The 123,434-nt window shown below is 28.5% G+C and overlaps 3 protein-coding genes across 7 annotated transcripts; all 3 read left to right on the top strand.

Moving 5' to 3' along the window:
- Positions 1–44,591: 44,591 nt before the first annotated feature.
- On the top strand, positions 44,592–47,751 carry LOC113371108. Its single transcript, XM_026611753.1, has 2 exons — positions 44,592–45,273; positions 47,587–47,751. Exons 1-2 carry the CDS (start codon positions 44,592–44,594, stop codon positions 47,667–47,669), a joined length of 765 nt encoding a protein of 254 aa, XP_026467538.1. The 3' UTR covers positions 47,670–47,751.
- A 4,269-nt stretch (positions 47,752–52,020) lies between these two features.
- Positions 52,021–55,997, top strand: LOC113369983 (acidic leucine-rich nuclear phosphoprotein 32 family member A). 4 transcript variants are annotated; one of them, XM_026610619.1, is made up of 6 exons: positions 52,021–52,159; positions 53,551–53,714; positions 53,830–54,042; positions 54,126–54,229; positions 55,147–55,341; positions 55,575–55,997. In XM_026610619.1, the coding sequence occupies exons 1-6, from the start codon at positions 52,112–52,114 to the stop codon at positions 55,628–55,630; spliced, it is 780 nt and encodes a 259-aa protein (XP_026466404.1). In that variant the 5' UTR covers positions 52,021–52,111; the 3' UTR covers positions 55,631–55,997. The 4 variants fall into 4 exon arrangements, with proteins under 4 accessions (XP_026466404.1, XP_026466406.1, XP_026466405.1 ...); XM_026610621.1 differs by having other exon boundaries at positions 55,126–55,307; positions 55,580–55,995; XM_026610620.1 differs by having other exon boundaries at positions 55,126–55,310; positions 55,580–55,995.
- A 2,356-nt stretch (positions 55,998–58,353) lies between these two features.
- On the top strand, positions 58,354–110,150 carry LOC113371503 (amphiphysin). 2 transcript variants are annotated; one of them, XM_026612128.1, is made up of 10 exons: positions 58,354–58,494; positions 102,584–102,719; positions 102,930–103,120; positions 103,499–103,603; positions 103,695–103,865; positions 104,188–104,368; positions 105,086–105,379; positions 106,815–106,934; positions 108,925–109,067; positions 109,997–110,150. In XM_026612128.1, exons 1-10 carry the CDS (start codon positions 58,426–58,428, stop codon positions 110,075–110,077), a joined length of 1,491 nt encoding a protein of 496 aa, XP_026467913.1. In that variant the 5' UTR covers positions 58,354–58,425; the 3' UTR covers positions 110,078–110,150. The 2 variants fall into 2 exon arrangements, with proteins under 2 accessions (XP_026467913.1, XP_026467911.1); XM_026612126.1 differs by having other exon boundaries at positions 103,499–103,615.
- Positions 110,151–123,434: the final 13,284 nt, after the last annotated feature.

Genomic DNA, 123,434 nt, shown 5'->3' with positions numbered 1-123,434 from the left:
GTGGCACCGCATTGAAAAAAGTCAATTTGAGAAAAACGTATTTAAAGTTCTTAATATAATGTACTGAATACACCATTTAATTTAATGTACTAAATACACATTGGTGTTCAAAGATGCTGACACCTTAAAAAGGTCATGTGCATGAGGTATTATAATGAAAAAGAGGAATCTGGCATACAATAGCTCGCGGAGCGATAAAAAAACGCTTTCAGAGGATCATACATATAGAGATATATATATCTATAACTTCTTCAAAAAAATAGATATTGAGATGATTTTTTTTTTAAATGATTCTAAGGTTTTTATCTTTCATAATATCAAAAAATCTCAAAACCGAAGCAAAGAAAAATAAAAAAAGAACAACCCCCTTAAGGGAAAATGCCACTTATACGTAGCTTAAATAGCATTGGTAGAGCAATTTGCTAAAAAATTGTTTCAAAGTTAGTTAACTGTATTCAATTTTTCTGAGCCAGCTTATGGTGAAAGAAATATACTTTTTTTGAACGGAGCTATATGTATTTTGAAGTTGAATTTCATAATGATTAATATAATTTTTGTTGAAAAAAACGAATTAATTTGTTTAAGTATATATATATATATATATATATATATATATATATATATATATATATATATATATATATTAGGGTAATCCGATCCTTAATATGGACATTTTCGAATTTCTTTGCTCCCAAGGACTCAAATGATTCTTAATTGATAAAAAATAATTCTCTGAAAGTTTTAGTTCATAATATTAACTTTTAGATAGTGCGCAATTCAATCAAACTTTGTATGGAAATAGCATGGAAAAAAATTTGAAAATTAAAACAATTTATTTAGGTATAACTTAGCGACAAATGAATTAAAAGTGAAAATTCTTGTCATTTTTTATTGAAAATTCGACGCTCTGCAAAATGTTTGAAAATTTTTTCATGCTATTTTCATACAAAACTTTGATTGAATTGCGCTCTATCTAAAAGTTAATATTATGAGCTAAAACTTTCAGAGAATCGTTTTTTATGAATTTGGAACCGTTTGAGCCCTTGGAGCAAGGAAATTCAAAAATGTCCATAATAAGGACCACCTTAATATATATAATAAACTATAAACCTACATAAACTGAAGACGATCCATTAAGCGCATCAAAGTTAGGAGCTATAATTAATCCCTAATATACATTATATATAATATAATGTGATAAAGTACACACACATATAAATATATATATATATATATATATATATATAATATACATTTGCCGCTGCACATTATCCAGACCATAATTCCTATTAATTCCTGTTAATTTGGGTCTCCCGACTGAGTTGATGGGCATCCAGGCAAAAGCCCACATTACGATATATCATATAAGCGTCAATGTAAAAACAATGATATTTGAAATTCGGGCCATTTGTGCATTATACATCAGGTCGGGATGGTGAATTCAACTTGGCTGCGGATCTAGTGCATTAATTTTGCACAAACCGAAAGGCACTATTTCATTCGCGATTTGAATAACGCGATGCTGCGCCTGAAATATACCTACTATCTCTAGTAATGGATATACATATTTATATTCGAATTATTTATTAAACTTTGAGATTTGTAAAGCAGTGATATTTTATAATTATAATATTGGTATAAAATTTGTTAACAAAATTTACATATATGAGCAAGAGTAATGAATGAAATAAGTGAATTGTTCATTAGACTGGCGTACAGTCATTTAATGGAGTAGAAAATGAATTCAACTTTTCATATTTGTTAAATGTCATAATACATTCTATAGCATCAGTTAAATTATATTGATATTAATAAAGTAATACCACAACTTAATTTTTAGATGTAAACTATATTATTTTATAACATATAGCTTAAAAATAAGCACTATTTACAAATTTAATCAAATATTTCTACTGGGAATAGTTAGAATAAATTAGCTGGGAATTATAATAAACATAGTTCGATAGGTGTTTGTTTGATATGTATTATGGTTTGCGATGTGGTTGGTTAGGTTTTCACAGTATAATCACTGAAAGTCAATTTGGACCATTGTCTTCTCCCTAGCCTATATGATTTTACTGAATGTCTTTGATCAACCAACACATTAGAAAAACATTTCAGAAATAAAATCAATGTTTTTCCAGAACTATTCACGGCAAATCAAAAAAACAGTAGGTTGCCAAAATCGCCAAATCGTACTTTTGAACAATTATAGTAAAAAGTGCAAATAGTTATATAATGATAAACTAAAGATTATATATTTATAAAAGCATTAAAAATATGTATAATATTTGAAAACAATAATGTAATTGAAGTCACACTTCTAATATGACATGATCGGTTTGTCATTGTAATTAGTATTTAGGACTTGAACCGCCATTAGAAAAATGAAGTAATTGCTAATTAATAAATTCTATAATATACAAGTCAATCTATATAAAAATATAATAAAAATGAAATAATTACTTTTGAAAATTAAAATCTGTTCGAAACATATTAGAGAATCATGCTGATTAGTTTCTGGTAAAGATCAACCGGGTCTTCTCTACGTAATTATTTCTTAAAAAAAGTATTTCACGAGTTTGAATAAAGTTATTTTGATGATAAGGTTCATAGTTCTAAAGAACATATTAAAAATCTAATATGTTTAATAATAATGAATATATTTTATCTTGAATTAAAAATATTGTAGGTCTACGACACAAAGTAGTTTAATGACAAAATTCAATAAAATTTAAGAAAAATGGGCTGTGTCGAAATCACAAAATTCTATCATCTCAATTTCAAAAGTTGCTAAAATCAATTCGTTATGATTATTTACTCAAATCGGTAAGTTTTTGCCACTTGCCTTAAGGCAAAATGCTATCTGCATCTAGTTTAATATGTCATGTGGATATAACTATAGAAAAATTTTTGGAACATGTTTTCTTTACATTTAGTCTATTTTTCAAATGTAAAATTTTATCTTTTAGAAATCATGTGAGATGTCGAATTATTATTGCAACATTTTCTTCAGCGTTAGTAATAATTTGACCAGTTCTATGACAATAAAATTGACAATTCTCACTTAGGAGTGTCTAAGCCGATTTTACGCTCAAAAGTATTGATTAAATGTTGTATTTTTAAGCAGTACAAAACGTTGGAATTCATTATTCCTTGAACTCTTTTCATAGGCTACGCTTTCCTTTTCATTCTATTGTTAAAACTCATTCGAGCGCCTCACAAAATGTCGCCTGAATGCTAACTACCATCATATCTTAGCAAAATTGAAATGAGGCATTGTCAAGAATTCCTTTTTAATGTTATTATAACGTTTTTTCATACTACTTTCATAAAAATATCATATAGTCAGGATCTATAATTGAAAATCTCGAGCGTAAGAACTCGCTTGATATTGTTATGAGCAAATTTTCATATACTTTTTTGCGGCATGTCTGGTGAACCTATTCTGTTTTCGAAACCTATTGTCATTTAGCACAATAGCTATTCGGGCGATAGACATACACCCGGCCACATGTGTCGGGATGCATAGGTAGACCGGGGTTGATAATAAAATCAAGTTCCAAGAATCTATTTTAATAGTTGCTACATATTTTATTTGCTACGTCAATAGCAAATTGTAATTTAAGTACTGAGAATGTTGAAGGTGCTTCACACTTCACTATAAAATCTTGTAAATCATATTATATTAAGCAAAATAAAGCCTCAGAAAGAGGGTTTTAAATTCGTCAGTTCCGAAGTTATGAGTTAATGCGATTGAAAAATGTTTAGAGTTTTTCTGAGCCGTGTTTTATCACTCCATTGCCTTGCTCTTTGATATTCAGAATATCAAATTGTCTAATAAAAATCTTGAAGAACAACTTTCTTTTATATTCGTTAGAAAAAAAAAATTTTTCGTTGTAATTTCATAAATAACCAATCAGAATATTTCATCATCCTACGAAACAATATGCTGATTTCCGCAGCGATGATTTTTTAATTTTGAGCATAATAAAGAATTGATTACATTTTTGCGAAGGCCGGTCCAGCAGTTTCAGAGTTGCCTGAGAGTCAGGGAAAAAAGTGAAAAATTGATAATTATTGGTCTGAAATGATCATTAGAAATCATTATTATTGATTCATATAAATGTAGAAATATTGACACAGGTGAACATATCGAAAAGTGGACAAGTAATCAAGTAGGCAAGTAGACAAGTAGATAAACAGGAAGATAGACATGTAGGCAGGTTGGCAGATTGATAGGTAGACATGTAGACATGCAGAAATGTAGATAGGTAGACAGGCAAACGGGTGGGCAGGTAGGCAGGTAGGCAAAATCAAAATAGACAAGTGGCCAACTTTTTTCAACAATACTCTTAGAAAAGTAGTTACTTAAACAACTAAGCGAACTGTTGACCATATAGACCATATAGATAATATATAAATCAAATATTTCTTGATTAAATCGATTATTTAATCGATTAACATAGTTATTATTTCATTATTATGCATGCAATGCAATGCAATGATTAATCATTGTTCTTAACATATTATTTTTTTTAAATTGTTTTATTTTTAGATATCAAAACATGTACTTCATTGAATAAGCAGATTTACAGTATATAGGTAATATATGAGTTTATTACCCAAGCGTATTACACTCTTAAATTATACTTTCAAATTGTTATGATATGCACTGACAATTAATCACATGAATGGCATCAACAACAACGATGCGATTGTAATGGAATTTTGTTTCAATTCAACAAGTTCATTACGACAAATATGATAAAGTAGCATTTTTTTACCCATGTATATTATGCCTGTATAAATTTATTTAAAAAACTAGTTAGTATTGGTATTTTGCCTTGAGGCAAGTTACATGAACTTCCCGATATGTGTAAATAATCGACTTAATCAATAAGAAATAAATTAATTTATGAGTTTTACATAATTGAAAACGAAAGAAATACGTTAACTCGGAGTATTTTCTAAAATCAATTTTTCAAAAGTCAACAATTTTTATAATTGAACCAGTTTTCGTAGGACTTGAATGTTCGTTCGTATGTTCATTAAGGCCAGGTACTCTATCGTTATACCAAGTAGATAGCCTAATTTTAATTTTAACAAAAGTTAAAATACTACTCATTTTCTTAAAATCTAATGGATTTTTCGATTATTTTTAAATTAAACTACTTGTCGTAAGGCATTATTATTTCAGTAAGTTCTGTAAGACCATGATTCTGTTAACGCACGCGCACACACACGCATACTTTTTTCAAATTTGGTCTCATTCGATTCAGAATGGCTTGAAACGTCGAGAAAACATAAAATTGACGATTTGGATGTTTTGATGAAAACATAAACTTCTCCTTCGGGAAGTTAAAAAACATTGACATAATTAATGAAAATATACGAAATAGGTTATAATTCTCTTTGAAAAATAAAAAAAACATATCGTTGCGATTACAATGAAGAGCATTCAAAATTGATACCAGTCAGTAATTCAAAATTATAAATATTTACCTTCAAATTTGTCGAATATTTTAGACATTGAATGAAAATAATTTTTCATGAAGACTTATCACAAAACATTATTTTCTGCAAAGATTTGATAATTTTGCGAAAATTTTACGAGTTGCAAGTTCAAATATTTAGCTCAATTTTCCTATAAATGTTTAAAATAAAAAGTGAAAAAAAAGAAATGAAAATTAAGTCAACCTCTCCCGGTTCACCGTACATATAGTAACATGCACAGATACAGAATGTACCTGTTCTGTTATAACAGAGTGTCATATATATATCAAAACGGTCCCTTTCTGGTGCGTTACTTGTATGAACCCGCAACCCACCCTCTCGTTCTCTGCCTTGAACCCATCCGGCCTCCCACAATTACATCCATGTGCGGATGCCGTTCGCCTGTGTTTGGCCGTACGAAAATCAAACGGCGGCTGCTGAGTATATAACAATTGGAACCTGAAAGATAGGCATTGTACATTATCAGTTAATCCACATGAAATGATGGAAAACTGGGGACAAGGTTTTGCAAAATTAAATTAGATACAATAATAATTTTGCTGTTAGTTAAATGGCTACAAAAATATTATTGAACTGATTATTAAAATTAGACATAATCTAGTCAACTGGGAATATATTCGTCATTAAGATGTGGCAGAATTTTGCGTATTGATGAACATGTTTGTCAGGCCTATAAATCTTTAACAGGTGGAATTTTTTGAAAAGATATTCTCAAATTCCAAGATCTTTAAAATATTATATTATATTATATATATATGTATATATATATATATATATATATATACATATATGCCGGTATAAAATAAATAGTTGTAAGTAGCATTTTATCTCAAAAGCAACAATTTACTTTGATTCTGTACGCACAATTCAATGAGAGCAGCCACAGTTATCTGATAAAAATGCATTCTCAAAAAAATCGTATTTGTTTCTAAACTTTGAAATTTCAAATTAACGGTACGGAAAATTTCGGTAATTTGCCTTAAGGTCCGATGCCATGCACCACTATTCAACTTTATATCTGAATCTCCGAAACCGCCTTGGCAAGAATTCATCAATTATTACATCCATTACGTATATACAAGTAAAATGTTTTTTGAATCATTCAAATCTGATGTTCCGTCGAACAAAAGTTTCCATTTTCTTGTATCTCCGAAACGGCAGGGCTAGTCTTTCCCAAAAACTAATCAGCACTCCCTATCAGTAGGAATAGAATGCTTTTGAGTGAATCATTGAAATCGGTTGAGTGGTGCTGCGTAAATCGTGGATGAAAATTTATATCTACACATACATACATACTGATACATACACATACATCCATTTTTTCTAAAGTACGCCAAAACGTTCAGAAAGTAAAAAAAAATATTTTTTGTGTAAATTAAATTAAATTTAACGTTATTTTTGATTTTTGGACTATCACTATAACTTTTCTTTATAAAGAAATTAGTTTATTTTTTATATTTTGGAAGTTTTGAGCTTGTTTTCAAAACAATCGCGCTGCCTTAGCAGCATAGAGACAAAATAAACAATGTTACGGAACCCCTAGAAATTTAAACAACATTTATACATATTATTATTATCTTTATGAGATATCTGATACTTTGATGTGTATATAGACATGTGTATATAATCATTTTTGACCGACAAATGGCATTTTTATTTAATTTTTTTACTTGATCTCCGAAACTGCTACACCTGCTTTCCCATAAATTTAAGCAGTTCTTCATTTTGTTAATACAAGTAAAATGTTTTCTGAATGATTGGACGGTTCTCATAAAAAGTGGATTACCATCTTTGACACTTTTTGTCCGTATCTTCAAAACGGTTGGACCTGCCAAAAACTAATCAGCAGGTCTCCTTATCAACTGGAATCGAATGTTTTATTGAATCATTCAAATCGGTTGAACCGTGTTTCTGAAATTGTCGACAAAAATTTGTATCGAAACACACATACACGCTCACACATACATCCATTTTTTCTAATTTTAAGGTATGCCAAAATCTTTAGAAACCTTCAAAACGTGAAGATATGTAAAAATTTTCAATTTCGATTTTTGGTCGATTAGAATAATTTATCCTTCCTTTATTAATTTGAACGGTTGACTGTGAAATATTTTAGAGAATTTATATAATTGTGTACAAATATTTTATATTAATAATAAGAAAGTTATTTCTAACTCATTTATTGACTTCCTGTAGGGCAAGTTATATTAATCGCAAAAAAATCGAAAATGAAAATTTTAATATATCTTTACGTTTCAAAACCTTCTGAACATTTTGGCATATCTTAGAAAAAATGGTTGTATGTGTGCGTGTATGTATGTGTGTGCGGATACAAATTTTCGTCGACGATTTCGGGAACACGGATGAAGCAATTTGAATAATTCAAAAAACATTCGATTCGTATTGATAAGGAGCCGTGCTGATTAGTTTTTGGCGGAGGCAGGTTCGATTTAGATAATTCAAAAAACATTTTACTTGTATTGTCAAGATGAAGAATTTATAAAATTTTTTTTCAAGTCTAGCGGTTTCAGAGATCTAATGAAAAAAGTAAAAAAATGCCATTTGGCGGTCAAAAATGATCATTAAACATATGCACATCAAATTATCAGACATTTTATAGAAATTTTAATAATAAGTATAAATTTTATTTACATTCCTATGGGTTTCGTACCAATGTTCATCCGTTAGCCGCCGACGCGGCGCTTACGCGCTTTGACATTTTGTCTCTATGCAGTTAAAGCAGTACGATTGCTTTGAAAAAAGTTCTGAATTTCCAAAATATGCCAAAATAAAGAAAACATTTTTTTTTTTCAAAAAAAAAGTAATTTTTTGTCAAATTTATAGTTTCTCAAAAATCTAGTTTCTTCCAAGTATTTTTTTTTCAAAAATGTTAATCGTTTTTAAAAAAAATAATAATGTTTGGTACGGGAAGTTCCAGCAATTTGCCTTAAGGCACGATGCCATGCGCCCCACTAGATTCTGCTCATTTTGTAAGATGAGCAGAGTAAGTGCTTCTTCTTGAATTTGGAATCTAAACAACTAACCAAGCAAGTTCCTCGTGTTCCCAAGTTCTCTTCTTGGGTATATTCAAAACCCGGGCACTTTGTACTACCCCAGATTCCTAGTACGTCTATATCACTGTACGGTGTACGGTGGAGTACTGTATACTTCGAACAAACGCACACCTATGCGACGCAAACGAGCGTGTGTTTCGAGCAGACCGTTATCCCAGTCAGTGTCGTTCGGACTTCCGCTAGGGGTGGTCGTGGCGGCGGAGTTGCGCGCGAACAACAAACGTCGGGAAAACGTGCAAACTCACTTGCAGAAGACAAGTACTGCAAAGTGGAGATAAAGAAACAATTCACCACCCCCGTCCATATGTGTTTTATTCGAGTTTTGTTAACTAATTTGTAGTGATAAGTGATAAAATTTAGTGTAGACATGTTGTAACTTAAGTGAGCCAAGACGGTATTTGTGCAATATTATTTTAGTCGATTTGTTGATAATTGTGGTTTTTGAAGTTATAATCGCTTGTTTTTATGTATAAGAGCAGTGTAGATTGTGTTGAAATTCGAAAAATTCTGGACTGACGTTGGTTAAAAGAAATTTTGAGAGTGAGTTTTGGGAGTAATAATGTGGGGACTGATTTCCAATCTTTAATTTGTGTATTTAAGCATACATATAACCATTATATATATATATATATATATATATAAATATATATATATATACATATATATATATACATATATATATATATATATAAATTAATATATATATATATATATATATGTGTGTGTGTGTGTCTGTTTTTGGTTGTTTATGATATTAATTGATATAAACGCCATTTAAATTAAAAAATAGATACTCTATTAGAGCATTACACATGTATACAATTTATATTGCTGATAAATTACGAGGCAGTGCTCTAAGTACTTAGATTCTCAACTTTACAACAATGATACTCAAACATATATATATATATATATATATATATATATATATATATGCCCTGTATATGTATATATATATATATATATATATATACATATACAGGGCCGGTCCTAGGGTCCTTAGCGCCCGCATGTAACTTTTTTTTTCAAAAAATTTAAAAATTTAATAAGTAGATTAAGCAATGAACAGAGCTGTTATTTACTAATTTGCAGAGTTATTAATAGGTTAATTGCTTCTACTGATATCACATTGCAAAATAAATGTGAATAAATGCTTTTTTTCCGTATCCCTAATTAAGTTAGATTGCTTATTCTAATTTAATAAGTATTGTAGATTTTATATAAATAATTCTAGATTTTATATAAAAAAATACGAATATTATATTAAAAATTTAATTTCCGAAACTCGTTTTGGCGCCCCCTAATGCAAGGCAGGACCGGCCCTGTATATATATATATATATATATATATATATATATATATATAAGGTTTTTCAGTCACAAGTCAAAAAATTAAAAACAGAAAGTAAATATAAAGTCTTCTTTAATTCGTTTCGAGCTATTATACTAGATCATCATTCAGCTAAAATACAAAAAGAGTAATAAAATAAAGTAACAAGATAAAATAAAACAGAATTAAAATTATACGTACCAAACCAGTTTAAAATTATTTCATATGAAATTTGACAATTATAACATCAATATTTTGTTCTAAAAACAAAAAAATATTTCAAATTCTAAAAAGTAATCAAAATATTTCGAATTCTGAAAAAGAAGAAGAAAAGAAAATATCAAGTGTTAAAAAATTGTTCAAATATTTAAAAAATCAGACTTACGTACATTAATTAAGATTTGATAGCTGTCAAAAAGCAAAGAAGAAGAACTTTTCTTATTTACACATTGTGAATTTAAAAAAATGAAAACAGACCTTCTTAGGTCAACATTTTGTTCAATATATAAAATAATGGGATTGTTTAAATAAAAAGTGTGTTTAAAATTTTGCGTATGGTCAGATAACATTGTTTTGTATTGATTTTTATTTTTTGAATTATAATTATGTTGAAGTTTTCTCTTAAATAAACAATATCAAGATATATAATAGGTTGTCAAATATCTCCCTTCCGCCTTTTTGTATTATAAACCAAGAGCAAAAAAGCGGAAGGGAGATATTTGACAACCTAATATATATATATATATATATATATATATATATATATATATATATATACATTGGGTAGAGCAGGGCTCAAAGATCCCCGGGCAAAAAGGTCATTATCATTATCTCAAAAACAAGAAGAGTATAGAATTTTTAGATACACTATTCTAAAGTAGATGGCAAGAAATGTGTAACCAATCATCACCTTAACTCTTTTAACTTCGCTACAGGAGATAAACGAAAATATATGAATATTTAGATTTTGATTTTTCTTTTGATAGTTTTTTTTTTGGTTTTATTTAGACAAGTTTAAAAATTGCCCAAAAAATCATAAATTATGCTTAAAAATATGTACAGTGTGCATATGCAAAATATTTACGGTAGGCAAAAAATTTTAATAAGCATTTTACGCGTTGAAACAGGTGAAGGAAATCTTTCTAGTAAATTAAATTTTCGAGTTATCTAGTGTTGCAATTAAAAACCTAAGGTAGTTAATTATGAATATAAAAGTGTATAATTTATAGAGAAGGTAAAATAGTAATATCGTTTTGTCGCGTTTTGGTATTGTGGAATTTGTATTTAGTACAAATTAATAAATTGGCAAACACTATTTTGTTCGCTTTTCAATTGTCGGGTCTTTGCATCAATCTGCTATTTTGATCTTTTTAACTAATTTCAAGTAAATAATTACAAAACTTATTTTTATTGATATTGATAATAATATAAAAGTGAATACTAAAATATTACATTTTTAATAATACATCATTTTAACTTCATGACAGTGGAGATTATCTATTACTATAATACATTTATTCATTGGTTAGCTTTTCTGAGTTATTGATTATTTATAATTATAAAGTTACTAATTAGTCAAGTCTCTACTTTTGGTTCAATGAAAATTAGATTGGTTTGTTCTAACAATATTTTATTTGATCTCTTGATGGATTAGACATAGGCAATTGTGATGTAGATGTGGCATGGATGTTCATTTTATTAATATTTTCATATATGAAATGTTAAGATTTTTTGTTTAAAGGTACTATTAAATACCTATTTTAGTGCATTTTGGTTACAAATCAGTAATGTTATGTAAACTCTTATTTATGACTAAGTAATAGCGCATTTATTTGTTTTAATTTGATATTGAGAAGCCTGTCACTATTACAAAATTTACCATGTTATTCATATATTGCATAGTATATTATCCATACTTATTTTACATAAACGTATATCATATTTGATATAAGAACAGTTGCTTGAGTTGTTTCTAGTGCACTATTCCACTAGGATATACGAATAAATATTTATTACATCGCATTGCATTGTATTTTGCAACAAATCCTATTTTGACGTGGCTTTGTGGTAAAGGTCTTGCTACCCTCAGTTCACTAGAATCAATACTTCGGTCAGCTCGATATCAAGCAGTAATAATATCAGGTTTTATTTGAAATTGTAGATCTTAAATGCGATTTTAATTGAGAATTGGCTTCTGAGGGTGTTGCTGAAATATCTACAGATCACATATCTATTAGAAAGAAATCTTATAAAAATCTTATCAGAACGAGATTGCTCAACCATAGGCAATCCTCTGGTTCTAATAACACTGAATTCAGGAATTCTATTGCAACTCATGTTTTTTTATGTTATAATTTATTTTTGTTAATCAAGACTTTAATGTCTTATTTACAAAATTGATATGTGCAAAAAAATAATACAAAAAATACAATAAATTGAATATAAAATGAAAAAAGTTAAAATAAAATAAAATAGCTACTCATGACGCATATTTCTGATTTTTGTTTTAAAACAATTTTGGTTGTTGTGAGCAATTATTTCTTCTCTGATAAAAATTATGAATGCTTATTATTTTGACGGTACTTATTCCTCCAAATACATTAGGATTTTATGTTTTCTTGTCTCGTAATTTGAATTTACAAACTTTATTTTGCTTTATTTAAAAATCATGCGTCAGTGATATTTATGAAAATGAGTTGTGATAGTCAAAACTTCTAAATCGTTTGGCACAACCAGCAACCTTACGATTATATAGTTGCATTAAAAATTTGTAACAAAGAGATTAAATCTGTATTTTTCTTAATGATATTATGAATTATTTATTTTGCATAACATTCGTAGTTTTTGTGAAGTCTGTATAAAATGAAAATATGAATTCCACCAGCAAATGCGTAATTGTAATATATGAAAGCTCGGTTGTATGCGAATATACAGGTGGGTTTTCAACTTTGAATTCCCCGGACAATTATCTCTGTCTTTGTTTGAACCTGTGTCTATATCTGTGCGTATTTGTATATGTATATTTTGGGTTATAAATAACTGCCGCCCATAGAATACTGTCTAAAATTTAAGGTTCACTTTTGAGTTATTCGACGGCGAAACCCCTGTGGTATTTCTGGAACATGTTACTTTTTACTTTCTACATTTGTGATAATAATTATAATTATAACATGGTTTTGATTAGTAATAAAGGTCATAGATCAACACGTATAAAGTGGTAAAGGTTTAGGAAAGGGCAAGACCATACTTGTTTATCTATGGGCAAGACACAAAAGTCTAATTTGACTTTCAGTAAATATATAGTATATAAACCAAATGGACTGTATATCACAAACAACTCTCCCGGTTCAATCTTAATTATAAGAATATGTTTTTTACTATTTTTTTTAATTTCCATCTTTACCTTTTTACCATACAGATGCAGTAGTAAAAGACAACCAGTAAGCAAACCAATCTAATATCATTTTCTACAATCCAATGTCACATTTTTAATTTTAAAGGAATGCGAAATACAAATTTTATAATTCTTCACATACAAAGATACATTGATTATTTTTCTTTCTGATAACCAAAATGTATAATTTATTAATAATATTAATTTGATCAATTTATTTGATTAAATATATTGAAATTCTCATATTTATCAACTTGTTAGAAGTTTTCATTGTTTTCATAGAGTTGCTACAATACCTACCAAACAAAAGTGTTCAACGGCAATGGTCAGTTAAATTATGTCTGGGTCATTTTATGTAGGTTGTACTATTCTCCGGGGTCCTTTGCATCTATTATTTCTTTTCCATTTGCCAAAAGATCCTAAAAGTCGTCAGAATTGCACTTAGGGATTACTCGATTTTCGATTTGTTCAACCGAATGGTTGAAAGTTTTGTAGGTATACATGTTGTATATATGCATATATACAATATGTGCAACACACATGTATATATATATATATTAATACAATATGCATATTGATGTATTTATTCATAAATAATATGCACAAAGCATCTAGAATAAATTCAGAGTAAAAACCTTCACAATAAGAAAATTGCGTGTAACATATTTTTAATTACTATATATAGGCAATGTACTTATAATTTGCAGTTGTATAATGAATTATGATTTCTTATTGTATATTAATTATTTTAGTAAGAGATTACATTAGCAAAAATTTCAAACTGTCTCCCCACCGTTGTTTGTTTTTACGGCGTATTAAATAAGAAAAGAAATCGGTAAAGCAGTTTTTTCTAAAGAAAATTATAAGGATAAGGATAAACTAGTTGGGACGACAATTACCAAATACACAAAATATCAATTACTTATTACTCCAGCATATTTTGTAACTGAATTCGCGTTCAGAGTGATTTCGAAATTTAATTTTTGTGAATTGTGAATATTAAAAGTGATAAATAATAAATAGTTTTGTATGAGCCAAAAGTTTGTAAATAGCTATTCTATATAACTTAAATATAACATCAATAAATAAAGTAAAACTAAATAAAATTATACCAAAATCTTTACAAGTTACTTTTTACTGGTACATAACTCTTATCTTCAGAATACTACCAAAAAAGCTAAAACAATTTGAAACACATGATCATTAATTAAAATATTTAATTTTTCTGTCATGCGGTTTCTGCCCTGTCCACCCAGTTGTCGACAAAATACATACAAATTTTGCAATGCCCGAGTGGAAAGGGTTAATATTCTTTTATCTTATTACTTAACCGTTATTTGATGATTGTTGATAATACGATGCTTATTTCATTGGGTCACTTCACTTACTTATAGTTTTTCCTCGGTAAGTTTCATATTTTACTACCAATTTTACATTTCAATTCAAATTTAATTTAGTTTTTTCTATTTGAATTAAAATTCACGTAAAGCGTTGCGTCGATTAAGTTATCAATCAAATGAGTTATTAAATAAATTGGGTAACCTAATTTAATTAAATTTATCTAAACTAATCTATTCAAATGTTCATCACGTAAACCAGTAAGGTAAACTGCGTAAGGTAAAAGTAACAACCGCACTTGGTATAAAGCTTTTTATTTATGAGAAGTTATAATCATAAAAGTTCGGGTGTATGTACATATATGTGTATATTTCTATATACCTACATAGTTATTATAGAGTACGAGGGAGCCCATATTGTGTCATAAAATCTGACCCTTTTCAAGCAAGATTTGATATGAGATTGTAAGTCATTCATATGTAGCAAAACATTTTTCTGGCTACGGGTCTTGACTAAGTGTATACTTTTCCCCGATACATCAAAATCAGTGACGCGAAATATCGCGTTTGTGCTACATTGAATATGGACCTTACCTCTGCTAATAATTTTCTATGAAATGTATTTCTTTGATATTTACTTTTCGTTCAACTACAGTATCTTAGAAAATCGAACGGAAACGAGGCTGTTGTAGAAAGTTATGAGAAAATGCAATTGCTCTTGCATGCGATGTTTGTTTCGATTAAATCAACATTTTTGCATTTTTAATAATGATTATTTTCAATCGTTTTGTGAAACTGCTTATACCACACGTTTCTACTTATATATACACATTAGGCCGGGGTTATGTCTCGAGAAAACGCAATGCAAATTTTAATGATTTAGACTCAAATTTTAGAGTAAATTAAAATTTTCTATGCCAGAGTATGTAAATATCGAAGATAAGATCGAGGAATATAATAATATCTTTTTGTTAACAAAATGTGCAGGGTTTCAGGAATTCGAAAATATCATTTTTTGAAGGAGAGATACAGAATATGCAAAGATAAGAAAATTAAAGAAAGTAAAGATACAAAAATAAAAATTGCAATATTCAATATAAAAACATAAAAAATTCAATTAAATCTAAATAAAATTTTTTATTATGGAAGGCGTAATTGAAATTAAATACTAATGAGTTCACAGTTGCTGTACTAGTAAGTTGCTTTTCTGCTATTGAAATTCGTCTAACTGCTTCTTTTTACATATTTTTTTTTAATATTTAGTTGTTAGAATCGTGTTTTGAACATCTTGATAGCTTTAGTAATCAGTAATATCGCTTTAAATATTTGTTTGGTAGTGTTATTTTCTTCTTCGGAGATTTCTATTTGAAAATCACTGTCATCTTTTTTATTAGCAAATTGCACTTTGAGTTGCAAGAGTAGTTGTGAATTAGATTAATTTACCTTTATCATTCTTCTATAATTTAGAAATATTTGGAAAACAAATTTAAACCCAAAATAACACAAACCCGAAAATGCAACTGCGCATAGTAAAAATTAATTTCAAAAGATGTTGCGATGCAACTAAACAAAGAAAATTAATAAAAAACGCAAAACAAAATGAAGTAAAGTAAAATATTGGCGTAAATTAAATAATATAAGGTAACTTCTAGTTAAAATATTCAACAACTAAATCTATTTAATTTTTTCCAATTTTTATCTTTAACTATACACTGTTGGCGCTAAAATATTATCAAATTATGGGATCGATTCTGCCGTAAAATATACCCATGGGAAGGATATGTTACGCACCGTTTCATATATAAAATAGTACTAAAAACTGTCAAATTGCTATGTGGTTTCTGTGCAGTCAGGTATGTGAGATAGAGAATCTAACCTAGTCAAATAAGAATATTATCATAAGTGCATCTTTTTGATGTGTCATAATAACATATGAGTGAAGTTCATTTGATGTGTAAAAGGCACCTTTAACCTTTTTTAGTATCATTTTATATGAGAAACGCTACGTTACATAGCTTGCCATAACATTGATCTATTTTACGGCTGAATCGACATCTATATCTTTTTACTTTGCTTTAAAAATTATGTATAATTTATAGCATTTTCTTAAATTACAAAATTATAAACTAAAACAAGTAATAAAATAAATATTAGATATTGCTCCAGTACTGCTCCACACTGTCTAATGCTAAATTCCATATAATTCAAGTATGATCTTACATTATAGAACTACTTCGCAGTGCAATCAATAGTGATTTTGTATTTAAAAATATTTTTTATTCAATTAAAATTACAAACGTGAGTTTATTTTGGAATCTTTAGTATAGTAGTATGCTGATGTTACTTTTTTTGCAGACCCCCAATTCATTATACCAGATTGGTTTCAGACCTACTTTTATAATAGTTTTATCATAACTACAAAGTTGAGTATTAGTATCTACCCAGTAGTTAATATAGTATTTTACTCGTAATCTCTAGCTGTTGTCACTTTATTTGAAAATATAGATCAAAGCTCATTTCCAAGTGTACTTACAATTACGCAACAATCTCGAATTAAATTAATGATTATCTCAGCACGGCCCGATTTCGCGTAGAACACCCCATTATTTGTTTTATATATACATATATATTCACTTCTTAAGCATTATCGTTCATATACTGAATATTATATTAAGTTAAATTCAATTAAATTTCTAATATTCCTTATTCTGAAGATTATAGTATAATTAATTAAATTTTAGCTCTTACTTAATTTGAATATATATAATAATAACTATAATAAAACAACCATCTTTTATTATCTCATAATATCTCTCAACGAATATATGATGATATTAAAAACGTGTTGCTTGCGAAATCCAAGCGCGCGCGGTGTTTTTTCGCGGGCAAAAGCGAAATGACAGCAAAAAACACGGAATTCATTTTAAACTTCTGCTCTCTGAAATAAATTTATCGTAAAATTTAATGCACAAATAAATCCACGAAAAGTACTTCGTTAAAAATTCAAAAGCAGAAAACTGCGAAAGGTGGATGAAAATTTTTATGAATTTGCATTATATATGGATGGACTTGAAGAGAAATATAAATTTAATGATAGTGGTTCGATTTATATTAAAGTACCAAGGTGCAACTGTAATCATTCTAAGTAGTTTTCATTGGGTCTACTTTACCAATTCCACATTAGATTTTATAGAGCAGACCCAAAGCTCTATTCCGCATGGGGGCGTCCATTAATCACGTGAGCGAGTTTTTGAGGATTTTTAGAAGAGGGCCCCTTGGTGATACATGGTGATATTTAAAATTACCCCCCCCCCCACACCAAACATTACGTGTATTTTTAGTTACGTGATAAAACTGTAAATTTTTTATTTCTTTTTGAAAATGTTTGATTTATTTTTAAAAAAATAAGTTAAAAAAATACACGTGATATCATACTATACCCCACCCTCTCCGACGTGATATTTCATGATTTTTTGTCAAACCCCCTTCCCCTAAAAACCTCACTTGATTAATGGACGCCCCCTGATCAGATGATGATTATTATCGTTTTATAAACCAAGATTTTGTTTTTGAGTGCAAATTTTGAATTATGTCCGATAAGCCAATAAAGTTCTCTAACTCTGGATTTGATAGTTTTGATTTTTGTCGGTTGTGCTGTTTTCATGTGGTGCATATCTAGGTATTTAGCATAATTAGCACTTAGTAGTACCTGGTCAAAAAGTACACTCCTGGGCATATTGTCTTGAGTATAAACTTGATATGGTTAGACTTGCTCTCATTGCTTTTTAATAGTCATTTTTAGTCCAGTTCATGATAACGTTTAGATGCCTTTGAAAAAATATATATGTGTCTGTATGTGAGCTAAATTTTGACTCATTGACGACATTTTCTCAAAATCGGTTGTCTGAATTTCAGAAACTAAATCCTTTCCACTCGGCGGCATCTGAGTGGAAAGGCATGCCTATGAAAGCATTGCCTTTGTAAATATTTGCTTGATAACACTCGATAAAGAATCAATTGATTAGTTTTGCGAGAAGGTTGGGCGAGCAATTTATTTAGAAATAGCAGAAATCCAGAAATGTACTAAATTGATTGATTTGATAAAATTGGAAATAGATGATTTTGATGTAAAGTTGTATGATGATAAAGTTCTTTCAAACAAACAATCTGATTCTAGTATATTTTCAGCCTACGAAATGTGTAATTATAAAAATTCGACCAAATTTGAAACTCTATTCTTTAAAAGATAGTAAACCTCGATTATTATTTATTACGTCGATTATGTGTACATATCGGAAAGTTTATGCAACTTTCTTTAAGGAAAACCGTAACTCAAACCTAATTTAAATATCAAGTTTGGGTCATTCCAAAATGAAATTCTAAAACATGGTTAGCAAATTTGCTATTCTAATATAGGACTAAAATTAACAGGAAACTTGTGATACTTTGGATTAGTTTTCTGTTCTGTAAATGTAGTATTTCACAAAATAAATCGCACCATGAATCCTTCGCTAAAAAGTAAAGAGAAAAGATAAAGATGGGAAACTTTAAGCGAAATAGTTTTTAGTTATTCAGAACTTCGTCCGATGTTTGGGTTCGGAGAAGTGAGAACCAGTTGAAATTTTAATGAACCAAATTTATTACATTGAAGCCTGTGGTGCATTGCAACCGTATTACAAGAACGCGAATACTAAGACTCCGAGATGCTAATATTTCATGCAGAGGCATGATTACATTAATAATGTACGGTACGTTGTTCATTAAATTTATTGTTGCGTTGAGGAGAGAAACGAAATCGGTTTTTGTGTTATTTTTAATATGCCTGAAATTAATAATGGAAAATGCAAAGTTTAATGTGAAAGGAAGGCACTGTTTTATGAAAATGCTCAGCTATATCAAATATTCTATGATATGTAAATCATGTAAGTTTTAATTTTCGTGTTGTTGAACTTAGATTAACAACCATTGTTTCCTGGTTTACTATTCATCTCGACTGGCTTGATATCAAACAGTAGTAATATTAGATTTTCACTTGAGATTCAGGATTTAATATATTTTACCAAGTGCAAATTGCTTTTCCGGGGGATTGATGGCAAAATTATTAAATAAAAATACCAATTCAGTATGTTAAAAATAAATCACAATTGGAAAGAACAACTTCCTTCTAATCTCTTTCGCTAAGATAAACAAAGCAATTACTTAAAAAAATAGTTTTCATATAATACCACATATAATATTAACTTTTGATACATATTTACCTGATTACGACGTATGTTTGAAATATTTTTTTAGTATTTTATAATCTTCATAAACTGATTTATAAAATTATATATGTACCTCCAATTTTTATAGAGGAATTTTATTTTAGAACTTGAATATATCATTCATTATTGATAAACAAATTAATATTAAATTACAATAAAGTATATCAAATATCTTGTATTTTAATATAAAAAAGTAGTGGATTATTATGGTAAAATTAATTGTTTGAACGTTTTATTTATACAAATTATTATTCATATGTTGATTAATTAAATTTTTGTCTATTTTTCTGGAACTTGTCTTATTGAGTTTTGGTTTCAAGTAAAATATTAAAAAATTCTATATCTTGAAACGTCTATTTCTGTATATATTATACTAATTCTATTATGTTGATATGTTGCTAATTTTCTAAGATACCTAACATTTTTAAAGAAATTCGATAGTAAGCTTTTAGATTTTTTACCTCACATTTTTTGTGATTTTTTCTACGTTTTTGAAACTAGATTATAAATATTATTTACCATATAAGAATAGAAGGTACCATACATGTATACAATTTTGCTTATATACATAAATTTAATAAAAACATAACCATTCTCTCAAAGTATCAGACATAAATTTCGATAGGATATTTCGTAAATATTTGCTTTAGTGTTTCATTAATATAGGCACATAAATTTGGACTCAATATATGAATGAAATTGTTTTTATGATCGACGACATAGAATAAATAAACATTTTTCTTTTATTTTTTGATACATACATCAAAGCTCGAATCATAATTTTGACGAAGATGTATCTTTTGATACTTCATTCAAGCCTTGTTTGTACATCGAGTTAAAATTATGTTTTATATCGTGACCTTCTGTATTTATTTGCTTTAATTTGTAAAAACATATTGCTTTCTGTAGGTCATTTATTTTTAAGAGAAAGTGTAATCGTCTGAAGAAATTACTAATATTAGCACAGATGCAGGTAATTAAATAAACATATGTTAATTTGAAAATATTATTATGTTTTTATAGCCAAACCGAGGTTTGATATAAAAGATTATTTGATTAAAACATATAAGATTATTATTTAGTCTATGGATACATTTCAATATAAATAAGTCCAAATACAGTTAATATGGGATCTACATCAAGTGTTCTCTAGTGTGTTGTTAACATTTCTAAGGATTTATTGATACTTTGGAAATAGTTCACACATAGTTCAAACATTTTTGTTTATTTTATTATAATAATTACTATTTTATGCATTTCAATATGCATTCAAAGCTCAAATTGAGAAAAAACTTTGAAATCAAAATCAATTTTGTAATTTTTTGAAAAGAAAGTATAGAATTCTTTGAATATGTTTATTATTATATGAAAATAATGCAGTGAACCTAGTATATGAAATAAGAACAAACCTTTGTGTATAATATTTTTCACAAAATAATAATACCTCATATTCTTTTATTATTTTCTTTTCGAGAATTAATTATACATCAGTTAGTTTGATTACTACTATTACACAATTATGAAATCATAATTGTGTAAAAGTTATAATATAATACTAAATATTTTTCAACTGATTGTATATTATTGAAAAAGCTTATTTACGGACAAACATTATCGTATACAGAACATAGAATACAAAATAGCATTATTTTGAGACATTATACACCTGGAAAATCCTAAAACTAGCAGTGAGACAAGGAAAAAAACACTTCTTTCGACCAAAATCTTTGTATTAGTAAAAAATCTCAAGCAAATAGCTGCACATGTTAACAGATTTAGTACCAGTTTAGGGAAGGCGGATATGACAAATCCTGTGAGACGAAACTCCACTCGGATTCACTCCGGAGTGAGATACCCATCTCTATATGTACGTATTTTGCAACGCATATTGTTTAAAAATAGTTATTGAAATGAAAGATTTTTTATATGCTGCGAGTATTAACGAATTTATAAAATTTGCTACATTTGTTTAAAATGATACCTACTACTAGCAATGGTAGCAAATCTTAGTTATGAACTATTATTACTACATATATTAAGCTAAGTAAAAGTTTAAAATTTATTTTATATACTGCAATTAATATCATTCGTCTGCCAAAAAATCTTGGTGCTTATACTGCTATTCTTTTCACAGACATTTCAAAAACATAGTTTTGATTGAACTAGTTCAACTAGTCATATAAGGTATTAACTACTAACTAATAATTATTAATGTATGGTATTAACTATTTTATCAAATTTGTTTTAATCATCCGGTTTTACTACATAAACGGATCTAAGTAAAAGTTGAAAATTCGTTAAATTCATTTTCTCTGCTGCAATTAATATCATCCATCTGCAAAAAGCATTGTTCTCATATGTCAGTTTCACCACTAATAGAATTGGTGTTTTTGCAGCTTTTCCCTTCGCAGACATTCCAAAAAGATAGTGACTGCTATTAAGGTAATGGCGATGACTTTTTCATTTTATTACGAGTCTGATCCCGCAGTCGTTTAGCCAACAAAAAACAAAACTGCGATAAATTTATTTCGCCGACAAGTTCTTGCCACGATCAATTGAGTTTTATGCCAGGAGTTTTATGTCAGTCCGTTTCAGTGCAAAGATCATCGTAAAGTGCACGTCGAAAAACTATCTCGCTAACTCTATACGATGGAATTATATATATATATATATATATATATATATATAATAACATTTATTTGATAATTCATGAGCAAAACTTAAGATCTTGACAAATCCGAAGAAATGTGATATTTCTGGTATCTCCTTGGGGAGTCGTAAAGAATCGCTATAGGTCTTACTTTACTTTAAACATTTATATATATATATATATATATATATATTTGAAGTATTTTGCAGCCTAATCGTCTAACTAAAAAAGGTTAAAATAGATGTTTTTTTTATTCTATTAAGCGTTTCGACACTTAATGTGTCATCACTCAGTAATCAAACCAGGAAAAACACACAAAAAATTATATAAAATTTATTAAACACGAAACTTGTGTAAAAGAACATCATAACTAATAATAATTAACACTAAACCTACTAACATTTTATGTATACCTATTTCTACCGGTGAGGGTCAAATGACCGCTTTTCAAATTTTCATTGCTAGTTGATTATTAGAAAAGGTTTATTATTTATTTATCGCACTACAATCCCTAAAATAAGAAAGACATGTCAAATTTATTATTGTAAAAAGGGCAGCTATCACAAATCATTTAAAAGGTTTACCCACTGCAAAGCATGTTACATTAGAGCCTATTCATAGTCACTGAAAATGCCAGGCTACTCTAAAACTGTTTTCATTTAAATTAAATTGTCACATTTGGAGTTTCAAGGGGTTGATTCAGCTGATAGAGTGGTAAATTCAAGATTTCCATAGTCCCAGAAAAATCGATCCATAATCGAGCGAAATGAATAATGATTGGACTACTAAAATGGCCATAATGAAGTGAGAATTTGTGGTTAGTCCAATAATTATAGTAAGTTCAATTATAGTAAGTTCTGTAAATACTTGTATATTGAACCCTAACGCTAGTGCTACATATAGTAGCACTAACCTACCATATGTAGGTTTTGAGACAATTTTTAGGGTTCAATATACAAGTATTTACAGGCATACAGTTGAGTATCTCAAATTCCCACAATTTTATCTAATTTAAGCTTAAAAGACTGGACTAGGTAGGGTAACGAAAATTCAGAATTGTATGTTTTCTACAATTCCGCATTATAAAAATTTGAAATTAATAGAAAATTGGTTACAAAATTTTTAAAAAAATGTTAGGAGTGGTCCGTTTGATTAAAATAAATAGTTTTTAGTTAATGTAAAATTCAGGCTTTCCATAAGCTAAAAAAATCTGAATTAATGTTCAATGAAAAACATTCCTTGTCTGAAAGCGGGATAATAATTATTGTATTACTAAAATGACTATTATGAAGGTATGCGGGTGAAAATTAAGGTCTGTATGTGTGTTTTTTTATTTACAAATTATAAAAAATACAGTGAAATGTATTGGTCAAAAAATGAAAAAAAATCTTACGTGTGGATAATCTTTACCACATAGTGATATGAAAAATAGATGTTAGCCGATTCTCAGTCTATAAAAATTCACAAAAATCAGTCAAACTGTTTCAGATATGTATTGCGACTAACAACACTATAACAAAAATATATATAAATTTAAATATATTTTAATATATTTGAAAAATTGCTGGTCTGAGGTTCATTTTTGAGCTATGGTTTTGTCGTCAGTTTGTTGAATTGACCTATAAACCAGATTTGGCACTCTACTCTTTGACCCACCTTATGTATATATATATATATATATATATATATATATAATATATATATATATATATATATATATATATATATATATATTATATATATATATATATATATATATAAACTTTGTGTGTATATAATCTTCAATTATATGATGTGCTGCACATATATGATAGATGAATGCAGTATTTTTATTTGCTTTTTGCAGAGCCAACCACCAGTAGACATACAAATTGCATTCTCATGTAACCACAAAAAAGTACACACACATAAAAATATATGTCTGTATGCCCTATATTACCGGAACATTTATTTATCTTGTCATCTGTCTATAAATGCATAATATAAAATTTATCATTAAAATATAATAATATGATACTATGAATTCAAGCATATAAAAAATATTCAAAAAAAATTTGATTAAAACTATAAACTTGTTTTCATACGAGGTTATGAACAAGAAAAACCATTATATTATTACCAAATTCTACCATTAAATCATTTTTAGAAATTGCGCCATATTTTTGATAGCTCTTTCTGTGCAGACTTGCAATATATCTCGTATGTTTAACACGGATTTTATAATTAGTATACATGTGTTTATTGCATTATAAACACATTTTTTATTTTATTTATTTAATATGGATGTTATATAGATTCATAGCCATAGTCCATACTATGTACGTACGTAATCTTTGGCATGGTGCCAGTAATAAAAAAGATTTGCATTTTTAATAAAACAAATAAACCGGGTTCGAAGTTTATACAAAAAATGTAAATTCGATTAATATATCATAAAAGTTTAATAAGTTACTGTGTACTTCAATGTAAAGCAGAACATTGAACAAAGCAACGTATTGTATGAGTATTTTTGAAAATGAGAGAGAAAAAACATAATTATATATAGACATACAACTAATAATTTAAAAATAAATATAATATTCCAAATTACGAAATAAAATGTAAAATTATGATCTTTCTTATAGACTTATTTCATAACCAACCAATAATAATAATATGCAAAAAGGATATACCTTAATATAATTAATTATTTTACAAAAGTGCTCAGTGGGCTTATTTCACTGCAAAATGATTATTTACCACATTTTTACATAGATTTAAGCAGTTTACTCGTAGTATAATTATATCAATTATTTTTTAATTAACCCAATGAGCTAATAAAATAATGTGATGTGTTTATAATGAATGTGGGTAAAACTCCCATATTTTTATATAATAAAAAACTTTTCCATAGCGTATAATTTTTTAACATTTTTATTAATTTTTACAAACATTAATAAAAGTACAAATATTTGTACTAAGTTGATAAAAATGTTTAACATAATATATATTTTCTTATTCTATTCCGGTGATACGACTTTACTCATGGAAAAAGTAATCATTCATTCCAGGTTTCGACATTGTGAAAAACCAATTTATAAAGTTCCGTTGATACTATAGGTAACAAAAGCAGGAAATTATCGTTTTTGTAAAATTTAATTTAAAAAGTGTCACATATAAAATATGAATTTACATGTTTTGCTATCCGACGCATAAAATACTGTCGATATTGTTATCAGATTTACTGTAAAGCATTTCGTAATATTGCTTCTGTTACAAACACAAATGCATTTTATATTAAATATATCGTAAACGGGATATTAGAAGTTCAGGGTTTCTGGTTAAATACCTATTTTGGCCAGCTTGATATCAAGCATTAGTATATTAGTATAATGATTGAGTATTAGTATGTATCAGTATAAATCAAGTATATTAGTATCAATACTTGATATCAAGTATTAGTATAATTAGTATAGCCATGTTGCTTTTTTTTAAAAAATATAGATCTAAAATATGTTTACAAAAAAACTGGGAATTTTTGGTTACAAGTTAAATGTGTGAGAAAAAACAGCATGAAAAATGGTTTGGTCCATGGTTATGACTTAATATTTTCAAATTAAGTAAAATGAAAATTTTTGAAATGCTCTATGGTTTTAACTTCATATATATTATAATCATATTCAAATATAAATATATTTGAAATTGAGTAAAATGTGTTTGAAAAAAGCATGAAAGCATGAGGTAAATGTGTTTAAAAAAAATTTTATATAGCTTGAATATTAGTCCATGATTTTAACTTAATTTTCAAATTAAGTCCATGGTGCATTCAATTAATAATTATCATGAATATTAGAGAAATTAATTAAAAATAAAGATGTAAGAAAAACACATTATTTAATATACCTTTAACTGCTTTTATGGTTTATAGGTTACAGTTATTTACAAAAAAGTAAATAATTACAAATATAGCTAAAAGTAAACAATAGAATATACCTAAAATTATTTAAAATTATCAATAAATAGTCATTTTAATTAAAAGTACATTCATTTAATAAATGTCAGAATTATTTAATAATACCTCGTAAAAGTTAAACATATAGCTATTATGACTATTATGTATTTTATATTGAATATTATTTTCATAAATTATTTTCTAACTAATAAAATTACATTATACTATATAGATCAAGTTATATTTTGTTTTATAATTTGATTTAATCAAAATTTTTATTACTTTTTTACTATGCTGCATATAAAATAGTACTAAATTATTTAACATTTCCATATATTATTTGTTCTAAACTGGTATAAATAATTATTCATTATAAAATACACGAATATATAAAATGAATTGTTATTTTTTCAAATATATGTATTTAGATGACGAATTTTATCAATAGTTCACTTTTATGAATTATTTAACCGACTTTATTAAACAAAAGTAAAAGAAACATTATCTAAAATTAGACATGAGACTACCTAAATATATTTGGGAGTGGGTAGATGTATGTTTTAAAAAGATCGATTGTTTTGTGTGTAGTTTTTCTAAAAATAATCAACTTAAGTAATTGTAAATTAAATTTCTTTAGGCTAAATATAACAAATAAAAGATAAACAAATGAATCAAGATGAAACTAAAAATAAAAAGCTTTTCCTATATCTAAGTAAAATTCTAAATAGTAAAAAAAGTCGTGCTATTCATATTTAGTACTTATTTACATTCAATTAGAAATTGAAATCAGTCTATCCTTGAGATATACAATAGACCTAAATAGGTAAATAAAAGGACGGTGAAGTTCTTGTTTTCTTATTATCCTTACGTTTCAAGTCATTCAAAGCCCATTTCAATATGTTGAAACCTATCAGGACTAATGTTTATTAATTTTATAAGATGATTGGTTTCTTTTTAATTAGCAGATAGTAAAAAAAATCGTCAATGTTTTTATCACGAATGCTGAACTTGTTTGGGAAATTCAATAATTGCTCTGAAGCTATAAGTAGGAAATTCAGATTTTGATAGCTTTTGGGCTATTTCTTTGTAATTAATTGTTAAAGAAAAATTGAAGATTATAATGAAACTTAGTGTAGTGATAGAATTCGTTGCCTAAACTATGTTCTAAAAATATTATAGGTCTGCAAAAAGTAGTTAATTATATAATATTCTTTAAATCCCGAATACGTCCTAAGCGAGTGTGTACAAAGACAAACAATTTCCCTATTTTTTTTGTTATACTTCATAACATTTAAACTATTCAAATAACATTTAGTTCAAATTACTATTTAATTCCAACCTGTAAATTAACAAAATTATGGCAAAAAGAAAGTATCCAAAATTATCCGAAAGAAAGTGGCACAACCGCACCCAGTCTCTTCTGCAAATTTGTACAAAATTGAATAAAATGAATTGTTATTATTCAATATTAATTAATTAGTTCTAATATTATTTATAGAAATAGGTAAGTTTCATGAAACTTGCTTTAAGGCAAAATACCACAAGTATCTAATTATTAGTTTTATTTTGTTTAATAAAGTTTCGACATACGTTACCGACCTAAATTTCATTTTCATTCTCCACATCGCAAAACTTTCCACGATGAAGTCAATTAGACATTTTGGATCTCCGAGTACTTTGTTTCCGCTAATTGTTCTACTTTAATTAATACATTGAAAACTGACTCTTAGGAATGTATTTCGCTCAAACATAGTTTCGTGTTTGAGTTTTGCATAAGTTTCATGTTCTATCAAGTACCGGATATTGCTTTTGATGTTAAAACGTCTTCGTTCCGCTAGTAGTAGTAGTACTTGTAGTCGGTTTAAGATATTAAAATATTTTTAATGCTTCAAAGTCGCAGTCTTGAGCTAGTTTCTTCAGATCCTGTTAGTTTAAAGTTCAAGTCGGGGAACTGAAAATATTTTTCTCTATTGTGGTATAGCAGAAAGTTTATTTGAAAACGATATAATTTTAATTAACATTCTTCAGCAGATATGCAATTACATACAAGAAAATTTCATGCCACGAGTACAATTTAACCCTTTCCACTCGCGAACTTCTACATTTATATGGCGGCAATTTAACCCTTTCCACTCGGCGGCGTGCGAATGGAAAGGGTTTAAAGCAAGTAGCTTTAAGTGTCAATACCGAAGACAGGATTTCGTTATGATAACATTAGTTTTTTAGTTTTTTTTGTTCCCTAACTATAGCCCTTTCAATCTTCATTTTTAGTGACTTGTACAATTTCTAGTATATTTTTTTCTTGAATGAGTTGTCAATTATTCAATTATTTAAACAAATATTTATTTTTCATCTATATTTTATTTATTTATTCAAAGTTATTAAATAGCCGCAAATGCTTATATTCAATTATTTAAATAAATATTTATTTTTATGTCCTTTTTATTCATTTATTCAAAGCTATTAATTAGCTGCAGAGGCTCATACCTAAAGATTGAACCCTTTGTTATTATGTTAATGTTACAATAGATATAAAGAGCCTATTATAATATTAAGAGAATAGAATAGACTACAAAAATATAACTATAGTCTCATACAAACAATCACAAATGTATGCACTTACAGGTGTAACATTTTATCACCTATTGCATTTATAGTAATAAAAATATTTTAATGAATTTAATACTCAATATATTGATTCTTTTACTTACAAGATATTCATTTTTACTGGCATTATAAAATGCAATAATTTTTCTCTCCAATTTCGCTTATGATTCAAAATTACAAACTATTTTATGTAAACCTCATTGCGGTTCCTCAATTATGATTTATCCCAATAAATTCTAAATATTTTTTGTCTGGTTTTTGTAATATCCACTTCTCTTAGTCATGCATATGCGTAATACTTCAAATATAGCAATTTACTATTTTATTTGTACTATAAGACTATCCATGTTTTGAATTTTAGAAAGAGAAGACACAATATATTAATTCTTTACTATAATTATTTATTATGATTGATTAGTAATCAAATTTATAGTTTACTCCTAATTTTAGTTGTGAGCTTTTTTATATATAGTAATATATTTATTACTAACAATACTATGTTTTCAGCGCGATTTGAGGCATAATAGATTTGATATTAGAATTCTTATATTTTTTTTCTAATTAATCAAATTAATGGAAACATTTTGACAAAAAAATTTTCTAAAGTATATAATTTACTTTAATGATAGTCGATTCACTCATTATTGTGTAATATAATACAATATCTATGAATGCGCAGTTAAACAGACAGTCAAAATAATGACAAAAACAAATTTATTAAAAATAATATTACATATAATTCTTAATTTTATGCATATTAAATAATATATTACACTCAATTAATAAATTTTATTTTTTTATCTATTGCTATGTCTTATTTTTGTGGAAAAAAAATATTATTCAAATTTAAATGTAAATAGCAAAAATTATTATTCAAGTTAATTAATATTTTGTAAGCACCTGTGCAATAATCAATTTCCAAGATGGTACATCATTAACGCTGAGTTGAGCCATAGAGTACATCAAGTCTCGTCTCTAATTAAATTTTACTAATTGATGATTTCCTTCACTTTGCAATTGAAATGTGATATAACATTTTCTAATACAGTTTTAATGATTAAATCAGGAATTAACTCATGAAAGATTTTTTTTGGAAAATTATGAACGTAGTTGGAAATATCATTAGAGAAGCTTGAAATATTTTAAATTTGGATGCATATGTGTTTCTTTAATAATGCTTCTTAGTTTTTATTGTAAGCATATATATATATATATATATATATATATATATATATATATTCATTTATTTATTTATTTCTATAATATTGATTATAATAAATAATCATGGTCAATAAATACGAACTAACAACTACATATCTTATTTTAAACAGAATTAGTTCAAAATAAATAAAGTGAGTATAAAAAGCATCGTTGTGACATTATGTGATCTAATTTTGGTGACAAAGTGCTTGTTAAGAAGCATTGTGTGATAAATAGTATTGACAAAGAAAAATAGAAGTGATTTCGGTGAAAATGCGTGCGGAGACACCTAAAGTCGACAAAGCGGTGTCAACCGAGGATGAGGAGAGTTTGTCTGGGCAGCAAATACTACCCAAGGATGGAATATCAGATATCGAAAAGCTGGAGGTAAATATTTTAAGTAATTTCTACATGCTGTATATTTTTTATATAATTTGAAGATTTACAAAACTAATATTTAATTTGTATCCATGCTATATTGAACTTTAAAATGCAAGTATACAAATTTTTATATTCAAATTTGGCACGTCCTACGTCATGTAATTCTTTAGGCATCTTAACCACAAAAAAAATCAAATTTATATTATTGTTCAACAGAATTGTCCGAAAATAAATTGAAATATGATATTTATACGAGCAAAAGTATTCAGAAAGTTCGAAGCCTCCAGTTAACAGTATGTATTTTGTTGAACTATTATAGTAAAATTAGTACCGTTTTCTTGCCTTAACATAGGTATTATTGTTAATTCTTCTATAAAATCAGTGTTGAATCATGGCCTCAAATGTATGCTCAATAGTTTATAAAAATTAGTATTTTTCGTATCTCCCTTTTTATATAAATCTTAATCAATATTCCTAATGACTTGAAGTATTTTAATTAAGTTGTAGTATCACATAACATGTTAGATAATCTAATGATATTAAATTTTGTATTTATTTATCTTTTTATACAAAATTTCTTCTTGCTATTTATCAACTGACTACGAACGTATTATTAAGAGAAACGCTTAAGAGAATCATAGCTCATGTTTTCTAATTGTTTATTTCTAAAAATAAATACACTATTTTTAGTTTTTATAAACTTATTTTAGAACAAACAAATTGAAAAATTCAAAATATTCCTGTAGATAAACAAGCATAGATAAGTATTTATAATCAAACTTGATTAAGTGCTGATTAATGTTCTCTTGATCATGGAACAAGTGAACGTAAGCGAAATCTTCCATTATTCACTTTAATTAAAGTAAAAGTCAGAATATTCAATATTAATTTAACTTACTTGGTTCATATGCAATTCATTTTTTTAATTACAATATTAGTTACAACTGCTAAATAATATAACATCTAGTAATAATAATGAACAATAACATAAATATAAATAAAATAGAGTACAAAATAAAGGATAGTGTTTACATTGAAATGATATCCGTATTATGATGATTAAATATAAAACTAGTGGAGTGGGTGGCATCGTGCCTTAAGGCAAATTGCTGGAACTTCCCGTACCGTAACGAAATGTTCGAGGAATACTGAATGTTTTCAAATAGATTATTATAAATATTGTAACATTGTCTAATATTTATAAGAATTATATAAACTGAATTGCAAAGTTGAAATTATTTGTAAAGTATATTAGAACTATAGTCAGAATTAAATATAAAATCTGAAATATTTTCGATATATAAAAAATTAAAAAAAAAGTAAAAAAAAAGTTGAAACAAAAATTTTTTTTCCAAAATCAATTATTTTGTTAATACAAGCATAAAGTTCTTTGAATCAATTAAATCGGACGCTTAGTTCTCTCAAAAACTGTTATTTTTTGTACATTTTGCTTCGTATCTTCGAAATGGGCCTGCTTTTGCGAAAAACTAACAACCACTTCTCCCAATCATTACTAATTGAATATTTTTTAGATCATTCAAATCGGATGCTCCGTTCTCTCAAAAACTCGATTTCTATTTTCTGCACTCTTTGCTCTTTATGTCCGTAACTGCTGGACCTGCCTTTGCCAAAACCTAATCAGCACATCTCCTTATCAATAGGAATTGAATGTTTTTTGAACCATTCAAATCGGTTGATCCGTACGCCCGAAAACGTGAACGAAAAATTGTATCCATACATACATACACACACACACACATCCATTTTTTCTGAAGTATGCCAAGATGTTCAGAAACCTTCAAAACGTCGAGAAATGTAAAAAATTTCAATTTCGATTACCGGCCCATTACAATAACTTACCCTACGAGAAGTTAAAAATTAGTTATTTAAAAATTAATAGCATATTGGTACCAGTTTATGGTTTGGTATAATTATTACTATAAACAAATGCTTCTACTTCAAATGTCAAAGTACATATGCCAAATTTTCAAATCTTTTTTATAAATCAACTATTTAAGAGTATTTAAAAATATGTAACATCTCGTTACTATTATTTTATCTATCCATGGGTTGATAAAATTATTGTATCTATTTTTTTAAATTTATCTATAATTTAGTTATTTCGACAGCACTCTTGGTACAATTAAGACTGTTTGCATAAAGAAAAATATGAAAAAGGCATAGCTTGATCCAACCATCAAACCATTTATTATTTACATTGTTCTGAGCTCGAAATCGGTTTCTTTTATTCAATGTGCTCAGATTTCATTTTTTGTCTATTTATCCGTTAACAAAGTTTTTATACAAGATTTATTTCCTCAGGCTGTCCTGGCAATGCTGTTGCAGACAAAAGTCGTAGCAATGAAAGCGGCGGAAGAGAAGGAGTCTAAAGGGAAGCATCAGAAACGTAGCAGGGAAAGCTCCCGACAGACCTCGGATCAGCCGGCAAACGTAGGCAACAAGAAGCACGCGCACTCGCGGCATTGCAGTCCGAAGGAGCATAAACACCACAGGCATAAGTGAGTTTAAGCATTTGATTGAGCATTCAATTACTGTTCAAACCGTTTGTAACCAGTTCAACCAACATATTGATTAATTTCATAAAATAGTACGTAAAACATCATCTTATATATAAAAATGAATCGCAAAATATGTTGGTAAGCGCATAACTCAACAACGCCTGAACCAATTTGGCTAATTCTTTTTTTAAAATGTTCGTTTAAGTTCCAGGATGGTTCAAGGATGGAAAAAATCGAATAATTGCCGAGAAAACCCTAAAAACAGCCCTTTTCTTTTTCTCACACAAACGTTTTCTAACTAAAACGTAGAATCAGTTTGAGCTTTTTTGCTGTTATATAAAGTTCATATTAAATTACAAGCACTCACTGTATACTCCTTCTAAACGATTATTCGGATTTTGATAAATCTTTCTCAAGCATGTTAAGGAAATTTTCTAGGTTGTATGTGATTATAAAGTACTGGGATGCATGTGCAATATTGTAGAAATAAAGCGAAAAATTTGCAAAAAACGACATGTCATTGTTTGCATTGAAAACAAATAAAAAGTATTATCTGCCAAAAATTTCAATTTACATATGAACCTAAACAATGTTAGAATATGCATAATAAATTTATGATTATGAATAAGAAAAATGAAATTTCTACAATATTATTGCCAAAAAGCAGCTGAGATGTGCCACAAATTAAAATAATATAAAATACAGTATATGTATGGCAGATTGAATGATACACATATGGACAGGATATGACAAATTAATTCACTTGAAATATGAAATTAAGTATTAATCCTATTAAAGGTAGGGCCGGTCCTACCTTTAATGCGATGCATGCGAAAAATACGAGCGCACGCCTTAGGGGGCGCCAACACAAGATTTGGATATTAAATTTCCTATATAGTTTTTTTTTAAATATATAATTTCTTTGCATCTTTTACTAATCTTTCTACAATATTTTTAAAATTCGTAAAAATTTCACTTTATAACAACAAATGAGAAAGTATAAAAATGCATACATATAATTCGGCCCTCACGATATCGATTAGGAGAAGCTTAAGATGCAATTTTGGATATCTTAAATAATAAAAAATTAAATTAATTTAATCCAAATATGAAGTACCAGTGTTATGTTACGGTTATGTTATACAGTTTAAAAGACTTCAATTTCCAATATAGTGTGGGAATTGAGACTGATCATATTATTTAAAGCAGTTCTACATTTAAGTCGCTCATATTATAAATGTATATGCATTTTGGCGTGAAGAGTAATTTGAAAAAAACATAATTATTATTTTTAGGTAAACGGTAAATATTAGTATATTATATTAAAAAATTGTAGACATGGGTACAGGACAACGTCTGTCGGGCCATCTAGTAAATTATAAAAAACTTTAAAAACCTTTTGAGACACTTTTTAAAAGCATAATTCTGATAATTCTCACTAATGTCATTACTCGAATTTTTAATTACGATGCGTGAAGTTCCAGCAGCTTGCATTAAGGCACGATGCCATGCACAACTAATTTTTTTAGCTATAAACCTTGCGGAGACCGAGACCTTTCCAAAGAATGCAAAATTGTCGAAATCGGTTAGTGCGTTCTGGAGTTATTTTGTCAGGAAGGAAAACCCGACCTATTTTTATATATATAGAAGATAATCAATTCATTTTTGCATATATCAAATGGATAGTGTTGCACTATTGTGAGAAGAAAGTGAAAATAATACTTGAAATAATCAATCATACTTACTAAATATTATCACCTAGTACAGTTAGGGCGAGGCACAAAGGACCACAACTAAACAACAATGCTCACAACTAACCTTTAATGTTATTGTTCTATTAATTGGGCAGATATTCTTGGTACAGCACTTTGCTGATTTTTTTCCATCTAAGAATTTAAGAATTAGTGCCTTAATAACTTAAATTGTACGGATAAAAATAATCCGAGTTATATTCAGTTACATATTGGGTCAAAGTACAAGGTTTAGATGCGATAGCATCTAGGCTATTAATTTCAGTTTTTGTTATATGTTATACGAGCAAGTTATTAAACTGAAATGACCGTTATAATGACATTAGTTTTAAAATCTAAGTTTTAGAGCACCATAAAACTTCACACTTAACTGATTTATGTAGTTAATTAAATATTGATTACTCTCAGAGTTGAGGATTATATAACTCCGACGAGTGATTTTATGATATATTACTTGACAAAATTAACGTTTCTGATTATTTATTGCGTTGCCTAGAGTTTATTCGAGTAATATAACACTATTAACTATTCAAGTAAAACACGGAAAATACAACAAATACATTTTTTTTATAAAATGGTTTTATAAATCACTTGTGAACGATAGCATTATGATATGTAGTATTTATTACTGCTTCTAATGTATCCTTCATATTATTTGTAATTTATCATGTCATGTGATTTACATTTTAAACTCAACTTTAGAAAAATGATGTTAAATCAAAACAATAAATACAAAATTAATTACAAGCCGAAAATCCTAAGAACTTTACTTTGATGTATGAGAGTCGACCTAAACTTCATACGCACAAGTTACTTTGTTACGTTATAATCTAATAATTATTGGTTTGTGAGGGATTGCATCAACCCTTAATATTATAGTATAAAATAAATCCTAAAATAATTTTAGCTTACCAAAAGATATTGTAAATATAGTATTGTGTTAGACATGATAACGAGAAAATAGTAGATTTTTGATTCATGAGAAAAAATTAATTACAAATTCTACAACTCTTCATTATACTTTTGTCAACTTTGCGTAGAATTTGTGGCACGAGCATCAAGCTAATGATAAGAATACCTACTAATTAAAATTGTGTGTATTCATTACAGTTTTATGTATGTATTATTTACTATTTTTCATTTATATTTATTGATTATTATTTACTTACTTTTTATATTATTTTATCTAGAACAAGGGCAAACGAATCTAGTGTAATCCAAAAAGTCCAGCCCGAAAATTACTCTCCTAGCCATCGAGAAAGCGACATCGTTTTGCCGCGACTAGATGAAACTTCAAATACTGCCAAAGACGCTGAAACCAGACGACAAGGTAAGTAAGATAAGAAGCTAAAAAAAACTTTGAACATATTCTTATATATAGTTTTTTCTCCTATAGAATATAGATCTGGTTTTCGAAATGTTAGCGATGAATCTCGATGTGTGACTGAACCCGTAAGCCGGCCCTGTCAATCGATTAGTCAGGGCGGTCCTACTTATAATGCAAGAAGCTGTATACTGCACAATAAACAAAGGTGATTTTATAATAGATTTTATAATAGATTAGATAAATTTAAGCATATTTTTGTTGAATAAATTTATAAGGTACTTAAATTAAACTTTATGGTAAGAGGCACTTAGAAACTTCGGCAAAGAATGGGATCAGTTTTTTTCATTCTGAACAAACTTTAATTATTTTAATGAGTTTGAAGTCCTTGAAATATCTGAAGTGCAGAGTAAATAGTCGAATGAGCATTATTAAATTCACTTTTGTCGTTTTATTGAAGTACTTTTTGGGTTCTCAAACAGCGATATATTCAAGTAATTTAAAAATTTCTAACAAATATCGTAGAATATCCATATCGTTCATTGTTAAATTACTTTATCTATCTCCTTGCAGTTAAGAGTAAAAAGATTTCATATCATATCATTGGTATTTTATGATGATTTTAAGGAAGTTTTAAACATTATAGAGTTGAGTTCTGTTATTATAAATGAATATTAAATTGTTTATCCAGAGATCACACAACAATAGACATGTGGAACGAATGTGAAGGAACAACAATACAACTCTACGATAGCCAAAATTCGGATACTTTTGCTCAGAGGGAAGACCTGAACTCTGATAATCAATCCTTGACTGACTACATACAAACAGATCCAAATTTTGCAAAGTCTCAAGATAATTATCGAATGAACTCGAGAGATGACACTGAACTTTATTACGCGTCAGTAAATTTAGATTACTACGATGAAGCAAAAAGCGGCCCTTCAGAAAATCACGAGGGAAAATATGGAAAAGATTTTTTAGCGGAAATGAGCGATGGGAATTTGAGAAACGTCACTAGTAAAAGCGAAAGGAAACATCATCACAGAAAGCACAGGAAACACGGGAAGAAAAAACGAAAACGTGTTTTCGTGGCGGCTGTAGATGAAAAGGCTAAGGTAAAGGTAAGTTTGAAATTATTTGAATAAAAATAAATATATAGATAGAGATCATGGTTATATTAAACATACTAAAATTTTACGGTCCTACGACATTCGGTTTAATTTAAAAAAATCATCAAAGTATGAAAAAATATGTCAAAAGTAGTTTTTGTGATGAGTCAAAATTTGAATTTTGTTAACGTTTTTTTCAAAGCCATTAGATTATACTCGATAAGTATAAGCCAAACTTAGGTTTGCCAAATGATAGGCCACAATTTCATTATAATAAGCAAAAAATTACTTTTTTCGCAATAATGTTACTATCTCACTCAGATTTATGGATTTTTGCATTATTTACAGAAATCACTTATCCATTATCTAAAATTATATTATATCTGAGTCAGCTAACAAACAGTGTACAAAACCTTTCTAGTTGTGTAAAAAATGTTACCATTAATTGAAATGGTCAAATACAATCAAGGACTACCAGTGCCAGTGTTTTCTCATAGCAAATGCTTAATATTTCACAAACTGATATATTAAGTTTTTTGAAAAGATTGTTTTTATATGAAATTAAATATCAAGGTGTAAGTGAAATTTTGCCTTAAGACCAAATTACATAAACTTCCTAATATGCATAATAATAAGAATTGAGATTTAGTAACATTTTAAATTGTGACAATAGAATTTAGAAATTTGGTCATTGCCCGTCATTTCTAAGTTTGCTAAATTAAAGTTAAGACTATAAATTCAACATTTTTTGTTAATTAATTCCGACAAACGGCCAGGTTGATCTGCAATTCTAGATCAAAGTCTAAAGAGCAAAATTCACAATTAATGGTTAATAGTTTTTGAATTTTCATAAATCGGTTCAGTGTTTTTGGCGTAAACATTAACAAAAAAAATTACGATTTTCTTGGCTTAAACATCTTGAAATTGCTGCAATCATTTTGAGACACCTTTGACGAAAGATCAAAATTCGGCTCGCATAAACACACACATACTTCTCTCAATTTTAGTGTAAAAAGATTGAGAATGACTTTAAACGTCAAGAAAACCTTTAGCTTTAAGTTTAGGATTTTCTCGCGAAAGTATAAAATACTTCTTCTGTACGATAATAATATTGAAATTAGATGAATGTTTTTCTGTATTATGATATAGCACAATTTCAATAAAATTTACTTGAATTTTAAAATGTATAGACAAAATTGATTAATAAGAGCTTCACTAATATAATGTTGTTAATTTTTAAGAATTATATTATTGTATTAATATATTTGTACTTTGAAGATTATTGCAAAATATATTTAAAGCGCCTAAGATAGTAATCATGAGAATTATTAGTTTTTATATTAGTTCGACAAATATAATAAAGTCAAGTTCTATGAAGATATAATTAACTTCCCGAAGGAGAAGTTTAGTTTTCATCAAAAAATCCGAATTGCAAATTTTGTGTTCTCTCGACGTTTCAAGCCATTCTGAATCGAATGAGACCAAATTTGGAAAAAGTATGTGTGTGTGCGTGTGTGTGTGAACAGATTTATAAATTTTTTATCAAACCGATCTGCTACTTACAAATGAAGTGATTCTTCTTCAAGTCTGATTCTCCAGACGTATAAATCTTAAGATATGTGTAATCTGTATATTTGACATTGACGAATATTGACACATTCAGGTGGTGGATCCGGACGAGTTGTCCCATAGGGCTCGATGGACCATCATTGCCACCGCGTGTTTGCTTCTGATGATGTGTTTGCTACTAGTCGGGATCACTCTCAGAATGGCACCTATCATTGATGACATGGGTGAGCATGAATTTTCGTAAAATATTTAATAACTTATAAATACATGTATTTTTTGTATATAATCGCAAATTTGATATGGGCATATATTAACAGAGAATCGGGAATATCCATAAAAAACATAATTTTTTTCAAACTAGGCTTCTTAACACAATTTAAGAAACCAAGTTCCGCTCATTTACTTTTAACTTGTTATTTTGTAATTAAAGCAAACATGTTGTTTTTAAAAGCATTTGGCAAAAAGAAATCAAATAAATTTTCATGAAAATGTAAAATGAGCGGGTTAAAAAAGTCTATATTATGTTTAGAAGGAGATATTTGTGGAATAAGTTTGGTTAACTTTATGAAATTGCTTATCTTTATGGAATTGGATTATTGTTCATGAGAAATGTTTATTCAGAATAGATTTGACTTTTTGTTTTTTTAGATAACCCTTTCCACTCGATGCCGTTAAAATTCATATTAATTTTGTAATTCGAGAGTGGAAAGGGTTAACTTTATCACACTTATGACTTTAGCATACTTATAACTTTAGCACTTATGACTTGAGGAAACTTATGGCTTTAGCACACTTGTTACCTAAAAGTGAGTTTACCTTGAAACAAGTCAAAAAAGTTCAATAATAATAAAAATAATTAATACCAATAATTAATTAAAATTTAAGATAGTATAAACTAAACAAACTCAATTAAAATGTGATATTACAGTATTTTATGTGAAAAGTCGTGTACAGAAATAGTGCAACGAGAATTTAGACAAACAAAGATTAAATTTATTTCAAACTGCATGTTGTTTTTATGTCTCTGTATAACAATAATATAGGTCCATCCATATGTTATGTAAATCGAATTCGATTGAAAGTGTAATTTTGTGTATGTTTCGCGTTCTCTTTATATTGCACGGATGTAAATCTAAAATAGCCCGATTATATCAGATCCGTATTTTTTTTAATTCAGATAACCAAATATGTTTTTGAATATTCAAATCAATAATTTGGTAATATAATGTATGTTTCACTGTAACATGAGTATTAACTATTATATCTTATGCATACTTGATATGCGACAACAACTCTAAAATAAATTTAAAAAAATATGCATTGTTAAAGTCGTTAAACGTTAAAAAATTTAAAAATTACTTGAAAATGAATTGTATATGTAAATATCATATAAGCAGTACGGTCTCTTATTTTCTATGAATATGATTCTTCATATTAATTCCAATTTATTTTACATTCTCCTACTTTTTGTATTAGAGTAAAGCTAACATATGTATCATCAACATATGTATATGTGTGTATATATAATAATTATATATGTATATATATATTTATATATATATATATATATATATATATATATAATTAGAAATTGAACATATATAAATTTTTATTACAAACAAGTATTGATTTTAAAATACTATATCATCAAAGTTTTACATCTACATATAATCTTTCAATTACAACTCTGTTATTCTGCGGTATTGAATACATATAACATATACGATTGTTTGATATATCGTTGATCTGATGTAAACATGGGTACGAAATACCTCTTAAAATCTCAAGATGTTCAGTTCGGTATCGACCATATTACGATCACCATGTGCACAAAATTAAATTTGTTAATTTTACATTTTCAATGATTTTATAATCAAATCGATGTTAATAGTACAGTGTCTTTTAAATAATGTGTGCCTATAAAACTGTCGATGTGCAAATTAATATCAAAAGCACTTTGAGTATTTAAAGAAGATTTCTGGAACTGCAAATTGTGTACTTACGTTCCAATTTATTTGTGTTGTTTAAGTGTATCCAGTGAAAATAAACATATATACATGTAGATATATAACAAATTTGTAAAATCAAAAATGCGAAATACTCATTTTCAGCTTCTGTTTCGTTTCAGTTTTTGCATTTGCTTTCATACCATTTATGCATGATTCATTGATAATGATTAACTATAATATTCTCTAAAATACACATAAAATCTAAATTTGTTGCACTCGAAAGTGATCCAAAATAGTTTATTTGCATTCATATAACACAGGCCGAGTGCATCTATGTTTATAGTATGCTTCTCCCATAAATTTTGAAAACGTAAATTGTAGAATTACTATAATATGCATATATATATATATATATATATATATATAAAGATAAATTTGTATGATAAATCATTTTCAGGTATTACAATTCTCGTCTTGTATAGTTATCATTACTTGATTTGGCAAAAATGTAGTGTGTTAGATTAATCATTAGCGTACGGATTAATCATTAAATCTAAGCTACCCTCGTTTAGAAGGGGTTTTATGACTCATATACACAAAAAACACATGTCACTTATAACAAACTAAAATGAACTAAATACAATTTTGGATTTACACCTGCTTCATCATTTTTTTGTTAGGTTTCAAGTTTATTTATTATCCCATCAATTCAATGTTGAGTTAAATTTAGAAAACATTCTATTGAATGGATGGAAACATTCTATTGTATCAAGTAACATCTGTACTAGTATCGGTCTTCAAGCACACAGTAAAAACATCAACATAAATTAATATAAACATATGTAAATATGCGTTAGATTCATATGTTTGTTGAATTATATTTATATAATTGCTAATAATATGTAAAGCCTGGACGCAAAATTAATGACAATATAAACAGATATTGCACGCATCTTGGTTTTTATAGAGCGTATCAATTTTATGAAAAATCTACATATAAATATATAATGTTCTAAAATAATTAAATTTTCAATGCGGAGTAAACGTATTTCAAAAGGTACAGGGCGTCTCCACCGCGCTGAATGTACAATGTAGCAACATGTACTCTAAGTTTTTATATATACACTAGCTGACCCGGCAAACGTTGTTTTGCTAATGTAAATGTAAGTAATGCTCTTTTTCAGTCTTGGTCGCGGCATTATTATTAAACTTCACTTCACCTTATATATATATATATATATATATAGTCTTGGTCGCGGCATTATTATTAAACTTCACTTCACCTTATATATATATATATATGAATTAGAATGAAAAACGGGCTCTAAACTACCTCTCTGCCACCAATTACTGAGCCACAGCAACGCGTGGCCGGGCTAGCTAGTATTTTTTTTATATATATAAATATACTATCAATTGAACTGAAAATCGGGATAAAAAAGTCCGGCCTAGTATCCTAAGTCCTTCTCCTGGCTCTAAACTATCTCCCTGCCAATTTTCATCTAAATCGGTTCAGCCGTTCGTGAGTTATAAGTGTTAGCACATAAAGCGATCCTCTTTTATATATATATATATAAATATACTATCAATTGAACTGAAAATCGGGATAAAAAGTATCCTAAGTCCTTCTCCTGGCTCTAAACTACCTCCCTGCCAATTTTCATCTAAATCGGTTCAGCCGTTCGTGAGTTATAAGTGTTAGCACATAAAGCGATCCTCTTTTATATATATAGATATATATAATATATATATATATGTATATATATATATATATATATTACAAATGTATTCTGAGTGGATAATAGATATTAATTTGGAAATATGAACAAACAACACTCTTTTTGCACTAATTTATTAAATAATAATTTTCACAAACGTTTCGAGACTAGGTTTGTCTCATCATCAGTGTGTTATAATTAAAAAATAGAGTTAAATTTTTATTAGACAAACAATCAATAACCACACATTGCTCAAATCACTTGTCTGTATCAGAAAATAAATGTTTTGTGAATTTTCCATATATAGACAAAGATTTACACCTTTTATCTAAAAGGCTTTTTAATAAACATAATATTAACATATCCGTGTCACCCTTACTACAACTGCAAGACATATACACAAACATTAAAGACAATACACCTATTAAAAAAAGAAAAGATGTGGTATACAAAATAAACTGTTTGAACTGTGAGTCATCTTATATTGGGCAAACATGCCAAAATTTAGAAAAAAGATTAAGACAGCACGAATTACAAAGCAAACAAAGTAAGAATAATAACATTCAACAAAAAAGTACACTTGTAGACCACGCTATCTCTAACAGCCATAGTTTCGATTTCAATAATCCGCACATTTTATATTATGAACAAGATTTATTTAAAAGAAGTATAGCAGAATCGATGTTAATAGCCCATACAAGTAACACAGTAAATTTACGGACAGATACCAATATATTACATGATACATACCTGAATCTCATTCATACTTTGTAACTTATGTATAGATGTACATACACTTTTAATTATAACAATGTATAACAAATCTTATAAACAAACCATCTCATCATAGAATATTTTTTCTCCTAACGACATCTATTTTTCAACTGGACCCTAATCCTTTTTTTTTTCCTATCTGATTGAGTGACTTTACAATTTCAAGTGGTTTTCAAGTAGGAGAGAATACGAATACCGAAGACAGTGGTATGCAGCGTGCAGTGAACGACTTGTAATGAAAAACACAACATGCTAATTTAGATTTCCATATTTTAAAAATTTTTTTAATTATAACACACTGATGATGAGACAAACCTAGTCTCGAAACGTTTGTGAAAATTATTATTTAATAAATTAGTGCAAAAAGAGTGTTGTTTGTTCATATTTCCAAATTAATATATATATATATTCTAATTTGTTTATCAAAAATACTGTAACATATTTATAAATTTTTAAGCATCTAATTTTTGCGATACGTCTACGAACCATGCATAATTACTTTTATGTGGAAATATTTATTCAGCCCATTATTTATATTCATATCATAAACACTGCATGATGAAACTATTCTGAAATATGCTACGGCGGTTTGATTTATGATATCAAATATTTACAGCTTGGATAAATTTAAATTCTATCGATATATTTATAGATTGAAATTCAATTTCACACATTTGACTATGTGTTCAAGTACGAATTGATTTTCAAATAACGAGAAAATATGTTACATCATATGACCTATGAGATTACTATTACTTTATCATTGTTTGATATATTATTATAAATAATTTTAAATTTAGTATAAAAAAGTATAATGCACTAATTTGAGAGAAAGTTTTTCAAATTTCATAAAATCATATCATTTTTAGTGTGCTTGCATGCTCAGTAGATAATATAAGCAAGCGTAAATTTTATCTCATCTATAACAACTCAAAATATTTTTTTTAATTTTTAATAGTGCTAGCGTGTGTATAGAATTCATAAAAATAAAATTCTATGATTTCTCAAGCATAAATGTGAAGATTGCTTGCAATAGAGTTTAGCTAACAAGTAAGACTTTTGTCTGAAATGTGAAATGTGCAAACATAAACTATACGTGTTGAATTGCAAAAACACTTTATTATGTCATAGCTGTTCAAACTTTTTGGTGTTCTAATTTATAAATCGATAAACAATTTAACGTTATAAATCATGAATAGTAACGAATCCAGACGTATTTCTGCAACAAGCTTAAGTCCAGGGATTCCTTTAATGGACGCATCGTTCCCGTTTGCAAATGCAGTTGCCTTATACATCGATGATAACTCAGGTTGCTCTAGTCGTGGAAATACTCCTTCTCCGCGGTTTTCTAAAAAGAGTGATACTATACCAGTAATATACTTAGATTCATATGACGATATTTTAACTGTAACATCAAGTGGACAAAGCGTGAATCATGGCTTGATACTTTCGCCGTCTATTGAAATTTACGAGTTGGGGCCGACTGTAAGTTCTAAGAAACGCGGTTCTAAGCATATTAGAAGACACAGTGAACGACCGGCGAGGGTGCGGAAACATTCTGCGCCTTTGATGAGGAGTAATTCTGCGCAAGTACAAAGGAAGAAATCTGACTCCGGGCTAAGTAAGTCTAGGAGAAGTAGCACGCAATCAAGGCAGAAATTCAGCGATGAATTAATGAAACCAGTTACACCAGAAGCGCACAGGAAAGAGAGTAGAAGACGAAGAGCTGTTCTTATAGTTATGATAGTGTTTTTAGTTCTGGTGGCAGCAAGCGTTTTGGCTGTAGTTGTTACGCTGACTCACACTACAGCAGACAATTCTACATTGACTTATTATACATTTGCAAAGCCTTCAGTACAAGCTAGATCTATAGGTTTGTTCATAGGAATTCATACAAAAAGATTACTAACACTTCATAACTTTCTGATAGACAATATTTTAACTAATACGTACTATTGAAATTAACAATTATATTTTCAACAGTAGTCTTTATAACAGTACTCTTGTTACGGTTCATGTTAAGATTATTTTAAAAAACCTGATTTTTTTTTTCACAAAAAAACATGCAAAAGTATCACTATTACTTTTCAATATTCTTATAGACAATATTAAAATTAATACCTTTAAAATTATCTATAATATTTAACGACAGTAATCTTCACAAAGTCACTGTTTTCGGTATAGTTTGTATTTATTTATCAAAACATGCATTTCATCATTTTCTTTGGTCTTTGATCTATATTTCTTGACAATTATTTCAACAACGTAGTAATTTACTACATTAATAATATACAGTTGGTGAAATAATTATCAAGAAATGTAGATAAAATAGTTTACTGGTTTACCGATTCATACACCGGTAAAATTGGCTTATAAATATATATACACACTGGTATACTTGGTATACTCGTGTATAAGTTGGTGATTAATTCGATGGGGCATTTTACATTTTTACTGCAGCAGTTTCTTGATTTTACTTGTGATATAACGGTGCTTGATTCATAATTCATGTAAATATTTTAACATTTAATTAACAAGAATTAATCATTTAATTAACAAGTATGTGTCTATCACAGTAGTCAACTTGTAGTAGAAGTGATAAAAGATTTATTGAAAATATCCACACGCCTAATTTGGTGATTAATTTGAAGGGTCATTTTACATTTAATTGAATGTATACATTTTGCCATCAAAATTTTATATTTTGTTTTACGATAGTAAAACTTTAGATAGTAAGTTCATGAATATACTTCTTTCTTATTAAGGGTTATATGCATTTATTTCATTACTTTGAATGGTATATGAATTATATTTTTTATAAATTTTGAGACAGTAGTCAATTTGTAGTAAAAATGGTTCAACCTTAATGCAATTACACTCTTACATTTAGATGATATATGAATTTGCAAGATTTATCCACTCGCATAAATTCGTGATTATTTCGAGGGTTAGTTTTGCATTTAATTTATCATGTATTCATTTATTCAAAGTTACGCAAACTAGTAACTATCATAGAACGAGGGCATATTATGCTATCATTTAGTATGAAATTGACCCATTTGCGTTCATACAATATTATAAGACTCCGTTAATATAAAAATCCAGAATCATATCCAAATATGCCTAGATTCATAATATCGTAAAAAAAATTATTCTCATTTTTAAACAGTAACCAAAAAGTAAAATGAGAGTTGTACTTCGAAGCTTTTCGCTGCTTTTTATATAGCAACCTAAAGATTCGCCTATTTGATTATTATTTAATCACTTTTAACATTTTATCTAATACTAATTATATATTTCAATTAGATGCATGAATGCCCGGAAATGGCTATTTATACTTGTAAACTATCTATATTTTCAAATAAAAATGGATATCACCACTATTTATATTTAGGAAGAAAAATATTGATTGATTCATACAATTACACCGTTCAATTTATATCTTATAAACACAAGCAAAAATTATCAACCGTATAACTCAATTATTAATTCGGGGAATTGTTTTACATTTAATTAATCGTGTTTCTATTTATTCAACACTTGATATCTCAAATATAGAATTATAAATATATATTTTAAAAATGTAAATGGTACAAATTATATGTATATAAAATATTATTGTTCACAAATATTGAATTTAAATTAGTTTATCTGTGATTGTTCATCTGATTATCAAAGAAAATTTGAATATTATATATGTATCAATAATGTAACTCACATATATAAAAATATGCGGGCGCACGTCTTAGGGGGTGCTAAAATGAGATTCAGATATGAAATTTTTGGTTTGCAATATCATTCAAAAAATATATTATTTCTTTGCATTTTTTACTAATCTTGGACAATATTTTTTAAACTTAACTTTGAAACAACAATCTGATAGACGATGGGAAAGTATAGATTAATACAAATACTGCGTCCCTTACGATATCAATTAGGAGAAGTTTACGATGTAATTTTGGATATTTTAAATAATGAAAAATTAAATTAATCCAACATGAAATACCAGTGTTATGTTTAATAATTAGAGGCTAGAATTTTTTTGCTCTCTATGATTTACTCAATAGAATAAATTGCATAAAGTCGATATAAATATAATATATATATATATATATATATATATATATATCATAGGTATAGGTACCAATTTCAATGTCACCCTAATTTGAATTCATTTCATTCACAGTCCGGGAGGAAAATGAGCGATTGATGCGAGAGGCAATGAACAGGGAAATATATACAAATCCGAATGCAACAGATGGCAAATAGCAAAATATGATTATCAGTGCGGACACACGTGAATACATTCAATATTTAGGCAAATACTCTAGGAAACATCATGCCACACATGAATTGGATGTTATAGATAAACAGTGTATTAAGTCCTGTTATTTTATCGCATGATACTAGTAGATATCATAAATATTATTGAAATATTGCCAATTATTTTGATATAATTATGAAAATTATTTTTTGCTGTATAATTGGCAGAATTATTCTGATTCAAGATTAAATAATGGTCATTAATGGGCAACAAACAAGAGTTTACAAAAATTGGATTGATTCCATCGAGACATCAAAATAAGCTACAAAAATTTGTGGCAATTTTATCTATTATATTCGAAGCAAAGAATGTAGCAATAAGGTAGCCTATGGTAGCCTGTCTTATTTTAGTAGAGAATAATTAAGCCGATGCATTTAACCACTTAAAGTTTTGAACGCTTGAACAAAATCCTATCATTGATCGCAATTGAAAGCTAATAAAAAAATTGAAATAATTGATTAGGGATATGTTTTTCAAAATTTATTTGAGATCTATACATTTCGTCTAACGTCTTACCTTTCATTCAGTATCAAATTTTGGTATCCTTATATGACAATTAACGAAAACACTATTACTCTATGGTCTAAATTCTATGAATTAGAAAAAATCCCAAACTCAGAACAGTCAGTACACAGTTTCGATAACTTACTAAATATCTATACATTTGTGTGGTTTGTTGTAACGAGCACATTCTAATACATGGAGCATAGTATTTTCATTAAGGATACCAAATTTTGGCATGTCCACTGAATGAAGGCTAGAATGTTAGCCGAAACGTATAGATTTCTAAAAAAATTTTAAAAACATTCATACATTTTTTATTTGAAGCAACGCTCAATTTTTAAACCTAACTAATATATAATATATCAAAATCAAAATTTTACAAATATATATGAATATATATAGATATTATATATATATATATATATATATATATATATATACGAGGTGTGTTCAAAAAGTACCCGGAATTACTAATAATTAAATTTCGCGGGTCTGGAGTGTCTGATTGTCAAAATTTTTTTTTTATTGTGTTGGTATACATGCCCCTAAAGTATGATGAAATTTTCAGCTATATTCACTGTTTACTTTGTCTGTGGTAGTCGCTAAGGTTCGACGTGTTTTTCTGAGCTCGGCGATTTTTACAATGGAAGAATTGAAAAGTCAAAGAATTTGTATTAAATTTTGCGTAAAAAATGAAATAAAGTGTTGCAAAGTGCAAAAATTCACCAGATATGGCTCCGTGTGACTTTTTCCTATTCCCAAAGTTGAAGAGACCCATGAAAGGACGGCGGTTTTCCTCGATTGAAGAAAATCGCTGAGAGTGCTCAAGGACATATCAAAAAGTGAATATCAAGGGTGCTTCGAAAATTGGAAAAAACGCTGGCATAAGTGTATTATATCTGGGGGGGACTACTTTGAAGGGGACCACATTAATGTAGACGAATAAATAAATATTTTTTTGAAAAAACGAAAATTCCGGGTACTTTTTGAACAGACCTCGTATATAACAACAATATTGCTCACAGTCAGTATAATTTATGCCAATTATATATCATATTATTTTGCATACTAACAAAGGATTTTAAATTTCATCAAACATTGCTATTGATCAATTTGTGATATAAGCCAAAATATTTCATGTTATAATACAAATTCAGTTTAATACCTTTTTATCGTGTAAGCGAAATTGTGTTATTTTGTCAAGTAGATAGATGTACTTGACTGATTAGGCAAATTCCAGAATTTTGCGTATTAAGAAACAATTATATAAAATTCGGTTTCCTCATGTTAGTGTTCATATAAAGTTAGCGAATGTGCATTTTTATAAAATATATGATATGTATAGATCATCATAACAATATAATAATATCATTATATGGACATACGAGCTTATTTATAAATTATTAGTGTATTTTGTGTCAATGATTTTTAGATTTATAACATTCAAGTGGACTCTTTCAAAAGGTATTCATATTTAAATGTATATATTATACATGTATAGTTATAAATGTTGTTAATTGACTTATTCGAAAATATTTATATTTCATCAATATTGAAAATACGGCAGTAAATTATATTAGAATACAATATTAAAAAATAAATCAATTATTCAAAGACTAAGGCCTCATTTTGTGGCAACCTGTCCAATTCATATCTAGATCATCACTAAAATAAGAAGTTTCCATAAATTGAAACTAAATTTAAAATTCTATCCCATTAGACGAACGTGCATTGTAACTAAAAATCCTATTACAATATAAATAATTGAGAAATTCTTAAATTCTTTGATATTCTTCAAGCACAAAATAATGTTTAAAATTTGAGGTCGTCAATACAACTGCTGAAATTGATTTAATTACTTCTGTATAATAATTTGATAGTGTTAAAGATGAATGTTAAAATACGTAGAAATTTATTGAACCTATTTAATTCTAGTTTATCCATGTTTGAACCACAAATATATGCATATATCATAGAATAATGAAAAATAAGAGAATATATATAATCAATTTGCTTTAGGCGAAAGAAAAATATAAAATAATTAATATGTTAATTCAAATGATTGTATTTTGCATTATTTGTAAATGTGGAAATTTTTATAAAAGATAGAAACATTGGCGATCCTCAATCCTCTATACTAGTATATATGTACTTGCTGGTTAGCTATTTTAAATCAAAACTATAAAAAAAATATTTAAGAAATAACTTCTATATTATCGATTCAAATAAATAAATATAAACTAAACGTAATATTGGTTAAAAATAGAGCCTAATATTTTAATAGACATATAATGCCTACGATTTAAAGTACTGCTGTACAAAGCACGAAATTTAATTCTTTTTTTCTAGTAGTTAAAATAATCTAGTGTTAATGCAATAAATTCTAAACTACGATATTATGCACTTTTATGCAAATATCAAGACATGAAATATCATTATAAATGTAGAAAAAATATTCTAAACCTCTGACTAATCTTTGGTTTCGAAGAAAGATTTGTTATTTCATCCAATATTAATTATTTAGACAATCAGATCATTTAAAAGTTACCATAACCTGTATCATTTTGGAAGAAATATTGATGACGGTATATCAATGTTTAAATCTTAAAATAATTTATGTCGATGTTGTTAAAATTATATAAAAATACATACATACAAATGAATGTATGCATGAACATATATGATTGTTAATTCGTATTAGAATATTTTTATGATGTATAATAAAATTGTTTAAGAGAAAACTATTGAACTTCTTTTCAAATCCTTATTTTTTCAGTGATATCTTTAAATTTAATTTTATGTCTATTAATTTTATTTCCATATGCTATGTTTTTGCATTGAATAGCGAGATCAAAGTAATACTTATATCTTTTGTACAGTAGAGATTATTAAAAACTACCCTTTGTGGAACGGCTTATTGGAAACAATATGCCTAACTTGGAATTACGTAATATAGATATAGTATACTATATCTTATATTAAAAAATATATCATGAAACCTTTTAAATCTCACGAACATTGTACTCTATTAAAGCATATTGTATCAAGCATATCTATTGTAGCAAAATAAAATATCTGCAACAAATATATAAAAATGTTGATTATATTGAAGACAAAATAAGAAAGACGAAATAAATGTTGCTCTTAAAGAATATGAATCTCGTAGCACAAATTTTCAAAAGAAAAAACCAACATCTTGATTGAAGTGTTTGATTGTAAAGTTAAAAGGTCAAAGAAAATAAAATGATTATTATTAAAATAAAATAAAAGTACAAACTATAAACTTCGCCTAGCTTAAGCTTTACACATTTTAAGGATTTAAGAGTCTAATTATTCTTTTAAATTACCATAATTAGTGTAAATATTTTTTCATTTCATTTTGTGCATTGATTTTTTTTAAATAGCATATTTCACATCAGATCTGTCCATTAATAGAATTATATTGTTAAAAAAGCGCGTTTTATTCAAATATTCTTCACAATAAGGCAACATTAGCGCAAGCATGACAGATACGCCGCATATCGAAGCCGCTTACAAAAGTAGTACGAGTTGCGCTTCCAAGGTTTCCCGCGCTGGCTTGTTTATTGTGTGTACGCCGCGACCGTGCGATTGAATCGACTGACGCATTATACCATCTCTTTTGGCGTAGAACATTTAACACTAGACGAGAAAGGGACGACGCTAGCAATCTTCTGACAGGTTCAACAGTGGCCAGAGTAGAGCCACTACGTTCTTCAAGTCGGCCATTACTGATGTCCGTCATTCCTGTTTTGAAAGCCAAGCCGTGTGCTAGTACGTGGGTCATTTTTAGTGATTTTGTGGTGTGATTTTACACAATAAATAAAGGATTATAATATTGTGTTAGTGTACTATCTGAGAAAAAATGGAGAAGAGAATAGAATTAGAGAAACGGGGCAGAACTCCTAGCGAAGTGAGTAACGTTTCTTTTAATCATATTTGGCTATATTTTACTAATTACTGCTCGGCAAACGTAATAATTCGGTTAATATACCAGTTAAATAATATTTAACGCATTTATTACGTGAGCACGACATATTTGATCATTTTGACAATGCGGTCTTACAAATTTAGTTCGAATATCCACATTTATATATTTTCTATATTGAGTATTGTTCTATATATTCCATCCATTCATATTTTTATTTTCTGCAAACAACAAAGTGTTGAGCTTTATCAAGCTTGATATTATTGTTTTAAAATTTGCATGAAAGTATCATATGGGAGAAGTTACATCTTCGACGTCATCTCAAAAGCTCTGGATTCCAGTTACTGTGCTAAAATCAAAATTTCGTGAAAATCACATTTAATTTCACATTCTATTTAATTTATTCGCGAAAACTATGATTAATGAATTGTTAATTAATTATTACATTAGCTAAACAGTTTTTTTACTATTGACGCCATGTTGTAAAATTAAGATTAAATTGATATTATTTGGTCGATCCAACGTTTAATTAATTCAAAACAATTCTTTATCTTACATAATCAACCATCCATCATTTACAAGTCAACAATATTATTTTCGCGCCCATAACTTTAAATATCTCATTCTCAACTTTACTACCATGTTGCGAAGTGCATCGAGAGTCGGCTTTGTTTTCGCCGCGTGATAAATGTAAACAAATAATTTTAGCCGGATGCCATAGCAAATTATATATTACGAATTATCGCTTTGCATCATTTTAGTATTTTTGAAGACTGACACTTTTTTTAGGTTGTAAAATTTAATTTCATTGCACCAATTCATATATTGGGAATTCGGCCATATTGGAATTGCGACGTTTCATAATATCGCCGCCATTGCTGTTACACTGCATTGTAGAATTTTGACAACAGTTTTAAGTATAAAAGACTCGAATTTCGCTATCAAAACAATTGTTAACACATAACTCATATTGCTAATTCCATGTTAAGGCTTATTTTAGTGCTCAAACATCACTTATTTAATTGAGTTCGGGGGCTGGGCGTCAGCACCCACTTCTACTCTTTCACTTTACAAAGCTCGTGCTAGACTGTTCTTGTCGTTTGTATGTAGTCATCGGACGCGCGTTTATACTTATGGCGCCAGAGAGCATGCCGTTCAAAAAGTGGTTAGCAACGTAAAAATTTCTAAAACTAAATAATGATTGTATAAAAACTGTATATTCGGTTAAATTAAACATGAAGATGAGTAAATTAGATCATTCTGAAATTTTGAAAACTTACAAAATTCAATAGCAATTGTCAATAACATTTTTTTTTTTGTAATTATTATCAATTATTATGTTTGATGACCGTTGTTAATACATTTGTCTTTTTTAGATTATTGAATTAAATTTGGACAACTGTCGGAGCACTACTATTATTGGTCTCACTGATGAATTCACAAATTTAAAAAGTTTGAGTCTCATTAATGTTGGCCTTACATCATTAAAAGGATTTCCAAAATTACCCAACCTAAAAAGGCTAGAACTCTCCGATAACAGGTACATATGCTAGGAGAATATGTATCTCAAGTTTTCTGAATGTCAAAGTTTCAATATATTGAAATGAAAATATTTATTATTTATTACATATTAATCTTTTGTTTTATTTATTTAGGATATCTGTTGGTCTAAATTTGTTACACACAAGTCCAAACCTTACTCATTTGAATCTTTCTGGGAACAAAATAAAAGATTTGGAAACATTGCTACCTTTAAAGGAACTAAAACATTTGAAAAATCTTGATCTTTTTAACAATGAAGTCACATCAATTGAAGATTATAAAGTCAAAGTATTTGAACTTATTCCTTCACTTAAATATTTGGATGGGTATGTTAAAATAATATTTTATAACTAAAATGTTTCTTTGTATGTCATAATTTAAATGCTTTATTCTATTTTGATTTTATTAGTTTTGATTTGGACAATGAGGAGGATGAAAGTGAAGTGGAATTTTTTGATGATGAGGAAGAAAATGGAAATGAGGATGAAGAAGAAACAGATGAATCAGATGAAGGTAAAATTTTATTAAATATAATAGCATTAATTTTTTCTCTTGAACTATGTTATGCCATGCAAACGCTATTGCCACTCCCATTCTGCTGAAAGAAAGAAACGATTAGGCAAATTTAAAACGATGAGTACTACTTAACTGAACCTTGCTCTTTCTAAAACGTTTTATTATTATTACTAAAAGAAGTATGAATAATGTATGTTCTGCTACAATATTTATCATACTTCTACTGAGCTATTTTAAAATTATATTTTGGAATACAATTGCTCTTGGAAAATGTTTTTCTATAACTTGAGGAAATTTTATTCTTTAAATGTTGTATCAAATATCAAATGAAATAAGAGCATTACCCCAAGAGCGTAATTTTGGGGTTTGCAGGAGGTGGGTTGGACATAGATCTTGCAAATCTTGATATTTCTGATGGAGAAAGCCCCGAAACTAGGAATGGGTACACATCATTTCCAATTCTATTGCTCACTGTGATGGGAATGCTTTCATTGGCAGGATCACTATATTGTAAGCATAGTTCTGAAACAGAGAGAAAGCTTGACTCACAAATTTTTCGAATGGAATGACAGTATTTTGTATTGGATTTGATTCTTAGATGAAATATTCTGAATGTTTTGTTGATATTCATGTTCTGTTATCTAGTGTGATTTTAATTATACATTTACATTATCAAAATTCTTTAGCAAAATAAATAAATATTTGTTCAAATAATTATCTTAAATATTGGACAATGTACTTATAAAGATTAAAATGGTACAATAAAAAACATTAATTTTTGGTAAATTTTAAGTTTAAGGTGAATAATTTATTGATTATCTTATGTGGCTGCAGTTTTCAACTGGATTAATTATTTTTGTAATCTCTTATAATGACAGATCTTAAATTTGTAGATTCATCTGACTATTATGAAGAAGGAAATGCTCGAAATAATGAGCTAGGACTTTCAGCGGTGTTTGATGATAATGTTCTTGACATGAGTGATGAAACTGATTATGAAGCAGGAGAAGAAGGCAATGAGGAAGAAGATGATGAAGATGGAATTGAAGAGGAGGAAGAAGAAGAAGAAGCAGAGGAAGACCAAGCTGCTACAGCGGAAGCAAATGATGGTGAGAACAATATTGAAATAATTATTTAATTTGTGCATGCAGTAATTTTGTTATAGACAATAGGAAATTATTTTGGTTTTTGAGGATATCTTGATTACAATATATTTCGAAATGATGATGTGCAAACGTCGTAACCACAGTAGTTTGGTTAGCTTATATATACTCATGCTTTATTGTGTTGGATATGTATTTTCAAATACATTTTTTACATTAGATTTTTTTACATTTTTCAGCTGATTCACCAGCTCGGGGAAAGAAACGGAAGCTGGAAGATGGTGAAGCCAATTAAAGCTATATTTTGTAATGTGAATGTGATGCTGAATTAAAGGTGTGGTTGGACCCAGAATGCTAGAGGAACAGTTGTGAATCGATTGTAAATCATATATACTAAGCTGTACATCCCGATGATTGAAAATTGACCAATTTAATGCAAAATTTCATCTGGAAAGATAGCAGAAAAACTGGTAGAGTTTTACGGTTTTTTGAATATCCATCTTTTTTCTAAATTTTCTATGAACATATTTTAAGTGGAATAACATTTTCAAAATATGGTGGTTGCAATATTGCAAATTCTCGTATTTGATATTATTTTTCAATATTTCCTTATATGCCTGATTATAAAATAAAAATGCTTGAGAATTTTCAGAAGTTTTAAACCAGAGTAAACTTACTATTATAATTTTTGTACATTATGAGTATATTATTTCCAATCTCTAATACTTTGATGAATAATACTTCAAATTTTACATTTATTATGTTTAGTCTCAAATATTTTCACTTTATAAAAATTATTGTACTGTCTAATTTGTAATACATTGTGTTACATCACAATAATATGTTATATTCGAAATCTACCAATTTGGTCTTGAAATTCCTAGAGTTGATTCGATTTTAAAAGAAAATCGTCCTTCCTTGGTATATATTTTTATGTGTACATAAATAATATTTATGTATGGTTAGTCATAATTAGGACCATGTACATTTGTATGTGATGATTAGTCTGTCTGATAATGATTGGTGTTTGGCTCTTGGTTGTGTGTTGCATACGTTTTGGTTTAAACATTACTATATAATAGTTGTTTAATGTTATGTTTTAAATTCTTATTTTCATTAATGTTACTATGAAGCATTATCGAATAGTTATAATGATTTATTATGTAAGTTTTTTCATGATTATTGCTTTATAGTAAAATTGAAATGTGAATATAGTATATATTACAAAGTCTGTATGTATTGTCCTAGTGTCATTGTTCTCTTTTATGTTACATTGTATAAGCAGAATTTTCTTATTTCAATTTTACGAGCATTTTCATCTTTTATATAGTTATAAGTTGTGACATTTATTTTCTATTTTCTTACAATAGATTACATTTTAATGGCAAATTGCCTTATTTATGTATGATTTTTATTATGATATCGATATTGATAAAAGAATAAAATAGATTTATAATACAAAGTAAGAGAACATTACTAATATTTTATTTCGGCTTATGTATTTACACGTGATTAGATTACATATTTTTTTAAGTATTTAGTGTTTGCTTTCAACATACTTTTAAACATATTAGTCCCATCAGCAATTGCTGGTTTTCATATTATTTAGTTTGTGATCCAAAATAATCAGGTAATAAACATAACTAAAGTTATTTTTCCCAATAAAGTTCATTTGCTAACTATGTATTCTAAGGTAATGTTTTCAAACAATTCGTGAATAATTTGCCCTGTCAAAAAAAAAGAATTGCGGAAAGTCTCCTTTTTATTTATTTAAACTCACAAAGGTTTCAGAAGAGAGATATTTTTTTTTTTGTTGTGTGAATAATACGTGTTATTTACATAAGGAATAAGAAAGCTTTTAGTGTTTTTTGAAAAATATTAGTGTATTAATTTTTTTTTTAAATAAATAATCAATATTTACATAAAAAATATTTCTTGTGTGGTTCAAAGTATATTGAGCAAAATGTCAGAAGAGGGATTTTTTAGGTATCTTTAGTTTTTGAGATATGATTTTGTTCTTAAAATTGTGATCTTTACCTTATAATTTACAATAGATTATTATTTATTTCATTATTTGAGCTGATTCATGGACTTTTTTAAATAAGTAAGAAAGGTGAATAATTGTGTCCTAAAAAAGCCAAACTGCTAGAATGGGATCGTTCAAGTATTACGTAAGCAGATTTATCACAATTATTTACCCCCCCCCATCCCCCTTGTCACCAAAAGTAAGCAAAGCTCTTACCCCCTACCCCCATGCTTACGTAAACATTTTGCAATTAATGTAAAAAAATAAAAATACTACCTATGACATAATCATCATCCAGACTCCCCTGCCCGCCATGTCAACCCAAAATAAGCAAATCAACAACCCCCCGCCCCCCTATAGTGCTTATGTAATACTTGAAAGGCCCCAATATATGAAGCTCATTATATTAAAGTTAATTCAAGATGGGAATCGATTAATTTTAAATATGCTGGAATTGGCAATTATAAAACCCAAAAAATATTTATTGATCATCACAGGAATTATTTATGATGTAAATATTGAAATAATGAAACAACTGTACTCGTATTAACTATTAACACTGAAATGAAATATATTTTTGCTTAACTTAATTTGTTAGAAAGAAATCCACTAAAAGCTTTACTTCCTTATATGAATAGCATACATGTTGTTTATATATTAAAAAAACTTTTACACCTTCTGAAACGTTTCTGAATTTGAAAAATGTTAGTAAACAAAAATGAACAAAAACTGTTTCTGAGAACCTTCTAATTTTGCCGGTATTGACTCGTCTAAATAATATGTATTGTTAACATTTACAATACAAAAAAAATAAGATATTGTTTATAATAATAAACTCAAATTACAGCTGCATCAAATGACAGTTAAACGTCGCGCCAATTTGAATATCCTGATAACATCTGTTTTGTTTCACTAGGTCCATCTATCACCAGAAGTGGAAATTATGTCGACGGCCATTTTCGTCGTTACACAATATTTCATTCACAGTCCGGCTTCATGCGGACGCGCACGGTGTTTAGTGAATCAGTAGTACAGTTGGCTTTGGCTGGGTGGTAAAGTGCAAGATGGCCGAAAGTAAAGGTGCTCTGCTCGCCAAATCTGTGCAAAAACATGCTGGAAGGGCGAAAGAAAAGGTATGAGTCCTAATATGTCAATCAAAATCAATTAATAAACTGTGATATTGTGTGATAATTTTATTGTGACGGTGTGCCATCGTAGGACTTGGATTATAACGGCGATTGAAAATACGTTGGTTATTTTTGTATATTGTGTGGAAAATAGTGGACAATTTATTTTAAATGTGTGAATTTGATTTTAATTTATGATAAATATGAATGCTGATGTATATTATCATATTAACTCAGCTTACTTTCGTTAAATATGAATTATTCTAGTGTAATCCAAATAATTGCGTTTGACATGTCATTTCTTTCTGGATAACCTAACTTTCTGGTCCGCAAATTCTCTTCCGCATGCTCCAGTTTTATGAGTGTATTACATATATCAGCGAAGACTAGATGGATTCTATTTTTATAGGAGGCTATTTTGGTACGTTCTAGTCTCTCAGAAATGACTATTAGCATTTGTCGCTTAATATACGGATCCACTAGATTTTACACTTAGTTTTGGTTTTCTATCACATAAAAATGTGACAGTTCTCAAGAAAAATATGAAAAATCACATTGTCATAATAACAATCATTAGTGTTAGTTCTCATATTTTGATTGTTTCGTAATACTTGAAACACTTTAAGAAGTATCTCTTAAACTTTTCTTTCACGTCTACTTCAGTCAGTGGCTCCAACCTTTTCATACCGCGCCCCCCTCTGTGTTTAAAAAAAAATGTTGTCCAAAAAAATTTATTTTGGAATCCCCTAGCGTCGGCCTTGCGCCCCAAACCGCAGCTTAAATGCTGTCTGTTTAAATCTGTTCAATTTTGTCAAAAAACATTACAGTCTCAATTAGTTATATTTTATATTCCTGCAATAGGCAAATCAAGTTTTAATGTTATTTCATTTTAAATTACCATCATGTTCATTTCTGGATTTGTATTATTTTTTCTTCGATTAATTCAAGAAGCTTCTTCTCAATCATGCAGATTTAGAAGTGTTTTTAGATATGCTAGATAGAAACATAAGATTCTATCAAACGCATTACTTTAAAAATGAAATTCAGGTTTATACAAAATTGAAAAATAAATAGTCATTTGTTTTCAAGGTTTTCTGACAAATATCTTGAAAATATATTACCTCACCGTCAGTATATTTATAATAATAGGTAAAACCAATAAGTATCGAAACTCTCGTGATCTATTACAATCCTAAACTGTGGGAATAAAATATACGTCTTATAAGTTCATATTATGATATGTAGTTCGTTGTTCGAATTAAATTTTTTGCAGCGTTTTAATTAATTAATATATTTAACACGTTCTTACATTTTCTCTATACTAAAATTGACGCATAAATAGCAAAAAAGTATGACATAATCAAAGTTATATCAGTAAACAAAATAACTTCAAATTTATTTATATGACATAATTTATATAATAAACGTTTGTTATAGTGCTGGTAATGCAATATACGATTATTCATCAAGGTTAAATATACACGTACAATGTGCATGTTATGTCTTACTCAAAACATAATAACATTATCAATAGATTTGCTTTAAAACTGGAAAAATAATTCAAATATTCATTTTATAATTCAAGATTATTTTCTAACTATTTTGATATTTATATAATTATTTAATTACAGATATTTTTTATGTGCTCTCCGTGCATTTTTTCACTTATGTGCATTATTTTAATTTGAATATTTTATTGCGTGGATTTTTTTATATTTTTTTTGCTATAAAACTTGTTCTAAGATCATAATTTCATAAAGAGATAGAGATTTACAAATCTCTTAAATAGTGCTAAATTGAAAATTTTGGTTTCACTAAAAGAAGGAAATCAACCACATATGAGTTTCCTCGTATTGTATAAGGTTGATTATGAAAATGAAATTAATATCAGAATCAATTATTAATAACTATTGAAAGTGCTTCCACGTCCTTTTTTTGTTATTCTTATATGTTAATCGTATATCTTTTTTTAATTTATCAATATATTCCTTTTTATATTGATATCATTATATACCTTTACATATTCTATTTTATTATTAATCTTATCACTTAATAATAGATGCGTTTTTTTAACCTTAATGTACTTTATTATATATAAAGGAAGAATAACAGAAATTTAATTTCTAAAACAGTTTCTTTACAAATACATTTTTATTTTTAATATTTTAAATTTGTACATGCTTTACACAATGAGGTTGTAAATCATTTATCATTTGTTTATTTATTTAACGTTTTTAATGAACAATGAGACCGTAGCATTAATTGCAATATACTTAATAATGACCGTGATATTTATTACTCTGGATTCTTTTTAACCATTATGACTCTATTTACATTTAGCTTTTAAATCTGTTTATATTTTTATTACATGTTATAAAGTTTAAATGTTGTTTAGATACGGATAGAATTGTTGGAATAATTACTTATAAATGAATTATACAAAATTTTAGTAGTGATATATGTGGAGGAGCTGCTAATATTAATTTCCTTACTATTGATAATTGATTATGCACAATAATTTAATAAATAAATAAATTTTGGCAACTATAATTTACATATCGAGTTCACATTTTGTAGTTATTGAAGTTTTTTGAAGAATTAGTTTAATACTGAAGCACTTCTGGGTGTTAGAAGTTTCAAGTTCTAAAAACTTTTTATAGATAATTGTTATGTATTACTCCAGTTAGACAACACAGGGTGTCCCTGAACTCAACGTCGAGCCGAAACGGGGTGATAGTATTGACCGTAACTGTCCTGAAGTAAATAGAAAAAAATAACCTCATGTTTGAAAATTATGAGCTTTTAAAAGTCCAGTCTAAAGCTTTCTTGAAACTGTGATCCTTTTTGGGTTATTGGTGCTAATTTTTATTACTTTTGTTTATTTAAACTTTAAAACCATAACAGTAAATATATTTTTTAAAAAAAACAGTTTACATTTGTTAAAGTATACTTTTAAAATCGGTCGAATTTGAGAAGCCCTCCTTTAAAAAAACTGTACCAAAGTGTCTTGGCAAGTTTCATAAAAAAATTGGCGCATTTTATCAAGTTTATGATGTAATTTCATAATAAGTAAAACTTCCTTATATTTTATTATTTTTTACTGTGATCCTAATTAACGGTTCCAAAGTTAAAGATAAATAATAAAAATTAACTACAATAACCCAAAAATGATCACAATTTTACCAAAGCCCTAGGTTGCACTTAAATGCTGATAATTTCCAAACAACATGAGCTAATTTTTTTTCTAATTTTCTTCAGGACAGTTTCTGTCAATACTATCAAGGGGGCGTCCATTAATCATGTGAACGAGTTTTTAAGGATTTTTGGATCCCCCCTGCCCCTTGGTGATATTCAAAATTACACCTCCTCCCCCACTAAACATCACGTGTATTTTTAGTTACGTAAAAAACTGTGGATTTTTTTTAAATGTTTGAATTTTTTTGAAAAAAATATTTTAAAAATGAATACTCGTGATATCTTACTATACCCCTCCCTCCCCACATGATATTTCGTGATTTTCTGTCAAACCCCCCTTCTCCCTTAAAACATCACGTGATTAATGGACGCTCCCCAACCCGTTTCGGCTTGACGTTGAGTTCTGGGACACCATATTACAAATATATATATATTACAGCTAGAGCTGTAATTATTTGGTTTATAAACTGCATAAATAATATTGCTTATTGTATTTGATATAATCACATGAGTACTACAAGTAACATTCTGCGTAAACGCATTTCATGGCCTACTTCTGAACTTCTGATAAAATTCATATAAAAAAATCACAGAGATAATAAATTAATTGCAAATTAATATGCGTACTCTGCTTCTGCTATACTTACCCAAAAATTATGCCATAAGAACTTCATATATTGCCGCACGCATTTTGTGTCAATTGAACATTATAATTTGTTAGCGTATATATGTTTGCGTTTGTGTTTAATACGTGGAAACAGGAATCCGTTGCTTTGGTTTTGTTGAAACGGTCAATTCTTAACAACGGTATCTTGGCTCTTTGCTTCGCCCGTAAACTTCTGAGAGAACATCTGACTGAGAGTGGTTTCCACCACATTATACCACGTATTGCCGGTATGCCGACGTAAGAAATTATTGAAGTTGTGTGCGTCGTGCGTTTGACGGAAACATGTTTTTCATTATAGTAAATAATGAAGACTATTGATATTCTTCACTACTTATATCTCAAAGTGGAGATTAACTAGCTGTAAGTGGAATTCTGTCTTAAGGCAATTAGGGCATCGTGCCTTAAGGCAAATTGCTGGAACTTCCCGTACCGCAATTCAAAATTCGAGTAATTAAAAATAATCAGTAACAATAATCAATAAAAGTTGATCAATGATTTGAAACTTTTAATAGAACTTTGAACCACATTAAATCATTCTACATTAAATCATTTATTTTGAAATATTTTGAAATTCTGAACTTTTTTTCAAAGCAATCGTACTGCTTCAACTGCATAAAGACGAAATATCAATCGCGTAAGCGCCGCGTCGCCGTCTAACGCGTAAACATTGGTACGGAACCCATTGGAATGTAAACAAAATTTATACTTATTGTTAAAATCTCTCTAAAATATCTGATAATACGATGTACATATGTCTAATGTTCATTTTTGACCGCCAAATGGCTCATTTTTTTACTTTTTCCTCCATATCTCCAAAGTCTTTGGACCTGCTTTTGAATTGAAAATTTGAACAGTTCTTCATTTGGTCAATACAAATAAAATGTGTTTTGAATTCAAATCGGACGCTCCGTTCTCTTAAAAACTGAGTTACCGTTTTCGGCACTTTTTGCCTTGTATCTTCGGAACGGCTAGACCTGCCTTTGCCGAAAACTAATCAGCACGTCTCCTTATCAATACGAATCGAATGTTTTTTGAATTATTCAAATCGGTTGATCTGTGATCCCGAAATCGTCGACGAAAATTTGTATCCGAACATACATACATACACGCACACACACACACATACATCCTTTTTTTTAAGGTATGCCAAAATGTTCAGAAGGTTTTGAAACGTAAAGATCTATAAAAATGTTCATTTTCGATTTTTTGCGATTACTATAACTTGCCCTACGGGAAGTTAATTAATTTTTAGCAATTTTTGTCTTGGTAATTATTATTTAATTGATTCGCAACTACTTTCACGGCCGCTTTTATTAACGTGGACAATATTTTGTAAGAATAGAAGTATTAAACATTCTTACAAATTACTGATGGTTATTCATGAATTGATAATGCAATCATTACCAAATCAATTCATTTATTTCAAACTTCTATCTATATATGAAGGTTTTATCTACATATGAGTTTTATCTACCTGTGACATTTAGTTACATTGTGCGGCGCATGTTTTTGCAATTAACACCTACTCTAGAGCTTGGAATATTGTTATTTTATTTTCCAATAACACTTGTTTCAAATGGAAATCAATATAGCACTAAATTTCTACATTTTTCGTATTCATTTATTAACTTCCCGTAGGCGGCAAGTTATAGTAATTGCAAAAAAATCGAAAATGAAAATTTTTATATATCTTTACGTTTCAACCTTCTAAATATTTTGGCAAAAGATATGGGACAAAAGGTGCCAAAAACAGTAACTCAGTTTTTAAGGGAACGGAGCGCCCGATTTTAATAATTCAAAAAACATTTTACTTGTATTAACAAGATGAAGAACTGATCAAATTATCATGATAGCAGGTCTAGAGATTTCGGAGATCTAGTAAAAAAAGTAAAAAAAATGCCATCTGGCGGTCAAAAATGATCATTAGACATATGCACATCAAATTATCAGATATTTTATAGAGATTTCAACAATAAGTATAAATTTTGTTTACATTCCAATGGGTTCCGTACTAATGTTCATCCGTTAGACGGCGACGCGTCGCTTACGCGCTTCGATATTTCGTCTCTATGCAGTTAAAGCAGTACGATTGCTTTGAAAAAAAGTATTTTTTTGTCAAATTCATAGTTTCTCAAAAATCTAATTTTTTCGAAGTAACATTTTTTCAAAAATGTTAATAGTTTTTAAAAAGATAGTAATATTCGGTACGGAAAGTTCCAGCAATTTGCCTTAAGGCTAAATGCCATGCGCCCCACTAGTCCTTTTTTCAATGTTGTTATGTGTAATTGTTACATGTAACAATTATAGTATTTTGTTTGAATTATGATAGTAAATGAGCATCAAAATTTAGTTGCTGGTGTGGTAGTATATGATTCAAGTTTTCCAATATATTCAATATATTCTTCCGTTAACTGAATCGTGTGCATACCTTACTGTGCGTTATCAGTGTATTGGGAAGAAAGGCATTTCTCTTTAGGATGTGGCATTCTCTGGAATTTAATCAAGAGACTGCCTCTTATATACCTATTTGGACATTTATGAAAATATATTTTGATTTTTTCAATTTAATATCAAACTTACAACATATTTTTCATATGTTCAAAAGTTTTTTTTTTCTTAAGATTTAAATCCTTAATTTAAATTAAAAAAATGATTGAGACAGTGATGATTTTTTAATAGAGCTTGAGGCAAAATAATAATATTACAATTATATTAATATTGCATCTATAAGGAAAATAATTTTATACATTTAATAATATTATTTATTATATGCGTGAGATTGTATTCGAATCTGTGTTATGCAGAAAAGTGGGACGTTTAATGCATTCGCTTTTTTAAATTGTTTGTTGGAACAACATAACTGTATATTGTACCGATATTTTTATTAAAGATTATAGTAGAGGCTCATAATTGATACCAAAGGAACAAAAATTTAACTGTTTAATTTTTGGGATATTTTAAATAATTTGGTTAAAAATTGTAGACTCTAAAGAAGTACGTGGAAATTCTAGGCAAAAATTTGATCATGCAGGTATATGCAATATGATCTGTCTTAGCATGAAGGTGTACATATAAGTAAATGAATATTCCTTTATGTGAGATAACAGATTGTGTTACAATCAAATACTGTTCCAGACCAGAAATTTGACCATGCAGTACGTGGAATGTAGTCTGTGGCATAAATATATACATCAATAAATTCTTTAACCCTTCCGACTCGGATGCTGTCATAAAATAATTTGTAATATTAGTGCTTAACAAAAATCTTTACATATTTTGATGAATATTGTATTATTTTGTCCTTACAAATAGATTACCCTTTCTCTATACTGTTTTACTTTCCCTGTTTGAATGTCACAATACATTGCATCTCATTCATTGTAATAATTATCTTAGGTAACGCTCACTGAAATGCATGACTTGCTGCATCAATTGCAGTATAAATACCTCGCTTAGTCTTTTGATTTTTGCCGAAATATCTAAATGATAGTTTGTCATCCAGCCATATTTTAGGTGGCCATGTCTTCACTTCCAATCGTGTTCTAAAAGCAAAATTGTAATAGCCGTGCATTCACTTGGCACACTTAAAATAGATCTATTACTAATAGATATTTCAAGTTATCTCTACTGGTTGGGCCTGATAGTTCAAGATATTATTAAGGATATTACATGAGTATTTTGAAATAAGTTGCAAATTTAATTGATTTGTTTAACGAAATGCTTCTGTATAAATTTCTATTTTTCTTTTTTTAGTAAATAAAAAACATTACGTTTAACTTTATATTTATTGATTTATGATATATAAATTATGAGCTTAAGCATATTAGATTAAGTGCCAAAGTGCAATTATTATATTTATTTCATCAATTTATTTATTTTTATTTTATTGTGTTCGTCGATAGTTATACGATCTTATTGTTATCATATTGCAAATACAAGTATGGAAAACTCAGTCCAATTTTATTGGCAGAATGTTCTTATATTATTCACAATTTTTTACGAATTTAATTATTAAATATGCGATCTCAACTATAATAAGTATTGCATAATTTATATTGATCCTAATATTTTGTTTAGTACATTTGTATGTAACGTTATTATTTACGTTTTATCATTTCTTTCTATTTACTTTATTTTGTGAGAAACTTGTTTATGGAACACTAAGAATATATTCAAATAGAAATATATATATAGAATCTATAGATAATATATATAGAAATCATACAACAGTCATGAAAATCCAGTTTAGTTTTACCCAGAAATATTGTAAGATGTTAAATATCGAAATGTCTACGAGTATAAAGGTCTAAAGAATACGTACGATTCAATTATATATGAGAAAATTTTATCAACTAATTGCACACTATTCAAAACTATAATTGAGTACAGACTAATTACAGTAATTTAGCGCTTCATTTTAATTTAGAAATCAAGCAGAAATTAATTTGGCATGGTTTGAGCTACAAAAATCAATATGCACATCTTTCCATTTTCCACAGAATTAAACAAAAGCATTTTCTAATCCTACATATATGTTTTGATAGTTTGTTTGACATTGAAACGTATTCGTAATGAAGTATTGTCCGAAGTATTTCATTAACCTTTTGCAATACATTAAAGCTATATTTTATGGTTCCAATATTGTAAAAATTATACAGACAAACAAGAATCCAAATGGACAGGCGAACAAACTAAATTGTGGAGCTTTCAGTAATCTCTATAGTTGTTACAAATGATCTTTCCATAATGAAATGGAGGTTTTTTTTCGAAGTAAAAGTAAATATCACGCCAGCAAATTGCTTGAACTCACCCACGTATATTTATTTATTAAACTATTGTTCTCTAGATTGAATGAGTTGCATCATTAAGAAAAAGCACTTAAAAAATTACGTTTAGGGGGGCGTCTATTAATCACGTGATCGAATTTTTAAAAATTTTTTGGACCCTCCCTCTCTCTTGGTGATACGTGGTGATATTCAAAATTACCTCCCCTTCCCCATCAAACATCATGTGTATTTTTAGTTACGAGGCAAAATTGGATTTTTTTGTTTTTTTTATTTGAAAATGTCTGGATTAAAAAAAAAAGCAGGTTAAAAATAGCTACACGTGACATCTTACTATACCCCTCCCTTCCCCACGTGATATTTTGTGATTTTTTGTCAAAGGGGTCATTCAAGTATTACGAAAGCATTATAGGGGGCGGGGGGGTTGTTGATTTGCTTATTTTGGGTTGACATGGGGGGCAAAGGAGTCTGGATGATGATTACGTCATAGATAGTATTTTTATTTTTTTACATTAATTGCAAAATGTTTACGTAAGCATGGGGGTAGGGGGTAAGAGTTTTGCTTACTTTTGCTGACAAGGGGGACGAGGGTGTGAATAATTGTAATAAATCTGCTTTCGTAATACTTGAACGATCCCAAACCTTTATCCCCCAAAAACCTCACGTGATTAATGGATGCCCCCTTAGGATGTTATATTTGTCATACTACGACTATACTTCATATATTTATATTAATACCTAATTGCGCCTTATGATTTACCTAAAATATTACCTATTATATTACCTAAATTTTGAGATATTGTACAATTGTTGAAACAAAGGTTAAAATTGTGATGCCGGGTTATTACGAATTACGAAAACATATGACTTCTACTTCCTTTTCTAGCAATACAATATCTATCTATATTCCATTGTTCGTAAATTACGCATTTTACGTACTACAGTTTATTATTACACGCGGTAATAGTGTGTGATATAGGTTTGTAGGTAGGCTGGTATCATATGTCTATATCTTCGTGAATATGTGAATTATAAGTGCATACATATATAGATTTGTTATTACGTATTACAAATGCTGTGTATTACCTCCGAGTATTATGAATGTTAGTATCACATGATCGCATAGAATGGCTCAAGGTTGAGCCGCATCATTCTTTCTATGCCGCGAACAACGGTTTTATAAAATTCATATTTATTGTTAACAAATACAGCATGCACAGAAAATTACAATATGATTTCCCGTTGATCCAGCATAATAAGTAGTGCATTATTGGATCTTAATATTGGCTCGATTAGTATGCGAAGTCATGATGAGAAGATTCACGTTAATTTTGTGAGGATTAGATTTTCACAGATTTGCGTGGGCGTTTCTTCATTCGCAGATGTTGACTCTTGTTGTTGAACGAGCAAGAAATTACTTCTTATAATAGTTTATTTATCTCTTGATTGTAACTTTCGTTAAACTATTCTTGGCTGTTCAAGGACTGCAAAAAATTTCGTATAGAGTAATCTATTCCTAAGGGAGATGCTTCCCTAATACCAAGTTCAATAATTCTTTATTGCAATTTGAATTCCATTGCTAATGCATTTTGAGAGAAGATTTTTAAATTCATTTTCAATTTGTTTAAAACCTAAAAGATCTGCTAAAAATAGTAGTGAACTCGTAGTTGCAAACTGCAAAAAAATAATATTTGTGACCCGTGAAACATTTTTTAATTATCTTCATCATCTGCGAACTAAATTCTTCATAAAATGCAAAAGCTATACAATTCCTAAGGGAGATGCTCCTCTAATACCATGTTCAAGATTTCTTTATTGCAATTTGAATTCTATTGCCAATGCATTCCTAGAGAAGTTGTCTAAATTCCTTTTCAATTTGTTCAAAGTCTAAACAATATCTGCTAGAAATAGTAGTGTACTCGTACTTGCAATCTTCAAAAAATAATATTTGTGACCCGTGAAACATTTTTTAGTAATCTATATCATCTGCAAACTAAATATTCTGTAAAATGTAAAATCTTACAAATGTCTTACGAGATATTTATAGGTGCTATTATGTTTTTGTCTAGTGTATTTATACCTTATACTTTCATAAACACTTAACGTTCACAATGAGAATTGAAAAACACAATGAAGTGTTTATTATGATTACATACAATTTGCACTGATGGCCACAAAATCAAATTATTTACTGCCATGTGAATGCATACATTGTCATTTCGTGGAATGGTATTATTTTTAAATATAATAAAATTAGTTTTAATATAGGTTTTAATATAGGTGGAATAGTAATTGTTGGTAGCATATATTGCATTATTTTTAATAATACATTTCAAAGGTTAAGAATCAAGATCAGTTAAAGATCAAGATTGATCAAGCCGTAATGTACATTCCTCGTCTTGTCATACTTTTTCCCTTTCTTGTTATTTTCATCTCTTCAATTTTTTCCTTTGCGTTTCACATTAGGGTGTAATATACAAAAATAGAATAAATGAGATTTTCAGCTGTTGCTGGAACAATTTCTTTTACTTACGCTTACATTCTGGAAATAGAAGAAATGGCAGATGCTGTATTTGGAATGTATTAAGGGGATATAGTTCGAGACATTGACGCTATTGCTTTACTAAAAATAACCACCCTTATCTAAAATTGGAGATCACAAATATTTCGATACTTCAAATTTATATTTGATACTTCAGTTATTAATACATGCATTTTGCATAAGGGGCACTATTGTTCTACAATGTCCCGTCCCATTTATGCATATCATAGATAGCCAATATTTATTTTATAAAAGCGAATTCTTATTAAATGCACACTTTGATAAAATTCAATTACAATTACACTAGAAAAATGTTATACAATGGTAATATAAATGTTAATATGAATATAAATATGCTTTTCGTAGCAGTTCTGCAATTGTCTATATTTTGAGCGGGCTATGTATGCCTATTGTCTCTAGAAACTTAGAAGATGGTAGTTGTTGTTTTCGCTGCAGTTTTGTTATAATCACAGTATCTACTAATTATATAACACTGATAAAAATACTTCTGCATTTAAATGATTATTCTGGAGTGATTAGTTACGCTTTAAATCAGTGGCGTCATTTGTTTTGCAAATAGCCATAACTTGTTTTATTGCTGGCCACCGATTAGCAATGCCCGCACACCAGTCGTTTATCTTTAAATGATACGCACAGTTACTTATCTGTTGTTAAATTTTATATTTACATCCTAACTGTTGCCAGTCTGTTAACTTAATGTGTTCATGCTCCAAATCCATTGCAGATTTACTTTTGCTTTAAGTCTCTGGGGGAAATTAACATGTTCAAAGTGAAATGGAATGATTGTCGTTAGAAATGATTTGCAGAAAACAAATGTTTTTCATAAAGGGAACTTGGAACGATTACTAGCTTCAATCCATCTTAATCGGTTTGAAATCAGTTTGATCGGCTGATCTATGATTTTGAGCTTATATTGCATTTGTTTATTTCTTATAATCTAGATTAATTGTTTTACTTGGCAGAGCTCTGATTTATAAATTTAATAAATTTTGAGACTCTTGTTTACTTACATTTTAAGAACAATTTATATAATGTTAACTTTGCAACTACCAATTGATCTTTAAATATAAATTTCTTCATATGTGCAGGAGCTTTTTTACATGAATCATCAAAAATTCTTTTACGTTTCTATTTCATGAATCTTCTTACGTATAATTACAACTTTTTATTTTTACTTATTTACTACTAATGTAAGTTTCAAAAATGAAGATTGAATCAGTTCTGATATTGCAAGAATCTCTGGAATATTACGTCCAATCGGCCTTGGGAGATTTATCATAATATTTACACTAATCAAATTTAACTGATCGTTACATGAATCGGATGTTGATGCTATTCATATCGTATTAATTAGGGTTCGTCTTGTTTAGTTGGAAAGTGTTTGGGATGATGACGTAAATCTAACACAAAAATAGTGGAATAAATATAAACAACTTTTTATAATTTCAAGATGTTGACGAGGATACAAAAGTTTTCTCTTCAACTTTGTTTTTCGCCACAATGCTACCCTTAAATGTACAATTTTATCATACTGGAAAATTATATAAAATTACGTATATTTCGCGCAAAATTACCTTTGCTAATTTCAGGTATTTTACGTATGATTTTTAATATTTGCTTTTCTTATTCGTGTTAGCAAAGAGTGTGAATCATTTGTAATGTTTATAAAAACATATAGATTAAGCACATGTTTGTTTTACTAATTGCAATTATGATGTAAAAATAATTATTTGTTGCACCATCAAAAGCTTTTATGGAAGAAACTCTTATGGAAGTCAAATTACATTATGAAGTGCAATTTTTGAGTGAATAATAAAATCTGTTGTTGTTGGCGTAATAAATACAAATTTTAATAGTACATTTTCTAATTCTAATAAGCGGTTATGAGGGAATTAATTCAGAGGTTCCGGGTTCGATACCCAGGCTGCAGTGACAACGATTTTCACTTGGAAATATAGATAGCAACATGTTTCCAAGTGGAAATAGCTCTCACACGGTATTGCTACACCAATAAAATACTCAGCCTATTACAGAAATTGTAATACTAAAATATCGTACAAAGATGTGACAACTGATTGTAATCTGTCTTGCTTGTAGAACTATTAGATTCTGTTTGCTGTTCAAAAAATAACGAAACTAGCTGTAAGTGGAATTCTGTCTTAAGGCAATAAGGACATCGTGCCTTAAGGCAAATTGCTGGAACTTAATCAATAATAATAATAATAATCAATAAAAGTTGATCAACGATTTGAAACTTACTCTAATGCGTAAACATTGGTACGGAACTCATAGGAATGTAAACAAAATTTATACTTATTGTTAAAATCTCTATGAAATATCTGATAATTTGATGTGCATATGTCTAATGATCATTTTTGACCGCCAAATGGCTCATTTTTTTACTTTTTCCTCCATATCTCCAAAGTCGTTGGACCTGCCTTTCCAAAAATTTGAACAGGTCTTTATTTAGTCAATGCAAATAAAATGTTTTTTGAATTCAAATCGGACACTCCGTTCTCTCAAAAACTGAGTTACCGTTTTTGGCACTTTTTGCCCTATATCTTTGGAACGGCTAGAACTGTCTTCGCCAAAAACTAATCAGCACGTCTCCTTATCAATACAAATCGAATGCTTTTCGAATTATTCAAATTAGTTAATCCGTGTTCCCGAAATCGTCGACGAAAATTTGTATCCGCACACACATACATACACGCACACACACACACACATACATCCATTTTTTCTAAGGTATGCCAAAATGTTCAGAAACCTTTGAAACGTTGAGAAATGCAAACAAATTTTATTTTCGATTTTTTTGCGATTACTATAACTTGCCCTACGGGAAGTTAAAAAACATTTTCTAATTAATGCGCCTTTAAGTAACTATATAATTTATATTTTATATGTAATTATTTTTTTGCTTTTTTCTTTATTGATCTTGAATATTGTAATTAAATCTAAATCGATGATTTATGTTAACACTGAACATGTACCTAAATGATTGAAGTTTCTTGAGCAGTGTTGTATCACTTCTTTTTTTCACAACTTTTTTAATTTTATCTATTATAAACAATTTATTTGCTATTTGAATATTACAACTATTACAAATTATCTTAGTATTAACCATTATTATAAATAATCTTAATATTACAACTTTAAAGTAAAATGTAAAATGTTTTTCTTGATTTATTTTCATCTATTCACTCACGATCATAGATTAAAAATATATCATAAAATAATGTTATAAAATATTCCTATTCAAGTATAAAACATTAGAAGTCAAGAATAATTTATAGGTGCTCAATGTGCCTAGATAGAGTTGCTCTGTGCAGTTTTTGTGCAATGTAGATCGCATGCATCAATATTTATTTCATAACATAAGTAACATGGCGCTTGAGATGATACGATAAGAGAATACTAGTTTCGAGTTACATAATATTGTACTACGGTACAGCACGGTATCTTTTGAACGACGTTGACAATATTATGCAAATTCTAAGAAAATTTCAGACCTTCTAACTGATTCTTTATAAAATTTACGGAAGATCAGAGCTATTCTGTGGCACGTTTTAAATACGTAAGGAGTCAACTAATGGATAGATAAACGAACACTAATTGCTCGCTAATGAAACGTTCATGTGCGGAAAATATAGTCTCGTTTTTGTGCTAAGAGAAACCTACTTCTCGCGATGACATCCATACTTCTACAACTTACGCAATAAATGGGTACGTGTAATGATAAATATCTATACCTGTCGCCGCCTACTTCATAAAGAGATGCGTCGTGATATTCAAAGAGTAAAATTATTACAGGATATACGTATTTCATGACAAGATTGCGTTGCTTCTTTGGAAAACAAATTAACAATTATGATTATGAAAATTCTTAATGAGAATGTAAATGCGCAGCAACAGTAATCTTACATATAAAAATGGATCGCAAAATGTGTTGGTAAGCGCATAACTCAACAATGCCTGGACCAATTTGGCCAATTCTTCTTTTAAAATGTTTGTTCATGTCCAAGGAACCATCCTTACGGCGAGAAAAAACCGAATAATTGCCGGGATAACCCTAAAAACAGCCCTTTTCTTTTTTAATCGAGTAGGCAACGAAATTTGTAAAAAAAACAATGATCTATGTCATGACATTTTGTGTAGTTTTTAAATTTATTACTATAATGCAGTTATAATGTTGCGAAATATCGACCAACCACGCCTTTGCAACGGCACAAGGTTAGCGATAAAAAAAAACTACCAAAGAACGTGATAGAAACAACTATTTTGAAAGGATAGTATAAAGCAGAAGATGTTCTCGCACCGTGCATCCCAATGATTCCGACTGATGTGCCATTTGAGATTAAACGACTACAGTTTCCAGTGCGTTTATGGTATTACAGTTTAAGTGTTTGTGGTATTAATTTGGAAAACCCATGTTTCTCACATGGAAAATTGTATGTTGTCTGTTCCCGTATTGGAAACCCATCAGATTTGTTTGTCTATGCGCCAGGTAATCACACAAAAAACATCGTTTATCACAAAGCACTACAATGAAAATTGAACTGATTTTTGAATTATGATTTGATTAAAATTACTTACTTTTAAATGCTTATAGTGTTTTATTTAATTATTTTTAATTCATACCGAATTATTACCAGGGTGACGGTACTGTTCAGGATAATTTTTTGCAAAGCCGCCACATTACAAATTTATTTGACAGGACGAAGTCTGTCGGGTCGGCTAGTTCGATATAAAAATAGTAGTTTGTCCTTTTTTTTAAGTAAATAGCATATGTATTTAAATTTTATGTCTTAGGTACAGTACCTGGGAGTGAATCTCGTAAGTCTCAAGTTCTTGACATTATTATTGGAATTATAATAGTTGGCATATATTTTATACTCTTCAGTTCATGCACGAGATGTGTGACGACAGAACACTACTCATGAAGTATCTCATTCATACAGTGAAATATTTATATATTTATTCATAATAATATGAACAAGCACAAGGTCTGATATGCATTTATAATTAAGAGCATGTTGACACTTTCGTAAAAACTGTTATACAAACAGAGCATGATTTAGCCGTCTAATGCATTATAATTACATATTGGTTTGCTAAACATTGATATAATGTAAAATTGACGTATCGTAGAATTATTCTAATTACAACGAGTTAACAATTAAAAACTCATGAGTTAAAAACATATGAAATCATGTGATAGCATAATTTAACGTTTCCTGCAAAAATTACGTACATCATGAAAGAAATCGCATGCACTTTCCTAACTGAAAGAGCACGATGATAACTCAGTGTAATAATATGTTTTGAGTAAAAATGAAAGTTATTTCATCTCGATCTAATTGAAATAAAAATCGTTTGCAGTATTTGCGGTATTTGCGTTTACTTGTTACTGATAGATTGTGCATGACTTTTACTCTACATTTCTTAATTAATTTATTCTGATTTTAATTCTTCCTTAAATTATGGTTTAGATTTAAAAGTTGAATAATAAGTTATTTGGTTTTCATTGCACCCAAGCTGACGGTTTAAATCAAAAGTTTCATTAAAAATTTGAGGGTGAAAAGCTACTTTATTTTATCTTTTTCTTTTCACCTCCGTCTATATATCGCCGAAGACAAAAAAAATATTATGAACTCAAATTAACTTTCTTTCTATATATTTTTATATATAGATTTTTATATATATATATATATATATATATATATATATATAGATTTTTATAATATGGAAATGTTGAAAACCTCTGTTAAAATCACCATTACTGTTCATTGCAATGGTCCGCGGCTGCTATTATCATTATGCAATACGGGAAAAAATGAATTTACAAGTGTTCTCTCCCGTGTCTGCAAAATTATTTTGTCGGTAGCTATTCTGGGCATAGTTATTATCAGATGAAATCATATGAAGTCTAGACTTGATTTTGTCTTGTGTAAGTTGACGCTGTCATTGTAGTGGAGGGATTAAAGATGCTTAGTGAATTAAATATCTATAATAGACAAATGCTGCAAACGTATTTTTGCAAATAGTAACTCAAATGTAACATTTCCTGTTCTTTGACTTTCAGCTTAATGGCTTACTTAGGTACTAAATATACTGTAAATTGTGAATTTAAATATATAATACATGTGAGATCTTGTCATCAACGAGCCAAATAACATACAGAGTTGAAGTTTTAGTGATTTTATATAAATTCACAATTTAATGATTTAATTTTTAATTGTATAGTACATTTGTTATTTACAATCAGTTCAAATGTTTGTTATATGCACAAGCTTCAATGTGCTAGAGAGTAAAATTTGAATAGATTTTGAGCGAAATGTACTAGCAAAAATCATGTTCTTTTTAAATTTTTATTTTTTACTCGAATTTTTTCAATAATAAATCTATTTTACCATTTTCCAATCCCTATCTAATGCGGGAACTTTTATGAAACTTGCCACTTCAGAACATTTGTTTAAAGTGAGCCTCTCAAAGTCTACCAATTTTAAAAATTCTAAAATTATAGTTCGACAAATAGTTTTAGTTCCTAAAATCTTCGGGCAATTGTGTTATTGTTTCTGATTGTGGTCCTAGAAATGGTTTCAAAGTTTAAATGAACAAAGTTAGTAAAAATGGTCACAATCTTACCAAAGCTCTAGGTTGCACTTAAAAGCTCATAGTTTCCAAACAACGTAAGTTATTTTTTTTTTCTAGTTTTTTTTTAGAACATTTAAGGTTAAATGCAATCACCCCGTTTTGGCGTGACTTCAGGGTCTGGGACACCCTGTATATTACATCACTCGGAGTACTGTATATAAAGTGTCTCTTGCAGGTTCTTTTTAAATGTCATGTGCTTTAATTAAACCTATTTTGATTACACTCACTTAAATGGCAGCGTCAATACTAGGGTTTATACAAAAACCGACATTTCAGAAAACCGGTTTTCGAATTTTAATTTTACTAAAAAACGGTTTTGACCGGCTTTCGAATTTTATATAGAAAATAAATTTTATTCGAATATTCTGTTAATTATCCGCAAATTGAGTGTAATTTAGAGCAGTATTTGACTGAATTTATTTATTGTTCAATTTTATAGATAGTAAACAAAATTATTTTAATTTTAATTAATAGAACTAAAAGACGACAAACCCTAGTAAATACCAAACCTCGATTGGTTCTTTCTTCTTACTATGTAGTATTCAACAAAAAAGTTAATAAGTGATACTTACACCTGTCTAAGAATATTTACCGCTGTTGGACGCCGCGAGACTCACCTTAGAATAAATAATACGTAATGCTCTTTCTGCAACCAAAAGATTGCAAATACACTATACTTCCTGTTAGAAAATGCAAGAAACTAGCCGTGTGTGATTTACTGTACATATTGAATCGAACAGGCAGGTTGGCTGTTGGATGCAGGATATCGCAAACAGAGCAGTTGTGTATGTCTCGGGCTATAACAATTTAATGATAAAGTAAACGCTTGTTCATTATCATTATTTACTGAAATTATGAACATTGGCGTAGAGGAAAGTGAACATCAAATATTACCATGATGACGTTATGTGCCTTTCGAAGTTCAGAAATAACTAATACCGCCTACGGCTATCAGATTGAGAAGCATTACTTCCTCATAGAAAATGAAAAGAAATTAAACTTGATTTACTATAGAGAAATGAAATCGTTTACATATATATATATATATATATATATATATATATATATATATTAGGGTGGTCCTCAAATGGTCATTTTCGAATTTCCTTGCTCCCAGGGGCTCAAATGGTTCCAAATAGATAAAAAACAATTCTCTGAAAGTTTTAGCTCTTAATATTAACGTTTAGATAGAGCGCAATTCAATCAAAGTTTTGTATGGAAATAGCATGGAAAATTTTTTCAAAAATTTTAAAAACGTTTTTTAGATGTAATTTAGCGAGCAAATAAATGAATAAAACTTTTTCATTTGTCGCTAAGTTATACCTAAAACATTTTTTTTAAATTTGCAAACATTTTTCCATGCTCTTTCCATACGAACTTTGATTGAATTGCGCTCTATCTAAACGTTTATATTAAAAGCTAAAACTTTCAGAGAATTGTTTTTTATCAATTTGGAACCATTTGAGCCCCTGGAAGCAAGGAAATTCGAAAATGACCATTTTAAGGACCACCCTAATATATATATATATATATATATATATATATATATATATATACATGGTCTGTTCAAAAAGTACCCGGAATTACTAATAATTAAATTTCGCGGGTCTGGAGTGTCTGATTGTCAAAATTTTTTTTTTATTGTGTTGGTATACATGCCCCTAAAGTATGATGAAATTTTCAGCTATATTCACTGTTTACTTTGTCTGTGGTAGTCGCTAAGGTTCGACGTGTTTTTCTGAGCTCGGCGATTTTTACAATGGAAGAATTGAAAAAGTCGAAGAATTTGTATTAAATTTTGCGTAAAAAATGAAATAAAGTGTTGCAAAGTGCAAAAATTCACCAGATATGGCTCCGTGTGACTTTTTCCTATTCCCAAAGTTGAAGAGACCCATGAAAGGACGGCGGTTTTCCTCGATTGAAGAAAATCGCCGAGAGTGCTCAAGGACATATCAAAAAGTGAATATCAAGGGTGCTTCGAAAATTGGAAAAAACGCTGGCATAAGTGTATTATATCTGGGGGGGACTACTTTGAAGGGGACCACATTAATGTAGACGAATAAATAAATATTTTTTTGAAAAAACGAAAATTACGAAAACTTTTTGAACAGACCTCGTATATATATATATTACATGTGTGTAAATATAAACACTAATCCACACATTGGTCCAATAAAACACAAATCGTTCACCTTTTGCTAATAAATTTTATTTGTATATAGATCTTAGTTTATGTCTTTTAACAAGATCCATTTAGTATTGTGATCATTGATTTATCGTAGTAATTCATCACAAGATATAAAAGTTTTTTATGTGTTTGAACAGAGCGATTTATACGTTTTTGGTTATTAAATAAAAATAATATTATAAATTTTGTTACATATTCTTAATGTAAGAGAAGTAATTATTGTTTTTTTTTTTATAAACACACAAATTACTATATCGGTATTTTTCATATTTCGATTATATTAAGATCGTCATAGTCATTTTTATCAATTTTCATTTCCTAATCTTCAAATGATCATTACTCTTTTAAACTATTTCTTCGTGATCACGAGAAGAATGTTTCTTCTTCTTTGTAAGTGCATCTTGTACTTTCTCTAGGAGAAGCCAATCTGAAATAGTTAATATCAAAACAATTTCTTAGATGTCTAAAAGAACTAAATAGAAAACAATACTTCTCGATTACTCTGAGAAGAGTAGAGAAGAGAAATTCAAAACTTATTTGCTATTTATTGAAGCTTCATTTATTGAATTGTATATTGTTCGGTTTTAACTTGTTTTGGATTAAGCAATTATATAATATATATTTTCTGCATCAGACTAGTAGCTGGCTTTTCTTTACTCTACACATAACTATTTTTTAGTTACGCTTGTGAATTACTGTTTTTAATATTATCAAATTTCTTGATACTACTAAGTTAGTAGTATAACAAGTAGACTACTTGTTATACTACTAACAGTAGAGATTTAATAGTTGTGATTTTTTCATAAAAATATGTGTTAGTACTACTAACTACTTCAAATAGTTCAAGTAGTAAGTAGTACTAACACATATTTTGGAATTTCAATTATGATAATTTTTATGAAAAAATCGCAACTATTAAATCTCTACTGCATTTATTATTCTGATGTTATATAATTATCCACTCAGTTTTTACATCTATTATTTGTATATAAAAACACACAATCGATATCTATGAAATACTGCGAATTCATTCTACACATGTTTATTGAACATTAAGAACAATTAATGAAAAATAAGAATAAACAAGTATATCCTAAGTACATAATAAAACTCTATCTATAATTATACGACGAAGAATAATCGAGATAAATCGATTATATGGAGCATGCAAATATAAAATTGCGTACAAAAAACATTTGTAGGACATAAACACTGCAAACAATCAATGCGTTTGTGTTTGGAAATGCAATCGGTCATTCAACTTCTGAAGCTTATAATGTCATGACTTACATGTAATCTGTCGACGATTCTTAGTACATTTGTATGTGTAAATGCTTGGATACTCGCTGAGTATTGCCGAAAAAACTACACATCAGTTACTAATTGTTTTATATGCTTTTTATTAACTTACCTTGTTATGGCATTAATTTGAACAGCTTTTTATTAAGTTCTGCAATAATATAATGAACTTTTTTGTATTTGATGAATTATTTGCATCTGCAGCGGGGCCAAAGCAGGAAAAATGAGCAACGTTCTCCTAAGTGCTATTAAGATTTTTCTTCTTTTTGTCCTAGCTGTCTCTCAATATAATATAATTTATTAATTTGCGGTTATTAGTCTATTGCGAACAAAAGATCTTTATGTATTTTGAAACAAATCTTAAGTACATATTTGCTAAACGTTTTCGTAATTTGTAGATCGTAGAATATTTGTTACCGGAATTATCAGTTATTATTACTTAATAAAATTTGGTATATCCATGGATTTTTCCATGTTCTATTGTATATTTATTGATCCGTGTACATTATGCGGGCATATACCTGAATATTCAATCCGTTACAAATGATCAAATAATAATTCGAAATAAGACGTTACTTTTAGTACCGTTATATAACATATTTGATTTGTCTTCTATATTATTACACGCATATTTACGAAGTATGAATTGCATTAATTTCCAAAAACAGAGCTTTTGACATAGAATGGAGAAAATCAGTCATGCGGTACTAATCAGACGTCATAATCGAACTCATATGAATAATGTTGTTAGGTTTTTATTTATTTCAAATTTTAATTTACTATAATAATCTTCAATTATGAATTATTATTGATGAATGATATAAGTATGAATGGGGTAAATGGGAATTTTTGGGGGTAAAAGAAATATATTTTTGAATGATATTTATTGTATTCGCCATGTAGTAGCTCGTACAGTGAGTCATAAACAAAATTAAAACTAATGTTCGGACGTATTTTCATTTTATTATATTGGCCATGAAGGTGACAATCTTCATGGCATTGAGCTTTTGCACGAGATGGTTGCTGTCCCTCTAAGAGGGGGTAGAGGAGTGTTTGATGGGACCAATTGTTTACTTCTAAAAGTAAAGTCCGCTTAATAACATGTATGTATAATAAATAACCAATAAATATATCTTTTTTCACTATATCTTAGTAACAAATCAGTGATTGTAATAAGAACTGCAACAAATACAAAACAAATCAGTGTTTAATACAGACTATAGCTACAAGGGTTAAAACCCAACAACCTCAGTTATCAGAGGAAAGTTTTTAAATAATAAATTCTATAACTACGTGACGCACATACAACTAAATTTATAGTTGTTTTTTTTAAAAAAAAAAATTATGGATGATTGTAGATGTAGATGATTGATGCTAAAAGAGGCGATTAAATTTTTTGGCTCTTCGTCATTGGATAATATCAATCAACCTATTTTTTTGTTGTAGGAAGATAAGTGTCAAAGGATTGTCATTAATAATAAACAATGTATTTGTGACAACTGTAGACTATTCTCAAATTTTTGTTATTCATCTTTTGTGTAGGTTCTACATCTATTGATGGTATTGTATTGCTTAGAGTACTTTTGGTGTCTTTCTACCATGAGATTTAAGGGCAATCAACTATTATGATTAAAATACACAGAAAATTAAGCTTAGTAGTACTTTAAATGTACCCATTAAACAATTTTAATCAGCTCACGAAATTTAACAAACTCTTTATAGTAAAATTGACGACCGTTTTGATTTAGAGTGTTATAGAGCATGATTTTACGTCCTTCGGAGCGCACACGCACGTTTATGACGTTTCGCTGTGATTTTATTTCTATATCGTGGCTCCTATTGCCCGGAAAATTCAGTTCGTAGATTTTAGTAGCAAAAAGTAGCTCATCTCGTCCATGGTATTACAGATAGCATTCACGCTAACACATTGAATCTGTGGCGGGATGCTTTCGAAATTCGGTTTTAGTTGTCGCCTGGCTAGCGCCCAACAAAATTTTCTATTATTACATTCAACTATCGTACTAACTACATTTATGTGTCTGGATAGTTGTGTTTGGCGAATGCTTCAGTTTGTAGTTTATCAAATAAAGTTATTGTCTTTATATAATTTATCTATTTAGAAAACCATAATTCAATAAATGCAAGAAGAGTATTCCAAAACAAATACTCCGTTATATTTAGGCAATGGAATTTAGAAAAATAGGCAATGTTATATTTACTTTATAATTCTTGATGATAAAGAAATTACGTGTGACACATGATAATTATAACTTTTTAACAATGAAAATGTATTGAAACAATCAAAGTTGACAATACGAATACCATGAAATGCAAAGCTTATCTTACTTTGTTAATATGCTTACATTTATGTGTCATTGACACATAGTTATTTTTGCGCTGTTTTAAAAATAACTTTATAGCAAAATGATATGATTAAATGATGAAACAGCTTCATTTATATTTATATATTGTGTTAAATTGTATAACATATTTTTTTTTATTTACAGGTTAGTGTTCATCGCCAATTGTGTTTTTGCTAGCGATTAAACAAAGTTAAAGGTATTTATCATTCAAATTAAATTTATCAATGGATTATCGAAATATTCAAATATTTGAAATCGAATATAATGATATAATTAAAGATATAGGATAATATAGTAGATTATGATATCTACTATTTATGATTATTTGAGCTATCAAATGGTAATTATTAAAGCTTATTCAATTTTTCATATAATTCTCACAGGAAAGGATCAATACTTCTTTGTGTGATTTATTTAAATTTTATTACATATACCTCACTTTTCTCATTTTTTACTTTTACCAAGTAAATATTCTTGCGATATTTAGATGTCAGATGTATAATATTTATTCATACAGATATTAAAATTATAATTTACCCATTTTGTTCCTTTCCAATTATATATAAAAAACTTATCGCTTCTGTAATTTCATAGTTTTGCAAACATTTACATATAACAGTATTATTTTTCAATAGCCGTCATACTGACACATTAATACACTTAAATTCTGGTTTCCAACTAATTCCCTCGTCATTTCGCGGTTTTGTTTTGATGGTTTGATTTAATGCCTATGAATTATGTGTAGACAGTTCTCATATTAAATGTGAACTATGTCTTGGACGTTTTTATTATATAACACACCTTTGATTAATGATATTTTCATGAAGGAGAGATTGACCTATAAAGAACGTGTCATAGCTCCTTGATATTTATCTTATGTAAAGGTAAATATTGGTCTATCTTACATTTAATTGACTTACGTTCAATATAACGCTATGTGTCTTAAAATTGCATATACATTCCAACAAAAAGTGTGATGAATGATATACTCATTTTAAACATTTTTGTTCATGAGTTCAAATTAGTCTAAATCATATTGAGAATTGGAACCAAGAAAATTTTATTTTAAGCATGTGCTTTGAATATATTCCTGCTGTGGAAATTGTATCGTTAAGTAAATTTATTTCAAGATACTGAAATTATTTTAATTCATCATTATACAATTATTTTAACTATATTAACACACTCTTTTTGTAGTAATATCAAATTACTTTTTAGAGTGATTTTTTCCGTTTTTTAGAATCCATCTAGCACTGGTACAATATCGATATTGTAGACATTTATTTTTTACACTACAGGATAACGCGAATTTAATTAGCAGTTTCACTCAGCTCTAAAATGTGCCGTTGTTATTAGTAACGAATTAACAAGTACATACTTCTCTTTGCATATATGTATTTCATTTATACACATTCGATTCCCACAATCAGCATTTGGCTCTTAGTTAACAGATTTTAATACACTTGAGAAATAAATTTTATAGCAATACTTAGCTCATATAAAAACAAAGTATGGATAAAAAAATTACGATTCAAAATGGTCGCAGCTCATCCAATAATTTTATCTCGTTAAATTTTAAAAATGCTTTCGATATCAAACAGTTGTGCAAGTTCTCAGGTTGCAGTTAGTTCCAAAACACACACACACATATACATATATATATATATATATATATATATATATATATATATATAAATATATTATGAGAAGAGCTTTGTAATTTAGATAAGAACTTATCTTTATTTTATATTTATAAGATAAAGAAATTCTTCGTGTGATTCAGGTGCATGATGTATATTTTGAAAATTGATGCGACTAATTATAATTGTTGACATTATATTATGTATCACCTTGTTTATAATGCGTTGTCCAGTCATTGAAACATGAAAGCCTTATAATAATCTTCTATCAAGTTGCATGTGTTGTATAAAATACATATGTTAATTAAGCGATTAAATTTTACCTATGATTAACAAACTCTTCCTCTTTCTCTACAAAATGGTTCGTCCCATATCTTTTAAGGTTATATAACTGGTTTTAACCTACGCTTGAATATTTGAGAAGACAGTCATGAGCGACAGAGTATTATGTGTATCATTTCTCAAAGTAAAATATACGTTTAAGGAGATCTTGTCTTTATATGGCTACTCGCTATTTGTACGTCACATATATTTGCAAAATTATTAGAAGGTTCGAGCAAAAATATAATAAAATATCTCGTAATAGTTCAAAATTTATTTGATATTCACTTAACTCTATATTTCACGTTTGCATACACAAATGTTTACACATTTCATTATACAGAGTTTTCAATGTTTAATAAAAGATTGATATTAAAATCTAAATAATAATCCATAGAAAATATAATTCTAATTGTAAGTTTGAAATCTTACTTTCAATTTTATGGGCTGTTTAATGATTGGAATCTGTGGAATAAAAAATGTATTGCGAACATAGTTTTTCCTATGTGCAAATGTATAAACTATTCTGCGATAACTATCTCTATTTTTTTTAAATTAGTAGCAAATCTATGTCGTGTCAGTATTTTCGCTTAAGATATATCATCCAATTGCATTTAAAATGAAAGAAGAAATATGATACTGTTAGTTTTATCTATTATGTTAGACTTTTTATCAGTAGAGCACCAGCTGACTGACCATCAAAATTATATCTAAACTTGACCTATCACTATATCGTATAATATGCTCAACAATAAAATGCCCGCAGAATTTTATGCTAACGTTTCCTGTGAATGCATACTCGCTATCAATTGTTATTAATTCAAACTACGCTGGAATGCGTGTAAATCCTGCTGGTTATTATTATTTACAAATACTGCACAGAATCATTTCTTGTAGTAGTTAATCCAGAACTTTGAAGAATGTGTTATGAGTTGTCTTCGATAAAGAAATTTTGTGGACTCTGAATTATAGTTTGAGCATTCTGATTTTTTATTGTAATTTTTGGTTCTTTAAATCGGTAATTTTTCTTTTTCAAACTTTTTATTTAATTATAACGACTAGAAAATTTCAAAATATATTGCTGTTCGTGGTCCTTTCAGTAGCGCTACTGGGCAGTTCGTTGGCTCGTACAGCAAAGTACCTTCCCTCTCCTGCGGAAAAGTTGACGCAGTGAAAGGATTAAACAAAATCAATATTTATTCACAGTTCATCTATTTGTCGATAATACGATATTTTTCGGCCAAATTCAATATTATGGAATTACTCATATACGAGTAATAAAGTAGGGTGGTGAATTTTTATATCTATACAAAGCAGGAGACTATTGTTATTTCATATATTTTGGCTTCAGGATTAGTATTACTCATTACAGATAACAAATTATTTTTTTTGAATTAATTACAGTAAAATACAAAGTTAAAACGATATTAAGTCTAATAATGATTTCTGAAGTCTAATACTAATATTATGTAATTCAATAAAAAATTGAAGAAAAAATAGATCAATATAGTCTTGAGATTTTTCTGAATAATCCTTCGAAAAAAAATCCTATAAATATCCGTTGCGCAATTTTTCTTAAGTCCCAGATCTGGAAAATAATAAATAGGAGCAGTAAGTATGAAAATAATTATAATGATGAAAAAATTTAGTAAGGAAATGTTAAAATAATTTTGAATAGAAATTTGGAGAAATAGATCAGTTATATCAAATTGTAGACCTTTCATTAGCAAAATGTTTGATACAGAAATTGGCAAATTCAGAAAAATCGTAGAAATTTGGGGCTAAGAATTTAATGATGCTGCTGTGAATTTGATGATCACTTCATTTTCTATCTAGAAATGAGAGTAATTTGAGAAGCCTTAATCCTCGGCCGTCTATGGTATTGTAAGAAGTTGCAAGTTTAAAAATTGGTTTCTTTATAGTCAAATTTCTTATAGTTTTATAATAGGAATTTGACATGGGAATCAAAATAAAATGAAACTGAAATGAACATTCGACATTAAATTATTAATATTGGATCAATAAATTGCACTATTACAGAAAATATAATAATACAGTTGATCACATAGAGATATGGGACATTTGTTTGAATTACTATGTATAGAAAACCAAAGCTACTTAAGTTCTGCTCGCTGTTCAATAAAAAAAAAAACTAATTGTGTAATATATTTTTTTTTTTTTTTTTTTTTATAAATTCTTTAACAGCGATCAGAACTTATGAGTTCTATGAGCTGTTGTGATCAATTATCTTACAATTATTATAGATGGCAACCCAAACAGTTGTCCCATCTCTATGTGCTGAATTATTACAATCGTTGTAATAGTGATGACTTTTTTTCTTTACTTTCAAGTGGCATGTTGCCACTACAGCTATGCCCACGAAAGGCCATTTTTACTTGAAATCATATTTGAAATCTATGATTTCAAGTGAAAATTTGGTATCAAGCTGCTTTGATACCGAACCGACCGAGGTTGGATTCGAACCCGGGACTAGGATTTGCTAGCCCACGTTCTTACCACGGGACCACGGCCGGCCCTTGTGTAATATATGAATAGAAAACCAAATCTGATCGCAAAAAAACTAATTGCATAATATATGCATGCGTTGGTTACTATTCTATTGGCTTGAATTTAAAACGTTGTTTACAATATTTCAAATTTGAAGCACTTGTTACTCCATCGAATTATATATATATATATATATATATATATATATATATTTATGTATCTATGCACATAAAACACCTTTACAATTCAATGTTTATAAATAATGCGCATATTGACTTTTAATATCGGCCCAGGAATTTATTTGATTGCAGCGGCTTTAATAAATGCTATATAACAGACAGTTTAATGTAAGCAAATATGAGTACGCCATGTAGTGTAATGTCACTTTGCTGCGTACACTCTCTCTGCGACAATGTTTTATATTCAGAGTTATTACCCTCCTGGCTCTCGTATATTATTATTTGAGAGAACTGCATACGGAAATAAATTGCATAGACTTTGCCTCGTGTTAGTTTTATGGGCTAATAATAAATTAAAATTACTTGTTTAGTATTCAGATTTGAGAATATTTTAAAAATATCGGTCATGGTTTGCCAAGAGCTAGTAATGTGAAAATACCTACTGATCGTACTGAGAATTGTATTACAATTTTAATTTTTATTAATATTATTTTTGAAAAGCAATCAAAACTTAGTTGTTCTATAACCTGTTGGGCTGATTTGACTTAATACTATACTTCATACTAGTCGGCAACCCATCTATGTGTGATGAATTATTATTACAAATTATTACCACCTCTGTAATATATTACGAATATGTATTGATGCAGCAATGCCGGACAAGGGCTTTTTTCACTTTTAAACATATTGCCATATATATTTCCAAATGAAAACTGTTGTCACTACTGCTTGACAACTGGTTGCTCCAAGCGCGATTGAACACAAGATCAGCCGTTCTAGCCTTTTTCTAGGAGCGAGTTCAACGATATTTTGAAATTCCATCGATGGTTTTAGATATTTGATGTATGAGTGATTATTTCAAGGTTGATGGTTCAGGTATTTTCTCTCAATATCCAAAAGTTGAACAATTAAAATATCTGAGTCTAGCTTCTTTAATTCTTAATTACTGTCTGTGTATCCTCAATAATATAGTAAATTCATGATACAACTATTGATTTTCACTATTTAATTATTTGACATTTTTTTCCTTAACCACCTTCAACTTCTTTCTAATAATGGATATTCTCGTATTCATAAGAATATTTTCACATAATCTCTTAATTCAATTTAATAGAATATAACAAGAGATGCACGTTTAATTATCTACGGATAAATAGTTGTTCTGACGACTGACACACATTATTATACTGCTGAGGTCAATTTGAAAGGTCGTACGTTTCGAACAAAACATCTATGATTTATTTATTAGAAGGTGTTCGTGCAAGGTGTGCGTTATCGAAGAATGTTTGGGAAGCAAACGCAAAAAAGCATACAGATATCCTACAAAATTTTAATGGAAAATATATGTAGATAATTTGACGTTGACCAAATAATTTAATTTCGTAATATTCTTTATATACATCATAATAGTTTAATATTTTTATTCTGCAATATGAACAATAATTATAAAATATATACTTATTTTATAATTCATTAATTTATTCGAATATATGAACAGAAAAGTTGAAAAATGTAGTTAATATTTATTTGGAGCTTTATTTATGTCTTTAAGTTATGGATTCGTTTCTATAGATCGCGTACTTCAAATCTTGTGTGCTTCAGAGGAGTTCAACTCAGATGCCAATAAAGTTCTTGTCACAGATTCTCTATTAAATCGCTAAACATGTATGCATAAAATTTCTAACCAAACATAATCCTGTACGCTAATGTATGAGAAACGAACTTGAGGTTAATGTTTGAAGTTGTTTGGCACCATTATTAGTAGCAGTGCTGGTCAAGTCAGGTCTTCTGTGTTTTATATATCAATGATATATATTTACATATGGATAATAATATAACTCAATTTAATTATATTTTATCTTTGAATAGCTGATTTAAATAGAAAAGTATATCATAATAACTCATATTACTAATTATACCTAGCCTTAGACTGCTTTATATTCCAATAAAAGCGATTTCAAAAAATAGATTAGAAACGATTTCAAAGACAGAACACTATTAAACAATTTATAGTGTTTTAGAATATATAGTTTGCTGTGAATGTCATGTAAGTCGTTACTCTATTTTTCCAAATTTTGTTTATCGGTTAATTCCAATATTGTCATAATTCACACAATTTTGTGATCTATTATACATTTGTTTCTTACTATTATTTAACCCTGTCAATTTTGCTTCCAACCTCTTGCATAGTATTATAATACCGTTTTGAGATGATTTAAAATATTCGCAATTATTCATCTAAGCTTGTGATGACCATGATTACTTGTATAGATCAATATTGCCCAAAGACCTATGATTAGCAGCATGTGGTTTAAATGTGTGAACAAGTTGTTCTAGCATCAGCATAAGAAAATCTATATATTTGACCCACTTTCGATCACGATTATATATGTATGGATGTTCATGATCTATTCTTGATCAGATTTCATGATTTACAAATTTATACATATGACTTCCATTTGCCGTATGGATTTTGTGTAAATAAAAGCACAGCCATGACTAGAATTTTTAAAAACGGTTATTAAAAACTTGAAATAATCATTCATTCAGATGTAAAGCTTTGATTATACCAGTTGATTTTCACTTTCTGAAACTAGTTCAGCAAGGCAAGGTACGTGTTTTGTCCGGCCTGTTAATCCTGATATTCTTATGTAATAAATACGAAGGTTCGGATATAATTCACTCTTAATTGAATGTATCCTTCATTATGCTAACATTAATTTCTTGTTTTTAATTTTAACTAACCGGCACATTTTTAAATTTTATTATTTATATATAGTTATATATACCTTTGTCGTAAAAGTTGTTCTTACATTTTCCTTTATGCAACCTTATGCTGGAAAGATTGCCAGGAAATTAGTCGAATGTAAAATGGAAACATCTGATAATGTTAGATTTCCGAAGGCAAGCTAAGTCAACCGATAAATCGGATTTCACGTTCCGTATATGATTTTAAGATTAAATGAGCGATTTTTTGTATTATAAATAATTAATGTTATAAGCAATAAATCATTAAATAGATAGCTCACAATATAATAGATTGTTATAGGTGATTTATGAACTAATTTCTGTGATGTTTATCAAGTAATTCAAGTTATGATTTCGTTGAGTTGCTATTTGCTGTAGATATGATGAATAAAATTTCAGGAGGTATTCTAGTGTAGAGGCATGAATTTTAGGTAAATTTTAAATTATGGTAAAAAGGCAATCAATTTTTTACACTATTCACCTTTTATAATTTATTTATCAACGTTACAAGTATACAGTAAGAAATTTAAATTTTTTAAATATTAGCAGTTGATGAACTGACGGTGACCATGCCTACGATTGCAACTCTCCTAATAATCTGGAATGAAAAAAAAGATTATTAATTTAGAATGATGTCTCAATCGAATATACTAGGAACATATTTAAAGAAAATTACTGTTAGAAAAAAGTTTTTTGAGTTTCTCAAATTTTTCTCTTAAAATAGTGAAAATGGAAAATTGGGGATGAGGCCAGTATATGTTTGAGAGAGTTTGTAAAAAAGATTCTCTAAAAATTTCAAGTATATCTTTCCAGGGGAACTCGAAAACAGTGGGCATAGTACATATTGAAAAAGGCAGTTTTGATTCAATTCGGATCAAGTTTTAGGTCCATTCCGTGCATAATTAATAATAATGCTGATATCCCTTCCTTGAAAATACGAGCAACGATTAATGTAGCAATTTGAACGACCCAGCTGGAAGTATTTTGAGAGTAATTTTCCAAATCAACTGATTGAAACTTTCATTGGTATTTGGTGTAAATCCTCCAACACACCGCTTCAAAAGCTCATCCTTAATCAGGTCTTCATAAATTGGTTTCATTGCAGTCAAAACATCATCTGGTAATAATGGAGTATATTGGTGTTTGAAGGATGAGAGAGTACCTGATGCTGATGCCTTTTCCACCTTGTGAAGGCTGCATCTCCGAAACTATTAGTCGGATCAACTTGAAAATTTAGGACAATATTCTAGAGATGTTTGATTTTTTGAAACCGTGACACCCATGTAACCCCTTGAAGTTGCGTAAAAGGAAGGAAACAGAAGTAGAATTTATATTCTAAAAAAGAATTTCGTATTGGTGTTTGAACGATGAGAGAGTACCTGATGCCGATACCTTTTTCACTTTGTCAAGGCTGTATCTCCGAAACTATTAGTCGGATCAACTTGAAAATTTAGGACAATATTCTAGAGATGTTCGATTTTTTGAAACTGTGACACCCATGTAACCCCTTAAAGTTTCGCAAAAGGAAGGAAACAGAAGTAGAATTTATATTTTAAGATAGAATTTCGTACACATATTCTTAAATATGGTGAAAATATGCAAAATATTGATTTTTTTGAATTGCCACACAAGAGCACCTCTATAAGTTTCTACGTAAAAAAATTTGCTTTAAATTCACAACTTGTATATCTGAAATACTTATTATTGTATTGATAGAACAAATATGAAGGATGATATACCTACGGGCAAAAATCCGAAATGAGAAATATTATGTACACATATATATTCAATGAAATATATTTATTTATTATTATTATATTTGCTTTAAATTATTGTATATAATTATTGTATATTTCTGTGAGCTTTGATAAATAATTCAGTAATGAGTTGCATCAATTCGCTTCTATATATTTTTTTCAATTGTTGCCGATATGTTCAAAACGTGCATGGAAATCATTTAATTTCATATACTAAAAACAGTATTTACTTAATACTATTTAGTATAAGTTTCGTACGTATGTATCAAGTTAGAAAAGATTTCTTTGTTTAATTACAAGACCGGATTTAAATATCATTTAAGCCACGAAAGAATCAATCAGATGCCCGGCTGGCTATTGACACAGTCACGGAACTGTGCTGCGCCGTAGATGCTGTTTAGCCTTTGTGTCACGTGTCATTGACATTTTCCTTCTTTCTCTTTTACCGCGCGTAACTCGATGAGTGATCAAATCGATTAAATTCTTCTATTCATTTATTTGTCACGATGGAGCTAATGACATCTGACCGATTCTCTATAATAGTACGTAGAACAATTAGTAGTTTTAGCTAATTGAATTCATAACAGAAGTTTATTGATATATATGTCCAAGTTTCGCTGATAAATTGTATATTATTATTATTCATATATCGTATATTATCATAGATACCCCATAATGTTTACAACATTACACATACCCCAAATGCTTACAACATTACACATACCCCAAATGCTTACAACATTTAATGATAGACATTTTGTAATACTAGGCATTTACTATCGCATATATGATAGAGCAAAGTATTGGAGATTCGGGTTTTTAAGCCAGTCTCTGATCATCACTGACGTTATTAAAAAGCTCCTGAGCAGTGCTCATGCGATAAAATCCAGAAGTTCCAGAACAAACTTTTCTTATAGTTTATTCAATGACTTTAAAAACGATTTCTTCAGAGTTTCAAGGATGATATTTTTGTCCAGAACTTGGTCTGTGGTCGACACCTTTGTACGTGGATATAGAGATTATGGCTAACACGCAAAATGCATTTACTCTTTTATCTTACAAAAACAAAATAAGTATAGCATACAATAGCATTTGAATCATAACAATTTCATCAAACATAACTATTTTGGAAACTATTTTTGTTGTTGTTATATAATTATCTATTCAAAACTAATAACTTTTTTATGCATATAAGGTCTACATTATATTATAGTTAAATGTGAACATGAAAATATTTTGGTTTTGCATACGTGTATATAATTCCATAACTTTCGTAAAATGTTAGAGTATCATAAATATAAAAAAATAAACCAGAATCCGAGTATGTTATCTATTATATAAAAATAAGTCGGGTTTTCCTTCCTGACGAGAACGCACGAACCGATTTCGACGATTTTGCATTCGTAGGAAAGGTCTCGGACTCCGTGAGGTTTACAGCAAAGAAAATTGAAAAAAAAAATTCAACAGAAAAGCGGAAAGCACTTTTTCTTTTTTCACATACAGCGTCATCTCTGATACTTAGCATGTACTACAAACCAATGTTTTTTGTTTGACTGCTACTCATTTGTTTGACAGCTACTCATTGTTCTCCGCTCAGTTAATTTCATGTGACAAACCGGCACAGTGTGTACACTGTGAAATAGTGCAAAAAAGTAAAAAAATAAGTTATTCATTTCATAACATTTCAATTGAAAACCATCAAATCAATCACGTATATTGTGCAAATTTTTATTTAATTTCAACAGCAGGCAATTTTTTTCTTCATCTTTTAATCACCAAACGAAAAGTTACGTAAAATGAAACCATCTGGTGGTGAATCGGAGTTCGCCCGGTTTGCTAGTAAATGCTTCATCAAGCTTTATCTGATAAGCCTCATGTTGTTTCCTATATCTAATGATTTGATAAAATCATTTCCATTTCAAAGTTGCATTTTTTCCATGCAAATGTCAGTGGTTATAATAATTTTCTCTATTAGAAAGCTACAGTTTTTCTAATAATTATTGAATAAACATATTCAATATACATTATATAATAAATATATATCATGAGCGATCATTCTGTAATTCATAATGGAATGCTCGTAACTAATAATTTATTCCATATAACAGTAGTACATATCAAAACCAGTTGCTCGTGTAGTGTGAACTAAATAGTATTGTCTTACTTTTACTATTTTATATGCAAATCGTGTATCAAATTTTTAAGTTTAAGCTTTATTGATAAGCCATTAATGCCTACTCACAGGCATAAATTTTAAAATCTTCATACATAAGGTAGTTCACTGAAGTAGTAGTGAAGTAGTGAAGTAGTTCACTGAAGTAAGGTAGTTCACTTCAAACAAAATGGCAATGAAAAATATTCCTTCAACATTCTATATGTAGCTTATTTTGGTGAAATAAAGCTATCGTTCACTTAACCTATATTCACACGCCAAATCTGACAAATCTGTGAGTAAAACGAATTACTTTATTTATTGCTCATTACCGTAGTTTATGATCTGCAGTAGAGTTGAGACGCGAATATTTAAATTAGTGAGAAACATATGTGAAACTTTGTTAATGATCTGAATCTGAAATTGAAATTGAAATTTTAGTGTGTATATTTTATATGCTAGAGTAATTGTGTTCTTTAATTAATAGCTTTTATTTTATTGAACGATGACATTAATTTTTAATTGCATTTGTGATACGTGAGTGTCTTCTTGTTCGTTGATCTGAGTGAAAGGTAGTACTTATACTTATAAATAAGAATACATATCTAGCTTTTATAAATTTTGATTATACAAATAGCAAGGCTTATTATTTTCATGAAAAGACTAATATTAAACCTAAAGTTTTTAAATTTCTTAACTTAAAATTTTGAAATATTTGTAAATTTTTTTAGACCATTTATAATATATTAGGAAAAAGATTTTAGGTAAATATTTGATCTAATGAACAAATTTGTATAGGATGTACTAGAAAATATGTTAATTTTAAGTAAATACATTCATTAAATAAATATAAATTTGTTAAATAATCAACTTTATCGAATTGTATCTTATTAACATTTTGTGATGATGAGTAGTGATTCAAGTAAGCTTGATAATAAATTACAAAAAAGTCATAGAACTTATAGAAATATACTTTGCTTTCAAGCAAATCGCATGGACTTCCCAATATGCATTGTTTCCAGGTTTTTCGGTGTATAACAACATTTATAAAAAACTTACTATTGCAAACAATAGCTGTTAATTACGATTGAATTAAAAGTTTTGCAATTAAATCATCTTCAAGTCATTGCAGCAGAATACTGAAGGTTGTACAAATTCTCGTAGATCATCATATGGTATTTTTCTTGCGTAAAATATCGTTATCATGAGCAACTACTTTTGTCAGCAATATCTAAGTAATCAATAAAATAGCTATAATATTTTGCATGTGAAAGTTTCTACCTGAGGGTTTTAATTAAGAAAAATAATCAATCAAAGTTTTCACAACATATGTAATTTATTATGCGTTATAGCATTTATTTAAAAAACCATGAAACAAAGGTAAATGGTACTCATATAATTAAATAAATTGTATACGACTCGAAGTATTTGCATATTCGATTTCTTCTTCGTTGGGATAAAAAAAACACAACTGGATATTGAATTTTTTCCAATACTTTTAATTTTTAGCTACAAATCTCGCCTGAGAAAGGAATTCCATTTATAGGTTTTATGATTTTGCAATATTTAAAATTAATTAAACTCATATCTCATGTATTGGATGTTTTTATATGTAAAAGGAGTAGGAAAAAAACTTTCGAATTTTAGGATCGAAATTGAGAATAGAAAAGATTCGTGATTATATCGACATAGAAAGTAATACAACGTGCGACAAGTTAATATAGAACTTTCAAGCTATAAACATTTATAGCTCTACATTTAGTTATTCAACTCTCTCAGTTAACATTCATCACTTTTAAAATATCGTGCATATCTCAAAGTTTCATGTGTAATTAAACTAATTAATAGTCTTGTTAATTACTCATTCACTACGTTTATAGTGGATTTATCCATATGAAATCGTTTCAATATATTTATTACCAATTCGATTCTAGTTATATGCATATAAATTTTGTAACATTAAAATAGATAATATGTTTAATGAAATGTGTGTTTGGGAAGCAAAGTGCTTTAAAAAGTTTGATTCTACTTTAGGAAAGCTTTTATAATCTGAATTAATCATAGTTGGATTCTGCACTTCATACAATTTTAATTAATGTTTGCAAAAGCGTATAAAGTTCTCCGACAAAAACTATATTAATTTATTATTTTGTACAGTTTCAACTCAGAGACACTTTTAGTAAAGTGCTTTTTATTTTTGTTTAATTTTTTTACCGAATGCTGCATTATAGCATCAGTTAATTTATTACGACGAACTTAAAGAAATAACATATTACATATTTTGCATTTTACTTTTAATGTTTAGCTTAAAAATTTGAATATAGAATGACTTTGGTAGACCAGAAACAATATGAATCGTTTCCTAAAATGTTATAATGGGAATATTCATTCAAAATATTGAAAACACATTTGGACTATTTTAAGGAAGTTTATGTTGATTTAGGCTACTTTATTAAGCAAGCATCAGATTTAATTAACCCGTCTTATTTTTATATTGCTATTTACATTTCAAACTTCTGCTTTCTTAAATAAGTTTTTCTGGGTAAATAATATTTTAAAACATATTGATTTAATTTTATATTTTAAATTTTTTACATTAAGTTCGAGGATATAGTGTACACCGAACATCTGTTTGCAACAATCAAAACATTTTTTATAGATTTATATACATTCTAATTATATTTTATTTGGAAATTGAAAAAAATCAGTTTTTCGAGGTATTGAAATAAACGCATTTGCGGTCGTGAATGCTATGGCAGAATTATGTGGATGCTATAGCATTCATATATTAGTCAATATTTTGAATTTAATTTTATATAAACTTATATTTTTGTAATTATTTTGTCAAGATAATGACTAACTGATTTTTCTAGTATTTTCGTATTATCTTATCTTTTCCTACAGTCAATAATTAGCATAGGCAAGCAAATTGCGTACAATATAAGCGAAATACTTAAGGTGGATGCTATAGCATTCATGTTATATAACGATTGAAATGTGATAATCGACGACCCTTATGAACGGTGTTTAGTCAAATTTCGGATATCATAACTAATTTAAAAATAAAATGAGTGTTTTTAGCTCACTCAAACCTTTACTCTTCGAGCACGTGTTAAAGCACTAACCAAGGAGGCATCCAAACGTGAGGTTTTTAGGGGGAGGGGGGATTTGACAAAAAATCACGAAATATCACGAGGTGGGGTATAGTAGAATATCACGTGTACTTATTTTATCTGATTTTTTTAAAAAAGTCCAAACATTTTCAAAAAAAACAAAAATTTAACATTTTTTCCCGTAACTAAAAGTACATGTGAGGTTTGGGGGGAGGGGGGGGGGTTAATTTTGAATATCACCAAGGGGAGGGGATCCAAAAATCCTTAAAAAGTCGATCACGTGATTAATGAACGCCCCATAAGCAGTGTTAATTATATATGATAGATTATTTGTAATATTTTTTGAAAGAAGAGAGTTCAGAAAAATTGGATCATATTGTCTGTATTATCTTGTCATTCGACTGTGAAACAGCAGCCAATTCATAAAATCGAAAACATGTAAACTATTAAAAACTAAATTTATTTGTTTTGTACATCTCGACGATAGTGTTGATAAAATTAAAATTATTAATATTTATTAACATATTTCATTCTTTATTCTTTTATTATTTTTGGTATAACTGTGTAAACTAAAACTAAACTTTTTTTGCTATGTTTTTATTCATATAAGCTGCTGAATGAGGGCATATATGTTTAGTCTTAAAACTAACAAAATAAATAATTGTCAGTTTTTTTTTTTTAATTTTATTGATTGAATATTTCGTTTTCTAATGTTGGTTTCGTGTATTTAGACAAATGCAATAATAAACATATCCCATTTTACTGCCTACTTTATTTTATTGTGCGTATTGAGGAAATCAAACAGCTTTATATGCAAAGCATGTTCTGTTCCTCACATAGGTATCTGAATCGGCAACAAGTCCCTTCTGCTAAATGTAACGCGCACGTAAACTGGGCTACTTATTAAGCGTGCCTTTAAAGCAGATTTCTTTTCGTTCCATTGTTTTGATTTCATTTTGTTTCGCTTCCATTGTATTCTATCGCGGAATTCGAAGCATTCTTTAAACAATAATTTTAATTTGACATATTCTAACTTAACACAATATTTCCAGTTGATGAGACTATTGTCTTATCTTTCTGACTTTTAGTTTCTTATCGCTCAGAAACTATTCCAAACACACGCCTAGATGATTGTAAATAATTTTGTTCTGTTTATACTATAAATTTAATTGCTTTTTGTTATAATTAGCTTTAAATTGCATATTTAAATAGAAATAATGAAACTATGAGCTTGTTATTGGAAATAAATTCTTAATTTTGATTATTGATTACGCATGCTTTAAAACTATTTTCAAACGCGATGCTTATGATTAAATTATCTAAATTGCATTGTAATAGTGCAGATTTCTATTTTATTAGCGTGCGTATTTAGATACTTTATCACGGTCATTATATACAAATGATATATAAAGTAAATATAAATGTGTTATATAGCAAAGTAATCATGTTATAGATTTATATTATTTATTTTAATTTATACGAATGATGAACAATTTACCTCTTATATGATTAAAATTTGTATTTAGCGTACAGTCTTGTCCTTCCCTGGATGGATGGATTTTTAAGAATTTTTGGACTCCTCCCCCTTAATGATACTTGATGATTTTTAAAATAACCCCACACCAACATTTAACATCACATGTATTTTAGTACCTAGAAAAACGTTAAATTTTTGGATTTGAAGAAAATTGATTTTTTACCCCACATTTAACATCACATGTATTTTTAGTACCTGAAAAACGTCAAATTTTTGTATTTGAAGAAAATTGTTTTTTTTTTTTTAAAAAAAAAAAAACTAGGTGAAAAATAAATACAGATAATATCTTACGAAACCCATCTCCCTTCAAGTGATAATATTGTGATTTTTTGTGAAACCCTTTCACTCCTTTTAAAGCCTCACGTGATTAATAGCAGCCCCGTAATCCTAATATTAATTTTACAACTATATTAGCGACAAATGAATTTCTTTTGAATAGATAGTTGGTAAATAGTAGATTTTTTACTGTACAAGTGTACATACTGCAACAACCACAAAAATTCCATCATTGTATCTTTATTTTGTTTCTGAACACTTTGGAAATATAATAAAAGCTCTAAATTAGAGGATAAGCAATATTTGCAAATCATGGAAGTTATCCAAACCTTGAACTCATTTCATAAAATCTTATATTTGTACTGAAATATGATTCAGTTGTCAGTATTCTATAAAGGGTGAAATTTCATGTCATCACTGTTTTTAAAAATTATTTAATTTTAAAGAAAGCTCAAAAAATTAGCTAAGTCCTGCATTTGAGACTTTCACTCGCTATTTAGTTTATTTTTACATCTTTTTTTTAAACTGTTAATCAAATAAAGACCATAAATAGTTATAAAATATATGTTATACATTCAATAAGCATTGGTAGCAGAACATCTAGCAATAAAATCAGCAAACTTTTTGCATTGGGAATTTTTGCTTGATTATTCAAATAAAGAACGATAAATTCCTAGAACTATCAAAGAAAATACTATTTCCAATTTCTTATACGACACATGTTTTGTATTATGTATTATCCATTCGATAAGCATTGGTAGCCGATGTGAGAATAATTATAACTTTTCTACAATTCTATTGCACAACAAGCGCGGCTAATTGCTCTGTATCGTGTTCTGTTCGGAAATTCAGAACATAACAAATGATTCGTGTTATATTTTGAAATTTCGAACAATGAAGTTATTGAAATTATCGAGAGACCATAAGTGGGCAGCGGGATTAGCTAAATGTATTTCTCGGCCTCCTACGCGGACGCACACGAAATTTATTTGCTTAAATACATATGAAACATCTCATGCTGATATCGATTACGACTAAATCAAAGAGGAGAGTGTTAGGCTTGGATATGAAATCCGTAAAAATAAGATTATATAAACATTTTGATCATATTGCCGAAAAATAATAAACTATAATAAAACTAAAATTGAATTAACTAACGATCAGGTTCAACACGACTCAATGGATGGAAGTAAGAAAAGTTTGCTATTTTTTTAAATATTACTTCTCCTTTTTAATAACTGGGTAAAAAGCTTTTTTGATTAGAATTATGCACATATTAGGTTGATTCAAGTATGATGTCCAATTTTACTACAAAATTATTATATTTAAAATGATTATTATTTAGAGGTTTGAAATATTTGCTAATAAACTAATTTACTTGTCCCAAATTCTTAAACTAATAATGCAAAGGTATATTATATAAAATCAGACATAAAAATAGCAAGGCAGGGAAAAGGAAATAACCAAATTGAAAATTCTCAATTATTTTTCATTAATGGGGAGGGTCTACTGCATCTAGCTATTTAAATCTATAATATATAAAATAGATTATAGAAATAGCCAGATTTTAGGTAGGTAAGGGATAAAATCCAAGTGAAATTTTGCCAGAGTTTTATACAATTTCAAGTAAAATGAAAATTTTTTAGTTATCATCCATCGAATGAGGTCAACTGCATTTTGCTATTTAAACCTATAATTTATACAGAAGTACACAGTAATATACCAAGTTTCTGGCAGGTAAGGGAAAAAAACAAAATGCAACTTAACCAGCATTTCAAAAAAGCAGTTTGAAACAGTCAACTGCCTCGAGCTATCTAAATCTGCAATATATACAATAGTACAAAGAAATAGTCAGATTTTAAGTAATTAAGTAATTAAGTAAAGTTTTACCAGCATTTTAAACAATTTCAAGTAAAATTAAAAGTTCTTACAATTAGTTATCATGCATCGAATGGGGGGTCAACTGCCTCTATAGGTGCCACGTCGTGGAATCAATTAAATTCTTCGATAAATATTTTGTTTTGATTTTTATATGGTTATTTTCCAATAGATACAGTATTATTTGTGAACCATCAATTATTTAGTATATTCTTGGTTATATTGTTACTAGTCATTACTTGACATCTGAAATTTTTATAACAATCAGAAAAAAATAGAGGGAAAATATTTATATTTCACATATATGTAATATCAATATCATCTTGAACAAGTTTACATTTAATTAGAGTTGAGTATTAGTTTTTGTTATCATTTTTTATTTTAAGAGTTTTACTATAAGTTGTGATAATAAAAAAAGTCACTTATTCATTTTGTAGGAGGTACATTATTGATACTATTTAATTGCACGTGGTTCACACATTCAATACTTGCTCATTTTTAACTTTCCGTAGGGTAAGTTACAGTAATTACTAAAAAATTGAAAATGAAAAGTTTTTATGTATCTTTACGTTTCAAAGGTTTTTGAATATTTTGGCATACCTTAAAAAATGGATGTATGTGTGCGGAGACAAATATTTGTCGACGATTTCGGGAACACCGATCAATCGATTTGAATAATTCAAAAAACATTCGATTCGTATTGATAAGGAAACGTGCTTAGTAGTTTTTGGCGAAGGCAGGTCTAGCGGTCAATGAAAATAAGTTAAAAACAATGTAATTTGGCGGTCAAAAATGTTTATTAGACATATGTACATGTGTACACATATTGTGTAATTTTTTTTAGGTTCCGTACCAAGATTTTTAATTACGGTACGGGAAGTTCCATCAATTTGCATTAAGGCACGATGCCATGCACCCCACTTGTTAAATGATTTAATATAATTTGCAGCAATGTCGAAATCAGCCTGAAGTTATAATATAAATTGCTCTAACTTTAAAATTTAATCAGAGTTTTTTCCTTATAATTTTGCTGAAGCGCAGACCTTATAGAAATCCAGACAGTCATAATAATCTATTATGCCTACATGGCCGGTTATGTTTAGGACACTTTCACACTATCGCTTCCTTATAAGGTTGTATTACGAGTATGAATTTTTCTAATAGCGCAACGCACACACGCAATTCTATTCACGTATGACTTGGGCATATATGTACAATTTGTGTAGGTTTTCTAGACTTTGTACCAGCTGGAGCATGTAGGTTCAATAATATTTCTTTTATTTATGTATTCTTATGTTAATTTCTTAAAACTTTTGCAAGTACAAAACAATGGTTTTTCTTTTTATAAACGAACGATGATATATGGCAATAAGGAAATTATGAATTGTTCTTCATGTTGCATACTCATTATATAACGAGGATGTTTTGTTATTTAATAGTAAAAAAGAATTTTTTTTGTATGACTAGTATTTGTACACATATTTTTTTATTTAATAAAATTCATCATTGCTACATCTTGCATTCAAGTTCACATACCTATTAAAAAAGTGCACTTTTTGTCATTTTTAGTTTACTGGATACTAAATTTTATATTCAATAATTCCAATATATAAATTAATTTTTGTCGGTAATTATATATATTACTGATATTTACTATATTACTCTCATTATTAAAAGGTAGAATAAGAAAAGGATATATTATACTTTTTCCTTCATTTAACTTTCTTGTGCTTTGCCTTAATTTGTTTTCTCGTGCACTTTTGTATCATTTATTTTCATTATTTATATACGATTGTGTATTAGTCTAAGGATTTCTTAATTTAATTTCTTATTTCTCTTTAATAAAACCACCTCTCAGAGATGTACTCGTTTTTTTTTTTTTTAATAATTTCACTATCTACACAGCTCTCTATTTTTGACATATTTTACTATATTACTTTATATAAGGTTCTCTATAATATCTCTCTCACTTAGTAAAGTTTGAATATCAGATCTGTATAATGCAACTTTATTATGTTGCATTTTAATATTTTCTTACCTGTAGAAATTCAATTTGGTTTTGGAAACTTTACTATTATTTTACTTTCTTGTTCTCAATTGAGTGATGTCAGTATCCTTATTTTCCCTTTACAACGACGGCCGGGTACATATTTTCTTATTTATAGTTACAATCCTGGATAACAGACCACCATGATCGTATAATTACTTTTTGCTTTTCAACTTTAAAATTTATTTTATACTAAAGCTAATTCTATTGTTTATAATTACAGATATTGCAAAATCTTGGCAAAGTAGATCGTACCGCAGATGATATTTTTGATGAGCATTTACAAAACTTCACCAGGCAGCAAAATAGTGCTAATAGACTGCAAAAGGAATTTAATAACTACATAAGATGTATTAGAGGTGAGAAGAATTGAAAGCTTGGAAATTTTTATAAGATGTATAATTATTCAAAATCTGAATGATAATTAAATATAAGCATACTTTTTCTTAAAGTTGTATTATCTCTTTTGAGAAATCTTCTTTTTAAATGTTTGCTATTACTAAATATTAAAGCAAATGCATAGTATCGTTTACATTTATCTCTCATATTCAAATGAACTTCAATTCTAGCTGTGCAAAGTGCTTCCAAGTCTTTAATGGAAGCAGTATCTGAAGTCTACGAAAGCCCATGGAGTGGGCACGATGTTTTGCTACACCAGACAAATGCTTTGGAAATGTTGTGGCAAGACTTCTCTCATAAACTGGGTGACCAAGTTTTGATACCACTTAACACGTACCAAGCCCAGTTCCCAGAGATGCGGGTAAAATAAAAAAGAATGTTCAATCTATTTTATTGAGAGTAATTTATTTGGGAGCTACCACAATTTTCTTCTATGTGATACAGTGATATCCTTGATGATTATTTGAATTATTCATTAGTTTTGTATATTAATAATATTATTGATAAAGGGCAATGATTTACATATTAAAATATACTTGTAAATTCCAAGAGTTCTATAAATTATTATTTTTATAGTTATTTCCATATATTTCTATTAATTTTGTTTTTATTTCTTGTTTCACGAAGTTATATTAAATAACTACATTCGAACAGATTTTTTCCTTATTAATAATTAATATATAAACATTAAGTGATACTATTATTGTATTAATTATATTTTCTCAATCATAATTTCCAGAAAAAAATCGACAAAAGAGGCCGAAAACTCGTCGATTACGACAGTCAGAGGCACAGTTTTCAGGGTCTGCAGGCAAACGCGAACAAAAAGCGCGACGATGCAAAGGTAAATAATAAGGTCATTGTCTTGCATGGGTATGATATGAATGTTATACATAACTTTAGAATGATATTAAGTAACATTTTATAATTAACAGGTTACAAGAGGTAGAGAACTATTAGAAGAAGCAAAACGCACGTATGAACAACTCAATAGCGAACTGCACGACGAATTACCAGCATTGTACGATTCTAGAGTTTTATTCCTTGTGACTAATTTACAAACGCTTTTTACTTCCGAACAACTCTTCCACCAAGAAACTGCTAAGGTAATTGGACTCTGAAAATATTAGATTTACAATCACATGCATAATGCCAATCAAACTATTTCAAATATATAATCACGTTCTATTATTATTACATTTTTACATTACATTACTATTATTACATTTTTGGTTTAGAAGAATAGTGACATTCTTTTATTACAGCCGACGGCGATAATGCTATTGTTCAAAAATTGAGTTTCACCTATAGTATTGAGCAAATCAAATAATGTTTTGCAAACAAACGTTTCACCCTATCCCTGCTAATCATACTGAATACTGAATAACAATTTTGATATTCTTTATTTTAATTGGAAATGTATTCTAGGTTTATGCTGAATTAGAAGCTATAGTCGATAAATTAGCGACAGATAGTCAAAGAGGATCCTACACAATTAAGAAAATGAATAGTGTTCTTCCATCAGGCGGAACTCTACCACACTCGCCTAAAAACAACGTACAGTCAAATAATCTTAACAATACCAAACCAACTTCTCCAATTAAAAATGGTAAGTTTGAAGTTCCTATTAATTAAATATTCGAGTGTGTTTTGAAGTTTGATTTGTGAACAATAATAAGTTGATAGTAGTAAGTTACTGTGGTTTTTTAATATATGACACATTCATTAAACATCGATTTTATATTAGTTAGATAATTACAGTAACATCTTTATAAATAATTTATATTATCTATTTAGGACTAATATAAGTAATGTTTTGTAGAATCAAGTAGTACTCATTTTTGTTAATTGAAATTTAATTAATAATAGAGTTTGAATGTGTTAAATATTGCTAACCATTTGGTGAGAAATTTACAGAAATTTTTGATACCAGCAAGGACTGAAATAAAAACTTAAATCCAAAATTATATTTCCATATTTTTGAGAAAATATTTCATTTGATGTGAGGTACTAGTTTCTTTATGTAATTATAGTATAATTGAAAAAATTAATTGTTTATTATATAGGTAAAATATGATTTAGTTTAAAGTTTAAATCCATCGAAAATCACTTTAGGATCTTTAATGGTAATAACATTTACTTCATAAATATTTGTGGATGCTTTTTTTTTGCAATTCAGCATTATCTTGCATAATGCAGAATTGTTTTTCCATAAAAGACTTTTACTTTCTGTGTTGTTCTCATCAATATTTACATTTTAAATTAACGTTATTAATAAAATTAACAAAAGCATGTATTGTTTTTTCCTAATCTACAAAATAAACAGCATTACCAGACTCACCCACAAAGTCGATCACATCGAGCGGCGGTGCTAGTGTTCCGAACACCAATGGAAGCAATAACAATCTGACCTCTTCTAATCCTTCCAGTATCATAATGACTCCAAGCACTCCGCCTTCATCTCCTCCGCCGCCTTCCTCAAGCCCTCCACCATTGACCCCAAACATAACCAAATCCGATACCCCAAATCCTGTTTTGAATAACGATACCACGCAATCAACAAAATTGTCAAACGGAGATCATACTATTGATAGTTTGACAGAAACCAGCACCGATGCAGGTCAGTTTGAAACATGTTAGTAGATATAAGCAGATAGATATGCGTAGGTCAAAATTGGATAGTAATCAAATTAGAAGTTTATCTTGTTATTATAAAAAAGCAAATATGTATAACTGCGAGCAGAAGAATAATCTGTTTTCTTCAATATTGTCAAACACCGTGCTAAACAACAATCAAGCTCACATCGATAAATCATAATTGAATTATTATTATAAATAAAAAGGATTCATGTGACTGGATAATGAATTATATCTAATATCAGTCAGTGGCGTAACTAGACCCTCCGGGGCCCTTGGCAAAGTCTTCCGATGGGGCCTCGTGGTACTCAATTTTTAATTTATTTAATTTTGAAAAATTCAGAAAATTATAGAAAATTAGATAAAAAATAATTAGAATGATAAATAAATATTCTTCTCATTTTATGTATTTTTATATTTTGTGATAAAAAATTTCTTCTTAAGGGGGCCCCCAAACAAATTTTGATACAAGGCCCCGCGAAGGCGCCCTAAGGCCCCTGATATTGAAAAAAGAGTTCTTCACGTGTTCGTTTTTTATCTTAAAAGTCGATAAAGTATAAATTATTATATATACAATAATAAACTCATTATTTCATTCTTGATATCATAATATATAAACTAAAGATTTTCCAACGCAGCTCTTTATCGCATAAAACATAAAACACAATACTTTCGCTATGCGGCGGCGACTCCTTTGGTTTAAACTAACTAAATATTCGGCCGAATGCAAGTTCGATGCAAGTCTGGTTAAATAATTACTTCGACTTTGAACTTAAAAATATAAAATATAAGTTTCAAGTGAAATAAAATTTATATATTTTAACAATGTAAAAATGTATTTCTGAGTCCGCGGTTCCCTGGACCGGGGCCCCCTTAGGTTGGGGGCCCGTGGCATTTTGCCACCCACGCCACCCTATAGTTACGCCACTGATATCAGTAATAATGAGAGTAGTAATATCAGGAATAATAAGTGAACTGTTCAAACCTAATGTTGCAGTTTGTATTCGTTTTTTTAAATCATATGTATTTAAATATTTTTGCTCGCTGTTGTGTGATTCGATATTGCTTTTGCAGCACGTCTAAATTAAACAAATAAACCTCACTGCTTCACCCAATTAATTAATCAGAATGATAAATAACCTATATATATAATAATAACATAAATTTTCATATAGTTTGCAGAAAGCTTACAGTTACAATGTAATTCTAATTTTTGTGACAAAAATTGATTTTTTATGTAAAATGTAAATGAAAATAACTGATGAAATTTCAGTACTTTGAATTATCCAATATCTGTTTCTATTGGCGATTCACAGAGAAGCCAATTTGTATGTAGAATAGTTAGTTAGGGATAAGTTTTACCAAAATCAAGCAGTAGTTTTACTGCAATAATGGAGGCCCTTGCGACATTGATACAGGTGACGGTAAGCCAGCTGCCATCCCTCCGAGTGTGAATCAAACATTAAATACCTCGAGTGACACTAACAAAAATGTTACCCCGCCGACAACAGCCGGAGAGGTCTATGACATTCCAGTCAGTAAGTACAAAATTTCAAATTATTTTGTTAGAAGATGGTTGTTTTTTATTTATGTTGTGATATTAACCTATATTTTGTAGGATGCTTCGTATTCATTTGATTTATTCGATATCAAATTTTGTTTGTAGGTTTTAGTAGATTTATTTACGTTATATTCATCTACATCATTATTTCTGTGTGTAGAAACATCATCCTTATAAAAAGCGACAGGCAGTGCTTTCGAATAATAGTATTCATTAAATTAAATATTAATCTCTTTAAAATCTGAATCACTGATAAGTGAAGAGGAGCTTATTTTATTTGGACCATTAGAGTTTTGGAAAATTAGAGTAAATGTTTGAGTATTCAGAGAGTAATTAATGAAAACCAGAATATTTCAAAGATTTTTTTTAAATGCATTCTAATACATGGTAATATTGTCATTGTTTATAGTTAAATATTGATGCAAAACGGTTCATTATTTTTTCACATAATTAACTTCCTGAACGACAAGTTATATAAGGTAATTATATGTTTTCTGGATATTTTTGTCAGTTATTCTGAATTAGGGAATGCAATACCGATGGAAAATTTCATTACCGATATTTCGGTAATTTTTCATTTTAAAACCGGTATACCGGTAAATTAACGGTATGTTTATTATCTTAAACAAACGTAAACAAAATTGAAAGTTTCTAGTACAAATATAAAAAAATGTATATACAACTACAACTATATTCAACCTAAACAATAAAATAAAAAAATAAGTAATAATTTAACAAAATTATATCCAATTTAATTAATTTATTATCACTATCGAGTATATTGAGTAGTTTTCACCAAAAATAAACGTATAAATAAGAAAGACCAAAAACTCATAAAAAATCACATTACATTATTATAATAAACAGTATTGTTTGTATCCGATGTGTAAATTAGCATAATCTTCAATATTTAAAAAAAATAATTTTCTACACTAATTTAAGATCGGATACTTTGTCAAGATATATAATAATTTACTATAATTGTTGAATATTGTTATTTAAAACAATGTGATGCTTCTATAGTATTTTCAAACTTCGAAACGTTTTCGAAAAATAATATTTTATAATTTTAATAAAAACCAAAAATATTTAGTAATTATCATAATTATTATGTATAAAGTTAGAAAAAAATAAAGATTACGCAGAGGTAATCTGTATGATATAAAATATTTTGACGCAAATATCACTTAAAAACCGTTACATTTTTGCATAAGATGAAACAAACACCATTATCTATCTATCTATCTATCTATCAGTCCAATTCTATTTATTGTAACACGATATGAAGCCCTTAGTAAAGCAATAAATATTCAGTTTAATGACGAGTTGAGATAATATTTGGCATTAGTTTATAGTATAGAATCACTTGAAGATATAGTGTTTATGCGATTATGGAATTTAAAGATAAATTTGTTCCGAGAAATTTAAACATTTATTTAAACTTTAGTGCATTATGTATCAAATAGCGCTTATGTAAAAATACCGAAAATACCGGTAATTTTGGGGTAAATACCGGTAAAAATACCGCCGAAAAATTGGGCGGTTTACCGGTAAATCGGTATACCGGTATACCGGTAATGCATTCCCTATTCTGAATCGTGTGTGGTATTTGTATGTTACAAAATTTGATGATTTGTCGACGTATTTATCAAAAACGACAGCAATTATTTCAAAAATTTTAAAAGGCCATTCGAAGAAATTTTATCATGGCTCATGTTGATTAGTTTTTTGTGTCAAAAGTTATATCCACGTTACCGCTGATCCGATTTTGAAAATTTAAAAACCCCTCGTCCAGGCCGTTCAATAAATTTTTTATCTAAATATTATACTTTATTGTCACGAAGTTTTATCATTTCCAACGCATATTTACCGTTTGTTAAATGCATTGTTCAATATTATGAAGATGTGTAATTTATATTTGTGCTGATCGTTACTAGACCACATTATTATTGAAATTTTTTCTGCAGGCGCAACAACTACGGATTTACCACCTGGAGTACTGTACAGAGTGAAGGCGACATACAAGTATAATCGGGAAGACGTAGATGAGTTGTCCTTCGAGGTGGGAGATACAATTCGCGTCATTGAATACGAAGACCCAGAGGAACAGGTATATACAATTAACTTTATTTACAGAGATATTTATTAATATACAGTATACAGTCGACCCTTCTATAACGCAGTAACGTAATATGGAAACCGCGCGGTAAGAAACTGAGAATTAGTACATCACAATTTGTACGGCGTTATTTTGAGACTAATAAAAACAGAAGGCATGATGAACAATTAATAATTTTATTAAAGTGAAGAAATAATTCATACGATGTAATGATAAAAATATAAACTATTTTGTATTGAATTGAAGAGTTTATATAAGGATCTGATAAAAAAAATGAAGCAAATGCCAATCTAAAAAACTGTTTTTTAACAAAAAACATTTCATGCACAATTTTATCTAGAAAAGCCTCTGACACTGCTAAAACCGATGCCGAATATAGGTATGATATAAACTGTCATGTTTATATAAACATATTGTAAACAAAATAGTCAATACCAAATCTTATATTGAAATATTTTACAATATCTAGTTACTAAAGTCATTCGACAGTTGCTCGGAAACTACTTTTGGGCTGTTCAACGAAAAACTGCACTGTAGGAGTACCGCGTTATTGAAGTGTTGACTGTATTATACATTATATTAGAGTATTGTGTTGGTACACTAAACATAATCAATCAAACAATTAAAATCAGTTTCACGTTTCATCATAATTTTACGGTGGATTTGAATGCGTAATTCAACATTTGTATCAATGTTGTATTTAAAAAACCAACCCTTCTAGTTATTGATTTATAGCATGTATTCATTATGATATATTCAATTGTAATAATCAAATGCTAATCATTTTTATACATTCCCGCTGTAAAATCAAATTGTTAAAAATATAGTTTAAAGCTTCTGACTAATGAAATATAAATGAAATTAAATTAAATATAGGATAAGTTCAGCTAATATTTCATGTATTTTTTTATAAATTAAAGGAAGAAGGATGGTTAATGGGACTGAAAGAAGGGACCAATGAAAAGGGAATGTTCCCAGCCAATTTCACTAGACCGATATAATTAAAACATTATTAATAACATCATTATCGTCAAATTAATTAGCAGGAGATATCTCCAGCAATCATTCAATCAAGTGTCAAAATCTATAAGATTTTTTATATTACTTATTTACTATATATAATAGATTCTTATATATATATATATATATATATATATATATATATATATATATATATATATATAATATGCAAAATAGTAGACATATCTTGCATAAAATATTACTTAAACGTTCTGTAAATTTGTATAACTTATACACATGTCAACAAGTTCTTTTTTATTTCATAATAATTTTAAAATGGAACAAAATAATAATGTTGTTAATTAGAAAAGTTGCAATACACATTACAGTAATTTTTATATCTGGACATATGATTTTAAGATTCCTTGTTGCCAAAAACGTTGTTTCATACAGATGTACAGATTTAACCATTTATTTTGATAAGCTTGTCTAAGAATATTTTGGGTTTATAAGGCTTATTGAATTAGAAAAGTAATCAGGTGCGTATGGTTCAAATGCGTTAAAATGGTCTAGTGAGTAAAGATTTAAGTATGCGCTTTGAACACATGTTTGTTTTTTGTTTTTTTTCTCTGTTGATATTTTCAAATATTTCACTCGACTGTATTTAAAATGTGCCTTTTTATAAAAAAGTGCTATATTAGTTACAGGTATTATGTTTCAAAGCAGTTTAGCAATAATATTAGCAATATCATTAGCAATATTTTACAGCGTTCTTATTGCTATAAAAATCTATTCTTTGAGTCAATGCTTTGATACATTATACCTTAAAAATTGAGAGTTTATTAGTTTATATTAAATAATATATACATATTTAATGTTATTAAAACGTAATTTAAGAAAAAAGAATTTAATTAATATATGAAGTTTCTGAGTTATAAAAAAAAAACTATGATATTAAAACAATCCTCTTTTAGTAATTTATTATTTATTCAAGGACTCATTTTAAATAAGCCGCAATTGGATGATGGTAACAGAACTTAATATTAGCGGACATTAACATTTACGAATTTTGTTTTATTTTGTTGTTACTAAATGGAAGAATAATGATAAGATGAGTGAATATTCATAATGAGTTGAAAATTAAAATATATTAAAATATATTCATCATTGATGTTTCTCGGAAGTATCAGAGCCGAAAATAATAATTTTAGAATGGAGAACCTTCACAACCAGCAATCCTATGCTGCCAAAAATTCTCTTTTGTGAACAAAGGTTTTTAACACCAATGGTGAAAGATATTAAATAAACTAAAAAGGGCGTGGTGAAATAATTTGTAAATAGTTATGTAAAATAGAACAGTTTTAAATTACAAGATGTGAATTTTCTTGCTATTTAAAATTTATTTTGGGTTTCATGCATTTTACTCTGTACAACAATATCACTATTTTTGTATTAATTGATATGCATTTTAATTTGGCTACTAATACTTCTATGAAAATTCATTTTTTAAATAAGTGGTTTAAATAAATAATTTCATTGAAAAGTCACATCAAAACTTTTCTCCAAATATAGTTCTATAATATTTAGTTTTTAGCCTGTTATCACTATCAGATTAAATTATAAATTGTTTGTAATTGGCTAATTGTAAAGTGTTTATAAATGAACTTTTGTTGTCATTTGTTATGAAGATATATGTATTTTGAAGCATATTTTTTGTAACATTGTGCAAATGCTTATTTGTTTGGTTGTAATAGGAAAATAATTATGATTCTTATTACTCATTAAACTATAATAAATTTTAGTCCCATGTTAAACATTACAATTAAGTATCTATTTAGCAAAAAAAAAAACTCAAATAATTTTGTTAGATCTGAATTATGGGATTGTTCTAACATCTTAAATTGTAAAAATATGTTTATAAAATATATAAGTATTTGTTAATTCTACGAATATTAGTTGAAGCAGTATGCTAGTTTAACCAATTGTAATACAATACATATGTTGCAAAATATGTTTTTTATGTATAATTTTTCATAATTAAATTTGGAATGCCTTTTGTTAATATTATTAGTTTGCTAATTGTGCCATCCTTACTCAAAGAAAATATACAAAAATACAATAGAAAAATCATTTTCATCATAAAAACTTTTATATTTACCATTGTACAATTTATGTACAGTTATTTAAAATAAAATAAAGTAATGAGATTTTAGAAGTTTATAATGCATATATAAATGTGATTTTATCAATTAAAATCCATTTTGGCCTTGCCATCATTTATGTTCAATATATTGGAATAATTGAGCGTTTTTGATTCAAATTCTTGTAAGCAAGATAAATGTTGGTTATGGACAAACTATCCAATAGCAATGCGATTAATAAGGTGAGTAAAAACAAATTTTGGAATTTTTTCTCACCGACAAATTGTTTACCTAAGCATGAGTAATAGTTGTTTGTATGTGATTTGCAGGAAAACAGGCAACTTTTTATTGCGAGGCGGCTATAGAATATGGGACAAAATTTGTTGGAGGTGTTAATCCAAATAAAGCAGGAACTAAGCATTTAGATTTTCCAGGTTTTGTATCTGTAAAAAAATGTAACGATGCAACTAAAGCTGATTATATATTAGTGTTATATATGTGCAAGAAAAGCTATTTGGAAACTCTTGAAGCTGAGGTTGGTTTAATAGTCTAGAGTAGGTTTAATGTTTATTTATGGCCCCACAATTGTATGCCATAAGTCCATATTGGTTTTATTACCATCTTTTAAATTAGTGCTTGTATTACCCCAAATAATTGATGGGTGTTTATTGGGTTCCACTGTTGCTACTGTATGTTTCCTTGGAAAAAGATTTTGTTGAAACTGAAAACTATGTTACCAGTCTATAATTATTTAGGTTTTACTCTATGTGTTAATTTTTGTTTTAAAGATCATTAAAATAAATGAACAGTCTGTGCTGAGCCTTGGTTGGGCAAGTATTTTGTCTAGGAGTGTCTTTATCAAAATAATACATTTTTATATCATAATGGATGGATTTAGAGATAAAGTGTTTTTGTAAGGAAATATGATTTGGGTGAGTACTGCATAATGTTTTATATTTGAAATTTTAGGCAGAAATGGTTTATGTTTATGTATTCATAAATATTTGGGCACACATTTGGGATAATTCTAAATAAATATATTTTCAACACATTTATGTTTACAATGTAATATTTATTTAGATCCAAAACACATTTTAATACATGAATTTATTACTCTAAACAAAATATCCTACACAATATAATAATGCTAATGCTAAACATTGAATTGATATAAATTTGTTTGAGGCCAGAAATGTCAAACTTGTTGGCAGTTGCTTTTAGGTTAAATGTCTGTTGCGACAAGTTTATTTTTAAAAGTGTTTTAAAATTAGTAATTAATTTAATAAATGTTTGATAATTATGTAAAACAACTCCGAATTTGTGCGTTTTTCTTACTTTTTTATTGTTATTAATAATGTTATTAATTATTGTTAATAATAATCAGAAACATTTCAAAATATTATTTTGAAAATATTTATTAGTTAAACAAAAGGTATTATTTATACAATGAAATAAAGTTTTTAGTGCATTTCTTTGAAAAAAATATTCGTGAATTAATTTTCGTGTTGAGAATATTATAGTTTTCATTAATAATTCAATATTCAGATCATAAATGGGTCAAAAAATAAATAAATATCTGCTATGTAAGTAATTCTTTTTTCTTTTTAATCATAAGTGCCATTTCTAATTAAATTAATTAATCCACGGATTTTTATAAAATACATTTAACTCAATTTGAAAATGATATCACGTTCAATCCATGGATTACTGTCCCCGTTTTTTTTTTAATACATTTTACTCAATTTGAAAATGATATCAAGTTAAATCCATAAATTGCTATACACGGATTTTTTTTAAAAATACATTTTACTCAATTCGAAAATGATATCAAGTTATTCGATAAATAGAAATGATGTATTCTACAATTTTATAAAATTAAATAATATATAATTTATTCAAATATATAAATATCCTACAGCAAGTCGTTCTACTATTGACTATAATCTTATTTTAAATGTGTTTCTTTAGATACATTTTTATTCTTATTACAGGTGCTTTTGATTTATAAGAATGCCTTAAAAGGAACCTTAAATCCTGAATCTCCCATATATGAGAGGGAACTTATGATCGACAACAAATTGGAAAAAGACTTTTTGAAGAAAAGGACGGAATTATCTTGTTTGATGAGCTTTCAGGGCGTCTACCACTGCAAAAGAGCAAAATCTGGTTGCAACATTGAAATTATATCCAAAAAATGATGTTTTTTTCACGATTTTCAAAATGTTTGAACCGATTCCAAAAGATTTTGGGACTCTGATTTCAAAAATGCTATACGTTTTTGGATAAATTCATCTTTGAAATCTTTGATTCCAAAGTCATTTTTTTTTTTAAAAAAAAATCCGTTTTCTTTCGCGATTTTCAAAATGTTTTGATTGGTTTTGATAGATTTAGAGTCGATGAATTTGAAAATGTTATATATTTTTGGATTGTCGGATTCGAACCAGCTTCCTTCGGGTTGGAGTCTAGTTGAACGCTCTAACCGATTCGGCCACGGCGACCAAGATTGTCCGACGACAATTATTGGAAGGACATTCTTCGACGACCGACCATCATGATTCGACTCAAGGTCACAGGGGGATGATATGAAAGTATTAAATGTTCACCCTGGGGGTTGAAAGTGGGCTCATTCGATTCTGTGGGTCCTTGCGAATTTCAAGCGGGGGGTTACAGGGGGGAAAATTTCGTCCGTTTTTCGCTCAGGAGACGAGAAAATCGACTTTTTGTAAATTTTACGATTTTTGTATGGGGATTTTTCGAAAGTTTTTTGCTGGCTTCAAAGATTCGGTCAAGGTCATTTATATGTGGTCAAGGTCAAAGAGATTCATATAAACGACCTTTGAGGCCAGCAAAAATCTATATATATATATATATATATATATATATACACATACACATACACAAACACATACATTTATATTTATATATATATATATATATATATGCATATATATTATGTTGATTTTTGTAATACTGACACTCAATAAATTTAATTATTTATCAATATATCTTATTTATTTACACAGTTAGAAAAATTATTGAATTTAAATTTTTTCAGATAAATGGGGTTCGAACTGGCGAACCTCGAATTGTTATTCTGGCCTAAACCGTATCTCTACGACCTCGGCCATTCGCACATTTGGCATACAACATTTTTAGGAAACTTATATCTTTCAGTTTGAAAATAACACTTTATATTTTTACAAAAGACTACGGTTTTGTAAAACCAATTGGCCGAGATCGTTAAGTGACCACTACGGTTGCTCAGCGTGTCTCGGTTCGATTCCAGAAGAGGCACAAAAAATCAAATGCCTAGTTTTTCATAATTATCAAATATTAGTTCAAAATATTAAATTCAGGTGTCGCATTTCGACCTTGACACTTAGAATATTTCTGAAAAACTCAAGGTTTGCACTTGACTGTAAGAGAGATACACAAAAAAAAAAAAAAAAAAAAAGTAGAGGAAGAACTGGGAAAAGAGAGGGGTAGAGGCAGATGATGAATAAGAGAGATGTGTATGATACATATTCTTTATTAAAATTCAATATTAATACAATATAGGAATAAAAATAACTATTAACATCAATAACTTAAATAGCCGAGCGGTTTAAGTGACCGCATACTCGGTGAAATCACTCTGGAGGCACAAGGTGAGGAGGATCGAGTCCAGCTGAGGACGACGACGAGCAACTCTGAAGCAGAAAAAATGGAGCAGTGCTGGTGAATGGCTGTTGGTAGGCGCGGTGGGTCCTGAAACGCACACACGAAGTGATGGTCAACCTGAGGTCCATGATGCGAGAGATTACACGCAGAGAGAGACACATTGCGGAAGATACATGCCGAACCCGAAAATCTACCCAAAAACCACAACATGCGAAAAAAACACCAAAAAAGGGAAAAAAATGTGAAAAAAAAGCGAAAAAAAGGGAAAAAAAAGGAAAAAAGGAGGAGGAAGAGGGAGAAGGGGAGGTGGAGGACCTAAAAAAAACCCCCCTAAGTCCCAGATCAATTTTTCTCTTTTCTGTTCAGCGTTGAAACTTTTTTATGTTTTTTAGTGTTCCCTCTCACCAATTCCCAAAGCCAACACTCGAATGAAATCAAGTCCACGTTGAAATTTTCACAACGAGAAAAAATTACTGGGACTTAGTTAAAATTTTATACTTTGCTCCAATAAAATTTTCTCGCTATGAAATATTCAATGTGGGTCTCACTCATTCGAATGTTGGCTTTGGGATAATACAGCATGCATAAATAACTCGTCTGTCTTAATCGAAAAGGTTTCAGAAATTTTGGACTTAGAAAAAAAATGTATCTGAAAGGACTTAAAAAAAAAAAATTATTCGAAAGAATTACAATCAGAAAATTTGGACTTAAAAAAAAATTATTTGAGAGAATTATTTAATTAATCGATGAAATGAAATGATATTAATCGAATCAAAATTATTTATATGACTTGATAAAACATGTGAAACCTTTGCAATTAATCGAGACAAAAACAAGTGTGGTTGACTTGAATAATAAACAAATTATTGGAAAAAGCCATGAAAGAAATTCAATAAAACTTGTAAAATGAAATAAACAAAAATGTTTAAAAACTGGGACATTAAAAACTTCAAAACTGTTTAAAGCTGATCGCTATCCTTTAGAAATTGAGTTAAATAATTTTTACAATTTGATTCGAATAATAAACTTGTTAACAAAATTATGTTTTGTCTAATCATTCAAGTCAACTCTTCGAAACTTTGATTGCATGTCTTGATCAAAATTGTTTTTATCAATAAAAGAATAAAAATCTATCATTTTGCTATGCAGCAATATAATTGAATAAATTTAAAATAAAATTATGATGAAAAACTTTTAAAACCTGCATTATTTAACAATTTGGTAAGTCATATTGAGTATTGGAAATATTTTGATCAAAACCAGCAATCGTGTTATCCATAAATAAGAATGTACATGCTGTCAATATTGTAATTCATAATTTAGCGACAATTTCGCTACAGGGAAAACGGTTGATTCTTGTTACTGGAAATGGAATTCTAAAATTCCTTACCACAGAATAACAGAATAACAAACAACATTCACAAAGCTTCGTAAAATAAAGAATTTTGTGATATAAAATAACTTTACCTTTATAGAATAAAATAAAAAATCTTTGCCATGTGAAATATATTTGTTGTTGAAATGTTATCTGATAAACAGATTCTTCAGAACTAGAGTTCTACCTGAAATACCATTAATTTAGGAATTGTACAAGGAGGGATGCCAGGCCCCCTTCTGTATATCCCATACACAAAAGATATTCAGATAAAACATTAGCTGAAGATAGAGTTGTCATTAGAGAAGCAAATTACCAACAATATATCTCAGCACTCGAAAAGTTGCTTAACAAATAAATGATACCAAATCAAGTTGTATTACTTTTACAAGAAGAGCTCAAAGAAACATTTCCTTTCAATTTATTATCTATGCGTAATGAAAATAAATTAATGTCAACTAATATATACGAGAAGCAAAAACTATTGTATTTTTGAAATTGAAAACAAAAATGAATCAATCTGTTTTCCCCATAGTGAATTGTATAAAATCATTTTTATGCATAAAGAACATAACTTGCAAATTTAACAATTGAACGGTATTGTATTAAATTGCAAGGTATATTCGACATTTTTGCACATACGTCTGCTAAAGTAGTACTTGAGATAAAGAGATAAAGCAAAAACAATGACAAAATATAGTTGAGCATAATATCATGTCAAATATAAACCTTTATTAAAAAAATTAACTAATATATGAACTGTTATATAAATAGATTAGAAAGAAATGACTTTAAGCTTTAGACATAAGCACCAGTATCAATAATATTATTAGGCAATTGTTTTAAATAAATAAATAAACATTTAGCAGATGCATATGCATAAAATAATAATAATGCACGAGTGTAGACCTTATATTACATGGACTGCTAGTCGAGCGCAAAACAAGTGTGTAAAGATAGAAAGGACTGTGATGTCACTTGCTGAACGACCGTTGCTGACAATTGTCAAATTCACCTAATTTATTAAAAACTAGCTGACCCGGCAAACGTTGTTTTGCTAAATAATATATATAGTATATTCTAAACCATTTCTAGAGAATCAAAAATATTAATACTTTAAGTGCATAAGGATGTGTTGTTTGAATGCTGTATACAGTTAGGTATTATAAAAGCAATAAACCCCATTAGTTTGTCTATATTTTGTCAATACAATCAAACTGCAAGTTTTATACACTTTCTATAGAAAACATCGTATAATCCAATCCGAGCCTTTTTTGGTCTTTCGGCTTATTAATTACGTTTCAAGTTTTTCAGATTCTTTTTGGATTCTGGATTTTGTGTATAATTGTAAATAATACTACTGAGCTTATACAAAATTTTCAAATTTTTGTGAGGGGAGATAAAAAATGAATTAAGTATTTCTTCTTTGACCTGCTTTTTGAAAAGTTTCAAGTTACATTCGATGAATTAAAGTAAATTTAATAAATAGTATATATTTATTTATTTATTTAAATATATAGCCCACAGATTTCTCCAAGAGGACTCAAAAATACAATTATTTGACATAATGAATAACAATTAAAATATATACAAAATTACAATATATAGTTAGTAACATAAAATGCTAAGATAAAATTACATATAATGCAGAATGTAACAATAATATTTATAAACAGAAAATAATGAGATATTTGAAAAAAAATAAAAAGATTAACTTGTGCAGATGGAGATTATTTGATTAGGTGAAGTGTTGTGAATGTCTATTTCATTATTAATTAAGTTAAAGTTAGAGGACATTAGTAAAATTGGCGAATTTAAGAGAGAATTAGATTTAGGGGTAGGATAATTGAAAAATAATTGTGAACGGGAAGATAGCCTTGGAACATTAAAGGATAGTTGATTGAGAATAAGAGGACAGTCTATAGAATTATTGCAAAGCTCAAATAAGAACATAATTGTACAGATAAATCGACGTGAGGCAAGGGAAGGAATACCAAATTCTTTTAGTAAAGTGTTGTGGTCAAAGCCACGTTCAGGGTAAATTTTATATGTTTTATAATAAAGGTATTTCAGAAATTTTCGCTGAACCTTCTCTATTGCATCAGAGTTGTTGATATGATGAGGATACCAAATAATCGAACCGTATTCTAATTTTGAACGTACAATAGAATAGTACATGCAAAGAAGTGCATTTGTAGACTTAAATTGTTTACAATTTCTTAGTATCAAACCTAAAGATTGATGTGCTCTATTACAAATATCAGTAACATGATCTGTGAAAAACAAACCAGAATCAAATAGAACACCTAAATCGGAAATTTTATTACATCTATCAATGCTGGTGTTAGAAATTTTATAATCAAAAAGTATTGGAACGCGCTTATGTGTAAAACTAAGAATCTTGCACTTTGATATATTTAGATGTAATTTGTTATAGATACACCAAGATTGGAAAAGGTCAAGTTGAGACTGTAATAATAAGCAGTCATCAATAGAATTTATTTTGAGATATAGTTTCAGATCATCTGCAAATAATAAATGTGGACAGTTAATAGTATCAGAAATGTCATTAATAAAAATAATAAATAATAGTGGACCAAGAATGGATCCCTGAGGAACTCCTGAACTAATATTTTCAATGTTGCTCAAGAATCCATTAAGAAAGACAAACTGCTTGCGATTATGAAGATAACTCTTGAAAAAGTGAATAAGTGAAGAATTAAGACCAATCTTAGATAATTTAGTAAGAAGAATGTTATGATCAATTTTGTCAAAAGCTTTACTGAAATCAGTGTAAATAACGTCAACTTGTCCATTGATGTCAAGATTCTCAGCTATATATTGTTTAATACAAATTAAATTTGTTATCGTAGAACGGGCAGGCATGAAACCATGTTGATTAATAGAAATTAAAGTTCTAACAGAAGGAATTAGTTCTCTATAAATAATTTTTTCAAATACCTTAGCAAAGTTTGATAATAATGATATCGGCCTGTAATTAGTAATGTTTGATGTAACACCTTGTTTAAAAGTTGGAACTAATCGTGCAATTTTCCAACAATTTGGAAAAGTGTTTGTACGCAAAGATAGATTAAATAAAAATGCAAGTGGATCAGATAGAGTAGATGAGCAATCACGTATAAAGAAAGATGGAATACCATCGAAACCAAATATTTTGGAGTTCTTAAAACTTGCTATTGCAAGTTGCACAGTACTAGAATCAATTTCACCTATATCAATCATGATTCTATCATTATGATCAAATAAAATGGGTATGTCAAGTTATATATGTAGAGCAGGGCAAGGCACAAAGGTCCAATTTGACTTTGAGCAAATATAAACTATATTGTGAAAACCATAACAATTATATCACAACAAATAAGACATATCTAACGAAACTGACTACGTTCATTAAACTGACTTCTACTTCATCATTGTAGAAATGTGCTTTTTTGATGTCTTCCAAAAATTTGTTATCTGGACCTTTTTATCCTATATGCGGGGTAACTTGTAACGGGCAGGTGGCAAAAGGTTTAAAGCCTTATTATAATTTTAAAGGTATTTTACAAAATAATTACATTTTTTACTAATGCTAAAACTACCAAAGGAAGAAAATACTTTTATTATGGATTTTCAAAGATTACCGTTTATCTCACCCATTTCAAAGATTATCGTTTTCAAATCAAGTTTGTAGCTGGCTATACATCTTTTTTCCTCTACTTTCAAATATTGTTGTTAAACAATGCTTAACTTTACTGATTTTTGGCACATCGGTGGTTGACCTTTTTAATCCCGGACCTTCATATATTAATATCTATTCTGCGAAAAATTCTGGGAAATTATAATTGGAAAAATGTTATTCGACAAAATGTCCATTTGATCGATACCAAATTTAGGTTCTGAATTTAAATAAGATAAATAAAAAATAATATAACCTAGAAAATGTTTTCTAAATACCAACGAGTATATAATTATACAAATGAGATCTTTCAGAGCACCGTGTTTGAGAAAAATATGCCAAAAAGTGCATTTTCATATTAACATATCAAAAAGGTTTATATTTTGAGTCTCTAGTAACACTTGCGGCCCGTTTACTAACGTTTTTGTATCTAAATAAAACTACAAACAAAACTACTTACTACAAATTTATCATAAATAAATAATATTCGCGTAAAACATCCTATTAAACGTAATTGAACATCATCTGTCAAAAGCATTTCACGAAATTGCCACCGTCCATTGTTTTATTTAAATTACGCTTCTACAAAAATTTTCAAATTAAAAATGTAAAGTTTCTACGCGATTTTGAAATAATATCTCATCTTTCCGACCATCTCTGGATTGGCACGAATTTTTCAAGACTAAGACTGGCCAAATCGATTCAGCCGTTTTCGAGTTTTATTCGGACATTTGAAAGAGAGCTCCATTTTTATATATAAGATTATGTCATGTTTTATTTTGATAATATTATGGCAATTATGATGACTAATAATTTTATAAGAAATGATAATAATATTTATCATAATAGTCATTCAAAATTATCTGTGATAATAGTCAATTCAAATATTATCTGTGATAATTTTATTTCAATAATATATTAGCAATTATTAATATCATTTCTTACAAAATTAACAGTCATCACAATTGCCAATATATTATTAAAATGACATATACCATTTAATCAATTGGGAAAGTCCTATGATTGTCGGCATTATTCGTTCAGCAAGTGACGCCACAGTCCCTTCTATTTTTATACACTTTATAAAATGAAAAACATATGATGACCAGTAGACTATGTAGTATAAGATCTATGTGCACGAGTCAGCAAATATTCACTGAAAAACATAAAGGCTGTTTTGATTTATACAATACAAATGCAATAAATTATTTGTTGTATGTTTCAATGCATATGAATAAAAACATAAATTCCTGTTTATGATTTCAGAAAAGTATTCATTGACTCGTCGGTGTATAAAGTTTGCTTGGACTCACATTGACGTTTCCACATGTTGCATAGGATTAAATCCGAGTCTTCTCCTCAAAATAAATCCTCTAAAGCATCTGCTAGAAGTCCCAAAGCTGAACATTTGTAAATCACTACATACACGTCTTTGATCACTGACTTTATACACTTAAATTATAATTTGCAAATGTTCAAGTAGAGTCTTCGTGACTCAATCATAACACACGACACGACGCAAAGCAACGAACATATTAGAGAATTTTGTGAATAAATAGGCGATCTAGAATTTGACAACACACAGATATATTACAGAAGTACTTGCAGCCTTCGGAATCTCACATACACCCATCTATACATATTTGACAATTGCATATATGAATAAATATAAAGGATACATTGGAAGCTGTAAATATAGTATTTGATTATATAATTAATTCGATTTAAAAATTTTGACAGAGATAATTATCATAGATTAAGGCTGAAGAACATTGTCACATATCTGCTCTAAAAACATATCATCACACACGAATTTTATATCAAATTAATGTGCATAATTAGTAGGACAGTAAAATGCATTAATTAATGACAACTAATGAGGAAATTAATTAAAAACAAAAATTAATTAATTTGCACGCGTTTATCACAAAATTCGCTATAAAAATGGCCGCCATCAAAGACGAACCGCTATGAAGAACTAAACAAATCAAAATGGCAATGTCGAAGCGCGAAATTCAAATTTCAAAACTAAAAATTACTAAATTCGAAAGATTACAATGATGAGTAACTATGTCCAATAGCAAAAATTGGATAGATATTATAAAAATATTGCTTAATTCAAACTAAATGTTTGTTTCTGATTGTTTTGAATATCTAAATTAATTTCATATATATTATTTTTTGCGTTGTGTAATTATAATAAAGGGTAGTCTCCACGAAGGCAGGTCCACGGTATGAGAGTCTCGACAAATAAATGATTCCTCTACCCTATATTCTCTATCATTTCCATTGCCACTATTCTCCCCCCCTTTTTGCATGTATTTTCCTTTCCAAGCTTCTATGCATCCTGATCCTGCGCTTCGGCTTTCAGTTTCCTGTATTTTCTCTTGTCGCGTAAGTCGTCAATAATTTTCATCGTTCCTCTTCCCATTTCTTTCAGTCCTTTGATTTTGCCCTCGAGGCATCGTGCAGAAGGCACTCTTTACAGAACGGGTTCGATCCAGTTTTTTTTTCGTTTCTGGATTGTGCTCTGTAGAGCCCTT

Source organism: Ctenocephalides felis, unplaced genomic scaffold, assembly GCF_003426905.1.
Source record: "Ctenocephalides felis isolate EL2017-DRISC unplaced genomic scaffold, ASM342690v1 CF-g0.4_SCAFFOLD_01492, whole genome shotgun sequence".
Taxonomy (NCBI): domain Eukaryota; kingdom Metazoa; phylum Arthropoda; class Insecta; order Siphonaptera; family Pulicidae; genus Ctenocephalides; species Ctenocephalides felis.
Note: the sequence above shows the minus strand (reverse complement) of the source record. Positions and strands in the feature narration are given on the sequence as shown.

What these genes read in the sequence shown, in the direction of transcription:
- LOC113371108 (XM_026611753.1), top strand. Translation starts at nt 44,592, where the DNA reads ATGAATAGTAACGAATCCAGACGTATTTCTGCAACAAGCTTAAGTCCA. An exon ending in AGTACAAGCTAGATCTATAG is followed by an intron (nt 45,274 to 47,586) that starts GTTTGTTCATAG and finishes TTTCATTCACAG; the next exon opens with TCCGGGAGGAAAATGAGCGA.
- LOC113369983 (XM_026610618.1), top strand. Translation starts at nt 52,112, where the DNA reads ATGGAGAAGAGAATAGAATTAGAGAAACGGGGCAGAACTCCTAGCGAA. An exon ending in GGGGCAGAACTCCTAGCGAA is followed by an intron (nt 52,160 to 53,550) that starts GTGAGTAACGTT and finishes TGTCTTTTTTAG; the next exon opens with ATTATTGAATTAAATTTGGA. An exon ending in AACAGATGAATCAGATGAAG is followed by an intron (nt 54,230 to 55,125) that starts GTAAAATTTTAT and finishes TTAAATTTGTAG; the next exon opens with ATTCATCTGACTATTATGAA.
- LOC113371503 (XM_026612126.1), top strand. Translation starts at nt 58,426, where the DNA reads ATGGCCGAAAGTAAAGGTGCTCTGCTCGCCAAATCTGTGCAAAAACAT. An exon ending in CTGGAAGGGCGAAAGAAAAG is followed by an intron (nt 58,495 to 102,583) that starts GTATGAGTCCTA and finishes TTATAATTACAG; the next exon opens with ATATTGCAAAATCTTGGCAA. An exon ending in AGAAACCAGCACCGATGCAG is followed by an intron (nt 105,380 to 106,814) that starts GTCAGTTTGAAA and finishes ACATTGATACAG; the next exon opens with GTGACGGTAAGCCAGCTGCC.